Raw genomic sequence first — 144179 nt, forward strand, 5'->3', positions numbered from 1 at the left:
AGGGTGAGACCATTATAGTATCCTAGATATCACAGGCTTTTAAGACCCCAGACGCTATTCACCAAAGTAGAATGTAGAACATTTTCTTTATAAACTATGTTATGCCAATTGAGCTACATGTTCTAGGGACCATGGTCCCCACAGACCTCAGCCCAGCAATTTGGTCCCTCAGGGAGTTTGGATGTATCTATGAAGCTTCCATGACCTTGCATAGGGACACATTTTACTGTAGGTGAAATTATACCTCTATATACCTGACCTAAAAAAATTAATAGAAAAGTCTAGACGAAAAAGCCCAAAATTACATTTAAAAATTGTTAATTGGAAAACAGACCCAAAGCCTATGTGTATGTACCAAATGAACACCAAACGCATTGCCATCAAATCAATTCCAACTCATAGAGACAGTATAGGACAGAGTAGAACTGCCCCATAGGGTTTCCAAGGAGTGCCTGGCAGATTCGAATCGCCAGCCCTTTGGTTAGCAGCCGAACTCTTAACCACTACGCCACCAGGGTTTCCATGTATATATAAAGATCTTCATATTAACGTAAGTCATAATAACAAAACAATAGAAATAAATGCAATGTCCAAAAATTAGGAGATTATGTGAAAAAAAAAATGATAGTTCAAAACAAAAGGACAGAATTCTTGTCCTGATGGACCTTAATTAGAACAGCCACAAATGAGAGAGATGGCCAATAAACAAATAACCAAAATATCAGGTAATGATAAGTTCTATGAAGAAAAATAAAGCAGGACAAAGGAATAGAGAGCTAAAAGGAATATGTTTTAGACACAATAGTGTGATGATCAGTTTAATATCTCAGTTGCCATTGAGTTGATTCCAGAGTAGAACTGTGCTCCATAGGATTTTCAATGGTAGATTTTTCTGAAGTAGATCACTAGGCCCCTTTCTTTTGAGGTGCCTCTGGGTGAACTTGAACCTCCAAACATTTGGTTAGTAGATAAGCATGTTAACTGTTTGCATCACCCAGAGACTCTACAGTCCCTTGTTATTCAATCAAACACTAACCTAGGTGTTACCGTGATGCTATTTTGTAGATGTGATTAAAGTCTATAACCTGTTGAATTTAAATAAGGGAGATTATTTTAAATAATCTTTGTGGGCCTGATTCACTCAATTGAAGTTCTTAAAAGCGTTATTGAAGCTTCTTGAAGTGGAGAAAACTCTACCTGTGGACAGCAACTTCAGCTTATGCCTGGGAGTTCTAGTGTGCTTTCCCTGATGACCTGTCGTACAGTTTCTGGACATACCAAGTAGCCCCCACAATCACATAAGCCACTGCCTTGCAGTAACTCTCTTAATATATGTCTTCTATGGGTTCTGTTTCTCTGCTTGAAACCTGACCAAAAAAGGTAGTCTGGAAGTACCTCTTGGATATGATATTTGAGTAGAAACTAGAATGAGGAGAGTGCAAATATCTGGGGGTGGTGAGGGGTAGATTTCAGGCAGAGGACTCAGCTAATGCAAAGTTCCTGTGCTACAAATGTCTTTGGCTTGTTTGAGGAAGAGCAAGGAGACCAGAGAGATTGAAGAACATTGAGTGAGGGAGAGGACAGTAGAACTGAGTTAGGGGATGGGGTGGGGGCTGAATGGTGTCTAAATCCTGATAACAACTTTGGTTTTATTCAAGTGAGATGGGAAGCGACTAGAGACTTGAAAGTGAGGCAATGACATACTCTCACTTTTGTTTTAGAAAGTGTGCCCAAATTGCTTTGCAAGAGAAGAATTAGAGAGACCAGTCATGACCATCCAGGGAAGAGATGATGGTGGCTTGGGATTAGAGTGGTGATGGTGAAAGAGGTTACAAATAGAGTCAGGACATATTTTAAAAGCAGTAATAACTGAAAAGATTGGTCAAAGGATTGAATTTGGAGTGAAAGTAGAAAGTGGAATAAAAATGGAGGATTCCTAGAATTTTATCCTGAGAAACTGAAAGCAACAGGAAGTGATGGCATCTATTGGAATGGGAAGACAGATGGGAGAGAGGAGAGGAGCAGGTTTGAAGGTGGAAAGTAAGAGTTCAGCATTGAACACATTAAATTTTAGATGCCATTAAAATATCCGAGCAGGGATGTCTGTTTGATATATGTGTCTGGAGATGTAAGCTGAGTCCTCAGCACTCAGGGAGTGAGCATGGATAGGAAAGAGAAGCCTGACAAGTAAGGACTAATGTTTTGAAGTTGGGAAGAAGAGGCAAATTAGTAACGGAAATTGGCATTGAGGGCTTAGTGAGGTAGGAAGAAAACCAGGAGAGTGGTGAGTACAAAAACGTAGAAAGCGATTCTAAAAAGAGAGACTGGTCAATTGTGTCAAAAGTTGCTGAGAGCTTGAATATAATGGGGACTAAGAATTGACCAATAAACACTGTTTCTCAGAGTCATCTGTGGGCCACCTGCCTCAGAATTATCCAGTTAGCCTATTAAGATGAGATTACTGGGCTCCACCTCAGACCTACTAAATCAGACTCTCTAGGGCTGGAGCACAGAAATCTCCACTTAAATAAGCACATGTTGATTTTTATGCACCTGAGAGCTGCTTGCAGAAGAAAGATGTGGCAATCTGCTTCTGTAAAGATTTACAGCCTTGGAAATCCTATGGAGGCAGTTCTACTCTGTCCTACAGGGTTGCTATGAGTTGGAATCACCTCGATGGCAGTGGGGTTGGTTTGGAGAGCTGCTGTCTTAGAGTCTTTGTCAGAGGAATCATATCTGACTGTTTTCTAGAGACCAAAAAAACCCAAACCATACCCATTGTGTTGATTTAGAGTCATAGCAACCCTGTAGGGCAGAGGGTTGCCCCATAGGGCTTCCAAGGAGTGAGACTGGTGGATTCGAACTGATGACCTTTTGGTTAGCAGCTGAGCTCCTAATCACTGCACCACCAGGGCTCCTTTCTAGAGGCCAGTGGTTCTCAAACTTCAGTCTGTGTCAGAATGACCTAGAGGGCTCCTTAAAACACTAGATTCTATACCCAGAATTTCTGATTTACAAAGGCTAAGGTGGACCTGCAGTCCCTGGGCGGTGCGAACAATGGATTCAACTGCTAACCGATAGGTTGGAGGCTCCAGTCTACGCAGAGGCACCTCAGAAGAAAGGCCTGGTGATCTACTTCTGAAAAATCAGCCATTCAAAACAGTTCTGCTCTGACACACATGAGGTTGCCATGAGTCAGAGACAATTTGATGGCAACCGATTTTTAGGGTGAACCTAGTAATTTGCATTTCTAACAAGTTCTGAGGCAATGCTGATGCTTCTGATCTGGGAATTACCTTTGAGAAATCACTGTGTTTAACTTTTTGAAATAGGTCCTAAACCGTAGAGTAACAATATGTCTGACTAGGAAATGTGGCTTCTTCCTTGGCTAATAGAGAAGCCCTGGTGAGGCATTGGTTAAGAGCTTGGGTGCTAACAAAAAGGTCGGCAGTTCCAGTCCACAATCCACTCCTTGGAAACCGTATGGGGCAGTTCTACTCTGTCCTATAGGGTTGCTATGAGTTGGAATCAACAAACTCTAACACAGTCTTAGGGATAGCATGTCTGTTTCTGTCAAGTTTTACTTGTTGCTTCGTTTGCCTTCTGAGAGGTAATGTTGTTAGTCATACAGGTCAAACATTACCTAGTTTTGTTGTTGTTGTTGTTGTTAGGTGCCATCGAGTTGGTTCCGACTCACAGCGACCCTATGCACAACAGAATGAAACACTGCCCGGTCCTGAGCCATCCTTACAATCGTTGTTATGCTTGACCTCATTGTTGCAGCCACTGTGTCAATGCACCTCATTGAGGGTCTTCCTCTTTTCTGCTGACCCTGTACTCTGCCAAGCATGATGTCCTTCTCCAGAGACTGATCCCTCCTGACAACATGTGAAAAGTATATAAGACTCAGTCTTACCACCCTTGCTTCTAAGGAGCATTCTGGTTGTACTTCTTCCAAGATAGATTTGTTTGTTCTTCTGGCTGTCCATGGTATATTCAATATTCTTCACCAACGCCAGGATTCAAAGGCATCAATTCTTCTTCAGTCTTCCTTATTCATTGCCCAGCTTTCACATGCATATCATGTGATTGAAAATACCATGGCTTGGGTCAGGCGCATCTTAGTCCTCAAGGTGACATCTTTGCTCTTCAACACTTTAAAGAGGTCCTTTGCAGCAGATTTGCCCAATGCAATGTGTCTTTTGCTTTCTTGACAGCTGCTTCCATGGCTGTTGATTGTGGATCCAAGTAAAATGAAATCCTTAACAACTTCAGTCTTTTCTCTGTTTATCATGATGTTGCTTTTTGGTTCAGTTGTAAGGATTTTTGTTTTCTTTGTGTTGAGATGTAATCCCTACTGAAGGCTATGGTCTTTGATCTTCATTAGTAAGTGCTTCAAGTCCTCTTCACTTTCAGCAAGCAAGGTTGTGTCGTCTGCATAACGCAGGTTGTTAATGAGTCTTCTTCCAATCCTGATGCCCTGTTCTTCTTCATATAATCCAGCTTCTTGGATTATTTGTTCAGCATAAAGATTGAATAGGTATGGTGAAAGGATACAACCCTGACGCACACCTTTTCTGACTTTAAACTATTCAGTATCCCAATGTTCTGTCCAAACAACTGCCTCTTGACCTATGTACAGGTTCCTCATGAGCACAATTAAGTGTTCTGGAACTCCCATTCTTCGCAATGTTATCCATAATTTGTTATGATCCACACAGTTGAATGCCTTTGCATAGTCAAAAAAACATAGGCCAACATCGTTCTGGTATTCTGTGCTTTCAGCCAGGATCCATCTGACATCAACAATGATATCCCTGTTCCACATCCTCTTCTAAATCTGGCCTGAACGTCTGGCAGTTCCCTGTCAATATACTGTTGCAGCCACTTTTAAATTACATTCAGCAGAATTCTGCTTGTATGTGATATTAATGATTTAGTTTGATAATTTCCATATTCAGTTGGATCACCTTTCTTGGGAATAGGCATAAGTATGGATCTCTTCCAGTCACTTGGCCAGGAAGCTGTCTTCCATATTTCTTGGCATAGAAGAGTGAGCACTTCCAGCGCTGCATCCATTTGTTGAAACATCCTGATTGATATTCCATCAGTTCCTGGAGCCGTGATTTTCACCAATGCCTTCAGTACAGCTCGGACTTCTTCCTTCAGTACTATTGGTTCCTGATCTTATGCTACCTCTTGAAATGGCTGAATGTAGACTAATTCTTTTTGGTATAATGGCTCCGTGTATTCCTTCCATCTTCTTTTGATGCTTCCTGTGTCATTTAATACATTGTCCATAAAACCCTTCACTATTGCAACTGAAGGCTTGAATTTTTTCTTCCGTTCTTTCAGCTTGAAAAACACTGAGCATGTTCTTCCCTTTTGGTTTTCTATCTCCAGCTCTTTGCACATGTCATTATAATACTTTATTTTGTCTTCTCGAGGGGCCCTTTGAAATCTTCTGTTCGGTTCTTTTACTTCATCATTTCTTCCTTTTGCTTTAGCTGTGCTCGTGGATTTGCTCTGATTTTCTTCAGTTTCAGCTTCAACTTGCACATGAGCAATTGATGCTCTGTTCCACAATTGGCCCCTGGCCTTGTTCTGACTGATGATACTGAGCTTTCATATTGTCTTTCCATAGATGTAGTTGATTTGATTCCTGTGTGTTCCATCTGATGAGGTCCATGTGTATAAAAAAAATAGTCGCCGTTTATGTTGATGAAAAAAAGATATTTGGAATGAAGAAGTTGCTGGTCTTGCAAAATTCTATCATTCAATCTCCAGCGTTGTTGCTATCACCAAGGCCATATTTTCCAAATACTGATCCTTCTTCTTTGTTTGGGGTAGAAATGCAAATTCTCAGCAGGGGTCCCAAAAGGAACTAACTGGTTCAAAGCCATGGTTTAAACCAAAAAAAAAAAAAAAAAAACACCCACTGCCATCAGAGTCAATTCCAACTTTAGGCAGTCGCTTGGTACATAAAAAAACTAGGTTGAAACTTATAGTCTACTATGCTGGGAATGACAGCTCGAAGCAGAATGGTGTCACATTCATCATCAAAAAGAATGTTTCAAGATCTATCCTGAAGTATAACACTGTCAGTGATACGATAATATCCATACACCTACAAGGAAGACCGGTTAATACGACAATTATTCAAATTTACACACCAACCACTAGGGCCAAAGATGAAGAAATAGAAGATTTTTATCAGCTGCTACAGTCTGAAATTGATCGAACATGCAGTCAAGATGCATTGATAATTACTGGCGATTCGAATGCGGAAGTTGGAAACAAGAAGGATCAGTAGTTGGAAAATATGGCCTTGGTGATAGAAACGACGCCGGTCATCGAATGATAGAATTTTGCAAGACCAACAACTTCTTCATTGCAAATACCTTCTTTCACCAACATAAACAGCGACTATACACATGGACCTCGCCAGACGGAACACACAGAAATCAAATTGACTAGATCTGTGGAAAGAAACGATGGAAAAGCTCAATATCATCAGTCAGAACAAAGCCAGGGGCCGACTGTGGCACAGACCATCAATTGCTCACATGCAAGTTGAAGCTGAAACTGAAGAAAATCAGAACAAGTCCAAGAGAGCCAAAATATGACCTTGAGTATATCCCACCTGAATTTAGAGACCATCTGAAGAATAGATTTGACGCACTGAACACTAGTGACTGCAGACCAGACGAGTTGTGGAACGACATCAAGGACACCATCCACGAAGAAAGCAAGAGGTCACTGAAAAGACAAGAAAGAAAGAAAAGACCAAGATGGATGTCAGAGGAGACTCTGAAACTTGCTCTTGAGCGTCGAGCAGCTAAAGTAAAAGGAAGAAATGATGAAGTAAAAGAACCGAACAGAAGATTTCAAAGGGCCCCTCGAGAAGACAAAATAAAGTATTATAATGACATGTGCAAAGAGCTGGAATGGAAAACCAAAAGGGAAGAACACTCTCGGCGTTTCTCATGCTGAAAGAACTGAAGAAAAAATTCAAGCCTCAAGTTGCAATAGTGAAGGATTCCATGGGGGGAAGTATTAAATGATGCAGGAAACACCAAAAGATGGAAGGAATACACAGAGTCATTATACCAAAAAGAATTAGTCAATATTCAACCATTTCAAGAGGTGGCATATGATCAGGAACCGATGGTACTGAAGGAAGAAGTTCAAGGTGCTCTGAAGGCATTGGCGAAAAACAAGCTCCAGGAATTGATGGAATATCAATTGAGGTGTTTCAACAACAGATGCAGCGCTGGAGGTGCTCACTGCTCTATGCCAAGAATATGGAAGACAGCTTCCTGGCCATCTGACTGGAAGAGATCCGTATTTATGCCTATTCCCAGGAAAGTGATCCAACCAAATGTGGAAATTATAGAACAATAGCATTAATATCATACACAAGCAAAATTCTGCTGAAGAGCATTCAAAAACGGCTGCAGCAGTATATGGACAGGGAACTGCCAGAAATTCAGGCTGGTTTCAGAAGAGGACGTGGAACCAGGGATATCATTGCTGATGTCAGATGGATCCTGGCTGAAAGCAGAGAATCCCAAAAGGATGTTTACCTGTGTTTTATTGACTATGCAAAGGCATTCAACCGTGTGGATCATAACAAATTATGGATAACGCTGCGAAGAATGGGAATTCCAGAACACTTAATTGTGCTCATGAGGAACCTTTACATAGATCATGAGGCAGTTGTTTGGACAGAACAAAGGGATACTGACTGGTTTAAAGTAAGGAAAGGTGTGCGTCAGGGTTGTATTCTTTCACCATACCTATTTAATCTGTGTGCTGAACAAATAATCCTAGAAGCTGGACTATATGAAGAAGAATGGGGCATCAAGATTGGAGGAAGACTTATTAACAACCTGCGTTATGCAAATGACATCACCTTGCTTGCTGAAAGTGAAGAGGACTTGAAGCATTTAGTAATGAAGATCAAAGGCCACAACCTTCAGTATGGATTATACTTCAACAAAAAGAAAATAAAAATCCTCAAAACTGGACCCAAAAGCAACATCGTGATAAACAGAGAGAAGACTGAAGTTGTTAAGGATTTCATTTTACTTGGATCCACAATCAACAGCCATGGAAGCAGCAGTCAAGAAATCAAAAGACGCGTTGCATTTGGGAAATCTGCTGCAAAGGACTTCTTCAAAGTGTTGAAGAGCAAAGATGTCAGCATGAAGACTAAGGTGTGCCTGACCCGACCCATGGTATTTTCAATCACATGATATGCATGTGAAAGCTGGGCAATGAATAAAGAAGACCGAAGAAGAGTTGATGTCTTTGAATTGTGGTGTTGGCAAAGAATACTGAATATACCGCGGACTGCCAAAAGAATGAACAAATCTGTCTTGGAAGAAGTGCAGCCCTAATGCTCCTTAGAGGCAAGGATGGCGAGACTGTGTCTTACGTACTTTGGACTTGTTGTCAGGAGGGATCAGTCCTTGGAGAAGGACATCATGCTTGGCAGAGTACAGGGTCAGCGGAAAAGAGGAAGACCCTCAATGAGGTGGGTTGACACAGTGGCTGCAACAATGAGGTCAAGCATAACAACGATTGTAAGGATGGCACAGGACCAGGCAGTGTTTCGTTCTGTTGTGCACAGGGTCGCTATGAGTCAGAGCCGACTCGACGCCACCTAACAACAACAACAACAGGTTAATACTGAATAGCTCTCAATGCTATTTTCTTCCTTCCTTGATTTTTTTTTTTTTAGTTTCTTCTTTTTGTTCTTGTAAATTTAACAACAGGTATCTTAGCTATCTAGTGCTGCTATAAGAGAAATGTTACGAGTGGATGGCTTTGACAAAGAGAAATTTATTCTCTCCCACTTTAGGAGGCTAGAAGTCCGAATTCAGGGTACCAGCTCAAAGGAAGGCTTTCTCTCTCTGTCGGCTCTGGGGGAAGGTCCTTGTCATCAATCTTCCCTGATTAAGGAGCTTCTCAGTGCAGGGACTCCAGGTCTAAAGGATGCGCTATTCTCCTGGCTCTTGTTTCTCTGTCTCTCTGCTCGCTTCTTTTTTTTTTTGTATCTCAAAAGAGATTGATTTAAGACACAACCTAATCTTGTAGGTTGAGTCCTGCTCATCAACATAACTGCCTCTAATCCTGCCTCATTAACATCACAGAGGTAGGATTTACAACACGTAGGAAAATCACATCAGATGACAAAATGGTGGACAATCATATAATGCTGGGAATCACGGCCTAGCCAAGTTGACACACATTCTGGGGAGACACAATTCAATCCATAACAACAGGTATAGTAGAAACTTGAGTGTAGTTTAACCTACTTGATGTGAAATAGTAGAAGCCACTGATTGTGGTGGCTATTGGCATTCCTTGGCTTGTAGTTGCATCACTTCATTCTCTGCCTCTGGGGTCACACTGCCTTTTCTTCTACTTTTGTGTATAATCTCCCTTTACCTGTCTCTTATAAGGAAGGTTATGATTGCATTGGAACCCTGGTGGCACAGTGGTTAAGAGTTCAACTGCTAACCAAAAGGTTGGCAGTTCAAACCCACCAGCCACTCGTTGGAAACCCTATGGGGCAGTTCTACTCTGTCCTACAGGGTCGCTATGAGTGGGAATCCACTCGATAGCAATGTTTTTTTTGTGTGTGTGTGTGTGTGTGAGATTAAATTATAATCCAGGATAATTTTCCCAGTTCCGTAAAGTCCTTTTTTTTTTTACCATACGTCATGGATTGAATTATGTTCTCCCCCAAAACGTGTGTATCACTTGCTTAGGCCATGATTCCCAGTATTGTGTGGTTGTGCTCCATTTTGTGATTGTAATTTCATGTTGAGAGGATTAGGGTAGGATTGTAACACCACCCTTACTCGGTTCAGCTCCCTGATCCAAGGTAAAGGGAATTTCCCTGGGGTGTGGCCTGCACCACCTTTTATCTCTCAAGAGGTAAAAGGGAAGCAAGCAGAGAGTTGGGGGTCTCATGCCACCAAGAAAGCAGCACCAGGAGCAGAGCTCATCCTTTGGACATGGGGTCTCTGCACCTGAGAAGCTCCTTGACCATGGGAAGATTGAGGACAAGGACCTTCCTCCAGATCCGACAGAGAGAGAAAGGCTTCCCCTGGAGCTGACACCCTGAATTTGGACTTTTAGCCTACTTTACTGTGAGAGAATAAATTTCTCTTTGTTAAAGCCATCCAATTGTGGTATTTCTGTTATAGCAGCACTAGGTGACTAAGAGACCATATAAGATAAGCATTCACAAATTCCAGGGTTTAGGACATGAATATTTTTTGGGGGACCATTATTCAGCCTACTACAGGAGTTGACAGAGGAGAAAATGTGGTGTTTACTTTTTAAATGATGAGATGTTCAGTTGCCTTGAGTAGTTAGGAAAATAGGGCCTGAATTTATTATTATCTAAAATGTGAGAGTTGTAATTATATACCAAAAAACCAGTTGCCTGTCGAGTCAGCTCTGACTCATGGTGACCCCATGTGTGTCAGAATAGTACTGTGCTCCATAATGTTTTCAGTGACTGATTTTTTGGAAGTAAAATGGCCAGACCTTTCTTCCAAGGCACCTCTGGGTGGACTCGAACCTCTAACTTTTCAGTTAGCAGTGAAGTAGATTAACCATTTGAGCCACCTTGGGACTCTTATAATTATATATCAGGTATTCATTAACATCAAGGTGACCGTCGAAGCTGTGAGAGTAGACATGCTTCTGGAAGGACAAAATGAACTCATCTGAATAAAACATTCAATACTGAATACTGGACAGAAAGCAATGCTCAGGTAAGATGTTTGGAAAGCAATGAGACCTGCATGTCTACAGACATATGGATTTAACAAGTAACTTATATCTGTGTCTCCGTCTATCATCTAAAAAATCTCAGTATAATGAAGTAGGTGTAGAGCCACTCTGTACAAGTAAGGTTTCGTGGCTAGCAGAGTGCCTACCACACAGTCATGTGCAAAAAAATAGTTGTTGAATGACTGTGATCTTTCTTTTTCTTAAGTGACCTCTCATCTGAAATATGGTGTTACTCTAGCCCATTATCCATTTCTTCTTGGCCACCAGAAACCTGCATTCAGAATTTGTCAGGAGACCTTAGAGAATATACGGTTCTGGTTTTAGCCCCTCATTTGTACCCTTGAGGTAACATACAGAGAGGGTAAGTGATTTGGCCAGGATGATCTTATCCTCTTTTCACCACATTCCCCAGTCTTTTCACGTTCACTTAAAGCCAAACTTCCCTTGAATTTATCTGAAGAGGCAGTGCTGTTCTTTACTAGTAAGAGATAGTACTCTAGTCTTCCTCCTCTTACTATTTATTTTCTTCAAAAGAAAAACGCTTTATTCCGTTAGGACACCGAGTCATTCATCTAATCACAGCCTTACACAGCAGATTTCAACTTGAGGCATTGTTTCTGTTCCCTGCTACAATGCCGGAAATGTGTGGTGGTAATTTTTTTTTTTTTATTATCACAATGACTGGGGAGAGAAGCGCTACTGGTATTTAATAGTTAGGGCCAGGAATGCTTATACATACTGCAGTGAGCAGGACAGGCTGTCACAACAAAAAATGTTGCTGTTGTTAGGTGCTGTTGAGTCGGTTCCAATTCATAGCAACCCTATGTACAACAGAACAAAACACTGCCTGGTCCTGTGCCATCCTCACAACCATTGCTATGTTTGAGTCCATTGTTGTAGCTGATGTGTCAATTCATCTCCTTGAGGGTCTTCCTCTTTTGTTGACCCTCTACTTTACCAAGCACAATGTCCTTCTCCAGGGACTGGTCCCTCCTGATAACATGTCCAAAGTGCGTGAGATGAAGTCTTGCCATCCTTGCTTCTAATGAGCATTCTGGCTGTACTTCTTCCAAGACAGAAACAATTATCTCACTGGAAAAAAAAATTCATACGAGGCAATGTCCTCTCCCACCAATGTCCTAGCCTCTCTGTATTTAGATTGGAATAGATTTTTATGACTTTAAATCATTGCGATAGTTAAGATTATGCGTTAGCTTGGCTGGGCCGTGATTCTCAGTGTTTTGGCCGTCGTGTAACGTTGCAATCACTTCTCTGTTGAGATTTGATACGTGATCACCCCCAATCAGTTGAAGGGGAATTTCCTTGGGCGTATGGCCTGCATCGAGTGTAGTTGGATGTTCAGGCAGGGCTCAGGGGCTTTTGCTTGTTCTGGATCCTGCGGCTGGCTCCTGTTTGTCTGATCTCTGGTTCTTGGGACTTCAGCTGGTAGCTTACCTGCGGTCTTGCCTGCTGATCTTGGAATTTGTTGGTCTTCACAGCCTGTGAGCAGTAGTCCTGCTCTCCAGCCTGCCGATCTTGTGTTGGCCAGCCCCTGTGGCTACATGAATCAGGGGAAGCCTCTTTCCAGACCCACAGACTTGGGACGTTACAACCTCTACAACCATGTGAGCAATTTCCTTGATATAAATCTCTCTCTATATATATTTATACTCTTTACTGGTTTTGCTTCTTTATAGAACCCAGCCTAAGACAGTCATCTCAAGTGGCTTTATGGTGAGAAAAAAAAAAATACATTTTTTTTTTTTGTGGATTCTGGATGAGTCAAAACTGGGTTTAAGTATAATGTTAATTACTTTTTGAGGACCTAGAGATAGTTCTGGCTAGGAATGGGGTGATATGGCAGACAGATTTAGTCATCATAGGGAAGTCACATTACGTTGAGTAATTTAAGGATTGGGCTTGCTTAGAAGAAAATAATGTGAAGAATGATCTTGAACTGGAGAGTAAGAAAAATATGAAGAAAATGGCTGCTACCACTAATCTACTGCTGATAATGGCATTGTTTTATCAGAGAGCAAAAAGCCGATTTAATGCACAGAATTTGATCAGAAGTCCATGGATGATTTGAGACAATTTCCTAAACTTTGGAGCACTTTTACAAAGCCTCCACCAAGTGGTTAGTTGCCGTCAAGTCAGCTCTGACTCATAGTGACCTTGTATAAAGCAGAACTAAACTTTGCTCAATCCTAACCATTTTCATGATTGTTGGAATATTTACATCAATTTTTGTGGCTATTGTGTAGTGCTTTCTGACATCGGCAGCTCATCTTCCAGCACTATAGGATCAATATTCTATTGGGATTCATAAGGTTTTCATTGGCTAATTTTTAGAAGTACATAGTTGGGTCTTTCTTCCTAGTCTGGCTTAGTCTGGGAGCTCTACTGAAACTTGTCCTCCATGAGTGACCCTGCTAGTATTTGAAATTCCAGTGGCATAACTTCCAGCATCATAGTTTTTAACTACCATTTAATAAATACTTATCAATCCTCACAAAAATCTTTTGATATAGGATGTGGAAATAAAATGACCAAGATGACAGAGCCAAGAGAATGTTTTCAAACTCAAGGAGCGAGTCTAAACTTTCTGTGCACTCAAGTATTATGCCACCTGTAAAATCCTGACAGCAATAGACTCTTCATTGTGGACACTCAATGATAATTATTACAACCACAGTCTGTTCAAATTTTTTGCCAAGTATTTATATTATAATGCGGACGTGTTTAATTGTGGTGAGGCTGAAAAAGGACTTTGAAGCAGAAGCGTCTCACCTTTGACTACATTTTACATACTCAGAGAAACAGGTCACCAAAAAGTGGTAAAACCTTTCAAAGGACTGTGCCCCTGAAGACCAGAGTCCAGTTAAATATCTGGCATTGTTACCACCATGAAATCTAGCAATTTTCCACGTTTTCCTCATTCCCTGATCCATTTTCCCGTGTCTCTCTTCAGTTCTTCCCATTTTTCCCCTTCTCCTACCTCTTTCCTCAAGTAAGTTCTCTAGCCTTCTGATCTCCATGAGCTATTTCCACCACCTCCTCTCTCCACATGGTCTCCCCAACCTCACTCCCCTCCTATCTGCTTTCTTTTTCTTCATTTCCTGCCTGTCTCTGTTGCTTCCATCAATCCCTGATTTCCTGATCTCCCAGTCCAAGCGTCTTTATTTTTTTTCTCCTTACACTTTTCTTTACTTCCTCTGTGTCTCCAACTTATTGTCCTAATGTAAAAATCCTTAATAAATATGCAGCACATTCATCTTACTTTATTTGACCCTTAGATAACCCAGTGAGATATGCAAGATGCAACTTCTTTTCATTTTTTTTATCACAGAAAAAGAAAGTGAGATAAAGACAATAAAAAAGAAGACAAAGTGAGTTGCCCAAGGTCAAGAAGTGGCAGAGCTGGGACTTGAAACCTGGTTTCCTTTCACCACACCACACTGCACTTCAAATCTGGACTTACAGTTTTTTTACTTAATATAATTTTTTTTGCTATAGCAGTAGAATAATCTTGTTATTAAAATTGTGAAATATTTTACTTTATCTATAAGATGAAAAAGATAAATACGAATCAATATCTTGTAATTATATATGCAGGCTTTGTTTAATTTCCCCCCTTAAATATATTAGTGGCTTTTAGCAAATTGCTTTAGTTAACAAATATTGAGTACACTCTACTGGTTACAGTTGTTTCTGTGTAAACTCAGAATACTATTAGCCTCTCCTTCACAGACTAGTAGTGAGGATTAAGTTAATACATTCAAATCTCTTAAAACAGTTCCTGGAACACGTAAGTGCTCAGTAAGTGCTGCTGTGGTGGCACAGTAGTTAAGTGCTCAGCTGCTAACTGAAAGGTCAGCGGTTCAAACCCACCAGCCCGCTCTTTGGGAGAAAAATGTGGTAGTCTGCTTCCATAACGGCTTTCGGCCTTGGAAACCCTGCTGGGCAGTTCTACTCTGTCCTATAGGGGTTGCTGTGAGTTGATTTTATCATTACAGACAGCAGTGATGATGCAATGGTTAAGCACGTGGCTGCTAACCGAAAGGACAGTGGTTCAAACTTACTAGCCACTCCCCAGGAGAAAAAAACCTGGCGATGTGCTCCAGTTAGGATTTCAGCCTAGAAAACGCTATGGGGCAGTTCTACTCTGTCATATAGGGTCACTGTGAGTCAGAATTGACTAACGGCACACAGCAACAACATTAGTATTGTTACCTCTAGGTGCAACGGACTGAACAAGATCTCTGTCCTAAAAAGAATTTTCAGATTAAAAACAAATTTTTTTTAAGTATAGAATATTGACTATTTTATTAATTTTTATTGTGCTTTAGATGAAAGTTTACAGAGTAAAATAGTTTCTTATTAAACAATTAATACACGTATTGTTTTGTAACATTGATTGTGAACTCCACAATGTTTGTCAACACTCTCCCCTTCTTGACCATGGGTTCCCTATTATCGGCTTTCCTGTCCCCTCCTGCCTTCTCTCCTTGCCTCTGGGTTGGTGTGCCCATTTAGCTCTGGGTCATCTTTATTCTAATAAGACCTCTCTTTAAAAAAAAAAAAAAAAAAATTTTTTTTTTTTTTTTAAATCCTACTGTGAGGATGCCAACCAGAGATCAGTAGTTAAGGCCTGGGTGTCATATTCTGTTTTCCAGTCTGTGTGCCTTAGTCACTGCCTGCAGGGAGCTCCTGATATTTTCAGATGCATTGTTTTTTCCTGGCCTTGAAATTTTTCTTTTGCAAAAGAATTGTAAGAAACAAAGATTAAAGGCTTACAAAACTCCTAAATTTCGCAAAATAAAAGAACTCTTTTGCATTACATCCTCCACACCTTCAAGGGTTTCAGCTCTAAGCAATCTGATCTTTTCACACCTTTTGTAGTAAATTGAAAAAGTTGGCTGATTACTATTATTTCCTAGATAGGATTGCCAGATGAAATGCATCACTAAGAAATGATTCAGTGTTTATCAGAAATTCAAATTTACCCAGCACCCAGTATTTTAATTTGCTAAAAGTGACAACTCTGCCTAGACCAATTAGGCTGTTTCGTTTGTCTTTACTTAACATTATATAAAAAATACAGACTCTTTTTCTAATAATCTTGCAGTTAAAAACACGATTTTCTCTGTGCAACAATAACTAGTTGGCAGAAAGTGTCCCTTTGCGTAAAAGAGCACCCTTAATTCTCAGCAAAGGAGTTTTAGAACTAATATCGATGTTGCAAATCAAGTTTTGCAGCTTAGTTTGGGATAGTTTCCCTTGTGACTACTGGGTAAACGGGCTCCACCCAGCTGCTGAAATGTGATACAAGTTGTAAGAAAACCGGAAGTTGGCTGGGCTGCCTTTGCTTCTCAAGGTAAGTGTCTCCTTCTGTTCTCTTTATGTCAAAACTCTTTGCAAAGCGCTTTAATATTGAATCCAGCTAGGCGCCAGAGCTGAGAGTAGGTGGCTGTGCTAACCGGGACAGTCGGCGACACAGGACCGACGCTTTAGTAACAAATTATATTCTCGAGTTAGTATTGAGCTAATGAGTGTTCACTAAAGAGTCAACTTAATAATTATGCCCCGTGACTTTGACTAACAAGCTTTAATCCCAAGGAAAGGCTGATAATAAGCAAAGATGTGTTTTCGGAGCCTGAAAAACATCGACTTCATTCCTGCATGAGTGTTTTTTTCTTTTCATGAAAAAAAATTTTTTTTTTTAAGTGTGGGAATTACTTTTTTTTAAGTCTGATGGTATAATTATATGGTTACTGAGAACCTTACTTTGTTTTTAAAGTGTCTTTTTTACCTAGAGATGTTAGCCTTTTTTTTTCTCTGCAGCTCTGGTGTACCTTTAGAATTTGGAAAGGCTCTGGTGTGTCAAAATGTTACCTCTGCCCTTAGGATTTTTTTGTTTGTTTGTTTTGTTTTTGCATTTTGGTATGCTGTCCAGGGGCAAAGGAGCTTTTTCCGTTTGTAAATGTATTATCAGATGCATTATATTTACAGAGCTTACATTTCCGTTTAGATATGCATATGTATTTTTCTTTTCAATTAAAAGAAAAGTGGAAAGATTCTAGTCTTGTACTTGGATAGTACAGAGGTGGAAGGCTGAAATTTAGTCTGTGGGTTTATTGAAAATAACGATCTAGACTTTTAAAAAATACACTTTATTGTTTAAAGCAGTTTTAGGTTTTAGAAAAGTTGAACAGAAAATGCAGAGTTCTGTCTCTCCCCTGCATACTGTTTCTGCTATTATTAACATCTTGCGTTTCTGGGTACATTTGTAACGATTGATGAACCAGTATCGATGCATTTTTATTAACTAAAGTCCATAGTTTACATTAGGGTTCAAAATTTGTGTTGTACGATCTATGGGTTTTGACAAATGCTTAATGCCATGCGTTCACCATTACAATATCATACAGGATAGTTTCACTGCTTTAAAAATGGCCTGTGGAGACCTGTTCATCCCTCTCTGCTCCCCTTGAGCCCCTGGCAACTACTGATCTTCTGGTGGCAATAACCATTGTTTCTATGATGAGCCAGACTTTTTAAAGCTTTGTTCAAAGGAATGAAGTCTACTAAGTCATTTAGTGAGCCAATAGAAGGTGGTATTTGTGGTTCAGTGGTAGGTAGAATTCTTGCCTCTCATGCAGAAGACCCAGGTTTGATTCCAGGCCAGTGTACCTCATTAGCAGCCACCATCCTTTTGTCAGTGGAGGCTTGCATGTTGCTATGATGCTGACCAGGTTTCAGTGGAGCTTCCAGACTAAGACAGACTAGGAAGAAAGGCCTGGCAATCTACTTCCAAAAACCAGCCAACAAAAACCTTATGAATCACAGTGGTCTGATCACCAACCAATTGTGGGCAGCCATTCCTTCTGTTGGAAGGTTGCCATGAGTCGGGCTGAGTCTCTGGCAGCTAAAAACGATAAAGCCGTTATGTGAGATTCTCTTGAAGTTGAATTAAAAATCACATTTTCAAAAGCTAGTGCTGTTTTCAAGGTTGTCTGCTTGTCAATGTGAAAAGAGACCAGTGAGTAGGATACCTTTGCTAATGTCTAGGAGTTTGCCATAAGACAAATCACTACTTGTGGCAGAAAATGTGATAAATTCTATTAGCAAAAACAAAGTCAATGGGAGGTCCCAAGAAGAGAGCAATTACATCAGGCTAGGGGAATAAGGAAAGGCTCCAAGGAAGGAAGGAAGGCAGTTTTTATGGAAGACCTCGTTTATGGTGGTCACTGTGCTAGATTAACATCTAGGATTAAATGGATGCTATTTTATTTAATCCTCACAGAAAAGTCCTTGATATTAGTGGTATTGTCTCTATTTTACAATGAGAAAACTAAGGCTCAGGGAGGTTAAATAATCTACCCAGGGTTACTAGGTGGTGGTGCTGGCAAATTCAAACCCAGGTCTATGTGAATTCAAAGTCCATACTTGTCACTGTATCATAGGACACAGTAGTTGTTGTTACTTTAAATGGACCTTGAAAGAGAGGCAGAAGTATTATTTACTAAAAGAAGAACAAAAAAACAAAAACAAAAAAAACCCCAAAAAGCAGGGCAATGGCAAAAGTAACAGAATATTTGAAAATAGAAATAAGAAAAAAAATCTTAATGTTGTGACACAATTATGGTTATTTAATGTATTTTTTTAAAGTCTTTACATATACATATGCTACGGTATTTTAAAAAAATTATAAAACACTAGATGCCTTTAAAAAATACACAATACTGTCAGATTAAAGGGAGAAAGTTCACTGTCCTTCACAGCCTAAAAACAAATACCCTCCTAAGGGCTAACCACTGTTGAGAATGGTTAAAAGCATGGCATGTAGGTTTTTCCTTTTTTCTTTCCTTTCTTAGTAATATACATTTTGTTACACTACATATTGTTTTGCAGTCCGTTTTCGTGCCTCAGTGTGGTAGGAGCTTGCTTCTACTTAAGTACATGCAGATACATGTTGTACCATTTTTGTGAAATTAGTTCATAGTTGCAAAGCACATAAAACAATGCCTGATATGAAGAAAGCACTCAGTAAGTATTAGTTGTTATCATTGTCGTTGTCTACTCTATTTCATTCTTTTTAAATGATATGCAGTATACTATTTTTTTTTATAGTTTGGATTTACCATCGTTTATTTCGGGGATTTACCATAGTTTATTTTTGTAACCAATTTAGGCTGTCTTCAGTTTTTGCTCTTCCAAGTAATCCTTGTGTAATTGTGTGGGTTTTTCTGTAGGATAAATGTCTACAAGGGAGATTTCTAGGTCAGAGGTTAAGCATATTTTAGTTTAGTAGAATACTATCAAATTTCCTCCAAAAATGTTGATACTTTACACTCTTCATTATTAATTTCTTGCATTTTTTTAAAATGAAAGAATAGGCAGTGCATCTTTTTTTTTTTTTTTTTTACATAGTTTAAGCATAATATACAGAGATTTTTGTATTTTTCTTTCAATTTAACATACGTCTATTTTTATACAGGTAGGAATTTAATAGATGGAAAATGGAACTCCCAGTTAGAAGGCAGAACATGAATAAAAGAAAGAGTGGTGCTTATTCCAAGAAGAGCAAATGGTACATTGTCTCTAGAGCACAGGGAAAAAAATTCTTGAAATGTTGTTACTGTGTGCCGTGGATTCCGACTCCTAGCGACCCTATAGGACAGAGCAGAACTGCCCCATAGGGTTTCCAAGGAGCGCCTGGTGGATTCAAACTGCCAGCCTCTTGGTTAAGCAGCCTGGAGATGTAGATTGAGTTGAATAGTACAAAACATTAAATGCCTAATGCTTTTGTCCTTAATTTGGTAATTCCTGGGAAGCCGTTGAAGGTTTTTGAGGAGGAGTGGTATGACGAAAATTGTGCTTTAGGAAAATGATCCTGTTTTGTTGTGTAGGTCAGATTAGAATGGTAATACAGAAATAGAACAATTATGAGAATGCTTCACTAATCTGAGTGACAGGTAGTGAAGGCCTTGTGCTTGGAGGTGGTGGTGGAATGGAAGGTTGAAGACATGTAATAGAGCAATTAGAAAGTAGAAGAAAGATGCAAAAGACATGGGTGGAGGTGTGGCGGGGTGGAGGTGTGGCGGGTGGAGGTGTGGCGGGGTGGAGGTGTGGCGGGTGAAGGTGTGGCGGGTGGAGGTGTGGCGGGTGGAGGTGTGGCGGGGTGGAGGTGTGGCGGGGTGGAGGTGTGGCGGGTGAAGGTGTGGCGGGTGGAGGTGTGGCGGGTGGAGGTGTGGCGGGTTGGAGGCAGAATCTGCAGGGCTTGATTGGAAGTTGGGGGCTAAAAGAGTGTTTAGAGTCAAATATAGAGAATTTAGTATTCAAATTTTGCTGATAGAAATACGGTAAGTGAACCACCATCAGGATTAGGAAAGTCAGGGGTAAGAACTAGTCTGGAGGAAAAGATAGTAAATTTCATTTCAGACAAATCAAGCTTATTATCATCAAAACAAATCTATATAGAGTTGGAAATTTGAGTCAGAACATTGTGAAGATGTGGGGTGGGGCAATTGAAACATTTGGGAAGTATTATTCTGGAGGTGATAACTAAGACCAGGAGTTAAAATTTAAAAAAAAAGAGAATGGGCCAGGGGAAAAAGTCCTGGGAATGATTATCTTCATTCAAGGGGCAAAAAGAGGAACTAGACTTAATTAAAATATTTCTTACATGACTATAATATTTGACCTTGGTTCTAGTTAGAACTGTCTTCTAGAATCCATTCTTTTTTTCTTTCTACCTCTGGTTCTCATATCACTCCTGTTCAAATCATAAAAAAAAAATCATGCTCATTCTAAATCCCCTTTCCTGCATAATGCCTTATTTACTTACTGTGTCAGCCTTAAGGGTCTGAGCGTAAGGATAGTTTAGTGGTTAAGCCTAGTATGTTCTGCCAGGAATTTGCTGTGATTTTGCCAAGTATCTTAATCAGTGCCCTCTTTACGTGTTTGGGCAATAATTTCGCTGTCATTGGGTGGTTGTGATGATTGACTGCGCCATGTTCTTGACATGATGCCTGGTCCATTGTAAACCTCTAGTAATTGTTAGCTCTTTTATTATTTTCTCCTATACTTCTAAATTGCTAAAATGGAATGCAATTTTCATGTGTTCTATACTTGTGTCATCTTCGGCAGTTTTTTTGACCTCTGTGAGCCTCAATCTCTTTACTAGTAAAAAATGTTTGTGTGTTTCTTCCAAGCCTTACAGGTCATACATATAAAGCACCTACTGTGATGCCTGAAGTAGAGTAGACATTCAATAGATAGCTACATCATTTTAATTATAAACTAATGGCATTTGCTTTTGTTTTATTTATTAGTTTTATGTCTTTAGAGAAAGGGCCATTTCCACTTAGCACATCATTTTGCTTTGAGGACCTGGTTATTGTGAGGGCTATGGGAAATGATCCAGATGATGGCTCTCTAATGTGTAAAGCAATATTTTCCTCTCATCGTTGTTCCAGAGAATGAATGAATAGAAAAATTACTTGCCCGCGATGCTGTGATTAAGGGAACCAGAGTTAGATTATAGAGTTCCAAATTACTTTTTCTGTTGAGTGGTTTTCTCTACCTTTCTCTTGCTTGCACTGAAACACTAAAATCTTTTTCAAAAGGATTCAACCATCTACTGATTTGTAGATATGAGAGATCTCAAGTTGGTATTCAATGTGCCGCTTTTTATGCTCTTTGTATTATAGGGTCGCTATGAGTTGGAATCAAGTCGACGGCACTGGGTTTGGTTTTTTTTTTTTTTTGGTTTTGTATTTTAGAGCCTTCTCTAAAAATGTCATAACTCCCTTTGTTAGTTAAAAAAAATAGTTTTCCACTGTGCTTCCTGCTGTGAAAATGGAGTCTGAAACATTTTTGTCTAAGTGGAAATACTTGACCTGTGTTTCAATTAGCCTATAATTTGAGATTCAACCTCGAAGTCAATTTAATTCTCGATGTGGAAGGTTTCTGTGGAGGTAAAGTTAAATTACTGAAAATAAGAGGAGCAAATTTTCTGAAATATTTACTAAGACTTGAACAAACTAAATATAGGACAGATGCAAGAACTATGTGAAAATCTTAGTTGTCTAACTGCAGTGGTGTTCAGAAGAAATGAGCACATACTGGTGATATAGAAAGTTAATGGTGATAATAAATAGTAACTATTACCGTTTATTGATAGCTTACTGTTTTTAGGCATTGAATTAGTTGTTTTTACATCCATTCTCTCTGGAGCTTAAGTTTTACGAAAGAAATTTTTACATTGCTACTCAGACTCGTACAGAGTAGTCTTCGTGTTCTCTGAATTAGGTAGGCTAATTTAGATTTCTACCTTTGCCCAGAATTCCCCACTCACATTGTTTATAGTAAAATTTGGGTCCTTGCTGGACATGTTGAGTTTCCACATCCTTATCTCTACAAGGAGAGAACAGTGATATACAGGAGAAAGAACACGGACTTTAGAATTAGATTTAGGTTCTAATCCTAAAGGTACACATGACTTATAGATATTTCCTAGCCTCAGTTTCCTTGTTGCTAAAATGAAGATAATGCTTGTTGTAAGGATTAATTACCCCAAAAACCTATTGCCATCAAGTCAATTCCGACTCAAAGCAACCCTAAGGATTAATTAGATGTACCTAAATTTTTTTTTTCTTTTAAATGCCCTATTCTCCCCAAATGTTAGTTTTTTTTTCTTCTTTTGTCCTCTCATGTCTCTGTTCTCTCCTGTATTAAAAAAAAAAAAAAAAACACCTGTTGCATTGATTCCCCCTCTCCTATATAGTAAAATTATAATTCTTTTCATTTTTTTTTTTTTGGTCAGAGAAATTTCATAGCTTTCCATATATTTCTTCTCCTCAGTCGTAAGTTTTCTTACTTTATCTTCTTATCCTTTTGTAGTTCTACCTATCTTTCCAAAAACTCTATTCCTCCTAACTCTGACACTCCTAATTCTATAGGCGAACCCCTATTTCCACCTCTAACTCCAGTCTCTCTAGGTTTTTGATCATAGTGCAAAGCCTGCGAGGTTTGCCCCAGATTCTAGATGAAATGCTTAGCTGTGTCCCAAAATTAATTTCTAATTCAAGGTAAAACGCCTAGAATTAAAAGCATGTTTAACTCATATATTAATTGAAATACTTTATATTTATAACAAAATAAAAGAATGTAATACCATTGTAATTGTAGGAATAAAATAAAATGAATCAAGAAAATGAAATTAATAGAATGACAACAATATTCAGTAAGAAGTAGTTGTGAGGAAGGAATAGAAAATTTATGACTTTATCACGTGTAGTAAGTATAAATATTGTTTCATGAAATGTTTGTTAGACCATAATATAAAAATACTTCTTACTCAGATTGTGTTAAAAAGAAAAGTAAACTTTTTGGTTGCATATACACCCTTTCCTCACTTATTGACATGGTTAGGTTCCAAAGACTAGGTCATTATGTGAAATTGGCATTATGTGGAAACGGAGGATGACCACATCAGGTCACAAAATGGGGATGACTTCATCTTATGTAACTGCCAAATACGTCATTATATAACTGCCAAACCACTGGGAATCCTGGCCCAGCCAAGTTAACACGTAACCTTAACCATCACAGCCTGTGTTACTCTCACCTCGCACCTTGGTGTTCATTACTGCCGGATGTATGTCGTTAATGCACAAAATAGTTGAATTGTGGATTTTTTTACTGTTGTCATAAAAGCGAAATGTCTGATAATGGGATAGTCAATAAGTGAGGAGAAGATGTAACAACAAAAATGTCATCTTCCAACTTATTTAGATATTGGTTAAGTTTTCACTTTTTTTTTTGCAGCTTTTTCCTCATAATTAAGAAACACTGTTACCCCATACCAACAGGTCAATTAAGACTGTATGTGCTAACATTCAACACCCTTGGATGATCTAGGATGGGTGTTGGTTAGGTGATTTCCCACAATCTTTGTGTGCATGTTAACTTTTGAGCTCCTTTAATGCCTTAATTTAAAATAAATGACCAACAATGAGAGTGAGAGCTTGAATGCAATACAACTAGATTTGATTAGTTATTTGCTAGCTTAATTATCTGATTTTTTTCTTATTCCAATGTTCTCAGAGTCACTTTAAACAATTAAAAAGCCTTTTAATGACCAGTCTATTTTTTAAAAAATTCCTTGGTTAATACATTCTCCTTTTTCTAATGATTTTCTTACAACTTAATATTCTTCTCATCTTATCTGAATTTTACTCTGCTGTAATAAATATATCGTCTTGGTTAATATCACTTGCCTGTTGTGGTCCACAATCAAAATGATAACTACATTACTAACTTAAGTACCAAAATTTGATAATTAATAAAGGATGCACTTGTTTTGAAATTTTGTCTTTATCCAAGGTATATATCAAACATGGTATAAGCAGTCATTATACCTTTTTTACTAAGTGACTTTCTTTGAGACAAGAAGAAAACTATAAATCTCAACCGGTTTGGGAATACTTCAGTTAAAGAATCAGGATAACCTCTCCTTTAGTCTTTCAAGCTAACAGGTTACCTTTGTCCTGGTATGACAAAGTACAAATTATAATATCTTTGATTTTATTCTTTATATTGTATACACAGTGAAATGTGAATATTTAAAGCTTTTTAAAAATGACACTACATAATTGGTGGGAGTTTTTCCTATGCTTGAAGGATGACCTCATAATATAGTAGCTCATGATCCACATTCCGTAATTTTAGCTTTAACTTTTCCATGAATAACTCCTTATATGATTGCTATGCAGTTTATCCACCACTCATCTGTCAGTTTGTCTTACCGTGGTGGCTTGCATGTTGCTTTGATGCTGGAAGCTATGTCACTGGCATTTCAAATACCAACAGGGTTGCCCATGATGGACAGGTTTCAGCGGAGCTTGCAAATTAAAACAGACTAGGAAGAAAGTCTGACGATCTGTTTCTTAAAACCTATGGATCACACCAGAATATTGTCTGACATAATGCTGGAAGGTGAGCCTCTGTCTTAGGCTGGGTTCTCTAGAGAGCAAAACCAGTAAAACATACAAGTATATATAGAGAGAGATTTATATCAAGGAAATTGTAGAGACTGGAATGTCCCAAATCCCTCAATCAGGATAGAAGCTTCTCTTGATTCACGTAGCTGCCAGGGGCTGGCAAACCCTAGTTCGGCAGGTAAGCTGCTAGCTCAAGTCCCCAAAACCAGAGGTCAGATGAGCAGGAGCCAACTGCAGGATCCGGAGCAGACAAAAGCCAGAACGTCCACTTATATTTGGATGCAGGCAACACACCCAAGGAAATTCCCTTTCAACGGATTGGCTACTCACAGCGGACCCCATCATGGGATGATTACATGTCAGATCTCAACAGGGAGGCGATCACAACATTGTATGACTGCCAAAATCATGAGAATCATGGCCCAGCCAAGTTGACACACAGCCTTAACCATCACAGCCTCCTAGGTTGGAAGGCACTCAAAATATACAGTGGCCACAACAATTGAGTATATGAATAATTGTGAAGATGGCTCAGGACCAGGCAATGTTTCATTTTGTTGTACATGGAGTTGCCATGAGTTGGAGCTGACTTCACTAGGCAACTAACTACAATAATGCCATCTATTGATATAGGTTGACTAATGATTTAATGTCTTAGTTTGAAAAAAGGCTGCTCCTTAAATTATTTACTGGAATACCACCATTAGCCATTGTAATGAAAATGAAACTTCATCTTGAATAGTTATCATTTGACAAAGGGCAAAGACATTGCCATTATTTACTTCCCTCTCTGACCTTGTTTGTTATATTTTCCTAATGAAAGAGAAGTGGTTGTGTCTTAGTCACTTCTCTTTCCTGTCTTATGCTTCTTGCGTTAGTAATTCCCAGTATCTTCTCTACATTGCATTCCTAAAATAATGAAATTTTAAAGTTGAAGGTAGTTTTGAGTTTTTCTGGTTTACTTGCTATATTTTGCAAACGAAGACACTGAGACTTGGGTTAAATGATTCGATTGACATTATTTAGCTGCTTAGTGTATAGCAAAGACTAGAAATTAAGTCTTGTTTCCACTTTCATCTGGCAGGAAGTCAGAGCCAAATAAGTATTTGTTAAACTGAGCTAACTCTTCCCACTCAGTCACCCTTCAGGTGTGTGGCAATTACTGCATTTAATCTTCATAATAACCTGGCCAAGATCACATGGTTAAAATTATGACCTTGAGCATCTCCAGTGTAACTTGCCTGGTTCTAAAAGCAGTTCTGGTCTAACAAAATGATCTAGAAGCCAGATTTGAATGGAAAATTCTCATATTGCTCAGAGTTGTATACTGAAAGATTGTGGTCTAATAAGGCCTCTGCCCTTCAGACAGGGTTGTGTCGGGTGGGGTGGGGGTGTTGGTTCAAGTGATTGGTCAGGGAAATCTGTGCATGCGTAACTGAAGTATGGTCTAGAAGCATAGGCTCTGGGTAGACACATCCTCATGACCTAAGGAGAGTGTGGCTAGAGTGGGACCCTGTAAAGACTCCTTTTGTTTGGGTCTAAAGACAGTACTACCTTGAGAAATAAAGGATTTTGCCTAGAGGTTGGAAGGAATACATGGAAAAAGTGTAGCATCCTTATAGCACTATAAACTATGTTGTTTCGTTTTATCATCAAAAGACTCCTGTGAAATAGGTTTTAATTTTTTAATAAGTGGGGGATTTAAAAAACATTTTATTTTGAAGTAGTTTTAGTCTTACAGGATAATTGCAAAGTACAAAGAATGCTTACGTCCCTTCACCTAGACTCTCCGAATTTTGTTGGCCCCATTAGCTTCCTCTCTCCTTCCTGCCCCCCATTATGGATATGTCTGTGTTTATTCAAAAATCAGAAACAATACTGAATAATAATAAACCCCTTGTCCATTGCCATCGAGTCAGTTCTGCCTCATAGTGACCCTATAGGACAGAGTAGAACTGCCCCATAGGGTTTCCAGCTCGCACCTGGTGGATTCGAACTGCTGACCTTTTGGTTAGCAGCCGTAGCTCTTAACCACTACACCACCAGGGTTTCTGAATAATAATGAGGGAATCATTAAATTATGGTATGTCTACAGCACTTATGTGTAAAGAATATACATTTTTTAAAAAGCTGCCCATTATCCTAATTAACAAAAATTCTCAACACTGGACCAATAAACAATAGTATGATTATCAGAGGAAAGACTAAAGTTGTCAAGGATTTTATTTTACTTAGATCCACAATCAATGCCTATGGAAGCAGCATCAAGAAATCAAACCACATATTGCATTGGGCAAATCTGCTGCAAATGACCCCTTTAAAGTGTTAAAAAAGCAAAGATGTCGCTTTGAGGACTAAGGTGCGCCTGACCCAAGCCATGGTGTTTTCGGTTGCCTCGTATGCATGTGAAAGCTGGACAATAAATAAGGAAGACTATAGAAGAACTGATGCCTTTAAATTATGGTGTTGGCGAAGAATATTGCATGTATCCTGGACTGCCAGAAGAACGAACAAATCTGACTTGGAAGAAGTACAGCCAGCATGCTCATTAGAAGCAAGGATGGCGAGACTTTGTCTCACATACTTTGGACATGTTATCAGGAGGGACCAGTCCTGGAGAAGGACATCATGCTTGGTAAAGTAGAGGTCAATGAAAAAAGAAGACCTTCAACGAGCTGGATTGACACAGCGGCTGCAACAATGGGCTCAAGCATAACACCAATTGTGAGGATTTGACGCAGGACCGGGTAGCGTTTCATTCTGTTGTACATAAGTTTGATGTGAGTCAGAACTGACTCGACGGCACCGAACAAGAACAACAACATCCTAATGAATACTCAGGAATGATCACTGTTAACACTGGCCGTACTTGAGTGTATTTTCTTCCAGTGTTTGCTAGTTCACTTTACCCCATCTGTCATGTTCATTTTCTCTCTCCCTCTTTCACTCCCTTAAACACACACACGCACAGTTGTCATAGATCTAAAAACTCTTGAGCATGCCTTATATAATTCATCACATGGATATACCACAATTTAACGGTTCTCTATCAGAAACGGAAACCCTGGTGGTGGAGTGGTTAAGTGCAACGACTGGCAGTTCGGATCTGCCAGGCGCTCCTTGGAAACTCTGTGGGGCAGTTCTACTCTGTCCTATAGGGTCGCTATGAGTCAGAATGGACTCGACAGCAGTGGGTTTTGGTTTGGGTCTATCAGAAACTGAGTATTGTTTCTGAGTTTTTGCAATTATAAGTAATGCTGCAGTCAATATATTTGTGCGTAAATATTTTTATGCATTTTATAGTATTTCCTTAATACTGATTCCTAGAAATGGAATCACTTGGTCAAAGTTTTTGAGCTTTTTAAAGTATCTTCTTGATAAAAACCCAAACCCACTGCTGACTCATAGTGACCCTATAGAACAGACAAGAACTGCCCCGTAGAGTTTCCAAGGAGCACCTGGGGGATTCGAACTGCTGACCTCTTGGTTAGCAGCCGTAGCACTTAACCACTCCGCCACCAGGGTTTCCATCTTCTTGATAAAGGTACTGCCAATTGCTGGTCAGACAAGTTATACCAGTTTAACCAGGCCGGGTGTTGAGAGTGCTTTTTTACCGGATCCTCATCTGTGTTGTGTAATATTTTAACAACAGTTGCCTATTCATTAAGTGAAAATACTATTTTAAATTGAGTTGTTTATTTCTTCCTCATATGTTTATTAGTCATTTATGGGTCTAATTTTGTAGCTTGACTGTTCATGCCTGTGTCTGTGGGGTGAAAGTATTTAAAAACAATATTGTAGTTTTTTTTTTTCAAAGATACATACAGAGAAGTAAAATTTTTATGTAGTTAAACTTACCAGTCTTTTTTTAGTGATTTTTGTATTGTTACCATATTTAGAAAGTATTTCTCTATTCAGTGTTTGAGAAACATTCGCTTATGTTTTCTTTATTATTGAATGGTTTGATTTTCTTTTTTCATTTACATCTTTATCAAATGGTATTTAACATGTTCTGTGAAGTTACGTATATCAATTTTTTTTACTTTAAATAACATGTTTTTTTTCAGCTGCATATACTGAATGCTTCTTCTCTTAACCACTGATGTGTGATGTTTCTTTTCTCCCCCCCCCCGCCCCCCCGCCCCGTATGGTTTGCAGACTCGAAATATCTGCATGAAGGAAGTGAAGCTAATGTCAAGTAGCTGGTTTTCTAGCGGGCAGATGGTAAAAGGCAGATAAGCTGGGTGGGCCCAAGGTAAAAGGCAGATAAGCTGGGTGGACCCAAGGTAAAAGGCAGATACACTGGGTGGGAGGAAGAAGATTGAGTGGGGCAAGAATTCTGCTTCTTAATTCAGAAGTATCTGGGCTGTAGGTAATAGAAACACTTCCCTGCTTGTTATACTTGGTTTTCAGTATCGCAAATTAAATTGCCCTGGCCTCATGATTAGTTTAATGAGAAGTTGGGAGAAGTCACATCAGAGATTTGTTCAGGTGATGATATTTAAATCCAGAAACAACGTTTTTTTGTTTGTTTTTGTATTTTTGTCCCTGGATCTTTTTTTTTTAAATCTTTATTTTTGTTGCTGTTGTTGAGAATGTATACAGCAAAATATACACCAATTCAACCATTTCTACATGGACAATTCAGTGACATTGATTACATTCTTCAACTTATGCAGCTATTCTCACTCTCCTTTTGAATCGTCCTGCCCCTATTAACGTAAACTCACTGCCCCCTAATGTTCCCATCTAGTCTTACAAGTTGCTGCGGTCACTTTGATTCCATATAGATAGTTCTTAAAAGAGCATAAGGCTCACACCAGACATATTTAACTAGTTAAGCTAACCTATTGTTTGGTTTTAAGAAGACTTAAGGGATATTTTTGGTTTAAGGTTTAAAGATTATCTCAGGGCAGTAGTTTCAGTGGTTCATCCAGCCCCATGACTCCAGAGCCTAGAGTCCATGAGTATATGAAATTCTGTTCTGTATTATCCCCTGTTTGATCAGGATATTTCTATAGAATTTTTGATCAAAATGTTCAGCAGCGGTAGCTGGGCCCCATCCAGTTCTTCTCGTCTTATGGCAAAGGAGGAAGTTGTTCATGGAGGCAATTAGCCACACGTTCCATATCCTCCCTCTACTCCCGATTCTCCTTCTTTCTCTGTTGGTCCAGGTGAATAGAGACCAATTGTGATGACTTGGGTAGCTGCTTGCAAGCTTTTAAAACCCCAGGCACTGTGCAATGAACTTGGAGGTAGAACAGAGCACTAAATATGTTATTCGGCCAATTAACTGGGATGTTCCATGAAACCATGACCCTAATTAACTGGGATGTTCCATGAAACCATGATCCGAACCAAGGAGCCAAATCTCATGAGATTTTTCACTGTACATAAGCAGCCTTAGTAGCTGTTTTTTTTTTTTTTTTTTTTGGTTTTAGTTGTAAATATATCTATCACACAACTTTGGCAGTTCAACTTTTTATAGGTGTACAACTTATTGATAACAATTAGTGCAGCCCTACCATTAATCAATGCAATTTTTCTATCACTGTTAATCCCCCCCTTTGCCCTCTTCCTGTCCCTGGTAACCACTAATAAATTTTGGTGTCTATATATTTGGCTTTTCTTGTGTTTTTGTATAAGTGAGATCATACAATAATTGCCCTTTTGTGATTGACTTATTTCACTCAGCATAATGTCTTCAAGATCCACCTATATTGTAGCATGTATTAAGACTTCATTTCTTCTACTGGCTGAGTAGTATTCCACTGTGTATATATACATATATACCATACCACATTTTGTTTATCCGTTCATCTGTTGAGAGGCATTTAGGTTGTTCACACCTTTTGCCTATTGTGAATAGTGCTGCAGTGAACATTGGTATACGGGTATGTCTGAGTCTCTGCTTTCAAGTGTTTTGGGTACATACCTAGGAGTGGAATTGCTGGGTCATATGTTGGTTCTCTTTTTAGTTTTTTGAGGAACCACCATACTGTTTTCCACAAGGGCTTTACCATTTTGCATTCCTGGCAGCAATGGATAAGGGTTCCATTTCCCCACATCCTTGGTACATTTGTTATTTTCTGTTTATTTTATTTTTTTATCTTAGCCATCCTAGTGGGAGTGAAATGGAATCTCATTGTGGTTTTGATTTAAATCTCCCTGATGGCTAGTGATGTTGAGCATCTTTTTGTAAGTTTGGTGATCATTTGAATGTCCTTTTTCGGTGAAATGTCTATTTACATCCTTTGTCCAATTTACGATTCAGTTATTGACTTTTTGTTGTTAACTTGTCAAAGTTTTATACATATTTTGTTTATTAGATTCTCGTCAGATACATGGTTTCAGAAGAAACATTTATTTGTTCTTTAAGCTTTCTAGGATGAAGTGGAGTGAAACCTTTTGCTTTTATGGGCTAGTTTGTACTTTCCCAATGAAACTAATGGAAACTAACATTTATCATCTTCCTTATCAGACTTTGGGCCATATTTTCATTTTATTAAAATGACTTTGAAAGAAAGTTCTTAGTTTCTTCATTTTTCAGGAAATGGAGGCCTAAGTGATTTGCCCAAGGTGTCATAGTTGGTAAATGGTAGAGCTGAGTTTCAAACGTAGGTCAGATTTCACATATCACATTCTTTTTATTAGGTATTTTGAGCATGTGGTTGGCTGAAAACTGACTGTCCTGTGGTATGAAAGCGTTTTCTTTTAATTACATGGGAAAATAATATGCTTTTAATCCTCTTTTTGAGATGGCAGTTCTTGGATTTATCGCTGGTGTCTTCATACATCTGTTGCACATTAGTTCTGTGGCTAATTATCCCAACGGAAAAGTAGGAAAGTCATGTCATGGAATGATCCCGGAACATGGTCACAGTCCACAGTCTCATCCTGTTCACCACATTTCGGTGAATCAGAAAACATTCAGACCAGGAGATCAGCTCAAAGGTACTGTGCTGGAACTAACTAGTGACATGTTCAGTCTCACTCTTTTGCTGTTTGTTGAATCTTTATTATTATTATACATGGACTATTTCATTTAAATCTGTTTACCTGTTTTTATAAGATACCGCCATCTTGTTCTTTCTATTTTTGTCTTCAACTAGTACAGTTGAGTGTCTATTTCCTGTTCAGAATGTTTCAAAATGTTTTTATCATTATTTTTATATATTTATTAACAGTACTATTAACAATAGAAGAGGAAAATAAGGTTTAAGATATAATAAACTCTTGTTTCCTTCTTGATAGAATGTAATCTCTTATGTTTCCCTGATTCTTACAGCACAATATAGGTTGGCTGTTAATATAATGAAACCAAAAACCGAACCCACTGCCGTCAAGTCGATTTCAACTCTTAGCGACCCTATAGGACAGACCAGAACTGCCCCATAGAGTTTCCAAGGAGCACCTGGCAGATTTGAACTGCCGACCTCTTGGTTAGCAGCTGTAGCAATTAACCACTAAGCCACCAGGGTTTCCATACCTATAATAGTATTTTACAAACTGTATTTCCTGCAGCTCTAGGAATGCACATTATTAATAGGTACCTTGTAACAAAAAGGGTGTTTGGAAAAATAAATTTGGAATGCTTTTTGTGTTATATCTTCCTTTTAGAGTTTTATATTGCACAGTAGGATATTAAAGGCCCTAAGGGGTTTGCAGTAGAGAAACAAGTATTTACTTTCATCCAGCATTTTCTAAATTATCTTGGTCCCATGGACTGTCCCCTGATCATCACTACCTTTTTTTCCTGTGGAATGAGTGTTAACATTTCTCGGAGTCAGTGTCCCATGCAACGTAGTTTAGAACTTCTTTGTCTATAGGATGATTTTTCTCTTTTCTCTCCTGGAGTAGTTTTGCATATGTATACTTGATTCTAGTTGTGATCTCCGAGAAATAAGCTGATGTATATTTTCCTTGTGAGCCTAGAAAAGCTGTTAAGCTGGACATTATTTGTATATATTGTTTTCTTCTAGCTATTGTTTTCCTGAAAATTTGCTAGAAGTGCTTTCTCTTTCATTTCAGCACGTACTTTTCAGTCATAGAGTTTTAGAGCTGGAAATGATCTTATTGTCATTTAGTCCCACTTTCCCATTTCATAGATGTGGAAACATGAGGACCAAAAAGGGTAAGAGACCTACCGACCTTTATACATTCAGAGCTGGGGTAGGATACAGATATGTACAGTCTCCTTCCTGTATTCTTTCTTTATTTTTTTCTAATAAATAGTTTAGAGCTGATAGAAGAGTCACATTTATCTTTGACGTTAGTATCGGTTTCCTATATTATATAATGTTTTAGCTATCTGTAAATGATCAAGCATCTCCACATAAGTTGGCACATTCCCCATTAACGTGTCTGGATCCTTCAGGTTGAAAATGGCATGTACAGTATAATTATGCCATTTTACCTTTATTTCGTTTATTCTCTCATTTAATTTACTTTAGGGAATGGTAGCATTTATAGTGACTCATAATTGAGAAAGAAGTTTGGTCTAATGGGGAAAATGTGGGCATGGAATCAGACCACCACACACTAAGGTAAAACCTGAGCCTTGCTTTTCTCTTTTGTAAATTGGATAACAGTGCCTGTCTTGCAGAGTCGACCTGAGAATGTGCTAAAATGGATGGTGACACTGCCATAGCTGCTAGGTTTTGGTTGGCACTAAATAAGTGGGATTATAAACAAAAGGAGCCCTGGTGGTGCAATGGTTAAGCGCTTGGTTGCTAACCAAAGGGCTGCTAATTACCATTGGTTCCACAGGAGAAAAGACTTGGTGATCTGCTCCCATAAAGATTATAGCCTAGGAAACCCTATGGGAAAGTTGTACTCTGTCCTGTAGGGTCTCTATGAGTCGGATCCACCCGATGGCACACAGCAACAACAGAATTATGGCATTATACTTTATTCCTTGGCCATATTTGACTAGGTGTACCGATTGTTTAAAAATCTTATTTTGCCTGTTCTGCACTATTAAAGGGCATTATCTGAGGGCTCATTATAAAGATTTATTAGAAATTGTGTTTAATAATATAACGACTGACCTTTAAAAATTTGTTGTTGTTAGGTGCTGCCGAGTCGGTTCTGACTCATAGCGACCCCATGCACAACAGAACAAAACACTGCCCGGTCCTGAGCCATCCTTACAATCGTTATGCTTGAGCTCATTGTCGGAGCCACTGTGTCAGTCCACCTTTTTGAGGGTCTTCCTCTTTACCGCTGACCCTGTACTTTGCCAAGCATGATGTCCTTCTCCAGGGACTGATCTCTCCTGACAACATGTCCAAAGTATGTAAGACACAGTCTCGCCATCCTTGCTTCTAAGGAGCATTCTGGTTGTGCTTCTTCCAAGACAGATTTGTTCGTTCTTTTGGCAGTCCATGGTATATTCAATATTCTTCGCCAACACCACAATTCAAAGGCGTCAATTCTTCTTTGGTCTTCCTTATTCATTGTCCAGCTTTCACATGCGTATGATGCAATTGAAAATACCATGGCTTGGGTCAGGTGCACTTTAGTCTTCAAGGTGACATCTTTGCTCTTCAGCACTTTGAAGAGGTCCTTTGCAGCAGATTTACTTAATGCAATGAGTCTTTTGATTTCTTGACTGCTGCTTCCATGGCTGTTGATTGTGGATCCAAGGAAAATGAAATCCTTGACAACTTCAGTCTTTTCTCTGTTTATCATGATGTTGCTCTTTGGTCCAATTGTAAGGATTTTTGTTTTCTTTATGTTGAGGTGCAATCCATACTGAAGGCTGTGGTCTTTGATGTTCATTAGTAAGTGCTTCAAGTCCTCTTCACTTTCAGCAAGCAAGGTTGTGTCATCTGCATAATGCAGGTTGTTAATGAGTCTTCCTCCAATCCTGATGCCCCGCTCTTCTTCATATAGTCCAGCTTCTCAGATTATTTGCTCAGCATACAGATTGAATAGGTATGGTGAAAGAATACAACCCTGACACACACCTTTCCTGACTTTAAACCAAACAGTATCCCCTTGTTCTGTCCAAACAACTGCCTCTTGATCTATGTAGAGGCTCCTCATGAGCACAATTAAGTGTTCCGGAATTCCCATTCCTTGCAATGTTATCCATAATTGGTTATGATCCACACAGTCAAATGCCTTTGCATAGTCAATAAAACACAGGTAAACATCCTTCTGGTACTCTCTGCTTTCAGCCAGGATCCATCTGACATCAGCAGTGATATCCCTAGTTCCACGTCCTCTTCTGAAACGGGCCTGAATTTCTGGCAGTTCCCTGTCAACATACTGCTGCAGCCAAGGAATACACTTATTAGTGTATATATATGTGTATATATATATATATATATACACACACACACATATATGTTTTATATATATAAAATTTTTATGTACTGTATATAGTTTGCTACATTTCAAAGAATTAGATGTAAGTAAAATTTGCTTGATAATAAAATCCTATTCAATTTCAACAGAAAGAATGTTAGGGATGTGTAACGAATAAAGAACAATGAAAAACATCCCCATAGAAAATACAAGTAAGAACAACTGAGTGTTATTTTAATTAGAGCCTTAAATATTTTCTCGGAGCTATATTGGAGCCCTGGTGGTATAGTGGTTAAGAGCTCGCCTCTTAACCAAAATGTTGGCAGTTCATATCCACCCGCCACTCCTTGGAAACCCTATGGGGCAGTTCTGCTCTGTCCTATAGGATTGCCATGCGTTGAAATCAATTTGACGGCAACGAGTTTGATTTTTTTTTGGTTATATAACTTTAAGAATATTCTATCTATGCTCAGGAAACCCTGGTGGCATAGTGGTTAAGAGCTACAACTGCTGGCCCAAATGTCGGGAGTTCAGATCCACCAGGCGTTCCTTGGAAACTCTGTGAGGCAGTTCTACTCTGTCCTATGGGGTCGCTATAAGTCGGAATCGACTCGACGGCAACGGGTGTCTATGCTTATTGTTACTTGGACAGATTTGATCTCAGATTACAATAGTGTTAAAAGTATTAACTTCTTAATTTGACATAGTTGTGATTAACTGGGTGTGCCTCCGCTAAATGGTTTCCTTTCTGGGATGTTGCTAAACCTTTTACCCCATCTTTCTGTCTGTTTTTCAGTGACTTTGTCAGGGCCACCATTTAAAGGCTTTCTCTTAGAAGCTCGTGATGCTGAGGATCTGAGTAGTCCACTTATTGGCTCCTTCACATTGATCAACAGTAGTTTGTCGCAGATTCTCACCTGTGAAGACATACAGGTTTGCTTTAGTCTGAAACTGGTTTCTGTTACTTTCTTTGGGCCTTTTCACTACAGGGTGGTGCTTGCAAGGTAAACTATGACATTACCCAGGTATCGCAGGTATCAAAATAGATTCACAATGATCCAACTTTTCCTACTGTTCCCTACTCTTGAAATGTTTTTATGCATCAGCATCTTAAAAAAGGTTGGGCAGTATTTTGAAGAGTTTATAGCTTTTGTTGCTTTATATCATGTTGAGTCTCTTTTTGTATTGATATTTGAAGGTGCTAATATTGATGATTAGGAAGAAAGATGTGACGATTTACTTCTGAAAATCAGCCAATGAAAATCCTGTGGATCACATGATCTGATCTGCTCTCGACCCTGGGGATGACTGGGAAACATTTTGTTTCATGTGCGTGGGATCACCATGAGTCGAGAGCTAACTTGACAGCAGCTAACAGCAAAAACAACAAATATTGATGATAGCAAGTTCTAGAGTGGAATAGAGGCCTAATTTTTGCCACTTATTCATTCATTTAAGAAACATTTCTTAATTCAGGAACTGTCCTGAGTGTAAGAGATCTGGTGATGAACAAGACTTACTCTTGTTCCTTGAGGAACTCATAGCCTGATAGGACAGATACATAAGTAGAACAGTGTGATAACTTAGGCTAAAAGGTTACAGGTGAGTGTGGATCTTAGCCCGGGGCGGGGGGGAGGGGGCGGTGTGGGGGGGCACGCCCAGGCTGCAGTAAATTGAGAAAGAGAGCTTCTTGGAGAATTATCTCTAAGCTAAGCCTTAAGAATGAGTAGGAGTTTGCCAGGTGAATGAAGGAAAGGGAGAAAAGATTACTCAAGGGAAAGGGGACTACTATAAACAATGCTACATATTGGAGGCAAGGAGTTTTTTTGGCAAATCTCCTCCATTCCATTTGTATCAATTCATGGAAGGATTATAAATTTATAGTAGAAAATGAAATATTGAGCAGACTGTATATAGTATTAATACTCCCAATGTTCATTATTTTCTTTAGTTCTTAATTTCTGCCGACTCCAGTTTTCCCACAGAGCCAGCTACTAATCTGTTGTAAACCAGTCAACATGTATTTATTGAATAACCAAGTCCTAGTTCTAAATAAAACAATCTTCACCAGAATGCTAAGCTCATGCAATGATAAAATACTTTTCAAAATGATAGCAGTTCCAGCCATGTTGAACTATTGTGTGACTGAATGGTAATTCTTTTCCATTTTTTTTCCAGGGGTCAGCTGTGAGTCATAGAAACCCATCCAAAAAAAATGATATAGAAGTCTACTGGAATGCTCCGAGCAATGCCCCGAACCATATACAGTTTCTGTGAGTAGAAGAGTTTACAACTCTGTGACTAGCATAACTGGAGTAATAATGGTCTATATCATTTTTACAGCTGTTGGATATTCACACAGATAGAAGAGGTTTGGTGTAGTAATAACAACACTGCATTGGGCACCGGGCAGAGGTGTAGCGAGGTAGGGCGCAGAGGGAGTAACAGCGTTTGCCCTGGGCACAAGTCCAAGGGGGCACCAGAAAGAGGTATGAAATAAATGACATTCCAGGGTGCCACAAATATGAAAGGTACTTGACTGAGGCATCCAGACAAGAGTGGGGGCGTTTCTGTGACACATCGCAGCCATCAATGTCTATTCATCTTGTAACCAGGGAAGGGCACACTTTAGAGATTGCCCCTGGGCGCTGGTTACCTTCCCTAGGCCTCTGGCACAGGGTCACCATGAACGGAGGCTGACTCCACGGCAGCTAACAAGAACAATAACTGCTCCAAGAGTTTGTCTGTTTGCTTGTTTGGCTTTCATCAGTATAGACCTGTCACCGAGCAGAGAACCTGGCCCGTGATCAGCACAGGACCTGGCCCCTGATAGGCACTTAAACACCTTTGTTGAGTGAATGAATGAGGTGTTGCACTGCCATCCCACTAATAAGAGCCATCAATGTACAGTACAGACTAATACTTTTTTAAAAAATATTTGTTCCCACATTAGTATGAGAATATGAATAAAATAGTCCTAAAATTTGGCTGACTTTTTTGCACTGTTACAACTTGCAGATTAGAATGTCAGATAAACAAGAGCCTTCATGCTCCTCAGAATTTTGAAACTCAGTCGAATGAAAACAGTACTTCTCCCTTACTCCTGCCTGCAAGGAGAAGTGGGATGTTGTAAAGCCGTATAATTATTCCTGAGGGGTGTTATAGGCTTATGTATTTTAAGGGGAGAATTGCTATCCTTACACGTCGCTATTTTCTGCCTGACTTTGTGCGTGGTTCCCCAGCACACAGTAGTGCCACTTTGCGCCTATGTGTAATATGAAATGTGAAAAAGGAATGCAACCCAGTAATTGCTGGTGGTTGCTTATGTAGCTTCTGTACAGGACCTTGATGTAGCTGCCTGCTGGAATAATTTAAATTGCCCTCTGTGAAATGAGTAGTAGTATGTTCCTTATATGTCAGGGAGTAGAAAGCTGTGCAGTTTCACCCCTGGATCTGGTGTTCATGGTGTGAATATGCCCAAGGAACAGATTAGTAACAGAAGAAAAAGATAGAACATGGTGCGGTGGGGGGAGAGGAAGAAAGAGAGAGAAATGCTCAAAAAAGATTCATCTAGTAATGAAGGGGAAGACATTAATTAGAGATTTGCCTCAGACTACAGTTAGTGGTACTATTTAAAAAAACAAACCAAACCTGTTGCCGTCGAATTGTTGCTGACTCATAGCGACCCTATAGCACAGAGTAGAACTGGCCCATCGGGTTTCTAAGGCAGTAATCTTTTACAGAAGCAGACTGCCACATCTTTCTCCTGTAGAGTAGCTGGTGGGTTCGAACCACTGGCCTTTCGGTTAGCAGCCGAGTACTTAACCACTGTGTCACGAGGGCTCCTTAGCAGTGCCATTAAGTTGTCTGTCTCTAGTTTATTCTTTTTTTTTTTGCTTTAGACATTTTTATTTGACTGTGATAGGCCACAATCAGAGTTCTATCTAATTTCACTGGTACTACATTTCAGAGCCACAGTTGTTGAGAAGTATAAAATCTACTGGGTGAAGATTCCTGGTCCTGTAATTTCACAACCAAACGCACTACCCTTTACGACACCTAAAACTACGATAGTACCTTTGTCAACGTTACCACCAGACTCGCATTTAACCAAACCCGTAAGTAACATTTTTATGGTTTCACCAAATGCAATCTGAGATAACAGCTTCATTGGAAATTGTGGTTGAATGTTTAGGGGAAGTGCTTAGAGAAGCAGCCTTACTGGCTTGTGGTAGCAAGTTTTGGGGTTTTCTCTAGGGAATCTGGAAGCCTTCATTGCAGTGTTGTGACTTCTAGGTTAGAATAAAGGAAATGCAAGATCCTGCTGGTTCAAGGCGTAGTTATTAGATTTACATGGCATCTATCCTAGCAGTGAATGTGTTTTTACTTGAAAATAAATCTGATGAAGCAATGAACTTCTTTTTCAAACACAATCAAGTATCAAACATGGAGAGGCAACTTAAGCTAAGTTTAGACAAGATTTGGAGGAGAATCTTGAGATGGTTAGATCTTATTTCATTAAGACCAGTGAGTACTGGAGAATTTGATGTGCTGGACCATAGAGAATGTCTTGCAAGTTTATCAACTAGAATTTCGTTTAGGCCTTCAATTCAAAAGAATTACTATGGAATAAACATACTTTTGAAAGGGTAATGCATACTGGAAACATTAGGAAGAAGGGTTTTACTGAAGGTAATTCTGATAAATTAGACTTCTTAATTCAAAAGTGGTTATAGTGAAAAATGTCTTGAAACAAATTATTATAGTAGAAAGAAAGAACTTGGACCAGAATCCTGACTTGTCCACTTTCTGTTTGACTCTGGACAAACTACTTAAATTCTTAACATCTCAGTTTCTTCACTTATAAAATGAGAAATAATATTTAGCTTTTACATTGTATCACTGTGAGAATTAAACAAAATGATGAGTCTAAGCTCTCTAACTGTGCCTTATACTTAATAGATACTGAGTAAATTATTAGTTTCTTTTCTTCCCTTTCTTGCCCTTTTCTGCACCTCTGTTTACATAGAGAGGACTAAGTAAAACACCATGTCCCTGTTGAATGTCTTACTTTGTTTTCCTTCTCTATCTTGTAGTTGGTGGCCTTTCTGCTTGATGACATCACTACGAATGTTGCATTTTTTGCTTGACCACACAATTAGATTATTTGTACTAGTCTGCAGCTTAGTCTTAATGCTTATTTATTTGAAAGCTGCTTTAGGGGAATAAACATCCAGATTGGACCCAAATTTCCTAGTAGTAATCTGTTGATAGTACTTTTTTCTTTCCATAAACCACCAAAAACCAAACCCATTGCCATTGAGTCGACTCATAGCGACCCTATAGTACAGCGTAGAACTGCCCCATAGGGTTTCCAAGGAGCACCCAGTGGATTCAAACTGCCAGTCTTTTGGTTAGCAGCCACAGCTCTTAACCCCTATGCCACCAGGGTTTCCTGTCTTTCCATATATTCACATAAAAGGCATTAGCTCTTGTTGGAGTTTGTGTTATGTCTCTGCAGCCAAGTTTATAGTCCCTAATTATAGGGTAGTTTATTCACAGTCATAGGATTCTAACATTTTTAGAGCTAGAAGAGACCTCAGGGTCTATTTTGTTTAGTTCTCCTGTTGTATATATAGCTGAAGGTAAAGGGGCCCTGAGAGAATAAGTCCTTTGAAAAAAGTGACAGAGTAAACTCTGAGGACAGCAGGGATCAAAACCCAAGTTCCTAGTGGCTTGTTCTTTCCACCCAACTATGATTTCTCTTTAAATTCCCATTAAATCTAATTAGATAAAGATTAATATTCAGCCCTCTTCTGAAATGTATTGTCGTAGTCCATTCTAACTAGGTCATTGCTCATTTGCTCTGTCAAAGAATTCTTCCTATTTGCCATTCTCAGAAGCTCTGTATTAAATCACTGTAGATTATTGCTTGTTTTTTCCCCAAGTTGTTATTATTTGGAATGGTGGTATATATTGGGGGAGCCATTTTTATTATATTAGTATCAAATTTGAACCTGAACACCAGAAGCAGAGTCCTGAATCTAAATACTCTATAAAAACTTGCCAAGAATTTGCTTGTTTGTTTGCCTTTTAATATTCCATCTCTGAAAACCAAAGACTGCCAACGTGTATTGTCCCTAAGGAGTTTAAAAAAAAATTTATCAGAAACTTTGCTTCAAAACAGAATTATTCCAAAATACTTTGGGTATCAAAGGGGACGTTAATACTCTCGCACAACTGCAGTCAAACTAGCATTGTGCTTTCCAAATTTTAATTAAAATTAATGAAGGTTAAAAGTTCACAGCCTAATTACTGTTCTGATCATTTCTAATTCGGGTTGTCTTTTGCCCCTTCATTGGAATCTTTCTGGAAAGGTATTTTTGTTAAAACCCAGACTTCAGGGTAGGAGCTCTTCTATCATTGGACAATGAACTGCTTGCTTGATAATTAAGATTTTTTTCTCCCCCATAATTTTTCTAGTTTAGTGCTTCAGCCTGCGGGAACAAGAAATTCTGTATCAGGAGTCCTTTGAACTGTGACCCAGAGAAGGAACGTGCCTGCGTCTTTTTGTCCTTCACGCGAGATGGCCAATCGGTGATGGTTGAAATGAGCGGTCCCAGTAAAGGCTATTTATCCTTCGCACTGTCTCATGATCGATGGATGGTTTGTATCTCTTACTACATAAGTGGTAGTGAAAGGAGAACCACTGGAGTGAGTTCTAATTAATGCTAGATTAGCTCTTTGTTCCAGAGGCAAGCTATCATAGGTTAAGAAGGGTAAGGCTGGAGAAACTTAGAGCAGATTCTGAGTTAAACAGTTTTGAGTGCTTTATGATTTTAACAGTTGAGCAATTATATACATTTAAGAACAGGCTTCCCTAAGGAAACTTAAGAAAAATAATTTTATTTCCAGTGGGTTTTCCTATCTATCTATCTACATATAGGTGTGTTTGTATATGTATGTATCTATAGATATCGATATACAGCAAAAAAAAAGCCCAAACCCATTGCTGTTGAGTTGATTCTGACTCATGGAGACCCCATGTGTTACAAAGTAGAACTGCTCCATAGAGTTTTCTTGATAGTAATTTTTATGGAAGTTGATTGCCAGGTCTTTCTGCCATGGCACCACCAGGTACATTCAAACCACTAACTTTTAGGTTAGCCGTTGAGTGCAAAGTATACCACCCAGGGACCTCCACACACACACATCTTTGTGATAAAGCAGGAAGTGCAATGAACAACTTGCTCTGCATAAAATCCCATGTTGTTTGTAATGCTTTTTAAACCAATTTTGCTTACTCAGGTGGTCAGCAACAAAACCTTATGTTGCTGCTCTTGGTATCCTCATTTTGGTAGCCATCTATACATTTCTCAAACAGAACTAAACCTTGTGTGTCCAGAAAAAAATGTATCACTTGCCGGAGACTCCTTTGTGAGATCTACAGAAAGCCCCTAATCCTAGCTGTCCCTGGTGGTGCCGAATGGATTAAATGACTCTGTAGGTGGCAGCCTTGTGCTGTGGTGTGGAAGAGCAGAGTGCTGCATAAACACCCTGATTTTGCAGGCGAAGGAAGAAGAGTATTGTGGACAGGACATGTGCAAGTCCTGTTCAAGCAGAGTTGGCAGTGGGATGTATTGTGGCGGGATGACCACAAATTATCCAGATAAAGTCCCTTGTTTCCGTATTAACAGAGGGCAAGAAGTCATTTCTCAAATGTTTCCTTCCTGTCACAATTTAAACCCAATACCACTTCTTTGTTGTTAGTTGCCGTCAAGTCGATTCCTACTCGTGATGACCTTGTATGTGCAGAGTAGAACTGCTCCGTAGGGCTTTCAAGGCTGTGACCTTTTGGAAGCCGATCGCTAGGCCTGTCTTCTGAGGTGCCTCTGAAAGGGTTTGAACCTCCAACTTTTCCGCTAGCAGTTGAGCACTTAACCATTTGCATCACCCAGGGACCTCATCATATTTCAAAAAGGAAAGGCTCCTTCCTAAGGAACTGATGCTTTCCCTAAAAATGCGCTCTGATCGTACTAGTTCTGGCACACTGGTTTCTAGTGTTACAGGAAGCCAGACGTGACTTTGTTTAGAGGGATGATTTTTCAGTATGTGTCTATGATCTACATATTTTGTTGTTGTTACAGAACACACTTGCTATCCTATTTTATTAAAAGCAGGATATATCTTTATAAGGTACAAGATATGTTGTGTTTTTAAAAATAACACATAAGTAAGTATGGATCTTTCCCCTTGAAAATTGCTTCTATGAGAAATTTTACACTTGCTCAAATGATCCTACAGTTGCTCAAAGCATTTTCCCCACCTGTCTTTTGCAGTTGCTTTCAGACCTAATAGCACATTCTTTTGGGTGTTTTCAGAGCTGGCAGAAATGAGTCAAGTTCGGTACATAAGGTGGATAATCAGGCGGAGTAATGTTATTTTTTGGTTAAAAATGAAAGGTGACTGACTATAAGGCCATAAGGAAAGGTGGTGGTAGCGCTTAGTGTGTGAATGTGGTGAAACCGGCTACGAAGGAAATTTGGAAAATGAGTCCGACAAAGTTTTAACAATGGTGCCGTTGATGGAAAACGTGTATAGATACAGTCAGTCTCTGAGATACACCGCTCATTTAGATGCGTGATCTAGTCACAAATTTCCTTTTACTGGTCACATAAAATCTGTAAGCAAGAGGTAAAGGCACTAGTATCGCATTGAGTGTAGTGATGAGTAGTCCACAGGTAGACCAGTTATTTCTGTTCTAAGTTGTAGGCATAGGGTGGCACAAAAGCACTTACCTCTAATTTCCAGAAAATATTTATCTTGCTTAAAAACCCTGTCTGTGTCTGACTGAGACCAGGCAAACCCTAACAGTCATGGTCCCTGGACCCTTTGATAGCACAGGATTGGAACCATTCCCAAAACCAACTCTACAGACAGGGATTGGCCTGGACTATTTTTTTTTATAAGATAGACAACGATGCTGGTGAGGAGTGAGCTTCTTGGGTCAAGTAGACATTTGAGAATATGCGGCCAATTCCTGTCTGGTGGGGAGATGAGAAGGCAGAGGGGGACAGGAGCTGACTGAATGGACACAGGGAATACAGGGTGGAGAGAGGGAGTGTGCTGTCTCATTAAGAGGAGAGCAGCTAGGGGTACACAGCAGGGTGTGTATAACTTTTTGTATGAGAGACTGACTTGATTTGTAAACTTTCACCTAAAGCACAATAAATAAATTAAAAATAAAAAAACTCTATCTGTTTCTAGTCTAGTATTCATCAAAAATGTTTATAAGAGACTTAATTATGCAGGTGCAGTTGATTTACAGAGCAATCCTATTTAAGGATTAAAATCATCTGTACACCTGTTTGCTTAAATGGAGGGAAATGAATCATCCTTAAAATGTATTATTAAAGTGATTATTTCTATTTTGGGTTGTTGTTTTTAAATTTGGTAGGGTATTTTTATGACCTGCTATTTCTTGATTTAAGTATTGAAGCTATCTGATGTTATGAATACTGACCAGATTACCTGAATTATGCCTTTTATCAATTTGATTTGTAAAGTAATGATAGCAACTGTTTTGGTATTAGACTTCGGCACTAAAACGGATCGAAAAGTATAATTTTCCATATTTTTGATAACACTGATTCGCTAATATCTGAATTTCAACTGGCTTTCAAATTCCCTATCTCAGGTATTAAATGATATAAAGTATTTTAAGTGTAGAAGTTAATTGTGTGTTAGTTTCCATTCTCCTCCTTCCCCTGCCCTGTATCATTTTGCTCTGTTCATAATCTCTCAGTGCCTGAATTGTAGGATACATGGAAACCCTGGTGGCATAGTTAAGAGCTACAGCTGCTAACCAAGAGGTCGGCAGTTTGAATTCACCAGGTGCTCCTTGGAAACTCTATGGGGCAGTTCTCCTCTTTCCGATAGGGTGGTTATGAATTGGAATCGACTCAATGGCAGTGGGTCTGGTCTGGGTCTGAGACCAGTCCTGACTTCTCTTAGGTTCTGGATAACACAAATGACATGTATAACACTGAATCTATTGTTTTTTCTCTTAAATTTTGTGTGTGTGTGTGTCTGTTCCCCTTCTTGGTGATTAACCACTATAATAAAAGGGCAGCTACCTTTATTGATTTCTTGTGTCTTGTCAGGTACTGTTTAGGCAATTTATAGAATAGCTCACTTATTGCTGCTGCCATCTTCTCCGACATTGTCTGCCTCCACTTTTGTGACTTAGATTCCTCCCTTTTTTTTACCTCTCAGGTCCTTCTCCCTCCCACCTACCCTCAAATTTTTCTTTTAGAAAGCTTCAAATCTACGTAGAAGTTGATAGAATAGTACAGTGAACATCTGTAAGCCCTTCGTCTAGATTTGCCACTTTACCTCTCTCTCTGTATATGTATATATACATAATATCAATTGATATTTGTGGTGTGTATACGCACATATTTTTTCTCTGAATTATTTGAAAGTAGGTTGTAGATACCACATTTCATCCCTAAATTTTTCATCACGTGTCTCCTAAGAGGAAACCCTGGTGGCATAGTGGTTAAGAGCTACAGCTGCTAACCAAAGGGTCAGCAGTTTGAATCCTCCAGGCGCTCCTTGGAAACTCTATGGGGCAGTTCTACTCTGTCCTATAGGGTTGCTATGAGTCGGAATTGACTGGATGGCACTGGGGTTTTTCGGTTTGTCTCCTAAGAACAAGGGCATTCTCTTACTGTTACTACAATGTCTCTATCACAGTGAGAAAATTTAAAAATGATAGATATAATAATTATATGGAATATTCACTCCATAGTCTGGTTTCCCAAATTGTCCCAGTAAAGTCCTTTGTAGCTGTTACTGTTTAAAATTCTGATCCATGATCTAGTCAGTTATCACTTGTTGCATTTATTTGTCATATCTCTTTGGTCTCCTTTAATGTAGACAGTTACCCTACCTTTTTTCTTGATTGTTTTTCATAGGCCAATTGTTTTGTTGAATGCCCACGATTTGTACAATAGATTCAGGATAAGATTTTCTGCCACAAATACTACTTAAGGAGTGTTTCCTTCTCACTGTGTCGCATCAAAAGGTGCACAATGTCGAATCGTTCCATTGTTGGTGATACTAGGTTTGATCACTGGTGTTTGTCAGATTTCTCCATTGTGAAAGCAATTTTTCTCTTTGTAATAAGTAATCTGTTGGGTGATACTTTGAGGCTGTATGAATATTCTGTCCCCAATAATCTTTTATCAGAAGATTGTATTGTTTATTGATGATCCTCACCTGAATCCGTTATTATATTTGTGGTTGTAAAGTGATGATTTTCTAATTTATTAGCTGGCGTTATTTTTAAAAGAAGAGCTTTCTTTTCTCTGCACCCCTCCTTCCCTTTTGGAGTCACACTGTGTACTAATGGATTCCTTTTATCCATTGTGTCATAGTCCATTACCATCATTCTTTCTTATGCCTTTAGTACTAAGCTTGGGGCCATTTTAAACAGCAAGATCATCTACAAAAAGTACAAAACTTCAAAAAACATGGCACTAGATAGACCAAGAAAGGGTCACTTGTATACAGTATGAGAGCTGTAATCAGAAGACAGATTATCGCTTTGTTTGACCTCAGCTGGGAACTTGTGCATTGGGCAACTGAATTTTTTTGTCTCTTTGTGCGTGTCCGCAAATAACAACGATTGCACTCTGAGTATTGATTTTGGGGTACAGGTAGTTTTAGCAAGCAGGTGAATTCACAAATACGGAATCCATGAATACTGAGGATCAACTGCACTTTTTTTTTTATTGTGCTTTAGATGAAGGTTTACAGAACAAATTAGGTGCTCATTAAGTAATTAATACACATATCGTTTTGTGACATTGGTTGTTAACCCTTTGACGTATCAACTCTCTCCCCTTCTTGACCTTGGGTTCCCCATTCGTCCAACGTTCCTGTCCCGTCTTGTCTTCTCGTCCTTGCCCCTGGGCGTCCGTGCCCATTTAATCTCATATACATGGTTGACCTACACGTATTATTGTTTGTTTTTTGGGCCTGTTTGATTTTTGGCTCAACAGTGAACCTCAGGAGTAACTTCAGTTCTGAGTTAAAAAGGTGTTCGGGGGCCTTGATTCTATCTTTAATGCACTTCTTTGATTTCTTATCTCTTTCTTCCCTTTATTGGCTCCTTCCTGGACTGCTGCAGCAACCTCCTCATTAGTCTTCCAACCTTCATGATATCCTCTTTATTTCATCCTTCTCACAGTCACTGGAGCTCTCTTCCCAGGCCACTAAAGAATTTGCCTTAATCCTGTCTTCAGAAACCTTAGGGGAAACTTCAGTAGCTATAGACAAATGTTGCGTTTCCTTAGCACGGTTTTCAAAACTCTTCAAAGTCTTGGGAAAAGCTGTTGGAATTTCCAGCCTTAAAGCTCTCTCTATACCCTGTATATGTTTTAGTTAACTGAACTACCTGTTTCCTAAAATGTTCATATCCTTTGCATTTCTGTGTCTTTGGTTCTGGCAGTTCCTTAGCTTGTAAAAGCTTCATCTCAATCTCAGCTCCATGTTATTGTTGTTGTTAGGTGCTGTCGAGTCAGTTCTAACTCATAACTACCCTGTGTACAACAGAATGAAACGCTGCCCAGTCCTGAACCATCCTTACAATTGTTATGCTTGAGCCCATTGTTGTAGCCACCATGTCAATCCATCCTGTTGAGGGTCTTCCTCTTTTTCGCTGACCCTCTATTTTATGAAACGTGGTTTACTTCTCCAGGGACTGGTTCCTCCTGACATGTCCAGAGTACGTGAGACGAAGTCTCACCATACTTGCTTCTAATGAATGTTCTGGCTGTACTTCTTCCAAGACCGATTTGTTCGTTCTTCTGGCAGTCCATGATACATTCAGTATTCTTCACCAACACAATTCCAAGGCACCGATTCTTCTTTGGTCTTCCTTCTTCATTGTTCGGCTTTCACATGTATATGAGGTGATTGAAAACACCATGGCTCAGGTCATGTGCATCTGAGTCCTTAAAGTGACATCTTTGTTTTTTAACACTTAAAAGAGGTCTTTTGCATCAGATTTGCCCAATGCAATATGTCATTCTGATTTCTTGACTGCTGCTTCCATGGGCCCAAGCTAAATGAAATTGTTGACAACTTCAGTCTTTTCTCCGTTTATCATGATGTGGCTTATTGGTCCAGTTGTGAAGATTTTTGTTTTGTTTGTGTTGAGGTGTAATCCATACTGAAGGCTGTAGTCTTTGATCTTTATCAGTAAGTGTTTTAAGTTCTCTTCACTTTCAGCAAGCAAGGTTAAGTCATCTGGATATTTAAAAAAAACAAAAAAAACCAAACCTGTTGCCGTCGAGTCAATTCCGACTCATAGTGACCCTATAGGACCGAGTAGAACTGCCCCATAGAGTTTCTAAGGAGCTCCTGATGGATTCAAACTGCCGACCTTTTGGTTAGGAGCCATAGCACTTAACAACTACGCCACCAAGGTTTCCCATCTGGATATAGCAGGCTGTTAATGAGTCTTCTTCCAATCCTGATGCCCTGTTCTTCATATAGTCCAGCTTCTCAGATTATTTGCTCAGCATACAGATTGAATAAGTATGGTGAAAGGATACAACCTTGATGCACACCTTTTCTGACTTTAAACCACACAGTATCCCTTGTTCTGTTTGAAGGGCTGCCTCTTGATCTATGTACTGGTTCCTCACGAGGATAATTAAGTGTTCTGGAATTCCCATTCTTCGCAGTGTTATCCATAATTTGTTATGATCCACACGGTCGAATGCCCTTGCCTAGTCAATAAAACACAGGTAAACATCTTTCTGGTATTCTCAGCTTTCAGCCAGGATCCATCTGACATCGGCAGTGATATCCCTGGTTCCACCTCCTCTTCTGAATCTGGCTTGAATTTCTGGCAGTTCCCTGTTGATGTATTGCTGCAGTGGCTTTTGGATGATTGCCACCAAAATTTTACTTTTGTGTGATATTAATGATATTGTTCAGTAGTTTTCGCAATGGGCCATAGTTTGTCAGCTCCTGGTTTAAATTATGGCTAATCTAAATTTCTTATCTTGAGTTGGGCTATTCTGACTTGAATATAAGCTGTGTAACAGTGAATAATTCCTTTGCTAAGATTATGCCCTTTAGAGTTCTCAAAAGTGGAACTGTCTTAAATAAATTTGATTCTGAACATACAGAAACATGTTAGAATTTCCTATTGGTATTTATAGCGAAATTTATTATAACTGGATGTGAATCTTGTTTAAGGAGTTCAGTGGCTCGAGTGCATAAAAGATCTTTTTGTTTAGCTGTTGTATAGTCTATGGAGAACAATTTAGAATAAGTGAAAGAACCAGAATTATAGACAGTAACTGAAAATCTAGATTACTCATTTGTATCATCACCTAAACGCACTTTGAAGTTGTAGTCTGCCCTCTGATAATCACTTTAAATAATATTATCTAGCTTTTAGAGCAAAGGAATATTGGAGACTGATAGATGAGAATGAGACCACCAACAACAAGAACCTCTTGCACTCAGACGTTTTGCTCTCAATTTTGCAATATTAAATCTATTCTGTGTGTATGATTTGCAGTAATGTTTGTTGATAGTGTCTTCCATCTTAAAAGTTACCAAAAAATATTCAATACAATGCAGTGTATTCATAGTCATTAAAATATGTAGGACATAGATATTTATTCACAGATATCTGAAACAATGTTCATGGTAAGTTAAGTGAAAAAAAGGTAGCAAAATTGTATATTTTTCCATTTCAGGAGGAAAAAAATACATATGAATAACAAGTCGACCTGGATATACACCAAAGCATTAATAGTGGCGTTCAGTTGATGATGGGTTTTTGGTTGGGCATATATGTCTATTTTAGGTGCCCTGGTGGTGTAGTGGTTAAGTGATCGGCTGCTAACCGAAAGGTTGGCAGTTTGAGTCCACCAGCCACTTCACGGGAGAAAGATGTGGCAGTCTGCTTCCGTAAAGATTACAACGTTGGACACCCTATGGGGCAGTTCTAATCTGTCCTGCAGGGTTGCTATGAGTTGGAATTGACTTGATGGCAATAGATTTGGTTTGTTTGGGTTTTATGTTTATGTCTATTTTAATACATTTTTTTACAACTGAAATTGTATTGCTTTTTATATTAAAATCAAATAATTTTGATTTAATAAATTACATAGCCAGTTCTCTAGAATTTATAGTGCAATCTAAGATTGAGCCAGGACATTATTTTTAAAAAGCGCCAGATAATATTTGACTTTATTAGGGTTTTTTTTTTTAAGGACCAGAAAAATGTTGAAAGTCCTTTAAACTTTCTAATTTACAAATATCTTTCAGGGTGATGATGATGCGTATCTGTGCATTCACAACGATCAGACTGTGCACATACAGGCTTCTGGTTTGACTGGACGAAGTCACCCTGTGATGGACTCTGGGGTAGGCGTCAACATTTTGGAGATCTCCTTTCCGCTGGCCCATCTTCTGGCTTTGTGGCTGACATCAGCTTGGCTCTGTTGCAAGATAGCCTCAAACCACCACAGTTAGCAGCAGAGCCCGAGTACAGACCTGGCAGCAGGATTCCTCTTTCATAATAATTTATGATTTTTTTCTCATAAATGACTCGGGAGAAACTTTTCTTCTCTTCAGAAGGAAGACAAGTTTCTTTTGTAGGAAAATACGAATTCTTGCTTGTGTCATTTAAATCCTTTTTGTTATATCTTATACAAGAGTATTTTATTGTTCGCTGTCTTAGTTATCTAGTGCTGTTATAATAGAAATAGCACAAGTGGATGGCTTTAACAAACAGAAGTTTATTTTTTCACAGTTTAGGAGGCTAGAAGTCAGAATTCAGGGTGCTGGCTCTAGGAGAAGGCTTTCTCTCTTGACTCTGGAGGAAGGTCCTTGTCTCTTCTGAGCTTCTGCTCCAGGGCAGTCTCCGTGTAGTTTGGCATGTGTCTTCCCCCATCTCTGCTTCCTAGCTTGCTCATTTAATTTTTTCTATATCTCAAAAAGAGAGTGACTCAAGATACATCCTACACTAATGCTGCCTCATTAACATAACAAAGACAACCCATTCCCAAATGGAATTATAACCACAGACTTAGAGGTTAGCATTTACAGCATGTATTTTGGGGCGGGGGGGTGGACACAATTCAATCCACAGCATTTGCTAAGGTGGGCAAGGCATCAACCCCTTTTCTGAAGCTTACAGACACGCTTTTTAAGAAAAGGCTTATGGTAGTGACAGAAAAAATTTCTTGATTAGAGAGACAGAGGACCATATATGGTAAAGTCTAGTTCAGTACCTTGGGTAGTCATCTTAAGTGCCCTTGTTGGCATCCATACCAAAGGTAGCCTATTTTTGGTAGAGAAATATCTTTTTCACTTGGCAATTGACAAGCAAATGAGTTCTGACCCGGAAGTACCTGTTACTTAATGACATGTTATATTCTGTGTATAGCTCTTCCGTGGGGTTGACCCACACAGCTGAGCTGGAACTTCTACCCAGTTGCATGTTGGATTTTTGGCCACTAGGGTACTACTAAGGACACCCTGGTGGCACAGTGAGTTTGGTGTTTTTTTTTTTTTTAGGGTATTACTTGCTAAGTTATTTCTTCAATAACTTAGCTAGTGGCAAGATGGAGTTAATGCTTCTGCCAAAGTTTCTAACCTGGGTAAAGGAATTGCGGGATTCTGATTCAAAGTAAAAATAATTTTCTTGCCAAGTAGGAGAAAGACAAATAAACCGGGAGAACATGTATCTTGTACTCTTCAAAGAGGAAGTGAAAAAACAATGGAACTACAGATAAAACCTGCACACAATCTTAGAGAAAGGAAATTGAACAAGTTAGGATTTTGAACATATCTTATTTTTAGCAAATCTTTGGAAAGTGCTGAGAAGACTCATTGTGTGTGTTTGTAGGGTTCTCTTGAGGATATGGCTTGGAGGTTGGTGGATGGTGTTATGCAGTGTTCTTTCAGAAGAAACATTAGCCTTCCTGATTTTAAGAATAGATTTGATCTAAACACAAGCTACTACATATTTATAGCAGATGGTGCAGCTGATGATGGTAAGTATATTGGTAAAAACCATCTTTTCAAATTTTTATTCTCTCCCCCTTCCTCCCTCCCTTCTTTTGGAGAGATCTACTGTAATTGCTTATTTTTAAAATACACACTTGTAGATAAAGAGTTATTAAGACCCTTTTCCATTTTACTTGAAAATTTGACTTTTGGTTAACTTTTTAGCTCTATTTCCCAGGGAACTAGATAAAGGTAAAGTGTCAACTATGTTATAAGGCAACATTATAATAATTATGACCCCTTTTGAGTGACAACCCAGCTGCACCTGAACCCAAGGCCAGCCTCATCTCCAAGAGACCAAAGAAAGACTCCAGAACCAGCGATCATGACATATAGTTTATCCAGGAAGCTTACTTACAGGGCGGCAACTGGACCAGATTAGTACTCCACAACCACCTAGCCAGGGACACAAGCTTATATATCGTTCCAGCTGGGGCGGAGGCTCACTGTTTTTCTCCCATGTCCTTGGGCAGTCAGTGTTCCCAGGGACTTCACATCTAGGCCCAGATATTTTCCTTCCTGTTGCAAAGGCCTTCCTCGGCCTTGGCCGCTGGCCCAGTCATGCCACTTCCAGCATTATACCTTAGCCTGAGTCCATCCCAAATTCATCCCCAGCATGCTCTAGGAAAGAGCAAAGCTGATTCCATTAGGAGGGGATGCATATAGCTGTATAACATTACCGTACACCCCTGATTGGCAAACTGCATTTGGACTAGAAGATCTGTAATTGCCTGGTAGGAAGTCATATCTCTGGGCTCTCCTGAATGCAGTAACTTGGGGAATGTCCCTTCAATGGCCCCTAGAAATGATGCTTTTAGGATTGTTGTAAGAGATACTATTTTCTGTGGGGCAGCCTGCTTGATATGAGTCTCATCTCCTTAGACCTGAGCTGCTTCCTGGGAGGTGAGGAGAGGGTAGAGAGAATACCTCCTGGGTATCTGATTAAACTACTACAAGACCTCTCATTGAAGAAGAATGCCTCAGTCTGAAAATGTGCTGCCAAAGCGAGCGTTAATATGTTCTCACTCTGCCCTGCTGACATGCTGTGTTTCCTATCCCATATCCTTCTACATGGACTTGATGCCAAGTACAACCTACAGTAGTTTTATGAGTCTACCCTAGTGGTAATTACAACACATATTAATAGGAATAATTAGGCTGTAAGGTTTTGGCTAATGATGTTTTGAATATCTGTAGAAAATGACAGTGTAGTATTTAGTGACTTATCTCTCTGGAGACTATACTGCTCAAAATTTTGAGAATATAACCTAATTTGATAATGGCGAGGGGCCTGTAAGGTCATGGGATAGGGTAAGGGAAGAGGAATAGCAGGAAATGTGGTGCAGACAAGGTTGTGAAAAGCTTTGAATATTCTATCCTGTGGTTTAGATTTTATACTGTAGGTAAAGTGGAGCCTCAGAAAGTTTTGAAACAGGATAAAATATCTACTCAGTATTAGAGAAAACTCAGGAACATTTGTAGATTAGTTGTAGGTGATTGTGTAGTTACCTTAGCAAATCATGTGTTCTTAATTTGCACCGGCAACAGAAAATAGGGCTTGAAAATAATTTCAAGGTTAAGGGGTGATAATGGATAGAAATTAATCAGTGCTTACTGAGTGCCAATCACCAGCTAAGCATTTAGGTAGATCTTTCACTGTTATCTTCATAAAAATATAATTGTTGTTGTTGTTGGTTGTTGTTGAATCGATTCTGACTCGTGGTGACCCCACGTGTGCAGAGAACTGCTCCGTAGGGTTTTCAAAGCTGTGACTTTTTGGAAGTAGATAGCCAGGCCTGCCTTCTGAGGCGCCTCTGGGTGGGTTGAAACCATCAAACTTTCGGCTAGTATTTGAGCGCCACCCAGAGAATCCGAAACCAAATTAGATGCATACTATTCTCCCTGTTCTATCAATGAAGAAACTGAGACTTAGAGAGAGGTTAATTTGCCCAGACAAGTAAATGGTAGATTTGGAATTTGGACACAAACTGATTGACCTCAGAGCCTGAGTATTATTCAATATTTTAGTATATGCAAAACCCAGGAAATTAATTTTTTTATTGTGTGTGTATATATACATATATATACCATTTTGCCATTTCAACATTCTTTACATGTATACTTCAATGATATTAATTATATTCATCATGTTGTATAACCATCGCCATTAATGGCAGCTCGGTCACCCCCAAGAAAATTAATTTTTAATGGGGAAAAGATCTAAAAATAAAAATGGATCCCCCACCAGGGTGCCCTTTTGTGGGTAATACATGTGGGAAAAAAAAGGAAACAGAGTCCTAGTGGCACCATAGTTAAGCTCACAGCTGCAAGTGAAAAGATCAGTGATTCAAACGTACCTGTGATTCCACAGGAGAAAAGAACTGGCAGTCGGCTCCGGTTAAGATTACAGCCTGAGAGGTCCTATGGGGCAGTTCCCCTCTGAGCTGGAATTGACTTGACGTCACACAACAACAACAAAATGTGTGAAAAGCAGAGCATTATTTTATGCCCCCTACTCTGCCCATTTTGAACTGGACAATCATATAGTCTACTATGCTGGGAATGACAACTCGAAGAGGAATGGTGTTGCATTCATCATCACAAAGAACGTTTCAAGATCTATTCTGAAGTACAGCGCTGTCAGTGATAGGATAATATCCATGCGCCTACAAGGAAGACCAGTTAATATGACTATTATTCAAATTTACACACCAACCACTAGGGCCAAAGATGAAGAAATAGAAGATTTTTATCAGCTGCTACAGCCTGAAATTGATCAAACATGCAATCAAGATGCATTGATAATTACTGGCGATTTGAATGTGAAAGTTGGAAACAAGAAGGATCAGTAGTTGGAAAATATGGCCTTGGTGATAGAAACAATGCCAGACATCGAATGATAGAATTTTGCAAGACCAACAACTTCTTCATTGCAAATGACTTCTTTCACCAGCATAAACAGCGACTATACACATGGACCTCGCCAGATGGAACACACAAAAATCAAATTGACTACATCTGTGGAAAGAGACGATGGAAAAGCTCAGTATCAGTAAGAACAAGGCCAGGGGCCGACTGTGGAACAGACCATCAATTGCTCATATGCAAGTTCAAACTGAAACTGAAGAAAATCAAAGCAAATCCACGAGAGCCAAAATATGACCTTGAGTATATCCCACCTGAATTTAGAGACCATCTGAAGAATAGATTTGACGCACTGAACACTAGTGACCACAGACCAGATGAGTTGTGGAATAACATCAAGGACATCATCCATGAAGAAAGCAAGAGGTCACTGAAAAGACGGGAAAGAAAGAAAAGACCAAGATGGATGTCAGAGGAGACTCTGAAACTTGCTCTTGAGCGTCGAGCAGCTAAAGCAAAAGGAAGAATTGATGAAGTAAAAGAACTGAACAGAAGATTTCAAAGGGCCTCTCGAGAAGAAAAAATAAAGTATTAAAATGACATGTGCAAAGAGCTGGAGATGGAAAACCAAAAGGGAAGAACACTCTCAGCGTTTCTCAAGCTGAAAGAATTGAAGAAAAAAATTCAAGCCTCAAGTTGCAATAGTGAAGGATTCCATGGGGAAAATAATAAATGATGCAGGAAGCATCCGAAGAAGATGGAAGGAATACACAGAGTCATTATACCAAAAAGAATTAGTCAATATTCAACCATTTCAAGAGGTAGCATATGATCAGGAACCGATGGTACTGAAGGAAGAAGTCCAAGCTGCGAAAAACAAGGCTCCAGGAATTGATGGAATATCAATTGAGATGTTTCAACAAACAGATGCAGCGCTGGAGGTGCTCGCTCGTCTATGCCAAGAATATGGAAGACAGCTTCCTGGCCAATTGACTGAAAGAGATTCATATTTATATCTATTCCCAAGAAAGGTGATCCAACTGAATGTGGAAATTATAGAACAATATCAATACCACACACAAGCAAAATTCTGCTGAAGATCATTCAAAAATGGCTGCAGCAGTATATGGACAGGGAACTGCCAGAAATTCAGGCTGGTTTCAGAAGAGGACGTGGAACCAGGGATATCATTGCTGATGTCAGATGGATCCTGGCTGAAAGCAGAGAATACCAGAAGGATGTTTACCTGTGTTTTATTGATTATGCAAAGGCATTCAACCGTGTGGATCATAACAAAGTATGGATAACACTGCGAAGAATGGGAATGCCAGAACACTTAATTGTGCTCATGAGGAACCTTTACATAGATCAAGAGGCAGTTGTTCAGACAGAACAAGGGGATACTGACTGGCTTAAAGTCAGGAAAGGTGTGCGTCAGGGTTGTATTCTTTCACCATAGCTATTTAAACTGTATGCTGAACAAATAATACGAGAAGCTGGACTATATGAAGAAGAACGGGGCATCAGGATTGGAGGAAGACTCATTAACAACCTGCGTTATGCAGATGACACAACCTTGCTTGCTGAAAATGAAGTGGACCTGAAGCACTTACTAATGAAGATCAAAGACCACAGCCTTCAGTATGGATTACACCTCAACATAAAAGAAAAATCCTCACAACTGGACCACTGAGCAACATCATGATAAACAGAGAAAAGATTGAAGTTGTCAAGGATTTCATTTTACTTGGATCCACAATCAACAGCCATGGAAGCAGCAGTCAAGAAATCAAAAGACGCATTGCATTGGGCAAATCTGCTGCAGAGGACCTCTTCAAGGCGTTGAAGAGCAAAGATGTCACCCTGAAGACTAAGGTGCGCCTGACCCAAGCCATGGTATTTTCAATCACATCATATGCATGTGAAAGCTGGACAATGAACAAGGAAGACCGAAGAAGAGTTGATGCCTTTGAATTGTGGTGTTGGTGAAGAATATTGAATATACCATGAACTGCTAAAAGAACAAACAAATCTGTCTTGGAAGAAGTGCGGCCAAGGTGCTCCTTAGAAGCAAGGATGGCGAGACTGTGTCTTACATACTTTGGCTATGTTGTCAGGAAGGATCAGTCCCTGGAGAAGGACATCATGCTTGGCAGAGTACAGGGTCAGCGTAAAAGTGGAAGACCCTCAACAAGGTGGATTGGCACAGTGGCTGCAACAGTGAGCTCAAGCATAACAATGATTGTAAGGATGGCGCAGGACCGAGCAGTGTTTCGTTCTGTTGTGTATAGGGTCGCTATGAGTCGGAACCGACTCAACGGCACCTAACAACAACAACAGCACTCTGCCCCCTGCTGGTGTTTTTGTGCGGAGGACATGGCAGGGAGGCTCTCTACCTTGCCTTTTGCAGTGCTTCTCAAAGTATGGTACACAGACACCCTGCTCACAGCCATCAGGAGTGAATGCTAAAAATGTGGATTCCGAGCTCCATCTCAGACTCACTGAACCTCTGTTGCTGTGCTTGGAATCTGCATAGTTTACAGGTCCCCGCGTTCTGTGCACTGTAGTTTGGTAACTCACCACGTTAGGACAGCATTCTCCCAACTAGGCAGACACTGAAGGTTACGGGGGTAAATATTAGAACTTTCTTTTCAGATTTACTTTATCTCATTTAAAAAACTTGTAATCTATTTTACAATATACAACGATACAGTAGTTCAGTGAAACCTGTGAGAGCTGGAACTTGATGGGACTGCTTTGTTTTTCTGGGTTTCGCAAGTTTTCCACCTTTGACAGAGTGCAGTCACCACTTTCCTGTCCCCGTCGATTTAGTGGGAGGTGTTTGAGCTTTCCTTCTCTGACAGGCTTCCACCAAGTTCTGATTTTCACAGATTTTACTGTACATGTTTACTAACCAAAAAATACATTGGGGGGAATTTGGACAATTTTAATCTGGTGGGCTACAAAGCAAAATAAAAACAAACCTGCAGAATACAGTTGCAGGGACTCCACTTTCAAATTCCTTCGAATTGGGAAATAAAGGAAAGTTACCGCATAAATCATCATCTCTCTATTATCTAATCACATATATGTGGACCATTTACAAGTTGGACTCTGCTTAAAATGTTGCATTTTTCAAAGCAATCATATAATCTCTGTAAGCTATAGAAATGTAAATATACTCAATTTCAGTAATGTCTCAAATACCTATTTCATGAATAAGAATCAACGTAAATCCAATCCCCAGAATGTGAAGATTAACCAAATCCCTGCTTTCCCACTTCTGAGTCATCTCTGACGCTAGCTGCCCATGTAACATTCCCTTATGTCTGCCCGTAGCCACCTGGAACTAGATCAGAGCTCACAAGCTAAAAGGACATTGTCCTTCAGATTGCCAAATACATGCCAGCTGCACACCTGGGAATACACACAATACCCTTCTGACCTTCTGGCTGCAAATTTTTTCTCCTGCTACCCCTTCAGGATGCCAGCTGCAAGCTTGGGGGTCTTCCCTGGGCTCCCTCACTTTCACCTGCTGGCTCCCGCTACTCCTTTGGGTTGAATAATTCACTGGAATGACTTGTAGAACTCACAGAAAGTACAATAAAATCTTTGAAAGCCGGAACCTCTGTAAGGTGCAAACTATCAGAGAAGGAAAACTCAAATATTTTCTACTAAAAGGAGTGATAGAAAAGTGGTAAGACTGCACCCTGTCAAAGGTGGACAACTTGGGATACCTGGAAAAACAAGGCAGTCCTGTCATGTTCCAGCTCTCACAGGTTTCACTGTACTAGTGATTACACATTTATTGTAGCAAAAGAATACAAATCAGGATCATAATAAGGAAGAGATGCATAGGCGAGATCTGGGAGAGTTCCCATTGTGGAGCTTCCATATTCCAAAGATGGCATATCACCCTCCCTTTGCCAACCAGGAAGCTCTTGGAGCCTCCAGGTTCAGGGTTTTTATTGGCTTCAGTACACAGTTATGATTGAGGCCTCGTTGCATATGCATGATAGAGTAAATCATGCCTCTTGAAGTTGGTTGATACTAGGCTACTAGGTGGTCTTTCTGTTCTGACCATCCTCTACTTATTAGCACACATCCTTAGGTGTGGCCTGGAGGTTTTAGATAATAAAGGCATTTTTCAGTTACTAAGGAAATTCCAAGGATTATCTCTCAGGAACCAAGAACAAAGGCCTTTTTTTTTTTTTTGTAAAGTAATTCCTTACTGCATACCTGTCTATTTTAAACCTTTTATAACCGTTGTTTTTCCCTCAGAATGCTGACATTGTCATGTGAAATGTTTAGCGTTTAAATTGATAGAACTCACTTAGGTGACTAAGTAATTTACAATTAGAAATTCTACCAATTTAGAGACCCTGTTATCACAAGACCTATTATTTTAACAATTCAGGAATATCATAGGTCAAATAATACCATGGAGCCTTGTGCTAAACACGGACTCAACCTCCCTTAATTTAGATGAGAACTTCAAAAATTATAGTGGAGCCATATAATGAAACTCCAGAATTTTACCGGGCTTCTGCTTTTTTTTTTTTTTTCTGCTTTAATGAAGGTGAAGTTCATGCTTAGTCCACGGCTCCACAGTCAAGAGTTTAAAAACAATTTTCTTCCAGCTTGTCTCTCAGGCTCCTTGGGAATGCAGACTGTTCTTCATTACCACCACTCTACAAATGCAGTATTTTAGGCTCATCAGTGTCTTTCTTGTCATTTTCAATAGTTTCTTTTTTGACGTTTTTGTAGCTCTTGACAGTTTATGATCTCTTTTTTTTTCTTGTCTGTTTCTTTCTTTATAAAACTCCTCTGGTTTCATGCTTTATTTCTGATCTTCTCTGTTATAACCAGCCATGGTATAATAATATTTACCATATGAATAACCAAGTATCCTACCACCATGTTTTAAATGGTCCATTTTTTCTCCACTGCTTCAAAAGCCTCTTTATTTTATACTCAAAATCTATCAGTAAATCCAACTCTTTCTATTCTGTTTCCGTGGATCTACTTGTCTATTTCTGTAATAGTTGAAACTATTATAGTTTTATAACAGGTTGTGAGGTTTGATGGAACATGTTTCCCCCACAGACCTTCCTTTTCGGGAATTCTTGGCTGTTTGTTGTATATGTGTTCTTCTAGATAAATAGAGAAATAGTTTGTCACATTCCATTAAAATTCCATTGGGGTTTTGATTGGAATTGCATTGAAATTTTAGATTAATTTGAGGGATCATTGACATCTTTGCAATAATGAGTCTGTCTGTCTAGGAACATATTGGGATATTCTATTTATTCACCTCCTCTGTGTGTATGTGTGTGTCTTTCTTTCAGTGAAATATTATGGGTTTCTCCATATGTTCATATTGTTGTCATTGTTATGTGCTGTCAAGTCGATTGTAACTCATAGCAACTCTATATGACAGAGTAGAACCACCCCATAGAGTTTCCTAAACTGTAATCTTTACAGGAGCAGGCCACCAGGTCTTTTCTCACGTGTAACTGCTGGTGGATTTGAACCACTGACCTTTTGGTTAGCAGTCAAATGCTTAACCATTGCACCCCAAGGGCTCCTATTATATGTTCATATAGGGCTTATATATTTTTGTTACTTTGTTCTTGGGTATTTTATAGTTTTTTAAAACAAACTATTGTCAATAGGATGTGTTTCTTACTTTTTTCTTGGTGGTGGTGTATAGAAAAGCGACTGATTTTTGCATGTTTACTTGGATTTAACTACCTAATTTTCCAGATGATTATCTTGAATTTTCTAGATAAATGTCGTATCTGGTACAAATCAGCATAGGCTAATAGTACTCATTTCTCTTTCTTGTCTCATTGCATTGTGTAGTTCTCCCAGGAAAATGTGGAATGGCAGTGGTAATATAACAGGTATTCTTGTATTGTTCCTTATTTTGATGGGAATACATTTGATATTCAATGTTAAGTGTTACGTTTGCTGTATTTTTCCGGGTGGATATCCTTTATTGTTTTGAGGAAATGTCCTTCTGTTCCTAACATTAAGAGTTTGTTATGCAGGTGTGTTAAATTTCATCAAATATCTTTTGGGTAGTGTGGGGTTTATAATTGACTTTACCCAAAGAATTTGATCTTTGTTTTTTGTTCTTGAGAGATAACGTCTAAAACCTTGGAGTTTTCTCAGTGGTCGGAGTCTTTATTGTCTGTGAGAGCTCCAGACCACACCTGAGTATTTATACTAATATGTGTACTCATGTTGGGTGGGGGTTGGCCGTGCCAGAAAGACCAACCACGTAATATCAGTTCCTCAAGGGAAAGGGGCTGGAGATTAAGTTAAATCACATGGGCAATGATGTAATCAATCTTCTGTAGTGAGGTGAGACTCCAGTAAAAGCTGTGAACACTGAATCTTCCTGGGCTTCCTGGTTGGTGATAGACATCAGTACATGAGGAAGGGTAGCACATCCTTTGGGACATGAACCCTACCTTACAAACCCTCTCAGACCTTACCCTATGTGTCTCTTCATTTGTATCCTTTTTGCTATAAATAAAATTGTAATCATAAGTATAGTACTTTCCTGAGTTTTGTGAGTTGTTCTAGTGAATTTTCAAGCCCCAGGGGATAATGGGAATCCCTGAATTTGTAGTTAGCAGGTCAGAAGGGAGGGGCCCCTGGAGCTTATGGCTGACATCTCAAGGGGGTAGTGGGAAACCTGAAATTCATAGTCAGCAGGTCAGAAGTGATGGTGTTATGGGGACTCCCAAGCTTGTGGCTGTGTCTAAAGTTTTGGGTAGACTTAGACAGTCTGGAGGATTGTGCCCTTTGCCTTGTGAGAGCTGACCTAGCTTGGGAGGTTAGGATTAGAGGAAAAAGTACTGCATTTGTAGTTGATAGCAGAAAGGGTATTTAAAGTGAGTTGGTGTCTGTCAGAGAAGGCACACATGAACACACAGAGAGAGATCTGCTACAGGCAACTATTGAGATGATATTTTGTAATTATTTTTATAATTTCTGAGTGGTGAACAATTCTCATACCTGGGATAAATCTTGCTTGGTCATGCTTTATTTTTAATACACAGCTGATTGGATTTTTTTAATTTTAAATATTTAAGCTTTTTCATCTATATCCATAAATAATTTTGGTTAATGGTTGTGGGACTGTATGTGTGTGTGCCTGTGTACATATGTGCACACACACATAACTAGTTTTGGTTTCACCATTATGCTAATCTCATAGAATGAACTTTAGAAGAGTTTAAATAAAATAAGAATTTTAATAGGTTTTTTTTTTTTTTTAATTGTGTGGCAGAACTCACCCAACAGTCTGAGCCTTTAGGAGTAGAAATATTTGACTACTTTAGAACTTTTTCTTTCATTGTTATTGCTCTCCAGGGTTACTGTTCTTCTTTGATAAATTTTTATAATTTGATATATTTTCAGAAATTATTTCATTTAGATTTTGAATTTTTTTTGACTGACTTAAAATTGTGTAGAGCATTTTCATATAATTTTAAAGACTGTCTTCTATATCAGCAGTTATATTACCCTTTTTATTCCTAACATTGCCTGTGGTATTTCCTTTTATCCTGTGGTCTGATTTGCCAAAAGCTCAGTGTCCTCCACCCAGACCCCATCCCCAGACCAAATTTCTGTTGGTTTAATATAGGATTCTAGATATAGGTGGTAGTTATTATCATTAAAAAACTTTTTATATGTATTTTCTTTTAAGAATCATATTTGAAATTTTCAGTGTTTCATGACCTTATCAACAAACAGTAACTATTTTGACATAACATTGCTTAATTGGTCTCTTGCCCAATACTAGTTCTTATATCACAACTTCTCCATTCTTAGTGCTTATTTTGATTCATTTCTTGTTTGGTGAAATTATTTAATTTTTTTTCAGAAAGGTCATGACCTCTCGTATAGGTATTTACATTGTCTTTGTATATGAACAACATCTCTCTTGATATTTATTAATTTTTTTATCACCTTAAAAATTTTGCTTCTTTGCTGTGCAGCTCCTCTCAATTCCTTCTCTCCTGAAGAAATTCTTCTTCTTTTCACTTTCAGGTCGAATTTATAAACATGCCCAGCAACCTTTGATTACATATGAAAAATACAATGTGGTGGATTACCCAAAGAACATAGGAGGGTCCCATTCTTTGCTCCTTCTGAAGGTTCATGGCAAGTTACATGTGGTATTATTACTCACTCTTTGGCATAAATTTACCTGATGACTCAATGCTGGTGGGATTAGGAATGGTGGTGGGTATAATTTAGCAGATGTTCATAAATCTTATATGCTTAAGCATTAAAATTTGCAGGGAGCTCTGACTATCTTAATGTCTTCGACTTTTTATTAAGAATGGAAGGTAGAACTAGTTAAGCGATTTTAACCCTGGCTCCAGTGGAGATTTTAAGACATCTGTAATTTTTTAAAAGTGCCCTAGGTAGATTCTAACATGCAGCAGGGTTGAGTATAACTGGGTTAATTAATTTAACTTATTAGGATGTCTTAATTATGCCATTTATTAAAACACATGTTAACAAAAGACAGTGGTCTGTGATTTTGACTGTCTAATTGTAAAAGTAGTTTGGTTTCAAGGATATAGTTTTATTATTGAAGAACTGATGAACATACCAGTATTTGAGAATATTCAAGGACATACTAAAAGATGAATGGAATTGAGTTGGAAAAGTGGTAGCTTAAAAAACAAGTCTCTGATCTGCTCTGGTCAGGTTCTACAGATTGACAGTTAAGTTCATTTGAAAACTATCCCAGCTTATTGTTAAAAAGATTTGAAAGTAGTGGAATAATGTGATATATACTATATTATTGTAAATTATTTGTATTTTGTGGGAACTTTACTTGTTTTGTATGTTTTCTTTATATTCTCCACAGTTATCTACTCTTAGAATTTTAATAAAATGCCGTCAAAGTTAAGCTTGAAAATAACATTACTGTTAATTTGCTTCTACTTATGTTGTTGGAGGCAGTTCAGTGGTAGAATTCTTGCCTTCCAAGCGGGAGATCTGGGTTCAATTCCCAACCACTGCTCCTCAAGCGTAGCCACCACTTGTCTATCAGGGGAAGCTTACATGTTGCTCTGATGCTGAACAGATTTCAGTAGAACTTCCAGACTAAGACACACTAGGAAGAAAGGACAGGTGATCTACTTCCAAAAATCAGCCAATGAAAACCCTGGTCACAAGGATTTGATCCTATTGTGCGTAGGGTCTCCATGAGTCAGGGACTTACTCGACAGCAGCTAACAGCTCCTTGTGTTGTAATTCTAGTTTGGCAGTTAGGGGATTCAGAAATAATGTACCTATTTTTTTTCCATTGTCTTTGGAATGAAATATGAAAAGATTCTGAAGTAACTGCAAACCTGCTGTATTAGCAAAATGGTTAAGAGCACGATTGCTAAAGCCAGACTGGGTTCAAGTCCTGACTTTGTAACCTTGAGCAAATTACTTGTCTTTTCTGTCTTAGGTTGCCCACGCAGTAAAAATAATAATTGTAACTACTTTATAGGGATTAATATACATAAAATACTTAGAGACGGTGCTTGACACATAGTAGAGCTATGAAAGTCTTAGCTATTAGAAATAATAGTAGTGGTGGTAAAAACTGTAACATACAAGATCTTTTTAGATTATACTTACGTCAGATGAGTGAATTTTCCTGATGTTTTATGTTTTCTGATAATTTGGGCCTGATCATTGACAAAAGAGCTTCATTACTCTGTATATATTCTTACCTGTAGGTGCCTTAATGTTTGTGGCATGGATGACTACCGCTAGCATAGGTGTACTGATTGCCCGGTTCTTCAAACCTGTTTGGTCAAAAACTTTCTTCTTTGGTGAAGCAGCTTGGTTTCAGGTAGGTATTTGAGAAAAAGTTTAATGCAATTTCCGTATTATTTGAACACTGCAAGCATGAAAACATGAAGTATGTATTCTTTATGTAGTTACACTTGTAGGTTTGGAATCCTAATTATTTCTTCTTCTTTTCTCGCTGGTTTCCTAACCAGTTGAGAAAAGACACAATATGTTTGATGGAGGCCAAAATAGGGACAACTTCATGAAGGATCAAGCTAGATTGGAGAGTGTGTGCGGGCCATGTGTGTCTCTTTGTAATATAACTTTGGAACCCAAAATATTCTGTCATATATGAAGTCTACTTGCAGGGGGAGATGCTGGGAGAGCATTCACCCCCGGCTCTGAGTACAGATGGGTTCCGGAAGGCAGGAGAGCAGGATAAAGACATGGTGGGTGCTTGCTGAATTTCAAAGCGGAGACCCACCCTTTGGTTGATGGTCACTGAATGTTGGACTATCCCTAGCTCACCAAGGAAGATTATCTGTCTCCTTTGTAGGTGGGAAAAGAAACTGGAAGTGTTCTTTTCATGTCGCCCCTTCCTGTGAGCTGGGTAGGCAGTCTCCTCATAGAAACACGAACATGAGTAAGGAAGGGCCTTTCAGAACAAAATGACCCTCATCTTCCATGTGTCATGGAGTACAGATACTCACACATATGGTGGAAGATCAACGAATGTATGTTGAATTAGAATATACATACCTGTTTATAGAAAAAATTACTGCTTATTGGAACAGTATTGACTTTAAAGGTATCCATAGCACTTCATAAATTCATGTAAATTTGTAGCTTTCAAGGTTTGTATCTAATCTCATTTCCCTCTCTTGGTTGTTAGGGCCAATCTGTTTTATTTGTTCTCCCTACTGTGACCTGCCTCTGCACTCTCTCCCTCTATCTGCTCATGTGGATATTCCCAACTGGAAGACTGTTGTGTCTCCTCTTCACCAATTCAAATCCTCACCTGCATTTAAAACTATTACGTATATATAGGGTGACTATGTATCCTACTTTTCCCTGGAATAGCATTTGCACCAGTATTCTTGGCATAACCAATTGGCAGTGCCTCTTTTCTCCCTATTCTCTTGATTTGGACAATGAATTACACTACTTAAAATCAGTACACTTAACCTTTGCATGTGTAATTTTTGAGGAATTTCAATCTGCACCTCAATGTGCCTCTCTTGCTTTAATGACTATTTTTAACTAATTACTGTTTTTAGTTATTTCATGTATGTTTCTCTTGTCTACTCAATTATATCCCAAACTCCTTAGTAGACAATATTTTCTGTTTCCTTGTTGTCTCTGTACCTGATACAGCACTGTGCCTCATGCTGGAGCTTAATCTGTGTTTCTGGAAGGAAATGAAGTACCTGGCCAAGTAAGCAAGCTCAGTGTGTGAAATACCCATTCCTGCTGCTCTGTGTAGGTGAAGTCTTGACAAATGCTTTTGAATGATGCGAATGGCAACTTAGAGTTTTCTCTGAAGTTCAGTGGTATACTTAGGTTTTTTTTTTTTTTTTTTTTTTTGACTGACCACCAACTGTGATTAGATGCCAGTTGAATGCATACCTCAGCCAGTCTTACCCCAGGATCTTGCTCTATAGTAACACCAATTCCTTTCTATCGCAGACTTAACTCTTCTTCCCTCTTTGTCGTCTCACCTTTGCAGGTACATCGAATGCTCATGATCACTACATCTGCCCTCACCTGTGTTGCGTTTGTTCTGCCTTTTATGTACAGAGGAGGCTGGAGTCGGGTAAGTCTATCCTAAAATAGGATCTTTTTCCATAAATCCATTTTATATAAAAGCAGATTGCTGTTTTCTTCTTTCGTTTTTGAATTCTCTGGTGACTGTTTCACAGGGTTGGGGCTCAGGAATAGAGAGGGCCGGGGGTGGGGTGAAAATGTCAGCGCAGAGTACTTGGTAATGAAGTGTATTTTCAGGCTGCATCGAAATGTTATGCCCGCAATATAGCTTTAGTTAGTTTTTCTCCTACAGTGTTGCTAGTTGTCAAGTTGATTTCAACTCATGGTGACCCCATGTGTGCAGAGTAGAACTGCTCCATAGGGTTTTCAAGGCTGTGACCATTCAGAAGGTCTTCTGAGGCACCTCTGGGTAGATTCGAACCTCCAATCTTTTTGCTAGTGGTCAACGGCTTAACTATTTGCGTCACCCAGGCCCCTCCTTTTCTCTGGTAGAGTGGCGAAAATTCAAAATGTGATGTCTAAGGAACATGAACAATGCAAATAGTTTCCTCACCTAGTACTTTGAGTATTACATGTTAGTTACATTCCTGCTATGTGACTGGCTGTGCTAATTGCTTTAGATGTGTTATCAAACTGAAGTCTCAAATGAAGTATCAATAATAGTCCCATGTCACAAATGAAGAAACTGAGGCTGACTTTCACATGTTTGTCGTTAGCTCATCTCTCTCCCCTGGCTTCAGACTCACACACCTGGCTGTCCTCTCAGGATCTCTATTTGCACATCTATTAGACGTCTCAAATTTAACGTATCTATGATGGAATTCCTGATCTTTCCTTCCAGTCCTGCTCCACCTGCTGCCAACCTGGTATTAACTATTAGCAGCTCCATCTTTAGGCCAAATGTTGGGATTATCTTCAATTCCCTTCTCAGACACACCTTATATTCAATCCATCAGGAAATCCTGTTGGCTCTACATTTGAAATATACCCAGATCTGACACTTCTCACTGCCACTGATGCAATTACCTAGATTTGAGCCAGCTTCATTTTTCACTAGGGCACCTAACTGGTCTCCTTCTGTAAATCCTTGCCCATCTACAATCTATTTTCAACAAAGGAGGCAGACTGATTTTTTAAAAAATGTAAATCAAATCACATCATTTCTGTGCTCTAAACTGGTTTCTCAGATGTCTCTCTATTTCACTCAAAGTAAAAGCCGTGGCCCTTCCAATGACCAGATGATTTGGCTCCCAGTTACGTCTCCGAGCTCACCTGTTCCTGCACGCCCTCTAGTCTATCTCACTCCACACTGGCCTCCGTGCTGGCCTGCAGACATGCCAGACTTCTGCTTCGGTGTCTTTGTAAAGAGTCTTCCTTCCACCTGGGCACATGCTTCCTCCACCTCCCCACCTTCTTCAAGTCTGTACTCACATCTTCCCAGTGAGTCCTGCCCTACCCTTTTTTTTCCCTCATAACACTCTTTATATAATATCATGTCATATAGTTTACTTATTTATTGTTTTTTTATTTAGTTTTTCCACACTAGCATGTAACCTCCTTGAGAGCTGGGATATTTATTGGTACGTTCAGTGATGTATCCTGAGCACCCAGAACATAGCAGGCACTCAGTAAATGCACTCAGTAAATATTTATTGAATGAATGATTAAGGTTTTCAAGAATAAGTGAGGTACCTAAGGTCAGGACCTGTGCTTCCATTGCACTCTTCCAATTTTATAGCCAGTCGGAATTTGATATCAAAATATTTCGGAGGTTGAGCTGGTGCTGTAAGGGCTAAGATGAATGAATCTTGAATCACGGATATTACTAGGACACCTCCCTCCTGCTTTTTAGGCAGTTTATGTGTTGGTCAGCCTATTTTTTTTTAAAAGGAAATTACGAAAATTTTCTAATCAAGACATTGGAACCACAGTCAGGTATTTGGGACAAGAGTAATTCTTGTCTTGTAAACTTTGTAGTTTACCAACAAGCCTTTGCAATTTATGAATAGAAAAGTATAAAGGCTAAAGCGTAACTCAAGGACCGGACGACTTGGGTTCAAATCCTGACATCATCACTTATTACCTGGGACACCTTGCGCAAGTTACTTAGCTTCTCTGCCCCTCAGTTTACTCATCTCTAAAATGGGGATAACATAATATCTACCTTATAGGCTTTCATGAGGATTTAGAGTTAATAAACTTAAAGCACTTAGAATAGTTCCTAGCACATACTAAGCACAGATATGAGTTTTGTTTTTGTTTCCATTATTGCTTTTTATTAGATAGAGGCACTTTCCATTTCCAGAGGTTATAATCTTACCTGTGTATAACTGAGTCTATGGTTTGAAGGTGCTTTTACGGTGCTGTTTTGTCAGCCTTTAGTTCCTATTTGCACAGGAATCTTAGTTATCTAGTGCTGCTGTAACAGAAATACCACAAGTGGATGGCTTTAACAAACAGAAATTTATTTTCTCAAAGTCCAGGAGGCGAGAAGTCCAAATTCAGGGTGCCAGCTCTAGGGGAAGGCTTTCTCTCTCCATTGGCTGTTGGGGGGAAGGTCCTTTTCATCAATCTTCACCTGGTCAAGGAGCTTCTCAACACAGGGACCTTGAGTCCAAAGGACGCGCTATTCTCCTGACTGTTGTTTCTTGGTGGTATGAGGTCCTCATGTCTCTCTGCTTGCTTCTCTCTTTTATATCTCAAAAGAGATTGATTTAAGACACAACCTAATTTTGTAGATTGAGTCCTGCCTTGTTAACATACTGTCTCTAATCCTGCCTCATTAACGTCATAAGGCAGGATTTATAACGCATAGGAAAATCACATCATATAACAAAATGGTGAACAATCACACAATACTGGGAATCATGGCTGTCTTGGTTATCTAGTGCTGCTATAACAGAAACACCACAAGTGGATGGCTTTAACAAACAAATTTATTCTCTCACAGTCTAGTAAGCTAGCAAGTCTGAGCTCAGGGTGTTAGGCCCAGAGAAAGGCTTTCTCTACCTGTCAGCTCTGGAGGAAGGTCCTTGTTATAAATCTTCCTCCAGCCCAAGAGCTTCTCTGCGCAGGGACTGGGGTCCAAAAAACACACTCTGCTCTTGGCACTACTTTCTGGGTGGTATAAGGTCACCCTGTCTCAGTGCTTGCTTCTCTCTTTTTATCTGAAAAGAGATTGGTTTAAAACACAACCTAATCCTGTGGGTTGAGTCCTGCCTCATTAATATAACTGCCACTAATCCCATCTCATTAACATCATAGAGGTAAGATTTGTAACATATCAGATGACAAAATGATGGACAATCACACAATACTGGGAATAATGGACTAGCCAAGGTGACAGATATTTTTGGGGGACACAATTCAGACCATGACAATGGCCTAGCCATATTGACACATATTTTGGGGAGACACAATTCAATCCATAACAGCAGGCTTACTCCCATGTCTCAGAAACCACTGTATTCCTGTTCTAGATCACAGATCTTGGGTCTCACCGATCATGGAAGTCAGTGACAACAGATCGTGGCACACTATTTCTCCCTCTAAACATGTTACAGGATAGAATGTCTTCTTAGTCCTCCCCTTAAGTTCTTAGGTAAAATCCTTGTACAAAGTGCCCTGATCCAACTGTCCACTGTTTTGAGCAGGTGTACAAAATAAGAGAGAAGTATAGCAGAAACTGTTGAGATACCATGTTGGTGTCTTTTCTTGGGTTAGACCTTCATTCTGAACAGGGGAGATAAGATTTTAATACAGTCGCTATAGAGGTTATTCACTTAATCAGTAAATGTTTCTTGAGTGACTAAGACTTTGTTGTTAAACACTGGGGTTACAAGGAACCATAGAGAACCTACAGCTCAGGGAAGCAAAGAGATCTAAACTAATAGTTACAACACACTGGGATGATTGCTCTCCAGTTGTGGATACCAGTTAGTCTTAGTTGGGCTACAAGTGGCTGTCCTGGTGTTGGTGGTCTTCTGACATCCTGGTGGGGGATTGGCGGCATTGTGTACATGGATTCCACCATGCCACTTACATACTTTGTGGCCTTAAACACACTCTTTGGCCGCTGAACCTCAGTTCTCCCATTTGTAAAATTAGGATGTTGATAACCAGCCATCAAGCATTGTAACGAGGGTTAGTGATAATGCATGTAAAGTATGTGCCTGATACAAAGTAGACTCTCAGTGATTGGTGTCTATTATTATTAAATATTTAAAGCCATGAAAAAAACATTAAAAATTGTGTGCATGTATTATTTTTCACTCGAGGACTTAAATTGTTGGGAAAGAGTGAGACCATAAAATGATGTAATTTTGTTTAGCATGCAGGTTATCACCCATACCTTGGTTGTATGGTGATGACTTTAGCAGTTCTTCAGCCTCTTCTGGCAGCCTTCAGGCCACCTATACACGACCCAAGGTATGTATAGCTTTTATTTATAAATGTTCTTGATGTGGATATCATTAGTTGGCAAACTCTATTTTCAAGTAGTGGAAAAATTTGTAAAATTCAGTAACAAATTTTATTTTCTTTGAAATAACTTTAAGATGTATTTCAGATATATAATTCATAGGCAATAAGGGAAATACTGCTTTTTATTCTCTTGGGAGTTGATTGTAATTCTGTTACTTTTAAGGATACTGACTGGTTCTTTATTTTGGTAGAAGGCAAATGTTTAACTGGACTCATTGGAGCATAGGAACAGCTGCTAGAATAATAGCGGGTAAGTCATTGCAATGCCACTTGTATAGTTGCTGGATGTTTATATTATACATTGTAATTTGGCTTAAATGATTTTTAGATCCATTAATAATTGGAATAATTGGTTGTTGAGGAGAAATCAGCCTTAAACACTGAAATCCAGAAAGTAATTTCTGGAGGTAACTATTTAAGTCATTATTTCAGTTTTAGGTTTAAGGTTTTTTAAATGTCTTTAAAACTCTCTTCTTAAGACTTCTTAGCATTTGACTTTTCCAGAAGAATAAGGTATGCTGATGGCCCAGCATTTGAGTAGCTCAAATTGCAAACTGTTTGCTAGTTGGACTGAGGCGGGGCATCAGGTCCAAGTCCATCATCATATCCACGTGGCTTGTGCCTTCCAGGATTCGGTGGTTCTCAAAAGTCAAGCGTGATTACCAGTACATTTTGATGCCATATGTAATAAACACTAAAGCAGGCAACTCCTACCTTAACATTTCTGTAGTCTGTGGGGATTCTTCTTGGAAAGGGGGGTGGTGGTATGAGCAACAATGGTTCCTATACTTTTCTCTCTTCCTCCATTGCAGAATTACAAATTTTTAGGAAGGCTGGGTACCTGTCTTTTAGCAATTGGTTGGTCACAATTATAATTTCCCATCTTACCCGATAAAATAGTCTTATAATTAAAAAAAGACTAAACCTCTTGGTCTTAAATATGAATCTTATTCATTTAATGAGCTCCTTTAATATGTTTTCTTGATATAATACACACACACACACACACACACACATACACACACTCCTCTCTGTTGGTAGGACTATATTTAAATATATATATATATATTTTTAAACTTAGTGGCAGCAATGTTCCTTGGAATGGATTTACCAGGGCTGAATCTTCCGAAACCCTGGAAAACCTATGCGATGATTGGATTTGTAGCCTGGCATGTTGGAACAGAGATTGTTCTGGAGATACACGCTTACCGACTAACTCGGAAAGGTAACCTGTTCAAAAAGCCATGTTATGTAGAATCCCATTTCTATACATATTGAAATTTAATTAAATAATTTCCTGATACACATGGTTGAATATTACATGGTAGCTCACTAAAAATCTCTGTTGTGATTACTCAGCCAGTGGTAGAAATTGTAGAAAGTTTCTGCCTTTATTCTTTACATTCATTCGTATTAGAATTTGTGAGTAAAATATAAGGAAAAGGTATTAGGGTAGAAGGCTTCTTTGTAAGTACTTCTTTTTTGCATGCTAGTCTGAGTTGGTGGTAGGACACACTGAGAATCCTGAATGCTTGGAGCTGAGGGAACCCTAAGATGGGAGAAGAGGAGGTACCCCAAATCAGCCTAGGGTAGAGCTGCAGGCATATTTCACCTATTTGGCAAACTTACTGTGGACTGTTACTCAGGTTGCCATATACATAGATAGATTGGAAGGACCTACCTTGCCTATACTCTTTAAGAGCAGGGCCAGTTTTGGTCTTAGTATCAAGAAGGGTCAGGATACCAATAGCCTCATGAGGAGTAGGGCGATTAATAGAGAGTGGATGACCTCACTAGCTTGGATTCTAGGCTAAGTGTCCTCTGGGTCCTATTTGGTTTTCAGTCTCCAAAATGGTAGATGAAAGTGTTCTTCTAAATACAAAAGCTCTTTGTGGCCTAGTATACATGTGAACCCAGGATTCTGGCTGGCTTGGTAGGAAATACCTGTCCTGCCCTTTTTGGTTTTTGATCGGGCTACAGACTTGGAGCTTTTGATGACCAATGAATTATAGCTTGCTGTTCAAAATATTTCTATACTGAAAATTTGGAATGCAAGGATTTTGATGCGGTGTTTATTGACTAGAAAAAGAGAGCATATTTCCCTTGACGAGTGTGTGCTATCTGAATTTGTGAGAGCCATAAATATTCAGGAAGCTTGGAAGTGGCCGTAGTGGGAGAATTTACACCCTGGAAATTGGCAAATGTTACAAATTAAGTTTTTTGGGGGGAAGGGGAGTGGGAGGGAAAAGAGTTAGTTTACCTGCATACCACTGACCTTCATAAACTTATGTTGTTCTTGACAGTTGAAATATTGGATGATACTAGAATTCAGATCCTTCAGTCATTTACTGCTGCTGAAGCCGAAGTAAGTCCCTCTTTTCTTGCTTAATGACACAGGCCTCAATGGTGGTAGTGTCTTTCATGTGTCAATTTTTTTTTCAGGGTCGTACATTTAAAAAGGCAGTGTTAGCAATTTACATCTGGGGAAATGTGACTTTTCTCGTGATATTCTTATCTGCAATCAACCAGCTATAAGCACATCAAGAACATGGATTTGTTTTGCAGACCAGGTGATAATTATCATCCAGCTAAAGAAACCTGAAGCTTGCGCCGACTGCCTCGAGCATATTCTTGAATTCTAACTTGGAAGGTGAGGGTCATGTTTATGGAAGCATTCTGAAGCCTGGCCTGTAGAGATCAGCATTCAACAGATTTCCGTGGATTATAAAAGGATGTCAAGCCTTTCTGTGTAATTCTGGGTCTTAAAGGGAGGGCTGTTCTTGACGAGAAGTTGCTCTCAAATACTTTCTCTGCCATGTTTTTAAGAATGTTAGCATTTCAGAAAATAAATAAGACCCATTGAGAAAACAGAACAACTAAATCTGTCATCAGGATGAAAAAGAGATTCTTTTTTTTTTTTGCAGTATTAAGACTGCAAAGGTGCTGTGGTACATTAAAGAAAACACTTTTTTTTAAATTAGTTTATCTAAATGGCCCTTTTTAGGACTTTACAAAAAACCATGTTTTTCAGTCCAGTGTTTTAGACACGTCATTTGCTCTGTGTATGTTGTTACTTCTCTGGTAAAAATGGAGGTGGGGCAGACACCATTGTGAGTTCATTCACATTTTAAATATATTATAAATATTATAATTTATTTCTTAGGAATGAAATGCAAGTATTCTTCTTCTGCTTAGAAATCCTTTTATATATATTCATTTAGGGACCTGAAATGACATTTCATATATTAATTGCCTTGAGTATAAGATTTAAATCCTGTAGCATACGGAGGTTGTAGACTTGCATTTCAAAATTAATAAAACTCACCCATGTAAACATATCTAACAGTTACTCTTTTTCCTTACCAAAATAAAGTAAAATGGGTGGTTCTGCTTTGTCAGCTGTTCCTGATGTCCTAAGGAATCAGAGTGATCAGTGTTGTTTTCCTTTCTACTCCAATAGTTTATGGTTAGGTCCTGTATTTGCTATGAGGATTTCTAGCCAATGGGTGGCGCTATGATACCGAAGTAACTGCTGTGTTCCTGTTTCCTTGTGATTTATTTTTAGTACTTAAATAACATCATGGTGTTTCTCTTAAATTCCCTTAAATTCCACCAACTCTTCTTTGTCTTCATTTAAAAAATTTCTACATGATTTTATTTTTTGGGTCAGAGTTACAGGGTAGAAACTCAAATTAGGGACCAGAGTTGTTCTTTTCTGGTTTCATTTTTATCGTTTGTTTGTTGTCTAACCATAATTATTTATAACAATTGTTTAATATTTTCATTTATATTCTTCTGACCCTGTCACAAATGAATATAACTATACTAGGCAAAGGAAGCAGCAAACCCAGGCATTCTTAAAATAAAAAAGTTTAGGGAGTCATACTTGCCTATTCCTTAATTGTTATTCCTGGTTATGTTATAGTTTCTGTGTGGTCCAAGGACCTAATTTCTATCTGGTATAAATAATAGTCTCAGCTATGTATCCTACATATTTTACTGCATAAAATGATATGCAATTTTTGTATTTATTCCTTCTGTAGGTGTTTATCATAAGAAGTTTAGGATTTAGATGTGAACTTTCTGTGTTCATGTTTTATAAGTGCCAGGGTTTTTTCCTTACTGTCTAAGTTTTCCATTTGATTGTCTTTATTGAAAAAACACCTAGTATAGCAAATACTAAACACTAAACTATTTTCTTCCAGTTCCTTATAGAAAGCATCTTAAAGGTTAATACATTTCTCTTAATAAATTATATTCTGTGCCTGACAAGGAAAAGTTCTGTTAAGCGAAAGATGAGCCTTGGTGTGTTTGGTTTTCAAAATATGTGAACTTCCTGGACTTCCAGTGCTAAGCCTAAGATATTTTAACTTCTTCTTTTTCACTTATTCATCTGTTGGCACTCTTTTTTTTATAATTAATTTTATTTTGTTTTTGAGAATATACACAGCAGATCCCACACCAATTCAACAATTTCTACCTGTACAATTCATTGACACTGATTACATTCTTTAAGTTATGCAACCATCCTCACCCTTCTTTTCTGAATTGTTCCTCCTCCACTACCATAAACTCACTGCTCCCTAAGTTTCCTATCTAATCTATCTATTGTCAGTTTGAACCCATATAGATAGTTCTTGAAAGAACAATACTCAAGGCAGACATTCTTTGCTAGTTAAGCTAAGCTATTGTTTGGTTTAAGACTTCAGGGGAAAGTATTCTTTGATGGTTATAAGGGTGGGGAGGGGTGGGGAGGGAAATTCACTAACTAGATAATAGACAAGGATCCTCTTTGGTGAAGGAAAGACAACACGCAATACAGGAGAAGTCAACACAACTGGACCAAAGCAAAAGCTAAGAAGTTTCCTGCACACATCCAAACACTTCGAGGGACAAAGCAGCTGGGTTTGGGGCTTAGGGACCATAGTTTCAGGGGACATCTAAGTCAAATGGCATAATAAAGTTTATTAAGAAAATTGTTCAGCACCCCACTTTGGTGAGTGGCGAGCAGCCATCTAAGATGCACCAGTTGGTCCCAACCCACTTGGAGCAAAGGAGAATGAAGAACACCAAAGACACAAGGAAAACATTAGCCTAAGAGACCAAAGGGCCACATAAACCGGAGACTCTACCAGCCTGAGACCAGAAGAACTAGATGGTGCCTTGCTACCACCAATGACTGCCCTGACAGGAAACACAACAGAGAATCCCTGACGGAGCAGGAGAAAAGCGTGGAGCAGAACTCAAATCATGTAAAGAAACCAGATTTAATGGTCTGAAAGAGACTGGAGGAACCCCTGAAACCATGGCCCCTGGATGCTTTGTTAACCCAGAACTGAAGCCCACTCTTCAGACAAAAATCAGCAGGACTATAAAACAAAATAATGCACGTGAGGAGTGCGCTTCTTAGTTAAATCAGATACACAAGACCAAATGGACGACCCCTGTCTGGAGGCAGGATGAGAAGGCAGAAAGGGACAGGAACTGGTTGAATGGACACAGGGAACCTGGGGTGGAAAGGGGGAGTGTGCTGTCACATTGTGGAGATTGCAACTAATGTCACAAAACAATATGTGTATACATTTTTGTATGAGAAATTAATTTGAGCTGTAAACTTTCACCTAAAGCACAATTTAAAAAACAAACAAAAAAGACTCTGGGAAATATTTTTGGTTTAAGGTTTAAAGATTTTCTCAGGACGATAGTTTTGAGAGTTCATCCAGCCTCCGTAACTCCAGAAAGCCAGGAGTCCATGAGAATTTGAAATTCTGTTCTGCAATTTTACTCCTTTTGATCAGGATCCTCTATAGAATCTTTGATCAAACATTCAGTAGTGGTAGCCCAAAAAAAAAAAAAACAAGTCTGTTGCCATTGAGTCGGTTCTGACTCATAGCCAGGCACCAACCAGTTCTTCTGGTCTCATGGCAAAGGAGGCAGTTGTTCATGGAGGCAATTAGCCACATATTCCATTTCCTCCTCGTATTCCTGATTCTCCTTCATCTGTTGCTCCAGGGGAATAGAGACCAATTGTGGCGCTTTGGATGGCTGCTTGCAAGCTTTTAAGACCCCAGGCACTATATAATGATCTAGGATATAGAACAGAAACACTAAACAAGATATTAGGCCAATTAACTGGGATAGCCCATGAAACCACGACCCTAAACCTCCAGACCAAGAAACCAAATCCCATAAGGTGTTTAGTTGTACGTAAGCAGCCTCAGCATCTTCATTCATCTTCATTTGTAAAGAGCATTCTGGCTGTACTTCCAAGACAGATTTGTTTGTTCTTCTGGCAATCCATGGTATATTCAATATTCTTATTTAACTCCATAATTTAAAGACATCAATTCTTCTTTGGTCTTCCTTTTTCATTGTCCAGCTTTCGCATACATATGAGACAATTGAAAATACCATGGCTTGGGTCAGGTGCACCTTACTCCTCAGAGTGACATCTTTGCTTTTTAACACTTTAAAAAGGTCTTTTGCAGCAGATTTGCTCAATGCAATGCATCATCTGATTTCTTGACTGCTGCTTCCATGGGCACTGATTGAAGATCTAAGTAAAATAAAATGCTTGACGACTTCAATACTTCCTCGTTTCTTATAATGGTCCTTATTCGTCCAGTTGTGAAGATTTTTGTTTTCTTTATGTTAAGGTGTAACCCATACTGAAGCTTGTAGTCTTTGATCTTCATCAGTTAAGTGTTCAGATCCTCTTCGTTTTCAGCAAGCAAGGTTGTGTCATCAGCATATTTTGATGCCGTTAAAATTGGAGTTGGTGTTTTATCTTATTTTCCAATTTTTCATTGTTAGTATATAAAGATAAAATTGATCCTTCTATATTGACTTTGCATCCTACAACTCTGTTAAATTTACTTAGTAGTTGTAGTCATCATTTTGTTTTAATATTCCTTAGGATTATCTTGAACAAAGACCTTTGTTCTTTTTTTTTTTTTTTTTCCGTTTTTTCTTTTCACCAGTGTACGCAATAAATAGAATGTCAGCCAAAAGTGACGTGTGCACCTAGTTGGCATCTGCTGCACCTTCCTTTTTCCCCCGCATCCTGGAGGGGGGCAGGATGTGGAGGGTTGAGTGTGTGTACCATTTAACACACATTAGAGCCAAACCAACACTGGAACAACAAGACACAATCTGGAGGAGTTTTAAAATCCTGATAAATACCAAAGAAGTACTAAAATAGATTTGATTCATTTATTTGATAACTTCTACTAGAGGCTACCCATGCCCTTCAGATTGAATTCCAAAGACCACAAAATAATAAAAATCAAAATGGCTTCAGTTATGAGTGTTAACGCTAGCCATACTTTTCTAGAATTCATTTCTTTTTGTTTGTTTTTTGAAAAACATGCTTATCTTTATGGAGGATTCCTTTTTTAAGAAGAAAACTTATGATTTTACTCATCGTTGTTGGCAACATTGCTGAAGATATAAAGACATTTAGTTTGATGTAACGATGACTCCTACCAAAAGAAATTTTAAAAATACACAGATTGTTAAATATTTAGGAATATGTTTAATGAAAGGTGTGCAAGATCTGTACATTAAACACCACAAAGTATTGCTGAGTGTCTTGGTCATCTAGCGCTGCTGTAACAGAAATACCACAAGTGGATGGCTTTAACAGAGAGAAATTTATTGCCTCACAGTCCAGTAGGCTAGAAGTCCGAATTCAGGGCGCCAGCTCCAGGGAAAGGCTTTCTCTCTCTGTTAGCTCTGGAGAAAGGTCTTTGTCATCAGTCTTCACTTGGTCTGGGAGTATCTCAGCGCAGGAACCTCAGGTCCAAAGGATACGCCCTGCTCCTGGCTCTGCTTTTTTGGTGGTATGAGGTTCCCTACTCTCTGCTTGTGTCTCTTTCCTTTTATCTCTTGTAAGATAAAAGGTGGTGCAGGCCACACCCCAGGGAAACTCCTTTACTTTGGATCAGAGATGTGGCCTGAGCCAGGGTGTTACATCCCACCCTAATCCTCTTTAACCACAGGCAGAGATTATGATTTATAACATAGGAAAATCACAAAAATGGAGGACAACCACACAGGGCCTAACCAAGTTGACACATATTTTGGGGGGACACGATTCAATCCATTACGCTGAAGGAAGTTAGAGTTGACTTCGATAAATAGATGGGTATGGATATGTCCAGGGATTGTCAAACTTAATATTATTAAAATAGAAATTCTTTCCATATTCATCTGTAAATTCAACTAAATCCCAATCAAAATTCTAGCAGGCTCATTTGATGGGACTGACAAACTTTCTAAAATTCCTATGGAAAGACAAAATATTTTAAATGACCAAAACTATTTTTAAAAAGAACACAAAGTAGCAACAAGCATATCTAGCACCCAGAGGTTGGTTTCTCCTTGCAGAAATGACTGATTTAAGGACTGGGGCAGGATATAGATAAGTCTGTAGCATTGTATAGTGACAAAGTATGGAAGAGGGAAAAACAATTTTGATAGGGATATATCAAAGGATCAAGGGCATCAACTGAGCTGCCAGTGACCAAAGCTGGAATGATTTGAGCAATGAAAAAATTATGTTGGGTTACAACTCAAATACAAATCAAACATCCACGAGTCCACACTGGTTTAAATAATTAATCAATCGATCTCCTGTGCAGAAGAAAGCCAAATAATTTACACAGATACCCCCAAATAGGGGCAACATAACTCCCTATTTTTCATTTTTCCTAAATTTTATTTATTGCTGTGAATATACACAGCAAAACTTACACCAACTCAACAGTTCCTACATGTACAATTGATGACATTGTTCAAGTTGCACAACAATTCTCTCCTGAGTTGTTCTTCCCTCATTAACGTAAACTCACTGTCTCCTTAGGTTCCTATCTAATCTTTTGAGTTGTTGTTGATTTGATTTCGTATAGATAATTCCTAAAAGAGCATAATGTTCAAGGCAGACATTCTTTACTAGTTAAGCTAAACAAATTGTTAAGTTTTAAGATGACGTCAGGATATTGTTGGTTTAAGGTTTAAAGATTATCTCAGAACAATAGTTTCAGGGATCTATCCACCCTCCATGGCTTCAGAAAGTCTACAGTTCATGAGAATTTGAAATTCTGTATTATCCCTCGTTTGATCAGGATGCTTCTATGGAATCTTTGATCAGAATGTTCAATAACGGTAGCTGGGTACCATCCATTTCTTCTGGTCTCATGGTAAAGAAGGTAGTTGTTCATAAAAAAAAAAAAAAGTTGTTCATAGAGGCACATTATTAGGCCAATTAACTGGTATGTCCCATGAAACCATGACCCTAAACCTTCAAGGAACCAAATCTCATGAGGTGTTTGGTTGTACATAAGCAGCCTCATAACTGTCTACTTCTTAAATGTGGGCTGAACATTCCAAAAAGTTCAACATAGAAAGGGGGAAAAAAGAATAACTTTATAGTGGAGAAACTTGACAAATGAGCCCTCAGCCAGGTGATCAAGGCCAACATCAGCAGTCAAATCATGTTGCTAGTATGTACCCTTGATATCATGTGATGAAAATGGTACTTTACCTCTGTAGTCTTGCTCCCCCAAACCCGTAAGCACAGTATAATCATGAGAAAAAATCATACAAATTTCAATAGAGGAGCATTCCACAAAAAATTGTGAGGACCAGTCTCAAAATTGCCAAGGCCATCAAAAGCAAGGAAAGTCTGAGAAACTGTTGCAGTGAAGAAGAGTCTAAGGAGACATGACAACTAAATGTAACCTGGATGGGATCCTAGAACAGAAAATGGATATTAGGCAAAAACTAAGGAAATCTGAATAAACTGTTGATTTTAGTTAATAATAATGTATCACTATTGGTTCATTAAGGAGCCCTGTGGCACAGCTGCTAAGTGAAAGGTCTGTGGTTTGAACCTACTATCAGCTCCACGGAAGAAAGATGTGGCAATCTGCTTCTGTAAAGACTACTGCACCGGAAACCCTATGGGGCAGTTCTACTCTGTCGGATAGGGTCGTTATGAGTCAGAATCAACTTGACAATGGGTTTGGGTTATTGGTTCATTAATTGTGACAAATGTACCATACCTTGAAGATGTAAATAATAGGGGAAACTGGATGCAGGGTACAGGGAAACTCTACTATCTTCTCAATTTCTCTGTAAATCTAAAACTTTTCTTGAAAATAAAATCTATTTCTAAAAAAGGACAAGTATTAAGAAGCTACAGTAATACGCACTAAAAAAAAGTGTGATATGAGATAATGGGAGACATATGGATAAATGGAACAAAATAAAAAATCCAGAGAGAAACACACACTTACAAGGTGAACTGATTTTCAACTAAGATGTCAAGGTAATTTAGTGTGGAAAATCATCTTTTACCACATACAGCTGGAGTAACTGAATACCTATGAAAAACAAATAGCCCTTACCTCTTACTTTATACCATACACAAAATTAGCTCAAAATGCCCATCTTAAGTGTTGAAAGCACAGAACATCAAGTAAGAAATGATAAAGGCTGTAGTAGCGTCCACCTTAGTGCCTGACATCTCAACCAAACTCGATCTAAATACTTTGTGTTCACTGTCAATTTAAATCCTCAGCTGTGTGAGGCGTATGGCACTTCTCTCATTTTACAGATAATGAAACATGCTCAAACAAGTTTTTCCCCCTACGGTTACACCACTGATGTGGCAGACATTATTGGTGCCTTGTCATATTCCCTCAGTCCACTTCTGCAGAGCCATGAGCTGCAGTCCTGAGAAAGTTCAGACTTTACTGACATTGTCCCACCAGAAGCATGTTTTTTCTACTCTAGACCTTCTTCAAAGCTAGTGAAGCCTATATGAACCTTGGGCAAATGCAGCCTGGAAGTGCGGGGGAGTTAACGCCCCAGGGGCGACCTTCAACTAATGAGGGACAAGAGCTGGTGAATAAATGCTCCAGTATCCTCTCCTTCCACCATCTGTCTGTCACTTTGTCATACTGTGGTGGCTTACATGTTGCTATGATGCTGGAAGCTGTGCCACTGGCATTTCAAATAGCAGTGGTACCCATGGTAGACAGGTTTCAGAGGAGCTTCCAGACTAAGACTAGGAAGAAAGGCCTGGAAATCTACACCCAAAAATCAGTCAGTGAAAACCCTATGGATCACAAAATATTGCCCGATAGAGTGCTGGAAGATGAGCCCCCCAGGTTAGAAGGTACTCAAAATACACAAACATACAGATTATGGAAACAGTGTACAACTGGGCAACGTTTTGTTCTGTTATGCATAGGGTTGCCATGAATTGGGGCCAATTCAACTGCAACTAATAACAACAACAATCCTCCCCCACAAACCAACAATTTTGAGCAGCATTCTGTACTCTAGAGATTCTGGCAGAATTGAGGAAACCCTGGGGCGTAGCAGTTAAGAGTTTGGCTGCTAACCAAAAGGTTGGCAGTTCGGATCCACCAGGTGCTCCTTGGAAACCCTATGTGGCAGTTCTACTCTGTCCAATAGGGTCGCTATGAGTTGGAACCAACTCAACGACAGCAAGTTTGGTTTTGGTTTTTGGTGAATTGAACCCTTGTTTTTTTCTAGAGCATCAACTTTAATTAGGCACTGTTTGTTTATATTGACTTTTATTCCTTTCCTGTTCCTTTCTTCCTGCTTCTGGGATCACCTCTTAAACCACTTGAGCCCAAGTCCTAATTTCAGGCTCGCTCCTCATTTGAAGCAGGAGTGGCTGTAGAAAGTAGAGACCCTCAGGATGGGGTTCTAGAACAGGATTGTCCACCTGAGAGCTGTGAGGTAAGTGGATAGTGATAACTATTAGCAGGTTGAAGTATCACAATTACTAAGACTCTCACTCATAGTGGATTAAGATATGGTTCAGTTAGGATATGCAGGAGTGACTGACATGTGGCAATGGTATTGTTGGGATTTTGAAGTTGGCTACTTTTTATTGCCTTAGAAGACTTGAAGACACATAATTCGGCTCGGGTCAGCCAAATATCAACTTAGGGCATGATGGAAAGCCAGATAGGTGCCATGGCAATGTTTAAAGAGACCCGCATATCCTGCAGCCAGAGGGCAGACTGTGATGAAAATAAGACCTATGTTTTAAACATAAGGATGACAGAAATAAAACAAAAACAAAATCTGTTGCCGGCAAGTCAATTCTGACTCATAGCGACCCTATAGGGGAGAGTAGAACTGCTCCACAGAGTTTCCAAGGAGCTCCTGGTGGACTCAAACTGCTGACCTTTTGGTTAGCAGCCATAGCACTTAACCACTAGGCCATGAGCGTGTCCAGAGTTACAAAGAAATGTGCAAGTTTGTTAGGTCACTTTTGCTAAAGTCAGGAGGGGGACCCCTGGACCTGGGACAGGGACAATTGAGTGACTATACCACAGAAATTTGAACCTCCAGGTTTCCCAGAACATTCTGGGCTAGCAGCAACAGCCCTCTCCCCCTACAGGAGAGCAGCCACTCTTTGCAAAGAACTTAAACTTGACACAACAAGGGCCTATAATGAATTAGGGGAGATGTTGAAACTACCTTAGCAGAGTATTAAGAAAGGGGTTGGAAGTCTCAAGAAAGTGGGGATGTTACAACGATTTATTAATGAGAACAGAGACCAGATCACCTAGGTTTAGAGGACACTCCCTGCACGAAAGCAATGGAAGGATGTACTGGTGAGGGGGCGGAATTTACATCTCTCAGGAGCCCAGCGATGGCTGTCTTCTGTAGGCCAGGGCTGAGAGTGGGAGACTCTGCCACTGAACTGGGATTTCTATTGTCAATGGGGTGAGAGGTTTTGGCGTAGTAGAAGCCAGGTCGTGTCACTCTGTAATAGGAAGGTGAACATAATTCTGCAACAGAAAGCAAGGCCAGATCATGGCAATGTCAAATGGACCACAGTATTTTTTGAGATGAGATAGATGGGCCGCTAGCTGCGGTAGCACTGAATTTGTATAAGTGGAAAATATCAATTCACAATTCCACTGCAGCTTCCAAACCTGATCTTAGGAAAAAAAAAAAAAAAAAATTTTTTTTTCCTAACCTGATCTTATTTATTTATTTATTTGATCTTAGGAGTCTGTAAATTCAAGGGGCGTGAGGGCAGAAGATCAGAAGATACAACAGTTTAGCCATATCTCATATCTGAGTGCTTAAGAAGGTTACTAGAAGGTAATAAATAAACATACCATGGTTTCTATGACTGGCTGTGTATGTTAAATCAGGAGAAAATTTTTAAGTCTCAGGGAATTGACTAAAGGAGGTCTCTGCTATATTATATAAATAAGCTGCCACCCACAGTTAGCCAGGGTGTTCTTTTCTTTTTACTTATTTATTTTTCAAGGGGAAGCTTCTGGCCGGTGGTCTGAACAGTTAATGCTAACCAAAAGGTTGGAGGTTTGACCACCCTGAGGTGCCTCAGAAGAAAGGCCTGGCAATCTACTTCTGAAAAATCAGCCATTGAAAACCCTATGAAACAGTTCTACTCTGACACACATGGGGTCTTCGTGAGTTAGAATCAACTTGATGGTAGCTGTTTTGGTTTTTTTTTTCTTTCTGGTAGGTAAAGCCATGACTCTTCAGAGTATTTCCAATCCCCAAAGAGTACTTTTAACCCTTAAGTCACTAACATGCTCTAATTTCCTCAACTATCAGTGTTGATATCCTAGATGAAGAAAGCCGTACGTTTGCGGGATGCAGTCATTTGGTACTACATTAGAACTTGTGAAAGCCAGAGCCTGTGTAAGGTGGAAGCCTGTCAGAGAAGGAAAATTCAAATATTTTCTGCTAAATAGAGAGCAATAGAGAAATGCTGACTGCACCTGTCAAAGGCAGAAAACTTGCAAGACCCATAAAAACAAGGCAGTCCTGTCAAGCTCCAGCTCTCGCAGTTTTCACTGTGTTTGTCATTGAATTAGACACTGATTAAAAATCTATTTTGTGCTGGATAGTAAGAAAGTCTCTTGGGTTAGTGTACAGATGAATAAGGCAGTCTTTGCCTTTAAAGGATTTTACTGTCCAGTAGTGGACAAAAGTATACACAAGTGCAACATCTTATACAAAGGAAATGAAGGGGGAAGGGAAGATGAGAAGAGATGAGAGGAAGTGCTGAGTGTTGTCTGACCATGGAATGAGCTGGACTCGAGATTCTGCATTTGTACGGCCAAGGAAAAGACAAAGCAATATGAGCATCAGGTCATAAAACAGCAAACACTGATGTTAGCATAGTCTTTAGGACAGTCTTTTTTTTTTTACTGGCATACATCCTTATAAACACTGATGCTATTGGAGGTCAAAAAATTTGAATATTGTTAATGTAATATAGTTCAAATTAATAGTTTCAATATTGAGGGAATTGTCTTTGTACTCTTATTAGTAATATCAATAGCACCATATCATGGGTAAACAGACTGCTCTCAGCATGGTCAAATTTCACCCTGACTTAACCAGCTGGGCCAGGAGAGAGGAAGCTATTACCATAGTTCAAAGATGCTGTCAACTGAAGACAAGAGAACAGAGGTGTCATATCCTTGGTCTTTAGTAAAAAAAAACAAAAACAAATCAAACAAACAGAGGCAGGTATAAAACAATGAAGATTTGCATGAATGAGTCAGAACCAGTTCCCCACACCAGAGTAGATAAAGATTGAACCATTGGGCAAAGAAGTGTTGGAGGGATGAGAGAAAATGCGAGAGCGAGAGAGATACGTTTTCACATATCCACACTATGCCCACGCTTGGCCCTCAGCACAGGCTTCTACCCCAGACTTCTACCTTTTCTTCCTGGCCAATTCCTATTTCTCTTCCAATATTCAACCCAAACATCATCTACTCTTGAAGCTTTCATTGATCTTCTAAGGCAGAGCATTTCATTACGTTCCCATAGCAATTGAACACCTTTAATATTATGGTATAATTGTTTATGTATTTCTTTCCCCTGCTAAAAGGTAAACTTCACAAGACCCAAAACTGTAACTCATTCATGCTCGTGTGTCTAATGGTTAGCGCAGTGCAGGGACTACAGTAGATACTCAATAAATGTTTATTAAATTAAATGGAATTGAATTTATCAAACAGGTCCTTAGAATTCTTGCAAGAGAGTGTTAAAATTATGCTAATTATTACACTGGCACATAGGAATAATAACTTAGGATTGATATACTGTAGACATTAGTTTTAATATTAGGATGGCTATTCTAGCTTGTTCACATGAATTGGTCAAACATTAGATAAACAGGTTTGTGCTCTTTGAGAATATGGGAAGTTGACATAAGGTCTTTAGGTCATAATCAGTCATTGTACCATGGGGACCACAATGAGGTCAGTGATAAAAAGGAGGATAATTCCAGACTGAATATGCCAGTTATCCTCTGGAAAATCACTGTCAAGATAATCCACATCTAGTCCCAAAACGTGAGGATAACTACTGCATGCACCTCTGGGTGTGCGAAGGTTTGTGGTTTCTACCAAGCCAATTCAATCGGTCCTCGGCAAGAGGATGTAGTTGTCTTAATGATTTGGGATGACATGCTTGCTTGTTGGAGTTGAAGATGAATATTTTTGCAAAGAGGTGCAATGGCTTCAACATTTGTATTAGCAAAGTTACAATGCCAGTTAATACAATATAGTTAGGCTATTTTAAATAACTTTATTCTTAATTTTAACAAGCTCTTATTAGAAATGCTTTGGTATCAATACAATAAAAATATGCTGGTTTTTGTTTTTCCCCCATTGAATCATGTCAAGTAACTGGAAGAGTCAAACATTTGTCACTCCCACTTTTTCAGAAATTTTCACAAATAATAACTACTAATTATTCACACGACTTAATATGGGTATATGCCATAAGTTTGGGGATTTCAAGAAAAAGAAAGAAAAATATCCAGAAGAGAAATTTGCAAACTTCTCTTAATTTCTTCTCCAAAGGGTGTTTACATAGACGGTACCCTTCTCAGATGACTTTTTTCCCCAGCTTCGCCATTCTCATCCTTAAAGCTGCAAATTAAAGAAAAAAAAAAGAGTTATTAAAAAAGCCTTGTCATTCTAAACGACCATTTCATAGAATGCAGGAAATGTTGGAACATACCTCAGATGATTTTAATCCAACAATGTGAGCATTGTTTTAGTAGCACAAAGAGACAGTAGAAATAATAAGCTATGGTTAACTTAGGGTAGAGCAGGTTCAAAACTAGAAGGAACCTATTTCTATAAAGATTAGAAAAATTAGTAGAGCAAACACAACATTAGTTGGGTAAATATAGGATTGGCACAGTAGCTTTTACTATTAACCACATATATGTTCCTATAGGTTAATGATGGTGTCTTTTGCATATTGCTGAGTTAAGTGTTACTAAAAAAAGAAAGAAAGAAAGAAAAAAGACATTGGCACTTAAACTTTTTTGATGGCTCGTTCATCTTTTAGCTTATCAAACTTGGTTATTCCAGAGGACTCCATCCTTGGATGTAGAATGACCAAAATAAATTTCTTTATGAATGAAGCAATTTATACTGGGAGTTAATCACGAAATATCTTTGTCAAGATATGAATAGATATGCTCTCAAATGATGATATATGTCTCTTTTGAGCATATTCCATTGCTAATGATATATTGGATATAGAAAGCATTTTTTAAAATGTAGATTTCTAAGTTATAACAGTTCTCTGGCGTTCTGGTATCGGCACTGATCACTGCCTTCATGCGTAATATGGCCCAAGAAACAGCTAAGAAACTGATTGCACAGCCTGGTTTAATTAAAAAAAAAAATGGGAAGGCATGTACTCTTATTTCTCAGCCATATACTCATTGTTAACAAAGGAAACGACCTTATCTCTAAGCTCTTTTTCACAAGTATGAGAAGGAACAAATATCATTGAATGGGATCCAAGACTGGACAGGACAATGATCATTTTTATTGTCATTCTATTTTCATTGAAGTGAATCCAAGAAGCATTATTTCCCTTGGTTCTATAAGATGAATGATTATTTCTAAGGGCAGGACCAAGAATAGTCCCTCGAATTTAGGATTGGCTGGCATAATTTTCTCCCATCTCTAGGAGAAAGTCTGTATTCCTGGGTGATGGTGGATGGGAAACCCGAGGAGAGGGCTCTAGATCCAAAGCAGCAGGTGAGTTGAGGGCAGACAGCAAGGCTTTATAAAGCTCCTACTCTTGGATTTCAGGGACCTCTACCTTGCCTATACCAAAAAAGAGAGCAGGAGAAAAGTCCATTTTAAGGAACTTTTTTTAAAGTTCTTTTTTAAGGAAAGGGCAAAGTCCTCTTTCCTACAATTACTCCTCACCTTGAGGATCAGTAAATTAGGCACATCCTGGGTGCCGTGGTCATTCAGTGAAGTTCATGAAGGCATCATTCTATATTTGAGCATCCTCAAGACTGGGCAGTCTAGTAATTCACTGTTTCACTTCTTAAGGGAAAACACAGTTCTGGATTGTTAAGTCTCCTATTCCTTCCTTCAGACCTACTGTAAGTACTTGGTGTGGGTTCTGGGTAGATGTATGGGGCCAGAGAACGTTAGCAATGGGTAGACCTCTGAGTGTCGCAGCTAAAAAACTAGGGTCATCCAGGTCTCCTTTTTAATCTCTCCTCCCTGCTCCTCTGTGATCCCTGCCTCCTCTCTCCATAGCAGTCCAGACATATAGTTTTTGCTGCTTGAACTTGGTGAGAGAGAGCCTTCCTCCTTGCTCCCAGTATCCTTTGGCTCCTAATGGCTGCCACAGGTTGGGAATTTTGACACCAATAGGATGTAAATCTCCCAGGGGTGAGGTTCTCCACCTCTTCATCCTGACATCTCTAAGGGAAGAGAACAGAACCAAAAGGAAAAAAAAAAAAAAAGGAAGGTGTACAAAAATAGTTTGAGGACGGCAGCCAAACAAAGCCAGCTGTGTAGTTGGTGGGGCCAGCAGCTAGTTCACAGTAAGAAGTTGTTGAGGTCACTCAATGGTGCACATGTCTGGTATTGAGCTGTGCCTTAGAACAAGACCACATTATGTTTACATAGGCAGATGGACATAACTTTGTCTAAATTTTCCTGTTATGTGTTAGCCTGTTCAAAGTTTTAACTGAAAAAATCATGTCTTTAGGATTTCCAGGCTCCCCCTTTTTTTCCACTGGGCTTTCCCCTTCATGCTGTTTTCCATATTAGAAATAGCTTTTAGGTAAGGCTTTGATAACCATAACTACACTAAGGGATAAGAGACTAATAATTCTTCACTATTATGCCTACAGTAGTATTTATGTTTAACAGGGGACTTATACCGTAGACAAAAGAATTGAACTGAAATGGTAAATTTTCATAAGCATTTTGGGGGGCACAGGAAGCTCAGCATAGCTGGTGCTTATGAAATCGAGGTACATAGGTAGCTATATGGACCCAGATGGTATATGTCAACACGACTTACTTATTTTTAAAACCCAGTTGTTATTATTGTTTTAATCTCAGCTTTGTGCTGAATTGGGAAACAGGAATGTAAAATAGTATCATGATGGAAGGCAAGGAATTTGGAGCATTCTGTTTGCAAGATGCTTTGATTGATAGCACACAGCTTTGTATTGTTACTTTGTCTGGATTAGGTTTTCCTGTTTCCATTATTTTAGTTCAGTGGAATGATTAGGGTAGTGTTGTCTGGAAACATTAGTCACTTCCTGTCTTTTTCCGTGGGTAAACGTGTTGACATGGTTAGGGGAGAAGAAATAAGGGTGTTCAGAAGGAGGTGGCTAACATCCAAATTCAAAGAAGGGAGGTTTTATAGCGGGTAATGTAACTGCTCTGTGACTGCTCTTGACCATAAACAGTGTATTCCTGTTTTCTAAGTCTTCTGTGTTGTTTTTAAAATGAATTTAAGATACAAAGTTGACCAGCCAACAAAGCTCATTCTCGAAATGGAAAGGACCTTTCACTCTTTGCATGTTTCCATTGTGGGGACATATCACTCAACTCTGATTTAAGAAGATACTATAAATGCATACTTGCCAAGAGACTAGATAGTCTTCAGATGATTAAATTTGTAATTGAGTATGCCTAATTAAACTAGTTAAAAATATATATAATACAGTCTCCTTTCTTGTATTATTGGCAACCCAATGGTGGGTTTATCGGTAGCAAAGGAAGACACCTCCTTGAATTGTGCAGGCACTACCAGACTTCTATCGAATAAGCAGTTCTGCTTGCTGGAGTGATTAGGATTTAATGCTTATTGCTTTTTAATGAGAATTCTTCCATTAGAGACATTGAAAATTACTATCCTTTCAAACCTCCAGAACATGTATGTCTGGGTAATTTACTTTACATCTTTAGCCAAGATAAGTACAGTTACTGTAATTGATTGTGTCAGGTCCTTATTCATTCTTTATAAATGATAAGTAGAATAAAATAACCCAAGTGATACCAAGGAATCTAAAATTGATGAGCTACCACTTTTGTAAAAAAAAAAAAAAAAGTTAAAGTTATTTTCCTTTCAGTGTTTCAGTTATAAAACTATAAAGAATGAGAATGCGAACAGATAGAAAATAGAAAAAAATTAATTTCCTAACCTGGGAAAGACTATGCAAAGTTAAATGTTGTAGATAATGCAAAGTAAACTGACATTCTATTTTAAAATGTAGAAAAATTAAGGAAATAAAGTTAATAAAACTATAAAAGTATAGAGAAACAAGGTATAGCAAGGTAGATAAAATCATTCAGAAAATAATTGTGTCTTGCAAAATTAAGGCAATTTGTTAACTTATGTAGGAAGTTTAAATCACAGCGAGGCACAAACAAGTAGTTGGCATTAGATTCTAGCAGGAAAAAGATAGGATATTGATAATCCAATATTACTGATCCAAACACATTCACGTACAGTCTACGAGACCATGACAGAAGAAGGACTTCAAGTTTCTAAGGTATATTAATGTCATAGCCAAATAAGGCAACAATTTATTTTCAGTTTCTTTACTCTTTGAAGTGACGATCACTTTACTTACGGTGATAATTAAGATCAGCACAAACAACAAAATCTGAGTGTATATTAGTAAAAAAGATTGTCACATGACCACACAGCAGTGGCATGCCTTGTCATTTTTATTATTTTTATTACCTGTTAAGGATGGGTCCTCAGTCCCATCTCCAGCGATCTGAACATCAAGCTGAGAATGGTGGGCAGGGCTGCCTAAGCTTTCTTCTTGTTCCTTCAGGGATATGGAATTTTTGTGGGGAGATTTATGGTTTGTGTTTTCATGGGGACTAACTTCTGCTCTCTTTCTGGGAAGTGGCGTTGGTTTGGCAGGCTGGTAAACTTGACTGCAGGGACCTATGGGATGGTAAGATGGTTTCTCAGCTTCTCCTTCACCCTCTTCCTCCTCATCATCAATTACAACCAGTTCAGCATGGATGATCCCGTCATACCCTGTCAGAAGTTTCTTTTCTTCTTCATTGTCTTCTGCCTCCTGATACCCCATGAAAATCATTGTCACTGGTTCCGCATCACCCACGTCAGGAGGCAGAGAATGGACAATATTATATCTAACATCTTCCTCGTCCTCCTGGTAAGTAGGTGAAGAAGCCTGGGGTACTGACTTCTCAAGTCTTGTTTCACTAGGGCTCAGCCTTGCCTTTGGAGAGGATGCGTATTTGTCCTGTATGACATTTGATTCTTCCCAAGGAGCCATCAGCTTCTTTTGTGGAGTGTGGGATCTCTCCCCTTCCTGTTGACTTGTTGATCGAGGATGAGGTATTGGGCGAATGGGGCCGATATGATTGAAGTTGTTGCCTCTTTCCTCTGAAAGTCCATTGTCCATATTGTGTATGGATTCATCTACATTATTGCCCAGTCCATTAGCTTTAATTTTCATCCTTTCTTGAAAGCTTGGTCCAGGGGTTACCTTTTCTCTCTGTGGAGTTGTAGGCCTGCAGAACGGGTTAGCATATACGGGCTCATGATACTCTGTTGGGAATTTAGAGTTTCTCTCTGAGGCTTGTCTTAAAAGTTCCTCTACCTCAACGGGTGCTAGGTCATCAGTGCCGTTGTATGCCGCGCTGTGGTTAGAGCTCACTGCATATACTGACTTCTGCCCGTCGTCATAGACTTTTATTCCTGTACCTTTAAAGTCATCTGATGGGAGAGGTATTGAAGACAGGACTGTACTTTCTCCAGTCTTCAAGTCTTTTTCAACTTTAATTTCCATGGCATACAAAGCTGTTGAGAAACAAATTTGATCTTTGATTTAACTTTTATAAATCACCCTGCTATCATAGTGTTTATTTTTATATTAAGTATACCCTTTGATGTTCTTTTATGTAAGACATTGTCTTTTTTAAAAAAATGCTGATTTTATTCATTAGTTATATAATGACCAACATTATAGTGACATGGGCTTTTATGTAAAAAAAAAAAAAAAATTTTTTTTTTTTAAAGGTGTAGGAAATTACTGAAAAATGGAAAAGACTGGAGAAGAGAAGCTGATGGTTCCAAAGAGTAAGGATTATCATTGGGGGAATCAAAAGATATCCTCTTTCCAAATAATAAATCCAGCAAGACAGGTTTACACTCCTTTGTGTTACTCAATGGGAGGAGTCAGTCGTCAGGTCTCCTTTTCCGTTAGGAAGAATATGTCACACTATGCATTAAAAAAAAAAAAAAAAAACAGTAGGTAAAATGCCTGGCAAAGTCTATTTTACCAAGCTACATCCTTGCTTCACAGGTCAGCACCCTGTTCAAATTATAGAAGAGTACTCTAAAGTTTTCACAACAGGGAGGTAATTTAAATGTAGACTGGTATTGAAGGGGAGGGGGGAGAAGGCTAGAATCACATGCTCCTCCTTTGTCTTTTTTTCTGTTCATTTTTCACTCCCATCTTCAAGTAAAAAAATAAACCCAAAAACCCCAGTGCCGTCGAGTTGATACCGGCTCATAGCGACCCTATAGGACAGAGTAGAACTGCCCGGTAGAGTTTCCAAGGAGCACCTGGCAGATTCGAACTGCCGACCTCTTGTTTAGCAGTGGTAGCACTTAACCACTACACCACCAGGGTTTCCCTTCAAGCAGAGGAACGGCTAAAATTAGAGCATATCAGCTGTGCTGAAACAATTGTACTGGAGAGAACTGGTTGATTTGGAGGAAGCCGAGACAGCTTCATGACCCATGCATTATCCCTATAGCTGGAATTTTAAGTGGCATAGTAAACTACCAGGATTCTGGTGAAAATTACAATGTGGCCAGTGCTTCTTTTTGTTGTGACCTCCCACCTCCCTTTTCAAACCCACATTGCATGGCATACCTCTTTTATAGCCCAGGGGATAAGCATTTACTTCCTCATCTTTAGGTGGTTGATGAATCTTGGCCTTCCCTGGCCACCCAACTAAAACTATAACACCTCTCATCCACACTCTCCCTATATCCCTTGTGAGGTGTGGAATCATGTTACAGAAAGCCCCTTGGCCTTTGGTCTTGGTTCCTGAGAGCTGAATCAACACCTTAGGCTAATGAGTGGGGAGCTGACCAGCGAAAAAGGGACCAGCTCGGAGCCCAACACTGATTAAGCTTCGCAAGGCATGATATAATCTATCATGGTCATGTGGTGAGGTTAGATAAGGGCCTGAGCCCTAGGACTCAGATGGAGCTTCTTGGTTGGTGACTACGCACAGGAAAGGATCGCGTATCCTCTTGGGATATGGAAACTTCATGCTGTGACCCCTCTCAGACCTCAGCCTATGTGTCTGTTTGTATCATTTTTATTTGTAATAAAGCTGTAGTAAGTATGGCCTCTCTGAAATTCCATGAGTCATTCCAGTGAACCAAAGGAGCAGGGGGAGCTGGCTGGCCTGAAGTGGACATGAGGACTTCTGAGCTTGTGCCTTGTACCCTGAGTGGCTAGAGAACACCCCAGGTTTGGGACTGGTCTAAAGTGAAGGGAGTCACATGGACTCGCAAGTTTGAGGCTGGTATCCGCTGATCTAGCCCTGGGTAAATGGGGATGAGAGAGGGAAGAGCTATGTGGGAAGCTGGGATCTGAATTGTACAGGAAAGAGAAACTGAGATTTCCACAGGATGCAGGTTGAGTGTAGAGATGAATTTGTTATCCATCACACAATTTAGTGACAAAAGTGGGTGATCTCAGTCTCCCTGGACTGGTTTGTATAGCCCTTCTCTGCTTTCTTCTTCTTCTTTTTTTTTTTTTTTGTATGTGTGTTGGGGGGTTAAAATAACTTGAATTTATTATTTCACAATCATGGGGATCAGAAGTCCTAAAATCAGGACCCTGTCAGCAGGGTTACATTCTCTCTGGAGGATCTAGGAGTGAATCTATTTCCTTGCCTTTTCCATTTGTTACTGCATGAGAAAAAAAAAAAAAAATTGACAAACTTAGCTATTTTATTCTTCTTTGTAGCATTTTCACTTCCTAATATTTGCATGAGGGCAGAGATTTTTCTGTTTTATTCACTATTATATTCTTAGTTCTAGACTGTGCTTGGCCCGTGGTAGGTGCTCACGAAGTATTTGTGGAATGAACAAATGACTGTTACCTCCAGGTAGAGAGTGACTTCTCCTTCCACTCTAAATTCAGAGATCCCTTCTCTGGCCCAATACAAACCTTTGTTTTTCCAGAGGCACTGAAGTATTAGTTTACTGAAAATCACCCCCACTTGGCAGAGGGAGTAGGGGAGGGAGGGGAGGTGGAATAATGCCTAACCCTCCCAAGGTGGATAGTTTCATTTTCAAAGAGGATCTTAAAGATTATCTACTAGATGGAATGTGTTGAGAGAAATAGCTTTGAGCAGAGGACCTTTTAAGAGCTCCATCAGGCCTTTATCTCCTTCTTCCTACCTAGTTTGCTGGGAAATAAAAAGCATGGTATAAATACCGTAACTCTATCATCCCTAACCATACAAGTGATTCATATACCTCATGAAACTTTGTAAACTGGGATCATTGCTTAAGCTGGAAGCATAGCATATCACAGCAAATTGTAAAATTTGAAATTGAGAATCTGCCATTGAACACAGATTTCTCATACCTTTTCTATTTTGTTCCTCATCTTCTATTCTTTCATTTCTTTCCTTCCTTAATCTGGAAGGTATGTAGGATTTTGGAAGGTCAGGGATATTGGCATAGATGTCTTCAATTGACTCTGTAAAATTAATGTTAGTTCAAAATACATTTAGAATATATTTACAATAGTGGGAAACATTTCAGCGGACTTATCAAAAATATGTTGATTAGGCATAAAATAGGCTGTTCAAAAACATACCTCCTGATGTTTCTTCTTTTTCCACCTTCACAGACTATAAGAAAAAAGAATTCTCTATAATTAACACATTTAAAAAATAACTTATAAATGTGGATATACTTTATGGGATTATATACAATTTGTGGACTCGTGTTGGGAGGGAATCATACTTCCCATATTAGTCAGTGCTTACCCTTATTATGTCTTCTGTTGTCCTCTCAACTGATTTTAATTTCTTTAAAATTGCCTCCTCATTGGTTGAGATTTGCAGTTCAGCCTTTTCAAGACCTTGGATCTCTTTCTCAAGCCTGACAACAAAATACACACTTTTTATTGCTTAAGACAGTAGAAATTCAGGATTTGCATATATATCTTCCCCATACGTAAACTTACCTTGGAATATTGCATGTAAGTAGCCAGAAAACCTCTGAGAACATGTAATACACCGCCAATCATCCGCTTAGTAATAGAAGGTACCTTATTCATGACTTTGACTTAACATTTTCAAGTTTTTAAATTGTTTATGACAAAGAAAATTTTTAGGTAAAGTATTTGACCCTTGCTCCATTTGCTAAATTACGATGACCGATGTTACTTTTGAAGGAAGTGGACCAATTTCTTTTATATAGAATCTGACATTTAAAGTTGAACCAACAAGAATGGTATGTTTGTCGTTTTTATGTAGTTTACTCCATTTTTTTTTTTTAACCCAAGTCTCCATACAAATTATTTGGAGAAAACATTATAATTATTAAACTTGATTTAATAACTGTAGCTACTTAGCACCTAAAACCCTGTATGTCCTAACAAGAAAATGAGACTTTGATTTGTGTTAATCTCACAGTTTCCTGGCATTTGTGCCATAGTATCTTGAGTGGGGTATAAAGATGGAGAAATGGACACGACCTAGTACAGTAGCTCCAACTGCTGCTGTTTATAGAGATGACATTTTCTGGCAAAAGAACTGGCACACATGGCCTGACAAAGTGCCAGGGAACTAACAGGGACAGAGAAACAGACGTTTCAAATTGGACTGTCATAAACATTCTGAGCTGGTATCTTCACCAGTGTACGGCTGCATGCCAGGTTTAAGTTAACTCCAGGAGGCAGCATCGTGACCTTCACTCTGTATAAAGACAGCCACTGGTATTCACACAGTGTGTAAAGCTGACCTTGGCAACCACGAGACACACGTAGTTTCTCAGTCAGATACTCTAAGCTCTAAAATCAGCTGCCTGAGAGCCATCAAAAGATGGCTGATTAGATACAACAGCTGGTCCAGGAGATGACAGCTGTGGATATTAGTGTCAGGCTAAGATAATTGTCAGTTTCCTTGGCTTCCTTGTTAAAGATGGTCATGGGCCTGGTAGCTCAAGAATTCTGTGGTATGGTCACACTTTGCACCGATAAAACCCTAACTTATGGTATCCCGGACTATTTTCCTATTCATTGCTTCAGTATCAGAGTTCGAACTTTGCTGTTGCCCCTGCCATTGGTAGGTGGTGGCTTTAGCTGAGGAGGTTCTCTGGCATACCATGGAACTCCAAGTAAAGTGTAGTACCCCTGGTTTCTTAGAAGTTGCTGGGTAGTGACTGCTGTTCTATTAAAGTTCCTCCTATGGCCATGATAACACATTTTTCCATCAGCAGGGTTGTGGGAATATATGTTGATCCAGTTTGGTAGAGTGGAAAGTCCTGGACTAAAAGTAATACATATGGATTCTATTCTGTTTCTGTTACTCACTACTTGTGAGAACCAAGTCCCTTAACCTCTTTGAAACTGAGTTTTATAACATGTGCAATGAGAATAATAGTACCTGCCTTATCTACTCATAGAGAAATCTGGTGAAGCTAAGAGATGATTTCTATGAAAGCATGTTGAATATGACTGATATCAGGTGTAAAATGCTATTATGATACAATGCTGACTCTTTCTCCTTTTATCTCCTGTCCCACATGGTCCTTAACCTGATATGCATGTTAGAGACAGTCTACAATAGGGGCTCTTTGGTAGAAAACAAGGAGATTCAAATCATTGCTGCAAGCAACTGCTAGACCTTAGGATTCAGCTGTGGAATTGAGTGGACTTGGGTTTGAATCCTGGTTGGTCTGCAACTTTCCTATGTGACCTTAGACAAGTCAGCAGATCTCACTAAGCACCCTTGTCTCCATTCATTGATTCATTTAAAAAATATTTATTTTGCATTTACTTTGTAGCAGGCACTGTTCTATGTGCTGTGAGTATATGACAGTGAACAAAATAAGGTTCTGGCCCTCAAGGAATTTACATTCTAGTGGGAACACACAGACAATACACTAATACAGGGGTTGACAAACTTGTTCTGTAAAGGGCCAGATAGTAAATATTTACTTATGATTATGTGGGTCACATACAGTCTCTGTCAGGTATTCATCTTCTTCTTCTTCTTTTTTTTTTTTTTTTTTGGTAATGTTTGTTTTCACAATTCCTTAAAAATATAAAAACCATTCAAGACTGGAGACTTGATTTGGTCTGTGGCCCATAGTTTGCCAAGCCCTGCACTGATATACAAAGATATATCCCTATATATTCTATTCATATACCTGCATATCTATATGTACATGATGTATTCATATTTATTTATGAAGAAAAATACTTTCTATGAAAAAAGCAAGATAAGGAGTATGAAAGCAGGAGGGATAGAGAATGCCTGGGGAGGGGATACCATTTTACATACTGTGGCCAGGGAAGACCTCTCTCCTTAATTGTCATTTGAAGAGATACGTGAAGGAAATGAGGGAGTGACAAATGTGGGTTTTTGGCAGGGTATGTTTCAGAGAAAGGGAAGAGTAACTTTAAAGTTTGAAGTAACTTTAAAGTTTGAAGTAACTTTAAAGCTTGAAGTAACAGCATGTTTGAGGAAACTAAGGAGACCCCTGTCACTAGCCAGAGGAAGTAAAGAGTTAGGTGTTGAGGAATGAAGTCAGAAGCGGGGCAGGGAGCCAGATCACACAGGACTTGTGCATTGAAAGGCCTTTGGGAAGTCACTGGGAGTTTTGAACAGAGAAATAGTGTGCTGTGACTTGAAATTTGAGTTACGTTGGCTCCTATGTTGTGAACAGACCAGACGGGGCAAACATGAAAGACAGTTGTAATAATTTAGGTGAGAGATGAAGATAGCTTAATACAGGGTGGTTGCCAGAGGAAGAGTAAGAAGTGTCTGAGTTCTAGAAATATTTCAAAGGATGAGCTCCCAGAATTTGTTGATGTTTTACTTGTGGAGTGTGCGAGAAAGTGGTATTTCAAGAATGATTCCTAAATTTGTGGCCTGAATCATTGGAAAAAAAGAAGTGCAATTGGGTGAACAGAAATCTGGGAGAGAGAAGAAAGTTGGAAGGGGATGTGTTAAACTTGATACGGTCGAATGGTGATATGGAAAAGGCAGTTGGATATAAAAGTCTGAAATTCAGAGAAGTCTGGGTTTGGAGATATAAATTTGGGATTTGGTACTTATAGCCTCAAGGAAGACAGGAGAAGAACTGATGCATCTAAACCAAGGTGTTGGGAAAGAATATTGAATATATCACGAACACCAAAAGAATAAACAAACCGGTCTTAGGAGAAATACAACCAGAATGTTCCTTAGAAGCAAGGATGGCAAGACCTTCACTTACCTTGGGCACAGGTAAAACCAATCACTAGAAAAGGACATCACAGAAACAAGGGAAACCCTCAATGAGATGCATTGACACAATAGCCTCAATAGCGGACTCAAACATACCAATAATCATGAAGATGGCACAGGACTGGGCTATGTTTTGTTCTGTTACACATAAGGTTTCCATGAATCAGAGCCGACTTAATGGCAGCTCAACAATATTTATAGACATGGGAGTGAGTGAGATTACCTAGAGAGTAAAGGAGGAAGATAAAGATGCCAAGGATGAATCTTGGGCCAATTCAACATTTAGTGGTCTGGTCATTGGTAACTATTTCATAGGGTTTTATTAAGGAATAAAGGAAAGTGGGAACACTCAACAAATGCTGGTTTCCTCCTGACACAACCTTTTTCAATTCCATGTGCACAAGGGTAGAGCTCTTTGCCTACCTGTACGGTGACAGCCCAGGGAATTATGAGATACACTGGCATTTGTAGTTGTCCCTCTGTAGAGAAGGCCATGGATAATGTAACCCTATAACGATTCTCATAAATGTCTTTAGAATAACTTAGTAAGAATACGAGGTTGAAAACCTGCTAACCTCACCAAGGTATCTGCTAATGAATTCTTTTGAAGGTTTTCAAGTCACTGATTCAAAGTTGCATTAATTTGAGGCTACAGTCAAATGACACATCCTGACATGTCTGTGAAAAGCAAACATAAACAAACACCCCCTCCTGTTCTCTATCACTTAGTTACCGCCAACTGTCAGTTAAACAGGATAATAAGGGAACATCTTGGTGCTAATTACTTAGAATCACAAACCTTTGACAGGAGGTGCTTACTGATGTAGACCCGTCCTTAAAATTTCCACTTCAATGTAAAGCTCAATTTCTTGTTTTTTTATATGTTGATTTGATACTTCTGTATATCATTTTTGGACAATATAAATATCATTAAGAGATAAATCTTACAGACACATTACTCAAAACAATGCTTTCTAAAAAATCAGAATGCCAGTGGGAGTGATGAGAGACCCAGAAAACAGTAACGAGAGTAAAGAACCAGATTCTACCTACCCATTTACTTTGTCAGAACTCAGAGGGGAAGCCATTGTGGTACCCCAGCAACATAAGGAGAGAAGGTCTGACAACCTCCACAGTAGATAATGTACAAAGTTTTTGAGAACTGACTGTCCTTAATGACCATGAAACAAAAATTGCAACTGATGGTCAGGAACTATCGTTGTATATCTAATTAGTGTTCTCAACTAGGGGTGATTTTGTTCCTTGGGGGACATTTGGCAGTGTCTGCAGACATTTTTGGTTGGCACAACTTGGGGGATGCCACTGGTATCTAGTAGGTAGAGGCCAGGATGCTGCTAAACATCCTACAATGCACAGAATAACTCCTACAAAAGAATTATCTGTTCCAAAATGTCAGTAGTGGTGAGGTTGAGAAACCCCGAACACCTCAAACGATGGCTGGTATAGCATTGGTGCTTGATAAACGCTTTACAAGGGATTTGTTCATAAGCATCTGTCTGATATTTTTACTTTTCCCTCATTGTTCCCTATCCATCCAATCAATTTTTCTCTTCTATTTATCCATGATAGAGAATCCAAGCTTATTATTTGTTGCATAGAGGTTGATCATCTCTATCTTGATTTAAAATTATCATTTTTGGTTCACTTGCTTTCCAAGCATCTCTTTGTCTCTCTCTCTTTATGATTCTATCTACCTATACACACTTGGTTCTTGTTTCAGTAAACATTAATACTTAAGGAGCAATGCAATCCTGATTTAAAACTCAAAAATTCAGGACTTAAATGAGGGACTCATATCCAATTCCTTTCCAAAGGTAATCTTGAGGGGAGAGAAAAATTTAGCAAGTATAGGACAGAGTAGAACTGCCCCCATAGAGTTTCCAAGGAGCACCTGGTGGATTCAAACTGCTGACCTTTTGGTTAGCAGCTGTAGCTCTTAAGCACTACGCCACCAGGGTTTCCAAGTATAGCAAAGTATCATGGAAATATACATACATGTGTTTATATATGTGTATGTGTGTTTATGTATGTATGTATATATAGTACCACCCAGGTATGTATATATATAAATCCACATATATACATAACACACATGCATACATACACATACATATGTGTGTGTATATTATATATGTGTGTGTGTGTGTGTATATCTAAGTAAAAAAAAATTTTTTTTACACTGAAAGATTTTGGAAGGCTGCTGGTAAAGAACCCTTTAACCTTCACCTGCTTATCTCTTGGCCAGTGGGTTAGAATTTCTGTAAGTGCTGCCATCCCCATCTTTAGAAGGTATTACCTTTCAGAGTAGGAACTGAGCCCCTAGAAATGCTGATTCAGTTTGGCAAGAAACAGGAAGCAGAGAAAGAGAAGTATCCTTCTTGGTGCCTCCCGGGCTGTTAGGTGGGGCCCGATGGGTGAGTTAGTGTCTCGTACAATTTTTGAGAGATGGTAGGCAGGCATCATGTGCCAATTTAGATAAGCAGAGTACATGAAAAAGGACTTGTAATGCCATCCATTATTGGAATCTTTCTTCTCTTTGCCTATTTGTTGGGGGAAAAGAGGGTTGTTTTCAAGAGGTTCCTGGGTGAAAGTAGGTTGCTTGCATTGCACGCACTGTTCTAGTAATAACCTCCCTTAATCATCACAAGATTAATGTCCCAAATCCAATTTCAACATGCTATTTTTTGTCTTAGAAAAAAGGACAGCAAAAAATGTTGGCTGTACCAAGAAGAGGTTATTTCAGAAGGCAATTCTGCTGCTGCTAAGGGTCCATTTATCACTTTCGGTTTTTGGTGACCTTAACAAAGGCTAAGCATCTGAAGGAGTTTGCCATGAGGAGGCAAACCTTCTGAAACTCAGGAGGGAAAAAAAATTCTAATATTTACATTTCAGCACTTCACTTGGTGGCAATTATAATACAACATGTAACATGTATTGAACATTTACACTGTACCAGGCACTGCTCTCATTAGTGCTCTCAACAACCCCCACGAGTTCTGTTCCATTTGACATCTGAGAAAACTGGGCACCTAGAAGGACAAGTGGCTGAGAGCCTCACAAGCAGCCTGAGGGAGGACAGAATTTGAAGTCAGTTCTCTGCCTACAAAGCCTGAGCGCGTACCTCCTTTCCAATCAGTCACTGTGGGAATAAAGCTTTTAAAAACCAATTCTTATGAACTTAGAAATAACACTCATTTTGGTCAATATTCTAAAAAAAAAGACTTCTTTCTTTGCTATGATAATAAAGACAGTGAAGATTAAAATCTGAGCTAGAGTCCACACATGTAAATATGCTGACTCATGACATACACAGGTAATATTTCTATCCTAATCTTCATAACGAACCCTGATGGCACAGTGGTTAAGAGCTACAGCTGGTGACCAAAAGGTTGGCAGTTCGAATCCACCTTGGAAACCCTATGGGGCAGTTCTAGTTTATCCTATAGGGTTGAAAATCAGTCTCCATGGATTCAACTCTGACTCATGGTGACTCCATGTGTGTCAGAGTAGAACTGTGCTACATAGGGTTTTCGATGGCTGATTTTTTGGAAGGAGATCACCACACCTTTCTTTCGAGAGCCTCTCGGTAGGCTTGAACCTCCAACCTTTCAGTTAGCAGCTGAAGCATTAACCGGTTACTTTATTGTCCTGAAGTTTTTATGTTCAGTAGATCAGTCAGTCTGATCAGGATTCAAGTCCAGAATTTATTATTATTATTTTTGGCTGTATGACTTTGGTCCTTGGTAGGAGTCCCTAAGTGTCTCCTTCAAAGAAACTGGGGCTTCCCAAGCTAATGCTACTTTATAGGAAGACTTTCTTTGCTTGGACACTAGACTCACACTCAAAGGAACTGAAGCTTTAGGTTCTAAATATAAAACAGGCTAATGCAACTTGACTATAATGCTTCAGTTTGAATGTAATCACTAATGCTATGTTTGAAATCAAGTTTATGACTGTCTTTTAGCTACATACTTTGAAAAGACTGATGACTTACTTGTATCTTTGTAACTCAACTTTCATCACTGGATTTTACTTGTAGAAACTGTTGAATTGGCAAATGTTTTGGTGTGTTTATTTTCACCACAATTTAAAAAAAGAAAGAAAAAAGCTAGGATTACACCCAAAGAGAGGACCCAATGGCCTTTTCTCCCAGGTAGCCTGAGTCAGTAGAACTTAGACTTAGGTGTGCCATTACTGATATATCTCTGAGACCAATAGATGGAAGTGTTAGACCCTCCCAAAATAGACAAAGAAGGATCCAGTTTCTTTTGGGACTCGCAGGCTCTCAGAACATCTTTGCTACCAACATGTGTTGAATTCTGCCTAGAGTGGTGAGCAATTAAACCCTTGACTCTCCTCTTGGTCTAGATATTCTCCCCTTTCTTTCCCACTGAATTTTGGGAGAACAGGAGGCAACTGGTGGGTTTTTTGGTGAGCATCTATTATGGATTGAATTGTGCCCCCTACTCCCAAATAAATATTGGAATCCTAACCCTATACCTGTGAATACAGGAGCTCTGGTGGGGCAGTGGTTAAGTGCTTGGCTGCTAACCGAAAAGTCAGCAGTTCGAACCCACTAGTTGCTCTGTGGGAGAAAGACGTGACAGTCTGCTTCTATAAAAAAGAAAATCCTTGAAAACCCTACGGGGCAGCGCTACTGTGTCCTATAGGGTCACTATAAATTGGAATGGTCTTGATGGCAATGGGTTTAATACCTGTGAATGTAATCCCATTTGGGAATAGGGTTTTCTTCATTATGTTAATGAGGTCATAGCATTGTCTTAAACCTAATAACTTTCGGAGAGATAAAAACAGCAGATTAGACACAGATGGAATGGAAAAAAAAAAAAAAAAAAAAACCCCATCATCGTTGAGTCGATTCCAACTCACAGCGACCCTACAGGACAGAGTAGAACTGCCCCATTGAGTTTCCAAGGAGCGCCTGGAGGATTCAAACTGCTGACCTTTTGGTTAGCAGCTGTAGTTCTTAACCACTAAACCACCAGGGTTTCCCACACAGAAAGAAGCAAGCCCAAATGGAGAAGGAAAGATAGATGCCACATGGAAATCACCAAGGAACCAAGAAATGCTGAAGTTACAGAAGCTGAGTAAAGGGTTTTCCACAGAGCGGACAGAGGGAGCCTTCCCCTAGAGATGGTGTACTGAATTTAGACTTTTAGCCTCCTAAATTTCTGTCCTTTGGTATTTTTGTTATAACTAAGATAGGGTCCATTTGGTTAGGGAAAGAAAAGACTTTTTCCCCCCAGGTCTAGACATGGAATGAGAAAGTGAGCCCATATCAAAGTAAAGAATTCTGGCTTAATTATTTAACCTCTCCAAGCTTCAGTTTTCTCATTTGGGGATCATAAAAGTATTCACAAAGGGTTGCCTTCAGGAGATAAATGAGATAATGTTTGTAAGCACTTAACACAGGGCTTGATGTAGAGACGTTCCTTGACAAAGGAAGTTTAGTTACCCCTTTCTTTTCTTTGGAAACCTTAGTGGCATAGTGGTTAAGTGTTACAGCTGCTGACCAAAGGGTCAGCAGTTCAAATCTGCCAGGCGCTCCTTGGAAACTCTATTGGGCAGTTCTACTCTGTCCTATAGGGTCACTATGAGTCGGAATCAACTCGATGGCCCTGGGTTTGGTTTTGGTTTGGTTTCTTTTCTTCAGTCTGCTAGGAGGGCCATCTGTAAAAACCCTCGTAGAAAAGAAAATCTACCAGGTCCATTTAGGGATTAGATCTTCAACTTTAATATCAATGATTTTAGAGCAAGCAGTTCTAATCTGCCCTGTAGGATCACTATGAGTTGGAATCAACTTGATGGCAACCAGTTTGGTTTTTCAGTTTTTAGCTTGCATTCTAAGCAGTTGACTAGTAAAAACAAAACAAAAATGTCTTTGCTTTTAGTGCTTAAAGAATTTATATGTTTCTAAATTATATATCAAATCTGGCACGGTTTGCGTTAACATTTACTACCTAATGAATGGCTAGCATTTGAAAAGAAAAAGGAAAGGTCTTTTTTATTTTTGATTCTGACTCTATCAGAGTAGAGCTGCCCCAGAGGATTTCCAAGGCTGCTATGACTATGAGTCAGAATCGACTTGACGGCACTGGGTTAATCTTTACTGAAGCAGACTGCCATATCTTTCTCCTGTGGAGTGGCTGGTGGGTTCCAACTGTCAACCTATCATTAGGAGCCAAGTGCTTAACTACTGCGCCACGAGGCATTCTTAACTATAACTCATTTAAACTAATTTCTCTGGAAGCGCAATAGATACTATTGAATACACATAATGGATAACGTTAGGCAAGTAATCTTGACTGCAATGTGTTAGTCGTATATAATAAGTGGATAAATTATTGCTAATGGATCAGAGGTTAAAGATAATTTATCTTTACAGATAATTTGTTCAATGTTAATGCCAAGCTATTCTTTCTCTGTACAATTGAGAGTATGCAGTCCAGTGAGGGCAAGCTGATTCATTTGTTTTATTTTTTAAAGTTGAGGCTTGATAAATTTCATTGAACATTTAACAAAGCTTATTAAGTACCTACTATATGTCAGGCCCCATAGGGTTTCCAAGGAGCAGTGGTGGATTTGAACTGCTGACCTTTTGGTTAGCAGACAAGCTCTTAACCACCATGCCACCAGTGCTCCATACGGCTTTTATACGTCAGGCATGTTTTACTCACCAAACTGAAAAAGTATATCAAAAAAGATGAAGAATACATCTACGCACAGACATATAGGTAGAAGCAAGAAATGCCTTAGAATCAGTCCTTATCAAAGGGCATGCATATAACAAGGAAGAGTGAACCGACCAGTGCAAACAATCACATGCCATGGGTAAGCATGCCAGAGATTCAAAGGGCATTTGGCATACAGCAAACACTACATTTGCCCTGAGCCAGATCTGTTGCCTCTAAACCTGAGCGTTTAAGAATAGGACAAGCAGTGCAAAACAGCAGCCTCAAGATAGCTAACAGCAGAGAGCCAGTCCAACAGAGACACTGAAACAAGTGTTAATCTGCTGTGACAATTGGGAACAAAGCAGATGTTTAGAAAAACTGAATAATTTATAGTTACATGAGAACAGCTTTTGTATGGGTGAATCTCATCTCCTAATATACCTGGGTAAATATTAATAACTGTCTTATGCGTGGATGATACTATCATGATTCGAAACTGCCATGCTGGCAGCTAATATTAGAAGAGGACGCTTTAGCAGAAAAGCCACCTTTCTTAATCAGAATAAAGTTTTGTAAATTAAGGGTTTCATCTGACATGAAAAATAAGAAACCAGACTGATTTCCAGAGAAGCATCCCCTGTGATGGGCAAGGTACAGACGGTATTTCCAAATGAATTCAAAGGAATGTACCCTGCAAGTTGGTGGGAGTTTGGGGAATTGGTCAGTGACAGTCTTCTCAAATGCTCTGGCAGGACAGAAGCTGGGTGTGTGATTTTCAATTAGGGCCTATAGAGAAACTTGTCATACATACCAAACATTTAATAAGAGTTAAATAATTTTAATAATAATTCAATATGACCTCTACCAAAGTGACATGAGTTTCCCAAGTGACCTTCCAATATCATTGTAACCAAGACATGGCAAGTTAGCTGACCATGTGTTTACCCATCAGGAAGTTTTTTGCTTTAAAAAATAAGTGGCAGAGAAAAAAATTTCTAGTGAATAAACTACTTGTAACTATGGACTAAAATTACAAAAGATATTTAATGATGTATACAGCCACTGACTCCTTTCAGAAATGACTGGCTTTGTGCCTTGTAACCCTTAACATTTATCCCTGGCAGTTATATAGCAGCCACTATATTTTCTATTCACTTCATTTTTGCTTTGCTTCTAGTATTAATTGTTCATATGTGATACCAAGAACAGGACTCAATTATTTGAAGGGCAATAAATATAAATCCCCACCTTTATATACACAGGAGAACAACAAGGACCACTGAACCTTGGGTGGTCTAAAGGAACTCAGTGACATTTGTCTTACGGCAGACAAAGGATGCATCGCCAGGGGTGGTGAGGAAGTTTTCTGAGTTAGTAAAGTTAGTCAGAGGGGAATTCCATGTCGGGTGGGGACTTCTAGGCCCTAAAGCAGCGTAGACCCTTTCTTTCATTCTGTAAATCTCTGCCCTTGAGAATGCTTTCTTTGAGATCAAGACCTCAGGGACAGATCACTGAATATGGCTTACTTTCTGGATTGTTCAGTTGCTCCTTTATTCCTTTCTTTACAAGTCAACACAGGCAAAGTTCCAAGACATCGCTGCTTATGGTCTTAAGTTTGTGTTTCAAGATACGGAATATCATTTTGAACGCAAGAATTAATGTAAAAGCACTTTGAAGAGTTAAAGGACATAAAGAGGGGCAAATACAAATAAAATTTCGTTTGGGGACCTTATGAATCTGGAATTTCCTCTAGAAGATCAAAGACTTACATGCAGCAGGTTCTCAATAAATGTTCACTGAAATGAATCAAGAAGAACCACAGTGAGGCATAATGAAAAGTGTCTGGTGTCAGAAAGACCTATGTTGACTCATGGCCTGTCTGTTATTGGATTTACAGCCCTTCGGTGTTTAGAGCACTTACGTGCAAAATGAGGGTAATTAGATTTCTCTCTGAGCTTTGTCATACTCAGAATAATGCTTAGTACATAATATGTGCTTCATAAGAGGTGGCTGTTACTACTGGATTGAAGCAGGGGGCCCTCAGAGTTATTCTAATCTACCGTTGAGCCTACCAGAAGCAACGCCAGCACTAGGTTCACCACGGCCGCTTAATGTTGCCCTTCATTCATGGACAGCTAGGTGCTTTTCCTTCTTTTTAAATTTATTGTTATTTTCAAGTCCATCCATCCATCCTTCATTTTTTCATCCATTCGTTTATTAAGCTATTATTCACAGGTACTCCTTGTGCTCCTACAGTGTGCTAAGCATTGTATAGAGGCCTTCGTTTTTGTTTTTTTTTTTGGTAGGATATATTTCTTCCCTTTTTTGCTGGAAGTTTGATTTACTTATCTCTTTGTGTTATATTAAGAAAAAGAAGCTCCAACATTTAAAAATATCAGAATATCTGGGAAATTAAAAACAATAACAGATGAACTATTGCAAATCTGGTAAACCAATTAGTCAACTCTGGAGAGTGAAAAACATGCTTGGAATGATATTGACTCACATAATTGCCTCAGAATAATTTATTGAGTGTTTCTAGGCAACAGTAAATTTAACCAGGAGAAACAACTGATGGCTTTTTTTTTTTTTTCTGGCCCTTTTTTTTTTTTTTTTCCTTCTCCCTCTTATGTTGTCACAAGAGAGCAAGAGAGCAGTTTGCTTATCTCCCTGAAATGGGACGTTAGATATGGCTGGTTGGGTGAGAGCAAGAAGGCAGAAGCACTTGGAGTGGGGTTTTTCACGCAGCATACCTCGCCTGTTTGATGAGATATTAGTTTCTCTATGGCACAACTGGCCTGCACAAGTAGATAAGGATATTGCCTAGGAGTTAAACTCAGAGAGAAATCATAATGAGCTAAGCCTTGATAAACTATAACTGGCAACAAAAAACATTTAACCTTTATATTTCTACATCAATGCTTTGGGTTGCCTTTTGAAACGGAATCTTGCCTTCTACCTTTTGAGTTAGCTGAGTAGATTGTTGCTTCATGTGATATTGGGCAGAATGCATTTTCTAGGGCACTAAGTATTCCATTTACATTTGTGGAAGAATTTTTCTTAAGCTATGTGGGATGCGGGGGACAATGGCGGTTCACTGGTAGCGCTTTCACCTTTCATGCAGGAGACCTGGTTTGATTCCCGGCTGGTGCTCCTGTGCAGCCACCACCTATCCCTCAGTGGAGGCTCGTGTGTTGCTATGATGCTGAACAGGTTTCAGCAGAGCTTCCAGACTAAGACAGACTAGGAAGAAAGACCTGGTGACCTACTTCTGAAAATCAGCCGATTAAAACACTGCGGATCACAATGGTCCAATCCTCAGCTGATCATGGGGATGGCATAGGACCAGCAGTGTTCTGTTCCACTGTGTATGGCATCACTATGAGTCGGGGCCAACTGGGCAGCAGCTAACAACATGTGGGATGTGGCTACAGCATCTTGAAACATCTCACTCCTCAGCTTTCTCACGACCTGCCCGAAATCCACTGCCGTCGTGTCGATTCCGCCTCATAACGACCCTACAGGACAGAGCAGAACTGCCCCATAGGGTTTCCAAGGCCGTAATCTTTATTGAAGCAGGCTGCCACATCTTTCTCCCAAAGTCATGACTTGCAGTCACGTAGAGAGCCAAGGCTTTGCATGCCCCTTTGCCTGTTAGTACCATATGCGGAAGGCAGTTTCTAACTGGGGACAAATGACAGGTCATTAAAAGCAAGGCAGAGAGTCACTGGGTACTTTGAATATTAAAAAAAAATCCTTACGAGAGAACATTTAATCATAAGTAGATTATCCTTCTCAAAGGGAATGCGGTATGTTTGCATCATTTTCCTTGGCAGTTAACCTTTCACATTTTATGCTTATGACATTTCTGTCAGGCGCTCTCTGTGCTCTGATTAAAGTCAGAGGTCTTTGGACACAATTCAAGGAGCAGAAAGTGTCTGGAGGGGAGTTTGATGCAAGGCAATTTGGCAGAGGGAGGTGGTTGAGAAGCTGGGGGCAGCTAGAGAGTAAAGAGGAACCCAGGCTGTGAACGGCAAGCCATCAGGAGCACAACTCCTTCAGATACTTCTCGGGGTGTGGGGGAATCATTTGGGCTGTGTGCTACTTGGTGGAGAAAAGCGACAAAAGCGTCAGGACAGGATTTCTAAGCCAACCTGTAAATTCATGCTTGGGGATGTTTGCACTGAGAGGGTGGTGCTGGAATGGCACCTGTGCCTTCTGTCAGGGGGAGCCAGCGGTTCAGTGGTCACAGTAAGAGAAGGGCTCATTTGGGAGGCAAATTGAAACACTGTTTAAGCGAAGTGATTCAGAAGGAGCTTTTCAATACAGCTTTCCTCGTGGGAACATTCCCTCTTAAGGTATTAATCAGGGCACCAGGCAAAATGCTCGGTAATATTGCTCCAGAGCTGCGAATGTGACTCAGGGACAGAAACCATGGAAACCCACTTATTTTCTAAAATCTTGCCTCTATTTGGAAGAAAAGATGAGAGGATGAATAAACAGACCTGCTTAAAGGCTAGTTGTGAGTCAAGCGACTCTCTTAGTGTTTTTAATACGTTAAAAATTCCCGTGAATGGCGCCTATACGAAGTGATGTCCCCTGAGAATGGGGGCATGGGTTGGAAATTTAAAAAATGCTATAAAAGGGTAGAGTTTACAGGATTTAGCTTTTGTGAAATTTTCCTGCAGAATCTGAAGCACGATATTATTTTTATGATTAGGACTTTTAATTAGGTTTTAAATGCTGGCTTTGCCATTTTTTAGCTGCATGACCTGGGGCAAGTTAGCCTTTGTAGGCATCACTTTTCTCATCTGTTAAATGTTACCTACCTAATAGGGCAGTTGTGAGGATTCACTGAAATAATAATATATAAAAGGCTTAGCACAGGGTTTGGTGCATAGAAAACGTTCTGTAAAAATTAACCCCTGTTATTAGCCTTCCCTGGGTGCAAATGGTTAAATGTGCTCTGCTGCTAACTCAAAGGTTGAAGTTTTGGGTACACTCTGATGCACCCCAGAAGAAAGGCCTGGCAATCTATGTCTGAAAAATCAGTCATTGAAAACCCCGTGGAGCACAGCCCTACTCTGACACACATGGGGTTGCCATGAGTTGGCATCGACTTGATAGCAACTGCTATTAGCATTCTAACCAAGCCAAAAAGAAAATTCATCAATTATTTCCAGATGGAAAGAATTTTAGTTGGATGATAATCTCAGTTTATTCAAAGAAAAAGATTTTCCTGTACTAGCGTAAAGAAGTGAGAGATCTTGGCAAAAAAAAAAAAAAATCCCCGAATTAAGCTCCAGGCAGGGGCTTTTTAAAAATTATTTTTGACTCTTAATAAAGAAGAGTATTTTTTTAACATCTACCATGTCTCAGGCACTTTGGAAGTTGTTTTATTCACAGAAATCCTGGGAAGTAGCTATAATTGTCATTATTCCTGGCAAGGAAACCGGGGCTCAAAAAGATGAAAAAACGTGGTCAAGCTTATGCACTAGTTAGTTGGCAGAGCAGTCATGCTTTTTCAGTTCATCTCACAAATCCATGAAAGTAGAAGAAATGAAAACTTTACGGGCAAAGTCTGGCCCTGCTACAGGCTCTGAGGTGATAGCAACATTGTGATTTTGATGTTCCCATTAAAATCTTATCCTCTAGCTGAGAGGCCTGACAAGGGTGAATGTCACCCTGGAGCAGGCACCTAAGTCAAGCGATAAATCGCATTCAGGGTTTGGGTTACTTTTCCTCCTTCTAGAAGGAAGATTGCCTCTGCCTAGTTACGCTCCATCAGTTGGCTGTATTGCCGTCCAAAGCCAACAGGAAACTGTACTTACTTAAAAAAAAACTGGTAATAAAAGCTTCTTAAGCACTGTGCGTAGTTGTCTGGGAGCAAGAGTGAATATACAAACGTGCACCTGTTTATTTAACAGCTTTCAAAACATCTGAGAAGAAAACGTTCACATAGCAGGTAAAGCTGCTTTGGCAATGTGATTTCTATAATGCTGGGCAGTAGTGCAGGCTGCTTCAGCCACACACACACACAAAAAATCACCCACACAAGGCACAGGTATTTTTGTTTTTTTTGGTCTTTGTATGTTGCTTGCAGAACGTTCTGTTCCCTGAACGTTTTTAACCAGATAAACATGCCTCTGTGGGCCACAATGATGCAAATTCTTTACTAATTCTTTGCAAATACACTTTTTAAAGGACCATTCCTTAAACAAAGTGGTTTGCTGATCATTAAAGAATATACTTATATGTGCTAGGTGTTTACCATTTCCAGGGCTTTTTCACCTCTAGATCTCTTCAGATTTTACAGCAGGAGAGCGCTGGCCCTGACTTACTTTGAGACCCAAGTCTACCTTTTACTGTGACCTTAGTTAAGCTCCTTAGCCTCTTTGAGCCCATTTTTAATGAAATAGAGGTGCCAATGCTTTCCTTCTATGCTTGCTGTATCAAATTATTTAATGCAGGTGAAAGTGCTTTAAAAACTGTACAAGGCCATTTAAAAACAAACCAACTATTATTGTTATTTATATTTAGGGACTAAAATCATTTAGGAGTCCCTGGGTGGCAAAAATGGTTAAGTGCTCTGCTACTAGCTAAAAGGTTGGTGGTTCAAATCCACCCAGAGGCACTTCGAAAGCTAGACCTGGCGATCTGCTTCCAAAAGATTACAGCCTTGGAAACCCCATGGAGCAGCTCTACTCTGCACAGATGGGGTCACCATTAGTCGGAACTGACTTGACGGCAACAAACAACAACAAAGCCATTTGGTGTTAAGAGTATTGGGTTAATGGCACCCTGAAGATCTAAAATAAAGTTGCCGTGAGGTGTCAGAAATTGGGTAATAATAAGAACATGTGATTGGCAATTTAACAAAGAGAATAGAGGGCCATGGAATAAGATGCTGAGCGTGGTAGCACTGGAGAGAAAGGAGAGCCAAGGGACAGAATATACTTCAAAGACTTCCTATAAGAGATAATACTTTTTTTTTTGGCTCACAGAGGTTGCTTGTGCTATAATTTCATAGGTAACATGTTGTTGTTGGCTACTATGAAGTTGGCCCTAGTTGGCCCAATGCACAACAGGCTAAGGGAGGGGTGGTGGCTGCAGACCTGGCATGACAGGTGAGAATTTTACCACTGAACTACCACGGCATCCATAGGTAACATTGCCATCGAGTCAATTCCAACTTATAGCAATGCTATAGGACAGGGTAGAACTGCTCCATAGGGTTTCCAAGGAGCAGCTGGTAGATTCGAACCACTGACCTTTTGGTTAGCAGCCAAACGCTTAACCACTGTGCTGGCAGGGCTCCATAGGTAATATAGGGTAGTAAAATGAGTTAATCCCTGGTCTGCCACTTAACTGTGTGACTTCCTTATCTCTCTGGAAAAAGTGAATATAGTAATACCTACTGACAGGGTTGTGAAGATTAAATGAACAATATATATGAAGTACCTGGCATTTAATATGATTTATTAAATTTTTTTTTTGTTAAATACCTTTTCATCCTCTCCCTCCCTGTCTTCTTTCTTTCCCTCTTCATCCTTTTTTTTTTTTTTTTTGGCTTCTTTTTCTGTTTTTAGTCAGACAAGGGTTCCCAGGTAAGCCACTACTAATACTGCCAGAAGTTCATGTGTTTCTCAGAGCATCCAGGCAAGAAGTAAAAGCAATCGGTAGAGCCCTACTAAAAGTTCTGGGATTACTCAGAATTCTGCCCAAACTTGTTAACGGAGTTTGATTTTATTATGTAGCTGCTTCAATTACCATCAGGTGTCAAGCAAGTTGAAGGTGTTCAGTGTGTGGGAAGACTCTAAGGAGGAGGCATCCAGGGAAAGCAAGGAGGGGTCTGTGCAGTGCGAAGGGCTTACAGGGATTAAATTCAGGACTCCTTCAGAGGTACGGTTTCTGTGCTGAGGAATGAGGTAAGTCATCATCAGCAGCTTAGAAGGACTGTTGATAAAAAGCTTTCAATAGGGATGCCTTAAAAAGAATCAAGTTTTCCAAGCTGTATGTTTAGAGTTGATTTATTGAATTGTTTTTTTCTTAAGCATTTGTTATCTATCCATTCAGAAGCAATTTATATTTCTGAGCAAACAACTGAAGTGTCTATACATGTAACATTTTAAATTATAAATTTCAAAATTATTGAATTAAAAAAGGATGACTGGTCGATGATTTTATAAAATTAAATATATAAGTGCATGCAATTAAGAAAGTAAAGTGGAAATCAGTCGAAAGTGAAGCTTTTTTCCATATTGTCAATCTTAGCCCTAATTCTGTTTGTATAATGTATGAATATGGACAAAATGTGGCCACTCAGCTACCTAATGTTTTTTATCTTCCAGGTCTTTCCTATAATCTTCACTAAAAATAACAAATTTGCAGTGAGGGAGGTTTTGAAAAGTACCCATGTTTCAAAGATGTCTAGGCTCTAAATTATTGTCATTATTATGCTACAAGAAATTCCATTTTCTTCCCATGTATTGGTAAGAAAATAATTCTGTCCTTTCTCATAGGTTTTTTTCATGTTTCTATGTTTTGTGATAAAACTAGTAATCCACTTCATATTTTGCTTTCCACAGTTCTTTCATACCTCATTTTAAGCTGAGGCAATAAAAAAAACTTCATCTGTTATACCAGAAGTTGCCTGACACTGTACGGATCCTGGTGGTGTAGTGATTAAGAGCTATGGTTACTAACAAAAGGTAGGCGGTTCGAGTCTACCAGGCGCTCCTTGGAAACTCTATGGGGCAGCTCTACTCTGTCCCACAGGATGGCTATGAGTCGGAATTAACCGCAACAGGTTTGGTTTTTGTGGCTTTGGTACTGATTGTGCACACTGGGCAGGAAAAGGCGTCTAGAAATGAAGTCAACACAGGTGGCCAAATAGTCAGTGAAACAGAAGACGGGAAACGTGAGTGAAATATTCCTATACCGCTCTGTCTTCCAAAATATCATGCTTGTGACTGGGAAGTGCCCGGGAGAGGTGTAATGGAGGTACAATGTAAACCCACCCTTAGAACTGTCACTTGTCCTGAGGTGAGAGTGGGGCCAGGGCTGTGAAGAAGGAGTAATATTCGTGATTAGCTACCATATGCCAGCTTAACACATATATTTTAGAATCTGATAGGTATTGTTATACCATTGTGTAGATGAAGAAATAGGCTCAAAAAGGTATGGGCAAGTCACCACTACACACTTAAAAAATAAACCTTAAGTTGCTATGCTCAGGTGACGTTTCTAGTAAAATTTCTGTTGTTGCCTCCTGGTGTGTTTTCTTAGTTGGTTTTTATGAGACATCAAATGGAAGGTCTGATTGTGTCCCTAGAAATGAGAATAGCTCTTATATATGCAACATTGAATAAAGCCAAGATGAAGGTAGCTGGGGGTATCTCAGCGAGGGCCATACCTGAGGATACTTTGTTCTAGAACCTGGATCTGGTGCTGGTCTTGTTGGTTTTGCTTCTTCATCTCTTCCTGTTCTTTTCCGCTGCTGATTCCATCCAGAAGCCATTTCTCCCTCAAGGCCTTTTTCTGATATCAGGAAACATAAAGATGTGTTCTTATACCAGCCAACAGTTTGCAAAAATCTGTTACCACTTTCAGGTCTTATGATATTTTCCTTTTTCTTTTCACTCTTCTTGGCCTCCTTCTGAAGCTACTATCTGTATTTAAATTCTTAGTTTTAGTCTGGTTTGCAATAATAAAAATTTTAGAAATTTGATTTTTGATTTATCCTTCAAGGTCTAGTTCAGACCCTCCTCTCTGCAGACCCTCCACCCCCTCACCTTCACCCTCTGAGAGCTCTTTTACTTCAGAATCTTGTAGCACTGTGTGCTTGGAGCAGCCATACTGAGACCTCTTCATGTGATGTCTCTACTGGTATTTGTCCGATTGATGTGTGTATGTCTTGTGCCCTCAACACAGTGAAAAGCATATAGTGGCTGCTCCAAAAAACTTTTGTGGGGTTGATTGAAATGGTAGACAAAAAAAAGAAGTTTCTATCATATTCTAAACTAATTCAAAGTTAGTCTTTCTCCTGGGGCGCCTTTCTTCTGGTTTTAGATATCCTACAAGCTCAGCTCCCTACCTGTTCCAATAACATAATCTGTGAAATTCACTGATATGTCTAAATACAGGTGAGTTGAGTTTTTGTTAACTTTAACAACAAAAAGACTTAGGTTTCATTGCATAGAAAAAAAAAATCCCTTTGAGTTTGCATGAAAAAACTAAATCCCTCGACTTGAACCTAAGAAGATTTAAAGCAAGTGAAAGAAAGAAAGAAAGTTGCTATTCAGTTGCCGTGATTCATGGCAACCTCCTGTATGTCATGGGCTCCAAAGGATTTTCAAAAGCTCATTTGTCAGAAGTAGATTGCCAGGCCTTTCTTGTGAGGTGCCTATAAATTTTGGAGGCGCTTTACTAACACCCATTCCATATCTCAAGTAGAAGCTATCAGAAATACAGTTACATAAGTTTCAAAGATTTTGAGTTTCTCTTTTTTTTTAAAGTGCTGCCACTATGTATCAAATATATCTCTGTTAATTATTTGTTTAATAACTATTTACTGAGGATTCACCGTGTCAAACATGGGGAAGAAAGAAGAATGGGAAATTTTCTGTATTCTCTAGGGCTTCTTTTCTCTTCTGCTACAATTGAAGGGAGGGCAAGAAAGAAGAACTTTCTGCCTTTTTTTTTTAAAGGATACTAGAATTAATACTACTAGAATATTTTTATCTTTGGATAAAAAGAAATTAATCGAGGTTGCTGTGCTAGATAATTACCAAAGGATGATTATTTTAACTAAGGCAGTAGTTTTCAAAACCCAATATTACACTGATTACAAATAATAATATGTGGAACTATAATTTGTAAAACAGATAAAACCAGAATGCTCTAGTTGAAGCAGTGAGGGGACCTGGAAACCTAGGGATGCACAGAGCATGGTTTGAAAACCACGGGATTAAGTGAATATCAACCTCATCCCTCTGTAGCCTTACTTAAACCACTATGAACTGTGAAAGGATCGTCAAGCTTGTGTTCATCATTTTGGAGTCTCAAGCAGCTGCGTGTGGACGACGCACACCACAAACGCAGTTCGTGGGATTCCAGTCTTGTAGCCAGACATTCTTTCCCCAGTGGTATCTTAAACTTTAATTATAGTCGTTAGCTGTTTGCAAAAATGTTTTCCCATAGACCCAGTAAATATCATTAATAAAGGTCAAGATTTAGTTCCTTGGTTCAAAAATGCCACGGAAATCTGAGTAAATCAGCATTTTAAGAATTTACCATAAATTTATTTTTATTTGATGGAATTTGAAGATAGTTAACACATAGCAAAGAAGACAGATGACACATATCAAACTAACTTACAGTCCTTACAAATGACCTACAAGGGTAATTTCAGCCAGTTATACCCACGTCATTATGAGGAACACTCAGATGGACAGTCTTATGATGCTTAGTTACAGAAGGCAGACAACGATTCCTGTGACCTGGTTAGGCTAATGTGTGGCTACATTCTTGGTTCTCTGTCTGATTAGGAATAAGAGTAATTTTAATTTTAGTCTTAATGAAACTCCGTTAATAGTTCACGAAGGAGCCCTGGTGGCACAATGGTTAAGCACTCAGCAAACCTACGGGTGGGTGGTTCGAACACACCCAGCAGCTCTGTGGGAGAAAGACCTGGTGATCTGTTCCTGTAAAGATTACTTGCTAGGAAAGACTATGTGGCAGTTCTCCTCTGTCATACAGGGTTGCTATGAGTTGAAATCTACTTGACAGCACACAGCAGTACTTCATGAATGGATTCCTCCCCTTGAGGATTCTCAGTTAAATATAAAATACACAGTTTGGATGTGCAGTCAAAATGGTACAGTCCAATCCCATACTGTGGTGCTCAAAACACATTTATTTTGCTATTATGTCACAGTTTAAACTTGTGCTTTAGTATGCGAGCCTAATACAGTAAAAGTTGTTTTACAACAATAAAGTACAGAATCAAAAGCCCTATAAACTAAATAAAAATATAAATGACAGACAGGTGATAAAAGATCTTTTGGCCATTTTTTAGGGAAAGGCTTACCTGAAGCACTTCTATAATTCAGTCTACACAGCAGTTGCCATAGGAATCTATTTAGGATTAGTTTTCTTACCGTGAATTAAATGCACTTCCAGAAAAAAAAATCTAGATTGAGCGTATGTTTGTGTTTCCTGGTGGCATTAGATTGTGGTCATGTTACTAGAGGAGAAGATTCATAAAGCACAAACGTCAGAATTGTTTGAATGTTAGAATGCTAACAATGTCCCTGGAAACTCCCTTTTCAGCATATCATCAGTATGACTGTCAGGTTCAGGATCTAAAGAATATCAGGCAGTAGGTTATGGGACGTGCACATGTTAATTTTCACAATGTCCCAGGAAACTTTTTGCAGTGTTCCACTAGAAATATATGAAACCGTTAAAAATTTCCTTAGTTGCCGTGGAGTCAGTTCCGACTCTTGGTCACCACACGCGTGCAGAGTAGAACTGCTCCACAGGGTTTTTGAGGCTGTGACCTTTGGGAAGCAGATCGCCAGGTCTGTCTTCAGAGGCACCTGCGGGTGGGTTGGAACTGCCAATCTTTGGCCTGGTAGTTGAGCACTTAACCGTTTGCACCACCCAGGGACGCCATACCAGCCCCAACACAGGACTGTTTTCACGTGTCCTAGTCCATCCCTCCAGGGTTTGGGTTGGTGTTACCTGATCTGTAAACCCAGGCTAATGAAGGCCTGGCCTCATCTCCCAGAGGAGGCTGGGTCCTGGGCCTTTCCTATTTGAATCTCCGCCTTTCTCAAGTGTGAGCTAGCCTGGAATTTGATTTTGCAGCTGGTCTCCCCCACCGGACCTCTGTACTACTGTCCCACGCATACAGTCACTTCCCCACAGCCTGGTCTTGCACAGCCCCTCCTCTCTCCAAGTGCTCCCAGGCTACTTTCTACCCCATGTTATTCCCACCCTATGGGATGCCTTTTCTCTCCTCCTGCACTTGGAAATTTCCTGTTCATCTTCCAATGCTCAAATGTCACACCTCTTTCTCGTTTACCTCTCCTCCCAACAGACACCTTTTCCTCTCTGTTCCCTTTGCAGTTTATGCCTTGGGTATAGCATTCATCACCCTACAAACGTCATTATAACTTTATGTGTCAGTTAGCATTTTATGGACAAAGGCTAAATTTTATTTATTTTGTATACTTAATGTTCAGCTTTGTGCCTTGTACATAAAACCGACAAACCAAACCCACTGCTGATGAGTCGCTGCCGACTCATAGTGACCTTTAAGCCAGAGTAGAACTGCCCCATAAATTTTCCAAAGCTGTAATCTTTGTGGAAGCAGACTACAACATCTTTCTCCTGTACCTTGTACATAATAGGTGCTCAGTAAATGTTTATTATATACTAGGCTGATGTATGGAAACCCTCATAGTGTAGTGGTTAAGAGCTACCGCGGCTAACCAAAAGGTTGGCAGTTTGAATCCACCCGGCACTCCTTGGAACCCCTATGGGCAATTCTCCCCTGTCCTATAGGGTTGCTGTGAGTCAAAGTTGACCAACAGCAACAGGTTTGGTTGGTTTTTTGGTTTAGGCTGATGTAAACCTATACAAATTTTTCTTATCATTTAAGGCTCAGCTGAAATCACGCTTCAACAGAGACTTCTATTAAACTAAAGAGATAACTGCTAAGTACACAATCTGTACAACTGTGTAGAGCAGCCCAGAGCATGGCACATGTTTTGATTGGATTGAATCAGAAGAGGTCTCCTGGGATCCAGAATACAGACCCTCAGGGAAGATCATGTATTACTTTCTGGACTTTTTTTTTTTTTGGATGTATTGAACTGAGGCACCATTTCAGAAATGGACCTTTCAGTGAGTCAGATTTTTTCCTATGTGAAGTTTATTTCCTAAAATGAACTGAGGAGATATCTAAACTTTTCTGCTGCTGTGAGCTCTACTGTTACTTAACCACCCATTCTGCAAGGAAAGCAATTGCTGAACACTAGAGAGCTATCAGTTTACTCCGAAGTGATTAGTTCAGTGTGCGTGTGTGTGTGTGTGTATGTGTGTGTGCATTAGAGATAGACAGAGAGAGAGAGAGAGAGGGAAACTGAGAAAGCAAGTGAACAAGGGCTAGTTTTGGGGTTAGAAATGGCTTATCTCAAAATCATTGTAGATTTGACTTTATCTGAATTGCACTGCAATCACTTGGCAAATTTGTTTTCATTTCATGGACTTTCTGGAAGAACATACTGCATTTCTTCACTATGTTCACTAAAAACTACTCATGTAAATTCAATGTGACTTATACCATAAGGATAGCAGGTAACTACATGCTTTGAAGCTATCCATCAAATACCTGAAACGTCAACTTATATAGGAGCAAAAAAAGAGAAACAGAGTCCAGAGAACTGAGGCCAATTGGAATCGTAAATTATGTTTCTTTTCAGAGGTAGTTACTTGACCCCATCAGAGGTTTGGATTTCTCCGAATTCGGTAAGTCAAACTTAAATTTGTAGACCCCACAGGTGTGCCGCATTGCTTCATTGAGATTTATTAAATCAATTGATAGCAGCCTTGTCAGATGCAGTACGGTTTCCTGCTTGGGCTTGTTCACAAGGAGCTCCTGTTTGTCATTTGGTCGCATCCTGTGACTAAGCTACGTAATAAAGTGTTGAAAGCCAATATGCTTTAATTACAAAATGTCCACACCCACAGAAAGATGTAAAGTCTGGTTTTAAAAATGGAGGTTTATTTCTGGCTATGACCTCATGTGCAGTCAAAACACAACAAAACAAAAACTCTACCATACTTAGACAACGCTGGATTCATTGCATTGAGTTTTAAATACCAGCCTCCTTGACCAGGCCAGACATTTGTCTGTTTTGTACCCCCTAGGGGATGGGTTCTGGGTTTTAGGGGATGGCAGGCCTTTCATTGATTTCAAAAGGGACTTCTTAGCTGGATCCACTCCCTTGGGAAGTGAAGCAAGACTGTATTCAGGGCCAGATTCTGAAGGCGGAATTCTCAAGGTTACCCAAGAAAATAAGGAAATTCGGTAATAAAGAAGGCACCTTGTTTTTAATTTTCCACATGTTTGCTGGAAGTTATCAATCTCATGCAAATATTACTAGCTTGTTGGCCTCCCCTATGGTTATTAAAGGAAACCCTGGTGGTGTAGTGGTTAAGGTGTTAGGAGAACTATGTTGAAATTTTTTCCTTCCTAAGACATCTTTACTATTAAAATTTGAACGCCATTTTGGATATTTGAAATGAAATTAAAACCATAAATTACCTTCAAATGCTGGTGCTTTAATTTTTCTTCCTCTATTTTCAGACGCTTCTGTGAGATTTCTTCTTGTATTTTTCTTTTATCCTGCAATAAAAAAAAAATTCCAGCATAATTCATTTTTTTCAATTTGCTTAAATATGTTTCCCTTAGGTTGTTATTATCTGAATGGCTGGCCAGTGATATGCTCTTGGCATTGGTATGGAGCAGCTTTGGAAACTTAAATTTCAAAGCAAAGGAGAGCGAAGTAAGACATTTGAAGCATTTTGCTGATGGGGGGAGGGGATATATATATATATACACACACACAAAAAACGGTTTTTGAAGAGATTTAAAAGTATTTTAATGTCTTTCTTTTCCCTGCTCTGGCTTTTTCCCTCCCCATTAGTCAAGTGAGATTAAGCTACTGAGTAATGCAATGGAAATAGTGAATTTTAGGAGGGAGTTTTGAAAGAGGCATGAGGAAACCTTACAAGGAGAGAAACCGTTCTGGCACAAGGCTAAAGAAACTGCTGGGTGAAAGGCCTATTTGTGTGGAAAAACAGGATAGCGTACGGATCATTAGAAAAGTAGGAAGGTAGAAGATGGGACTATTTTCTCTTGTATTACTTGGTGTGGTAAGTGTCTTAGTCAATTAGTGCTGCTATAATAGAAATACCACAAGTAGATGGCTTTAACAAAGAGAAATTTATTTTCTCACAGTCTAGTAGGTTACAAGTCCAAATTCAGGGCGTCAGCTCCAGGGGAAGGCTTTCTCTCTGTCAGCTCTGGAGGAAGATTCCTCAAAATCAATCTTCCCCTTGCCGAGGAGCTTCTCAGGCGCAGGGACCCCTGGTGCAGAGGATGCGCTCTGCTCCTGGTGCTGTTTTCTTGGTGGTATGCGATCCCCAACTCTCTGCTTGCTTCCCTTTCCTTGTATCTCTTGAGAGATAAAAGGTGGTACAGGACATACCCCAGGGAAACTCCCTTACATTGCATCAGGGAGGTGGCCTGAGTAAGGGTGGTGTTACAATTCCACCCTAATCCTCTTAACATAAAATTACAATCACAAAATGGAGGACAACCAGACAATCCTGGGAATTATAGCCTAACCAAGTTGATACACACACTTTTATTTGCGGGGGGAGGGCATAATTCAATCCATGACAGTAAGATTCAGAGAAATGGTTCTGCTAATGCGCGTTAACACTAAGAAGGTTTTTAGCAAAGGGAAAACAAACAAACATAGAGAAATATTTCTTTGTGCCTCAATTACATCATAAAATGGGGGTAATAATAGTACCTATTAAAATGGAGCCCTGGTGGCACAGTGGTTAAAAGCTTGGCTGCTAACTAAAAGGTCAGCAGTTCAAATCCACCAGCCACTCCTTGGAAACCTTATGGGGCAGTTCTACTCTTGTCCTGTTGGGTCACTGTGAGTCAGAATCGACTGGATGGCAACAGGTTTGGTCTGGTTTTTGGGTATCTATTAAGATATAAGCATTAAATGAGCAACTGTATGTAGAAGTACCCAGAAGAGTGCTTGACACAGTATTCTATTCTATTTATTTATTAAAAACAAATAAACACATAACCTATTAATTACACAGAAAGAAACACACTAATCCTGACAATGCTTCCATTGGTTTGAAACACTTCAGGGATTCCATCCCTGGAATATTACAAGCCATGCAAAAAGGCCCTTATTTCTTTATTTTTGACCAGAGGTGGCATTATTTATCACAATCCTCCATCTTATTCATACGAGTTGGTTTTAAATCTGCTACCAAAATTGAAAACTCCCAAAAGATAAAAATTTGTTGCCAATGAAGGCATCCAAAAGAATCTGAAACAGGCTCGGGAGGTAATTTAGAAGGAAGAGTTCCAAAAATATTTGGCAGCATTATTGAAATAAGTGCATGGCTTCCCGATGTGGCTGCTTTGAAGAGAACTCTCTCTTCTTTTTTTTTTTTTTTTTAAGGTAGGTGTTTAAGTTCAGGTACATCTACTAAAAGAAAAACAACATGTTACTCTCCAACTTTATCTAGTATTTCTTTTTGTGGATAAGAAGAATATGTTAAGTTAGTACTACTTTTTAAATGCCAAGGCAGCTCTTTTGAAAGAACAAACAAATAAGCAAACAAGGCAGCAATTGTGTGTCTTCAGGATCACTTCTTTCCTCTAGATGACATGTGGTCACTAGGAACAACCACTATGGAAACCTCTGTGAGCCAATTCTCCACAGTACCTAGAGGCTGTTATTGAGGTAATCCTAGTAGTAATTTAAATTATTGTGCCAATATTTTGGTAAGGATTTTACATGTACCATTTCACATGATAATCACAATAACAAAGAGATACTTTAATAATTTTCATTTTGTAAGAGGTGAAACAGAAAGTTAGGAAAATTAACTCATCCAGGCTCTCAGGGATAATAAGTGGCAGAACCAGGGTTTGAACCCAGGCAGTTTGAGTTCAGCTTCCACACACTTAACCAATTCACTATGGTGTTTTCCTAAGCAGGAACTTGGTGAAGCTAGTCAGCATTTCCCTCATTGTCCTCTCCTTCAAAAGTATTGTGGCCTGGAGGCAGTGGTGGGACACCAGCAGCAGGAGTGGGGCCTCTCATTACAAGGGAGAACATTTCTGGTACCTTGGATGCTGGCGCTGTAACTATCCACATCTCTCCCTGGATGGCCTGTAGGAAAGAGCATGTCATGTATGTGTGACAGTGATTGCTGAACTCTCGGCAATGCCTCCCCACCCCTGCTGACTGCCAGTGTAGGCTGGTTTCATCTTGGGGCTAGTACTAATAAGGTAATGAAAGCTGTGGGTAAAGCAGGGCGCTTGAAGTGTTTTGACAACACCAGTCCTATGTAAGAGTTGCTAAGTTATACCAGTGTTTTGTCACTAATGTGATATCTCTCTCATATCAGTCTCGGCACATAAGAAAGCAATTTTATAATGTTATAGGTGCAATCCTATTTTATGATAGGAGAACTTTTTCCTCCTAAGATATTCATCAACAGCAAATTATTACCTGTGTGCCACATTTCATAGGGATCTGTAAGAGTTACTGAAGAATAATATGGCAAAAACTTAGTTTCAATATGGTGGAATAAACTGTAAGTCTACCTTAAATTGTATTTTTAGCTCCATTACCAGTGTAACAAAGGTTGTCATAGTCAGCTAATTCCTTCCCAAATTATTATGGAACAAATAGATATGAAATGCCTTCTGCTTCCCCAAATTTCCCCAGGAACTTGAGCACCTCTATGGATAACTGTTGTAAACAGGCACATTAGATATGTAGTAATGTTAACCATTGTGAGTAACTCATATTGCTGTTTGCATCTTCACCGAAGCATAAACAATCACCTAAGTTTTTAGCTGTGTGACTAAGCCTGTTTTAGCAGCTGACACTCACAAACTCCAGTTCTGCAAAAGACTACCTCTTCATTATTTTGCAACTTCATTTATTCATTCTGTGTACAATTATGAAGTTATTTAGACCATCTATGATCCAACGGGCTGCAACAATGGGCTCAAGCATAACAATTGTGAGGATGGCACAGGACTGGGCAGTGTTTTATTCTGTTGTACATACGGTGGCTATGAGTTGGAACTGACTCGACGGTACCTAACAACAACAATGATCCAATGATATTACCACAACCGTGTACTTGATAAAAAAAAGCACAATGCTTAGGAATGTGAGTACTTTAGAGATATTCCTGATTAACAATTAGCTAATATTCTAATGTACCCAATTCTGTGAGAAGGCAGGATTGATCCTGGGTTAAGTAATTATTAACTTATTTAATACTTAGGTACTTAAGTACAATCGTTATGTTTAAGATGATGTTATGAACTGTACAATGTTTTAAAATTACTCTGAAATAGATGGTTTCCAAAAGGAGCTTAACTCTCATAAGGAAAGAATATCATACATGCAAGTAACTATAGTCTAAGTAATAAAGTTATGTATGTTATTAGTGAGGCACAGGTAATATTCTATGGGAGTTGAGAGGAGGCAGGGAAAGGTTAATTCTAGCTGATATGATTAGGAAAGGCTTTGATATAGCATGGAGTAGACTATGTTGGATAGTGGCTGGGGGAGCAGTTGGGTATTGGAGGAGAAAGAACATTCAAGTCAAGGGCTCAATGTGAGCAAAGGTTTGGAAGTAGAAAACTGAGACATTATTTGGAACAGCAAAGCCTGGGATTTAAGTTGCTGTGCAGGGAGTAGTGGGAAATAAAATAAGACTAACAGGATGAGGGAAGATGCTATAGAATATTGAATGCCAGGTCAAGGAGCTTGTGATTTATTTATGTACTAAAATAGGGAGCAGTGGAAGGTTTTCAGAGAGATGGGAATGGTATAGTCAAAATCATGTCTTGAGAACTTCAGTGTAGTCTCATTTTATAGTAGATACTAAAGGGGGATACCTTAGGGAATAGTCAGTTAGGCTATTGCAACAGCTCACACAAAAGTCTATGAGATCCTGAACAAGGAGGAGGAACAGAGGACATGAGTGTCTGCGATACCATGAAGATCAAGTTGGAAGGACTGGGCAACCAATGCCATATGGATGTCAGGGAGAGAAAAAGATCAAATGGGACTAGTAGGCTTTAATGACTAGGTAATTGAGAGGACAGCAGAATCACTACCAGAAACAGGAAATTCAGGAGAAAGAAGAAATAGTTTGGGAGGGAGGATGATGAATTCACATCAACTTTGAGATGTTTTTGGTAGTCAGCTGGAATATCACATGGAGAGAGATCAGAAAAGGGGTTAGAGATATAGATAAAGATGTAGGGGTTTGGAAGAGATAGGTGAGGCCAAGAGACTATGTGGGAGTATCATGGGAGGCATTTTAGTGAAAAGAAAAAGAGGGCTAAGGATACATTCTTTGAGAAGCACCTACATTTAAAGATGAGGAGGAAAGGAACCTGCATGGAAGTTTATTTTGGATTCAATCTGGTATTATTAGATAATAGAAATTGGTGAATCAGGATATATAACTGAAAGGAGCAATAGAAGACAAATTGTGGGAACGCATTATTTCACATAAACAGATTGTTTACAAGGAGCAAAAGGCCAGAATGATATGAAGAAAATTACTGCATCATGATATCTCAGAGGTGTAAGAAATTTAGTGATCAGATGGTCTAAATCTAAATGTAAGGATTTTGAAAATTTGAGAGGTTGAGTGACTTGCTTAAGGTTGCACAGCTATTTAGTGAAAGAGCCAGGACTAGGAAGCAGATCTTCTAATTCCCAGTGCAGGGTTCTTATTTCCATAAAAGAAAGGCAAATCATAGTATCAAGCATTTAGGCAAGGATAAAAGTAAGGAAACACAGACATGATCTTACAGTGCTATTTTAGATGCCACCTGACCAAAAAGAGAGTATAGATGGTGTCTTCCTAAATCAACTGACAAAACTGGTAGAGGTGAGTTATAGCAACGATGAGATAATTCTGTCAGTCAAATACTTGTTTTCAGGTTCATTCTGATAAAAGCAAAGTATCCCATAAGTTTACTAGTTTTGCTGACATTCCTTACTGCTTATTCATTATAGTTCTCAAAAGAACTATGATGGAAGCTGCTATTCTGAATTTAAATACACCCACTTATCACTTATCGACATAGTCAGGTTCTGAATACCAGGTCATTATGCAAAAATTGGCGTTATGTGAAAATGGAGGATGACCACATCGGATCACAAAATGGAGGATGATTACACCATTATACAACTGCCAAGTCTCTGAGAATCATTGCCCAGCCAAGTTGACACATAACCTTAATCATTGCAGCCAGCGTTACTCTTACCTCACACCTCGGCATTTGTTACTGCCAGACGTATGTTGTTAATGTCCAAAACAGTCTAATAGTAGATTTTTTTTACTATTATCATAAATGCAAAATGTCTGATAATGATAGTCGGTAAGTGAGGAGTAGGTGTAATACTAGTAAGACAGAGCTGGTACAAGTAATGATAACCTTGAAAGAAATAGATATGATACCACAACATTTTTAGAAAATAATTCTGGGCATAGTAAGAATTTAAAAAATTCTTGGAGAAAAGTAAGTATAAAAATAAGTATAATTATAAAATTATCAGGTAAGTGTAATTCTATAATTCTAAATTGGGTGGTGCAGATGGTCAATACCCTTGGCTTCTAACAGAAAGGTTGGCAGTTCAAGTTCACCAGAGGTGCCTCAGAAGAAAGGCTTGATGATCTGCTTACGAAAATGAACTATGGAGCACAGTTCTATTCGTGTGTATGGAGTCATCATAAGTTGGAATTGACTCGTTGGCTACTGACTTTAGGGTCAAACATTTCAGGAAAGTGGATAGATCAGGGGCATGGGCATTTAAGGAAAAATGGATACACAGTTAAAAATGATCTTAGTTAAGAAGGGAAGAGAATTACTATAAATAAAACAAATAATTTAATAGCACAGGAAGCTCCCCAAAGAGCTCACACAACCAAGAATGAAGAAAAGAGGGTGGTACCTATTTGTAGAATAGACAAGGTAAAAACTTAGGATGACATGAAGATGTAAGGTCTGTGAAAAACACTGAGGGCACAAAAAATATATATGTATATTTATGTGGACAGCAAAAAAGATAAGAAGGCAATAATAAAACCACTGCTGAGATACACAGTGTAGTATCAACATAAAAAAAAAAAAAGTAGAACTATTACACTCCGATTTTACTCCCTTATTTTTGATCAAGGGGAATAATCTTGATCCTGGAAAGGGCAAAACAAATATGCTTAAAGGGAAATTAAAGCGCAAGAGGAAATAGAGCACAGGAGACAGAGCTGCTCTAGTCTTCTGACTCTGATGGGTTTCATTTCAGGGAGTAGAAAAATTTATAGACATGACCAAAAAAAATTGTCAAGTCATCTCCTTGGACTCTTGAGTGAAGTGAAGGGATGCCAGAAGACCGAAAGTGGCAGATGCTTCAATTTTTTCAAGAGGTTAAAAAGGTGAATTATAGATATTCAAAGACTGATGAGCTCATCGGTGAATGCTGGGCAAAGTTGTAGAATGAATTATTAAATAGAGTGTTGTGTTTGGACAAGGGTGATCTAGCATAGCATTGGATTATTAAAAACAAACCATGTAAAACTATTTGTTTTTGCAAAATTTTTCAAGGCTGCATATGATAATTATGATGATTATAATAAAACCCAAAAACCAAACCCATTGCCATCGAGTCAATTCTGACTCATGGCGACCCTAGAGAACAGAGTAGAACTGTCCCATTGGGTTTTCAAGGAGTGGCTGGTGGATTCAAACTGCCAGCCTTTTGGTTAGCAGCTGAACTCTCAGCCAATACAGCTGAACTCTTAAGCACAACGCCACCAGGACTCTGGTGATTGTAATAGTAATTAACATTTATGTGTCAGGAACCATTCAAAGTACATGAAAATGTATCAACTTATTGAATCTCCCCTAAATCTTTATGAGTAAGGACCATGTTTATCCCCATTATGTAGATGAAGAAACTGAAGAATGAAATATCTAGATCACAGGAATTCGGTATGTCTTGGTTTCAACTTTTTGACAAAGTTTCTCACTCTATTCTTTTAGAAATGTGTGGAAATGTGAAAAGATAGGAATATTTATTTGAAGATGTTTTAGTGTTTAAAAAAAAGTGCCCTGTAAGAAGATATATAGAAAACTAAAACTGAACCAAATGATTAAATAAAAACATGCTAAGTAAACTTTCTAAATCAGAATTTCAAGGGTGGTGTCGGGGGTGGTCCAGAAGTTTTTTTTTTTTAACTACTTCAGGTGATCAGCCGGGCTTGTGAACCACTGCGCTAAAAGAATACTAAATAAAGCTTTCAAAACATCTTGGCTGATAGGAATGAGAAACCCCAAATAATGATTACTTTTATTATTGATAAACGTAAGTTATGAGGCTTTACTGGATATGTCAATTGTAGAACCTTTGGAAAAAACAGACAACTATGTAGAAAAATATAAAAAGCACCTGGATTCCCACTACTTTGAAAATAACTACTGTCAACATTTTGGTGCATTTCATTCCAATCTTTTTACAATACACTCAAACCACAGGTATACATGCCTGGACAAATACACGTGCACACACCACACAAGGAGGCCCAGACCCACAGTTCTGTGTTCTACCTTTTCGCTTAATGTCATAGGCATTTTCTATGTAATTAAATTTTGTTAAAATTTATAGCTGCTTGGTATATCATAATTTGCTTAACTATTCCCCTTTTTTCTGCCTTTTAGGTTGTTTTGAATCTGCTATTATAAGTAGTTGTGTGGCTGAGCTTCCTTGTATGTAGATATATGACCACTTTTTGCTGATTATTTCCTTAGGATAGATTTCTAGTAGTTAGTTACCAATAAAGGGTATGAATGTTTTAAAACTTGTGTTGCTGATAGGTGAAACACTTTAATGGAAACTTGTCTTAACTTTTATTTCCACAAAACAGTGACCATCACCTCATTCTCACTACTTATGTACAAATAAAAAATACTTTAGCAATTTGATGGGACAAAAGAGTACTTCACTGATGTTTTAGAGTACTTCTTTAGTTATTAATAAGATCAAATATTATTCTTGGCTATTTGTGTTATTTTTCTAATTGCTGTTTGCAATGTGTACCTATTTTTCTGTTGGGCTATTAGTGATTTACTAATCGATTTGTAAGAGCTCTTTAAATTAGGAATAGTAGTCTTTTGTTTGCCATATTAGTTGTAAATTTTTTTTTTTTTTTAATTTTCTTTGTTACTCATTGGCCTTAAAATTTTATTTATGGTGCTTTTTTGAAGTACTGAAATATCTTTTTCTACTACATTCATGGTTTTAATATATCATATGAGATCCAGTAATTACTTATCAAAAATAACTTGATTAATGGTAGTAGTTTATTTTTCCAGTTGGACTTTGGAATCATTTTGTTAAGTTCCAATAAAAACAAAGTAGAGAATCCAGGCAATTCTTTATCCTTCCCTAAAGAATAAATTTTTTTTTTTTATCCTTCCCTACTCTCCACCAAACCAAGCCAAACTAACCAAACAAAAACAACACACACTGATAGAGTTTCAAAAGTTTGTCTTAATGATAATGACCATTATTCAGAGATAATCACAGATCAATATTGCTATACATGACTTTTATCTGTATGATGTAAATGTTATACACTAAAAAAAAAAGAAAAAAAACTTTCTTTTTGGTTATACACTAGTTCATATAAAATTGCAATTTTTTTTTACACTTGGTAATCTGATTTATTTCTTTAATATAGCATGAGCATAATGATATACCTACCACATCATTAGTCTTCTAAGCCATAGTGTTTAATGGCTGCATATTATTCCGTCATATATACGTACTATACTTAGACTCAACAGCAGTGGGTATACTTAGTCAACTAATCCCTTATTTTGGACCTTACTTTTTTTGCTATTAGAGAGGACTCTGTTATGAACATCTCAGGACATTCAACTTTTTGTGCATCTATTATTTTTCCTTAGGGTAAGATCCTCGTCATGAATTTCTAGGTCAAAGGATAAAACCGTTTTTGAGTTTTCTGATACCAACTGCCAAACTGTCCTGCAGTAAAGTTGTAACAATTTCACGCTCCCTCCAACAGCGAGTAAGAATGTCTTTTCAGAGATTTTGATCAGAATTTCATTAAACCTAGCAATAAATTTGAAAGTAAATGCCGGTTTTTCTGTATCCAAACTTCACCTTCAGGAATATTGTGTCTCTTCAGTCTAATATATTATGTCTCTCAGTAGTTTTAGCTTTCTTCATACGAATACTGCGCATGTTTTTAATAGTGTTATTTCTAGACCTTAACAGATTTCTATTTTGTAGTTGTTAGGAATAGCATAGTTAAAATTTTGTTTTCTAACTAATTGTTGCTTTTTTTATAGAAAGCTATTGATTTCTGTTTATTCATTTTGTATCTGACTACTGAATTCTCAAGTCAATTCTTATTATCCTCATTTTTAGAGACAATGAAACTAAGGATGAGAGAATTTATTAGCTTTTTCATTATATGGCTGGTCCAGTGGTGGGCCTGGTGTTGAACCTCATTTTCTGTAACTCAAAGGTGATGTTTTTTACATCAGGCTCTATTGCTTCCCAAATAGGGAAATAGAAATACAATTCTCCAAACAAGGGATGTTACAGCCCCCAGGGGCTCTATACTGGCCAGAATGTTCTGTCCAACTCTTAGCACCAAATGTTAAGAGTGATGCTGACATTCCAGAGTGTCTCAAATGAGCCCATGACATCAAGAATGGTTGAAGTCCAGAAAAAGATGTGGGTATGGCTTCAGTGGCTATGGGCATGGTGACTGGGTAGAAGTTAAAGGAAACTACATTCTGGCACATTATAAATCAGAAGTTTTAAAAAATGGAATATAGGATGATGGTCTTAGGAGGAATCAATCTACCTGGTATTGAATGTATTCAAGGAGAAGCTGGGTAAACATCTTCTGGGTGTGGTGGAAAGAGGGTTCTTGCATTGGATGGGAGTGTGGATGATGAAATTTCTGTTTTCTCCTAACTTTATGATTATTTCTACATCTCTTTTTGAAATAGCCCAATTCTTTATGTTAGCTGTGGAAACTAGACTGGATTTTGACTACTATTTATGGGGTGAATTGAAAAACACAAATTTTCAAAACCTTATTTTATTTGTGATTTTACTCTTCTTTCCCAAACTGGTAACAAATTCTACCAGACATCTAAAGAGCACAGTTTGTGTTCTACTCTTTTATTCCTTTGTCTGTGCTTTCTTGTTTGTTCTAACAAATAGGGAGAAAAGAAGAAGATAACTGTATTAGTTGCCTAGAGCTGCTGTAACCAAGTGCCACAAACTGGGTGCCTTAAAACAACAGAAATTTGTTCTTTCACAGTTCTGGAGGCTAGAAGTTAAAAATCGAGGTGTCAACAGGGCTGTGCTGTCTCTGAAGTCTCTAAGGGAAGATCTTTCCTTGCCTTTTCTAGCTTCTGATATAGCCCAGGTGTTCTTGACTTGTGGCAGCACAACTCCAATCAATCTCTGCCTCCATCTTTACATGGCTGGCTTCCCTCTGGGTCTTTTCTCTTCTTATAAGGACATCACTCCTATTGGATTAGGGCTTACTCTACTCCCACATGATCTCTTGTTAATGTAACTCATTACACCTGCAAAGACCCTATTTCCAAATAAAATTCCATTCACAGGTACCAGGGGTTAGGACTTCAACATATTTTTTTGAGGGGGGCCCAATTCAACCCGTAACAACAGCAAACACAAACACACAGTCTCTGAAGAATCAAGGGGTGATAGTAAACCCAACTCTATCCTCAATGGAAAAAAAAATCTATTAGCCAGCCGGACAATCTGTAGCTTTCTCCAGCTTTTCAACTTGATGGTATTTATTCATTCATTCATTCATTCTGGAAGTTTGTGTGTGTGTGTTCCAGCTAGTGTAGAGCTGAGTGTTTGGGGAATTATAAGAACTGCAACGGTGCCTTCACGGTTCAGAAGCTCTGGCTTGAGGAAGAGTAAATGGGAGGAGGTAACAAAGGGCAGGAAAATTGAATGCTCTGAAAAATGACTTTGATTATGCCCCACCCATTTTAAAGCAATAACAGGCTCTTCTGGAATGGCACCATATTTTTTTATTTCCCATTTCTACTCCTGGCTGATTGGGGAAGGTGGGAAGAGATTATGGAGGTTGTCTTAGTTATCTAGTGCTGCTATAACAGAAATACCACAAGTGGATGGCTTTAACAAACAGAAATTTATTCTCTCACAGTCTAGGAGGCTAGAAGTCCAAATTCAGGGTGCCAGCTCCCGGGGAAGGCTTTCTTTCTCTGTTGGCTCTAAAGGAAGGTCCTTGTCATCAATCTACCCCGGTAGAGGAGCATCTCAATGCAGGGACCCCGGGTCCAAAGGATGCACTATTCTCCTGGCTCTTGTTTCTTGGCGGAATTACGTCCCCATGTCTCTCTGCTCGCTTCTCTCTTTTATATCTCAAAAGAGATTGACTTAAAATACAATCTGATCTTGTAGATTGACTTCTGCCTCATCAACATAACTGCCTCTAACCCTGCCTCATTAATATCACGGAGGTAGGATTCACAACACGTAGAAAAATCACATCAGATGACAAAATGGTGCACAATAACACAATACTGGGAATCATGGCCCGGTCAAGTTGCAACATATTTTGCGGGGACACAATCCAATCCCTGATAGACGGTGAAGGACTGGTTTGGGTTGGAAAGTGGTGAAATGAAGCAGAACCTCCATAAATTCTTTTCTTTGCTCCACTTCAAACTCTGTTTACAAGATGTGAACAATTTATATAATATGAACAAGTTCTGAGTGAGGGCGAGAGTTGTGGTTTTGATATTTTTAGGATTTATTGTGATATTATGGTCAGGAAATCTGATGAGCAGAAGTATAGATTCAAGTTCTGTCGTTTAACTAATCCCTTAACTTTTTTGGCCTCAGGTTTTCCATCTATAAAATGGGATGGAAAGATCTGCTCAAGAAAATACCTGGAGGACTAGTTACATAAATGAGACAAAGGAAAATTTGAAAAAAAAAATTTTTTTTAAAGGATAAGTGTTGAGATACAACACCGTCAGACCCTGCTTTGCTTCACCAAATCCGAGGTGCAACATGGCAAATTTGGTTATACCTGATTTCTAGATAGCCAGGAGGCCATTAGAAAAAGGGCACCAATAACTACTATACCTAAAACCTAGTGCCGTCGAGTCGATTTCCAATAAGTACTATAGGTTGCTCCATTTCTATCCCGTCCTTCTGATCAGAGCCTGAACACAAGTTAGCACAGGGAAAGTGGCTTTTATCACTTACAATAAAAGCGGACAGTAGACAACAGATGAGTAGTTCCCTGTGGCTCAAAAGCTGTCCAGGCAGAGATGATGACTTCCCACGCACACCCCACTTTGTGTCATGGGTGGGAGACTTAAACGGGATAGTTACATGGCACATCCCCCCTGGCTTCTGGAAACTGTCCAGGTGGCTATAGATTCTTCCACACCTCCCCTCGTCCTGACATCATGGCTGAGGGGCACAATGGAAACCTACCTTCTGCTAGTCTCCCCCTGGCCAGGTGGGTTCATTTAGGTGGGCTGTAAGCTCACCACTATGCATTCTGCCCATTAGTACCATAGCTGAGGAGAAAAAACTTCCTCTTCCAGCTATTTTATAACCCTAGCCTATATGACTAATTGTATCTTCTCAACCCTGCAAACAAACATCAGGCCTCAGTAGAGGGGAATGTTCTGAGGCCTAAAGATGCCAACAGTGAGAGGAACAGAGAAAACCATGGCGGCCTGGCTTGTTCAAAGGACTTGCCTCTTCACAAGTGTTATGTAAAAATAAGGTGCTGTAATTATTGTTATTGCCCTCAGAATTCTTTTGATGTTCTTTATATCTTAGATTTCTTAGCATAAACTCATTTTGTGCAGCTGTGGTAGCTCATTTTAATGGGTTGCCTCACCCTATGTCAATCACTGATGCAGTTACACGTTGAAAACTCTGTGCTTAGGATAGAAGTCAGTCCTGATTTCCATATGGAGCTTCAGAGGATAACCCAGTTCTATGTCTTAAGTGGCTTGACTGAATCCTCTCAGTCACTGGAGTTTTATGTAAAAACTCTAAGTACAAATTTCACTCAAACTGCTGTACCTAAGGTGTCGTAAGAAAGAAGATATCCTACAAGGTGCCTGCTGAGAAACTTCTTGGGACAGTGAATTTTCAGGGAATCACTTCTGAAAATAATACTGCTGTCATTAAAATATTTCTATCTTATTTTAAGAGAGGCTAGGTAGTTTGAGAAGTAGAATTCCTGTTTCAGTTTTAGCACTGAGCTATGCTGCAGTTGTTTAAGTCAGACATTAAGACTCAGATTCATTTCAATCACAGTTTTCCCAAGAATTGGCTCTTCCTCTGACCACCCAGTAATGTTTAGAAAGTTCCTAGGGATCCTTGTCAGTAGAGGGCTTTGCAAAGTAGCATTATCATTCCACAGCATGCTGGAAAAACCTTCCCCTGTTATCAAAAAGTATTTTCCTTAATGAGCTATCAAAATTATTATACCTCATCGCATGGTCTCCTTTGTGGGTGGGCTATTATGTTTGGCAAAGAAACGTGGCATAGCACATTTGTTTGAAGGAACCTTTCCCTCTCTGGAAGAAACATGTAATCTCAGTACAGCACTGTGGAAAATTGTGCGGAGACTTTATTGTTTGAATAATCTGGCATGGGGGTTTCTTATTTAGAAGATGCCTACATTTCCATGTGCCATCTTTATGTGAATGTCTTTGGATGCTCATGTCAAATTGGAATTGTTCCTGTAACTGTGTCATACACCATGAGGTATGTTGGTTAACAATGGAACGTTATGCATTCTTTTAGCCATTATTTAAGAAGGCCTTAGAACTCTAAATAACACAATGACCCAAACTTATGTTTAAGGTATACCCTGGCTCAAGATCCCAACTGGCTTGCTCTCATTCTTACTCTCTACTAGTGCAGGTAGAAGGAATATAAAAAATATGTATGTGGGCAGGCTGGCTTTATGGTGGAGTGGCCTGTGTATACAAAGAACCATGCTCAGAAGTGCCCAGCACTTGGTTTAATCCTCTACTGTCGCCATCTTGAAATTCTGAATAATTTTGAACAAGGGGTCCCACATTTCCATTTTACACTGAGCCCCACTAATTATGTAGCCTCTTTTGGGTCATAAAATGTCTTACTAACTGTTAGAGAATCTCAGGTACTGACAAAAAGGGAGAGAGATGAGATGGAGTGCTCAGTAACAGGGAACAAATGCTAAAGAAGTAAATAGAACCTATGTGTATTTATCTTATTGTTTCAACATTTGTCTCTGTATTGGGTAGATTTGTGCTTTAAGTAAAGGGCTTCTCACCTCCTAAGCATCGATATTACAAGTCAAGAAGAAATTTTGGGGAAGTGGAAAGAAACAGGGAGTGGATCTAAGGAAATGTGAGAGCCCCTTATTTTTCTGTATCACGAGCAGCTTTGGCTGGCAAATCTGGCTCAGTTGCTCAAATTCTAGCGTCAGGACTTTATATGGCTCTTTTCCAAAATGGAGTCAGTCCTAGGCAGGTGCTGGTACGTGTGATTATTACTGTTGTCTAACTTTTGACAGAAGCTCACTTTCTTCAAGTATATGCTCAAATGTCAACCCCTCTATGAGGCTCACCCTGACTACTCTATTAAAATTCAACCCACTCCCAACCTCACTCTTGATTCCCCTTATTTTACTTATTTTCATTTAAATACATAACGCTTGGCACATAAAAAAAAAATGACACATAGTAGATGCTTAATAGCCATTAATGCAATAAAGGGATGAGAAAATGAGTTGATAACACACATTTCTGATAGTTAAGGATAAGCAAAATGTCAGATTTCTTCTCACTTCTCTTCTCCCCAGCTGGGCCTGTTCTCTGCAAATTGATTCTAGTTCTCAGAATTCTTCTGAGCTCAGCCCTGAAACAGGACTATTTTTGTGAGTCTATGATCTCTAACCAGTTTAAGATCTAGGAGTTTTCCAGTCTGAGCATCTTCATACTATTTAGTAACAGTATTTTCTAATGCCACTGTAGGAACGGAGATAATAAGACAATGTGTTCTTTGTGGAGGAGGATGTCAAGAGGTATAGAATATTACTCATCCCAAGGGAATTTCCCCCTCTAGTTCTGAGAGAATTCACCTATGTGTTTGTACTTGTTCTTCAGGTTAGGTCATGTTTACTTCCAGAGAAGGTATCTGTAGGAGTAATTCTGTCAGTGACATATTCAGTCCTTCACCTTACTCTTTCCAGAGCATATTGGAGACACTGGTGTTGCAAGTACTGTTGTTGCTAGCTGCCATCGAGTTGGGGTCTGACTCATGGTGATGGCACGCACAATAGGATGGATCAAACCGTTGTAATCCACAGGGTTTTCATTGGCTGATTTTTTAGAAGTAGATTGCCAGGGCTTTCTTCTGAGTCTGTCAATCTGGAAGCCCCGCCGAAACCTGTTCAGCTTCACAGCAACACACAAGCCTCCGTCAATAGACAGGTGGTGGCTGTGCATGAGGTTCACTAGCCGGGAATCGAACCCAGGTCTCCGACATGGAAGACGAGAATTCTACCACTGAACCTAATATTAAAAGTGAATTTCAAATAACTAATCTCTCCTTTTGTATAAAAATCGCTATTCATTAAAATATCTATTAACTTGAAAAGACCCTCAAGAGACTTTTAAAAGATGAAAGATAACATTTGATCAGTTTGAAGGAGCCCTGTTTTTGAATTATAATTAAAAACTGAACTCTCTTACTCAGGGGTACTTTGACTGTTAATTTAGTCAGGGAAGAGTTGGTACACGGACAAAGCAATGAAGAAGGAGCGTAAGTAACTTTGTAAAATAGAAAACCTAATTGGGATACCCAAACTTAAGTGCCATCTTTTAAACAATAGTTTCCGAGTTCTTCTTTTTGTCTTTATTCTCTTTAAGTCTTTGAGAAGATTTCTGACTAGTTTAAAATTCAATTTAATGACCTAAGAAATGAATGGCACCATCACCGTAATTTTTAGTTTGCAATTAGTGAGCCTAAGTGCCACATTCCATCTACTTACTGTGTTTATTCTTTTTTTTTTTTAGAGGAACAGGAAGACTGACACTTGATTCTGTCAATAGGCACATACGTTTGTTTTCTAAATTCCTTGCAGCAGAAATAATGACTTTTTAGACACTCAAAGCCAAGTGGAATAAATACAAACAATGAAGATCATTTCATTCTATAGCCAGGGAAGACCTATTTCAATTTTTATGTTAAAGTTTGTTTCTCCAATCCCTGGCTGTGGAATTAAATACCCTAGTGGTGGAGTGGTTAAGAGCTATGGCTGCTAACCCAAAGGTCAGCAGTTCGACTCCACCAGGTGCTCCTTGGAAACTCTATGGGGCAGTTCTACTCTGTCCTATAGGGTGGCTATGAGTCGGAATCTACCAGACGGGAACGGGTTTTTTTTAAGAGTATGACAGGTTTTTTTTTTTTTTTTTTTTTCTTGAAAATGAAGTCCGTGAGTTTCTGTGCTGAAAATCTGGCAATTTTGCCCTATAATTTTGTTCTTGAAGTATACAAAAAATGATCCCAGGGTAAAAAAATAGGAGGAAAACAGTTCAAATGAGAGAATTGTATCCGAGTTTTAGTCCAGGTCAGAAATTATGAAGGTGTTGAGTGCATCTAAAAATGAAATATTCTCTGCAAACTCTCAGGCTTCTATGTGTTTGCCTTTTCCCAGACAGGCAGGGAATAGTTGAGGTGGCTTCCTGGGTAGAGCAGGGGTGGGGAAAGTTGGCATTTCCCAGAGTGTCCCGGAGGGAGATGAGTGGATGTGTTGTTTCCATGGACACACTACTGCTCCATTTTTCCTCCAGGTGGTGACAAATGTGACTGGCCTTAGGCTGGTGAGAGCTTAGGGTAGTTAACACTTTGTTCCTATAACCTTGTCCAATTTTTTTCCCCCTCACAACCTTTATACACGTATATTACTTCTAAGATAGAATTATCTTGTGATCTTATTTGAGAGATTTGCTTAATTCTTTCTAATGGCGTATGTGTGTGTTAGTAGAATAATCCAAAAAGTAGTTATATCATCAAAAAAAAACCACACCTGTATCTTCAGGAACCTACTGACTCTCCTGTCTGCTTTTAAGGCATTATGACCCTTGTTCTAGCTTTTTTTATATTTGGAACGCTCAGTGAAAACTCCTCACCTTTCTGAATAACCGTAAGCACTTTGCGCTGCTTCAGTAAGAGTTATAAGGTGTGTTAGAAGAAATAAGGTTTAAACAAGGGTGTGTCCTGATTCAAAAAATGAAAACGTGGAGCAAACAAGGGGCTACTTGTGTCTATCACTGGACGTATGATTTCATTTAGTTAATTGGGAGACAGAAGCGTTAGAAGAAGTGGAGCTTGTACCCACACGGTTCACATAGACAAATGAAGTAACCTTTAGACGACAGCTGTAACGTAAAAGGCCCACGCCAAAAACAACAGAGCAGAGCTGAGTTCCTGTCCCTTCAAACGGGACAGCTGAAACTGTGGCTGACTTTAACAACAGAAAAAGAACAAAACAAAATAAACAACAATCCAAACCAGGGCTTTCTGAAGAACGGAAAACATGAAATTAGAAGTCAGACATTTAAAAAAGCTTTGTCTTACTGAAAGATGCCAAGTTTATCAGGGGACCCCTGGTTCCTTAACACTGGCTAAGAAAACATTACAACTTATCGACTGCTTTCTGGGTGGGACTGAAGCATTGCATTCACTTAATAAGAATCCTAAATTGGGATTTGCATTATTTCTGTTACAGAGATTTGAAAAGCAAAGGAAAAAAAAAAAAGTCCTACTACCCACCCTGATTTAGCATTAATTGTTTTTAAAGTACTCATTCCCCACCCCCCCCACGCCATGGGTAATTTCAATGGCAGAAAATGCTGAGAAATTGGGGTGTCAATTTCCAGAGAATTTTTCCTTAAAAAAAAAAATTACATCATAAGTTGTAGCTAATGATAAATGATTGTACCATAGATTTCCAGGTTACTGCCAAAAGCAGGGTTTTTATAGAAATTAAAACACAAAGAGCTGGATCATTTCAGGAAGATAATTCATTTCTTGCCTTGACCCTTTCCCAGAACAAACATAAAAAACGTAACTACTTTCCTTCCCGGTATTAACAAAATATTTTCCAAATCCATTGCCTGCGCTGCATTCCTTTACCAGGATATTATCCAGTTTGTGACTCTGCTAGAAACTGATGTCTTAGAATTAATCTGTTACGTGCTTTTACCTACTTTCCCCTCGTTTAACGCTTTGCCAAAGCACACCAACATTCCTTTTAACTCTGCTAGGTTTTCTGGAACACGGTTTTCTGGAACACACTACCAGAAACTACACAGGCCACACCATGGAATAAAGAGTTTCAGGTTGGGGGGGCGGGGTTCTTTCTCTCTCCTACTCTTTAAAAAAAAAAAAATTAACTTTTTAATACATTGATTGTTTAAAAAAATTTCAAGTTGGGGATCTTTGAGCTAATGTCCATTAAATATAAATTTAAGAAGACTGCATTTCTAAGATACATGGAAGGTGAATGGTAGTTAACCAAACTGCATTTAATGGCTGTTTAAAATGTAGGCACAGTCTTTGTGAAAATCAAGGGCATTTGCCCAATGCTCAGAAGCCCGGAGGGTCACAAAGGGTTAAGAGAGAAGCAGAAAAGCCTCTGTGAGGGCTGACAGTTCTGTTTTTCCACTTACCGGGGCTCAGCAGCAGGGACAAGCTAGCAACGTGTCTGCCGAGCCTCTAAGCAACCACCTTAATGAGTTGTAACTGTATGCAGACTTACTGTGATGGCCTGGAGTCTTTCCTTCACCAGCTCAGCTTCTTCCATTCTAGAAATCAAGGACATGCAGCTCGGGGAAGGAAGTCCAAAGCTACCATAAAGCAAGGAGCCTCCTTGGGGAGCGGAGCGTGGGGCGACAGAGGACAAGCAGGAAGGAATCTGTTCTTCTTTCCACCAGGGAGAAAAGAAGAAATTCCGACTTGTCAGGAGCGTCTGTGAGCAGATGCACAGATGAGGCCAGACAGACACATGTAATGAGGGTGTGCTGGGGAGGAGACGCTGAGGCTGCTGGCACGAGTTGACTGACAAGTTTGAACGGCAGCGGCACAAGCCCTTTTCCTTCAGGAGCTGCCAGCTCTTTGTTGTAATGTGCACAGTTAGCAAGGCACATTTTATTATTAACTGTTCCTTACCCAATTCATCATTTTCTCGGAGCGGCACAGACAGCCAGCATGCTGAGTGTTTAATCAGCCTGTGTGCTAGCGACACACAACTCACCCTGTACGTGTGGGTCTGCTGTGTTCCTACAAAGTTACTTTACCCACACTTTGGCTCCAGAGCTTACACGGAGTGCTTCACCTTGACTGGGGCCAAAGTGCCCAGTCACTTATTTGCCTTTCTTTCTCTCCTTGGCTTTAGATCATAATAAAAAATTCCAGAGTTATTTTGGAACTTAATATGGTGATAGATTTACTTCAGGCTGGCCCCCGCCACCCTTCTCCCCTTCCGCCTTTTAGCAGTTTGTTTCAAATTTTGGAGTCTGTAGGTCATGGAGAACTCAAAGGTGTTAACGTGACTATATTAAGAATTTGGCCCACCACCAGTATTCGGCATGGATTATATTATATGTCAAGTACTCCCCTCTGTTATTTCTTGACTTAGATTTCCATGGAATGAAGTTCTTTCTTGGACCTTGTTCAGAAATGACACCCTCTGCTTGCAGGAAGGTGCCGATTTTGACCTCACTGGTTATGCAAGACAGAGGAGGGAGCCTCTGAAAGCGTGATGAGGCGTTCTGTAACCGCGTGAGCCTGACACTTAACGTGGGTATTCTCTCGCCCTTTATAAAACGGCAGGCAAGCCCAGTGAAACTCTTAGGTCAAAGCAGAGGCTGAGAAGCTTTGCCATGTACTTTGTTTCCTTTCCTCTATCATTTCTTTAATTAAATTGAGATCTAGCCAACCCTAATTACCATCTACCTCATTATTAGGTGTTTGGGTGCTGTCAGGCACCTTCATACCAGCATTCAGATGAAGAGGTTAAAAGAACAACCCAAAGGTTGAACATAGGTTTAATTTCCTTTGCATTTTTGTATCAGTAATAATAATAGCTAACATTGGTTAAATGATCTTGACAGGCAAATGTTTCACGTGCTATTTTTCTTACAAGGTGCTGAGAGAAAGGCACTGTTATGCCTTTTTAAAAATAAGGAAACTGAGGCTCAGAGGGGTAATTTACCACATAGCTAATAAGTAGCAAAAAAAAGTCAGGTTTTTATAATGGCCATTCATCCAGGCTTGCCCAAGTACTCAGGGCATGGTGAGGCACAAGCTGAAGGGTAAGCCAGTCGTCACCAGCAACAGTTGGACCTTCAGCCTCCTCATCCACCCAGCTTTCAGCACACTCAGAGCTGGGTGTAAAATGCTTAGGCAGAGCCCTGTAGAAATCTCCTCTGGAGAAACTGAGTAACCCTAGCAGATAAGGCTTTCACATATCGTCATCTGGAGCTACCCAACCAAACATCCTGCACTCCCACTCGGTCACCCTATGGTGAAACCCACTGGTTTTATGAGTCTGAAATCATACTTGAAAGCAGTTTGTCTTTGCTCATATGTCCTCAAACGAGACTTTTAGACAGACTGGAAAATTGGGGAATTGGCTCAGTTTGATTACAATTGGATGAATCAGCTTAAAAAAAAAAATCAAACCTTCAAAACTTTGATTTTATCTTCAAATCCTGGCTGAAATTCAAGACAAGAGAGCAGTAGTGATAAATATCTCAGTCAAAATTTCATATTTGCTGCCCAGAACAGACGGGCAGTCATCCAGTTATTAGTCTGGATCTTTTCCCAAAAACAATTTGCACCCCAAATCTCATTTCTGCTGTAGGAAAACCCAAGGGTCTCCTAGTGTAGGGGAAGGACTAGATAAAACAAGACCATCAGGGAATTTAGGAGCGAGCGAGCAAATTGTGTCAACTGATTTGGAATCATCTTATGTTTATTCATTTTTTTAGTTGATAATAGTAATATTTGTTAATATTTTAAGAGCATTTATTACTTATTCATTCATTCTACACATATTTATTGAGCACTTATGATGTGTCAGGCACTGTGCTAGGTGTTTGGGATATGCGGATAAACAGAATTTCTACTCTCATGGAACTTATATTTTAGTGGGCAATAAAAGATGAACATAAATAAGTGAAATATAGTAGGTGTGAAGATGGTTGTGTTAGTCTGGGTGTTCTGGAAGCAGATGCCACGATGGCTTAACCGTACAGGATTTTATTAGGGAAAATGACTATATGAGAGAAAAAGAGGAGGGAATCAGAAAAGAGAGGAGCTGTAAAAGTCTGAAAGAGCTGTCAGATCATGGTGCAAGTCTGACTTGAGTGAAGGAGAGAGGGAGGGAAAGTTGGGTGGAAATAGCCTAGTCTGCAGTGCAGTCTAAGGAAGACTTGGCAAGGCCAACAGAGAGTACTGGAGTGAAAGTCAGCTACAGAGCAGTCCCGTCTCCCCGGAATGGGCCTGCTTTAACATTCCTGCCACACTTAATCATTGGTTGGGAGCAGCTTCTGGGAAGCATAGTCTTGGTGCAAACACAGGGATAGATTTCATAGTACAACAGCTGGGTCCCTTGGCCAATTATTTTCTTGTAATTGGAAAACTGTGAGGCATATTCTCATGACAGTCATGGTGATAAGTGAGGTGGAAAGAAAATAGAACAGGGGAGAGCGATAAGGATTGCTAAGCAGTGAAGAATTGCCATTTAGAATTCTCAGTGATAAGGGAACATTTGTACAAGGCCTTGAAGGAAGAGTAGGAGTTAGCCATAAAGACAATAGTGGGGAGAGCCTCTCAGGGAAAACCCCCATGGTGGATCATACCTTAGAAACAAGGCCAGTATGGTTAGAGAGGGGTAACTGAAGGGAAGGGTAACAGGAGATAATGGTTGAACATGTAACCAGTCTCAGTTCATATAGGGTCTTGTAGATAATTGTAAGGACTTTCACTTTTACTCTGCAAGGGGTGGGAAGCCATTGAGAAGTTTTGAGCAGAGGAATGAGGTGACCTAGTATATTTGGCAAGAATGGAATCAGGGAGACTAGGTTGGATGCTATGGCATTAATCCAGGTAAGAGATGATGGTGGGTCGGACCAAGGTGGTAGCAATGAGGGTGGTAGAAATTGTTCAAACTCCGGATATGTTTTGAAAGTAGGATCAACAGAATTTCCTGAGATTGGATATCGGGTTTGAGAGAAAGAGAGGATTCAAGGATGACTCTTAAGATTTTTGACTTGAGCAACTGGAAGTTGCCATCAATTGAGATAGGGGAGTCAGTAGGATAGTTTTTTGTTTTTTGTTTTTTTTAAGCAGGGACAATGAGCATTAAGAACTCAGTTTTGGACAAGCCAATTAGTTATC

General features: G+C 39.1%; 2 protein-coding genes across 2 annotated transcripts; one reads left to right on the forward strand and one right to left on the reverse strand.

The window, feature by feature from the left end:
- Nucleotides 1-16174: 16174 nt before the first annotated feature.
- On the forward strand, nt 16175-75240 carry FRRS1 (ferric chelate reductase 1). Its single transcript, XM_049880277.1, has 16 exons — nt 16175-16192; nt 31583-31778; nt 35935-36071; nt 37317-37411; nt 39109-39256; nt 41622-41804; nt 50499-50597; nt 52084-52231; nt 63177-63290; nt 64874-64989; nt 66655-66741; nt 71023-71120; nt 71366-71424; nt 72256-72399; nt 73478-73539; nt 73617-75240. The coding sequence occupies exons 2-16, from the start codon at nt 31583-31585 to the stop codon at nt 73707-73709; spliced, it is 1779 nt and encodes a 592-aa protein (XP_049736234.1). The 5' UTR covers nt 16175-16192; the 3' UTR covers nt 73710-75240.
- Nucleotides 75241-85512: 10272 nt separating this feature from the next.
- Nucleotides 85513-140943, reverse strand: PALMD (palmdelphin). The gene is made up of 8 exons (XM_049880278.1): nt 140536-140943; nt 121100-121180; nt 115178-115302; nt 95576-95690; nt 95404-95437; nt 95170-95283; nt 91254-92351; nt 85513-87154 (listed from the first exon to the last, which is right to left on the reverse strand). The coding sequence occupies exons 1-8, from the start codon at nt 140596-140598 to the stop codon at nt 87111-87113; spliced, it is 1674 nt and encodes a 557-aa protein (XP_049736235.1). The 5' UTR covers nt 140599-140943; the 3' UTR covers nt 85513-87110.
- Between the last annotated feature and the right edge of the window lie 3236 nt (nt 140944-144179).

The sequence above is a fragment of the Elephas maximus genome, chromosome 3, assembly GCF_024166365.1.
Source record: "Elephas maximus indicus isolate mEleMax1 chromosome 3, mEleMax1 primary haplotype, whole genome shotgun sequence".
Taxonomy (NCBI): Eukaryota; Metazoa; Chordata; class Mammalia; order Proboscidea; family Elephantidae; genus Elephas; species Elephas maximus.

Bases quoted from the DNA above. Each gene is read 5' to 3' on its own strand.
- FRRS1 (XM_049880277.1), top strand. From the start codon at position 31,583: ATGGCAGTTCTTGGATTTATCGCTGGTGTCTTCATACATCTGTTGCAC. The intron at 37,412-39,108 runs GTGAGTAGAAGA...ACTACATTTCAG, and splicing joins CCGAACCATATACAGTTTCT to AGCCACAGTTGTTGAGAAGT. The intron at 41,805-50,498 runs GTTTGTATCTCT...AATATCTTTCAG, and splicing joins TGTCTCATGATCGATGGATG to GGTGATGATGATGCGTATCT.
- PALMD (XM_049880278.1), bottom strand. From the start codon at position 140,598: ATGTCCTTGATTTCTAGAATGGAAGAAGCTGAGCTGGTGAAGGAAAGA. The intron at 95,438-95,575 runs GTAAGCACTGAC...TTTTTCTTATAG, and splicing joins CAACAGAAGACATAATAAGG to TCTGTGAAGGTGGAAAAAGA. The intron at 87,155-91,253 runs GTAATAAAAATA...TTTAATTTGCAG, and splicing joins TGAGGACCCATCCTTAACAG to CTTTAAGGATGAGAATGGCG.